This window comes from Rattus norvegicus, chromosome 8 (genome assembly GCF_036323735.1).
Source record: "Rattus norvegicus strain BN/NHsdMcwi chromosome 8, GRCr8, whole genome shotgun sequence".
NCBI classification, from domain to species: Eukaryota; Metazoa; Chordata; class Mammalia; order Rodentia; family Muridae; genus Rattus; species Rattus norvegicus.
The window spans coordinates 106265859-106409161 of NC_086026.1; the positions used below are offsets into that span (position 1 = coordinate 106265859).

At 47.0% G+C, this 143303-nt stretch overlaps 1 protein-coding gene and 1 long non-coding RNA gene across 10 annotated transcripts; one reads left to right on the forward strand and one right to left on the reverse strand.

The window, feature by feature from the left end:
• Positions 1-33444: 33444 nt before the first annotated feature.
• Pxylp1 (2-phosphoxylose phosphatase 1) lies at positions 33445-98745 on the reverse strand. Of its 9 annotated transcripts, XR_010053980.1 has the most exons (9): positions 79084-79164; positions 78660-78807; positions 71048-77691; positions 66168-66299; positions 49750-49908; positions 48879-49005; positions 39043-39182; positions 34677-35672; positions 33445-33622 (listed from the first exon to the last, which is right to left on the reverse strand). XR_010053980.1 is itself a non-coding variant. In XM_063265585.1 (8 exons), the coding sequence occupies exons 4-8, from the start codon at positions 66244-66246 to the stop codon at positions 34735-34737; spliced, it is 1443 nt and encodes a 480-aa protein (XP_063121655.1). In that variant the 5' UTR covers positions 66247-66299; positions 71048-77691; positions 78660-78807; positions 79084-79164; the 3' UTR covers positions 33445-34734. The 9 variants fall into 9 exon arrangements, 6 of the variants coding, with proteins under 6 accessions (XP_063121655.1, XP_063121656.1, NP_001007711.1 ...); XR_010053979.1 differs by lacking the exons at positions 71048-77691; positions 79084-79164 and adding an exon at positions 79379-81465; XM_063265585.1 differs by having other exon boundaries at positions 33445-35672.
• A 6328-nt stretch (positions 98746-105073) lies between these two features.
• On the forward strand, positions 105074-107398 carry LOC120094379 (uncharacterized). Its single transcript, XR_005488718.2, has 4 exons — positions 105074-105429; positions 105909-105967; positions 106323-106636; positions 107051-107398. It is a non-coding gene; the product is annotated as an uncharacterized LOC120094379 (long non-coding RNA).
• Positions 107399-143303: the final 35905 nt, after the last annotated feature.

Genomic DNA, 143303 nt, shown 5'->3' on the forward strand with positions numbered 1-143303 from the left:
CTACAAAGGCTTTGTGATGGTGACATTTTCCTTCAGGCTCCTCTGGTCTTGTATGGTTTCCCTATGCCTGTGTTTTTAAATGACCTAGAACAGGGGTTTTCAACCTGTGGGTCACCAACCCTTTAGCAAACCTCTACCTCTAAAATGACATCATGGTTCATAGCTGCAGCAAAATAGGCTATGAGACAGTGACAAAAATATTCGTACGGTTGGGAACCACAGTGTAAGGAACTGTATTAAAAGGTCACCACATTAGGAAGGCTGAGAACTCCTGATCTAGCTGGATTTGAGGACTAATGGTCAGGTATTTATAGAATTTCACTCGGTTTGATAGTTTTCTCACAGTTCTTTCTGGCCTTGGGAGGGAAACCAAGAGGTGAAGTGACAAGAAAACATATCATGTGACTTATCAAGGTAGGTGTTGTCTGTCTTCTCCTCAGTAGTTACCATTCTCGCCTTGTCTGCACTGTATTCCTTGGAAGGAAGCCACTGGGCACCACCATCTTGAAGGGGCAGAGGTTATGTTCTGCCTCCTCAGGAGGGGATACTCAAGAGTTTTGAATCTCACCCTGCATTTGTTGGAAGAAAGCATCTCATCAGCTTCCTTTTAGACAGTCTTTCAAAGACACAGGCCCGTTGAGCATGGGGCCCGATTCTAAGAGAACTTTAATGGGACTTAACTTTTCTGAATTTATCTAATGGGGCTGGAGAAATGATGACTCAGTGGTTAAATGTATTTACTGGCTACTCTTCTAGAAGACCCAGGTTTAATGCCCAGCAGGCACATAGCAACTCACAGGGATCTGTGATTCCAGTTCCAGGAGACCCAAGCCCCTCTTCTGGCCTCTGTAGGCATCGGGCATTCATGGTCTATGTAGCCAGATCATGACACACAGGTGTGACTCCACTTCTGGTCCAGAGGTTCCCTTGAAGCAAGCATCCTGAGTGGATGTTTTCCAGGATCCCGCCTGGCAAAAACTCATGCTTGAATGTTTCTGCTAACGCCTCCGGGTGTGGAAGGCCTAACCACACAGTCAGGAAGTGCCTTTACCTCCCTCCAAAAGCAGGTACCAGAGGAAATATTTGAGAAGTAGTGATAGAGAGATTTTTTTTTCTAACACAAAGTCCTTCCTTGTTCCCTGAAGAGCGTTCATTTGCGCCCACCAAAAGAAGGCTCAGTGAGAGCAAGCACCACATGAGTACAGAGAGCGGCCAGAGGTCCACACCACAGCAGTGGGAAAGAGGCTTGTTCTTTTAAAAAAACTGGAACTCTGACAAGAATAACTGTCTTGCCAGTCACGAAACACACTACTTGTATTGTTGCATAATTAAATTTTATAATGTTAATTTAAAAAAGTCATTTCACCCTGATAAGATAAGAACCCCCCCCCCAAACACACACACACACACACTTCAGTTTCCCTCAGTGACTGTGTCTCCCCGCTGCCACAGTCCCTGCCTCTTCACAAATAAACTGTTTTTCTCCCCCACGGTCTTCTCCTTATGGCCTAGACTTTGAAGTCCAATGTCATGTAAACATTAACTTGCTTCCTAAATAAAACCGCAAGGAGCGAGCTGTAATCCAAGCACACAGCTCTCATTTCCCACGAGCTCTGAGGAGTCTGATTTCTCTCCCCGTGTGTCCCAACTTCACAGGATTTATTTGGAAACAGTCTTCCCTTATCTGTGATCCAAGTGTTTGGCAAAGAATGGTTACTAGAGATGATTTATTGTGGCACCACCCAGCATTTCCTTTTAAATGTCGTCAAGTCCCAAACGATTGTTGACTTAAAGAGAAAGCCTGGGAAATAGCCGTACAAATGGTTAAAGGAGACGAGGGGGAAAGAGAGGACAAAAAAGAAAGCACTGGCTGAAGTGTGAGATTCGTATGTGACCTACACTGAACATTAGAACCTTAGGCTTCCTTTAACTTCTGGCATAGCCTCTGCTGTCTAAGGTGGCTCATGTGTCCCTTCTGCTGGTCCTGAGCCAGAGACAACTGTATCCCTAACAGTCATTTGCTTGTTTGTGGGGATCATGAGTCCAAATTCCCCTGGCGAACTCTTCAGCTCACCCTAGCCCGTACCTCATGGGTGCAATCTATGGGAAACGGGTATCAAAGGGGAGCGCTTTCCCTCCTCTGATTTCCTACAGAGATGTTTTCAGACTCTGACATACATCATTTCGATGACCTCTCCCAACGTGGTAGTTTGAAATTATAGTGATTTTTCCTAACATGGGGCCTTTTCTTGTTCTATAAATTGTTCTCCGGGCTGCTGAGGGAGCCATCTTAGTCTTGAGATTTTGACTGTACAAGGGACACTTTTTTATTTTTATTTTTTAGCACTCCCTTCTCCATCCAATGTCCATGCTATTCAAAGAGGACTTGCTGGACCTGAATTGTGTATCTGTATGATCTAAAATACAGTAAAGACTAATATTAAAAGGATATATATACATATATATACATATATAAACACACACATATATATACATATATATAATTTCCTTTATCTTTTTTTTTCCTCCTGAACAGAGTTATTTTTCCTCGATACATGATTAAATAGGCGGAGCACTTGCCAAATTACCCCGTGGCTAATCTCTCTCAACAGCAGGAAGCCTAGTGAATTTCCTCCATGCACCATTTCTGATGAGCTGACCTTTTCCAAATGCCAAACCTAACAGTTGGAGTCAACTCCATCGCCTCCACTGTCAGCCCCCGTGAATCCCCAAAACACCCGTTTGCTGACCCAAAGCAACTCTAGCTTAGCTAACTTCCTTTGGAAGATCGTCACAGACACAGAACAAGCAGCGGCTAAGGTTAGGAAGAAGCTCGGACTGTATCTTGAAACAGGATCGTTACTGTTTGCAAACACGCACGAGAGACTATGTTCTCTTTCTCATTCTGCCATTCATTTATCATTTTGCAAAGTGATCTTAGGTTGAGTGATTCTGGGTGTTAGCGATAACACACCTGGCTTGTTTGGGAAACAAGATGGCTAGCAACCTGTTTCTCTAAACGGTGCTGTCGCGCTTCCTACTGGGATCTGTCCTCCGATCCTTTCCCCTTCCTCTCACAAACGCTTATTGAGCACCAGTGTGTCAGACAAGCACCGCTGGACACCCATGAAATGGATAGCGGCAGCTAAACTCTAGGACTCCGTGAAGCTTAGGTTGTTAATTTAAAACCTTTCCTTCTTGCCTGCCGAAAACCTCACTTAGAGAAAGACACTGTTGAGATTCCTGGCAAAGAAAGCCAACAGGGACAGCTTTTGCTGAGCTAGAGGCATGCCACCAACCTTTAGCTGTTGTAGCTCATCTTCTTCTGGGACTGCTGTGCCAACATTCTTCTTTTCTCCAAGGACAGGATCTGGGGGAGTTAGTCTCCCTCCTTAGCATCAATAACCTTAGATAGGAGGGTTTGAATGGACATCGATTGGATGTCCCCCGGGAAAGCCAGAAAAGCTTTCTAGAAAAGTTGAGTGCTCTCTCCCATCTGATGCAGCCGCAGGGTCCCCCCTCTACAGAGCCCCAGCAGAAACCACAAGTGTACAGGAAACTGGGGAAAATCAGATAAAGGCCGGCCATTACGTGACACATGTACAGAAGGGAAACGGTTAAGAATTAACTCAAATTAATTTAAGATTACAGGAGCAAGCGGTGCAACGGTTTAGTTAATAAGAAGCTACTCGCCAAAACTGGGACCCAAGGAGCAAGTGACTGAGCGCTCTCAGGGACATCAGGGAGCAGGTGGCTAGACAAAGAGACCTGTGACAAAGATAAATCCCTGTGGGAACCAGGAGAGCACATTGCATGACGGATGGAGAAGGATTTGTTTTTATGACCATCTACCCACGTGTACATCTGAACACACATTTGTAGATCCATTCGCCAAATACTGAGTAGCGCCGTTACAGAAGGTAGTACTGGAGATACTGAGGCGAGCGGAAATGCAGGCTCTTATGGAGCACACAACTCACCAGCACGCTGAGAGCGCGTTGAGAAGCCCAGTGGACTATAGGAAGCCATTGTGCTAAGAAGGCAGAGCTGAAACCTGGACCTGATGTCCTTGGCTAGCGTCTGCGGAATAAGGTGTCAGCCACTCCCTTACCCTTTCCTACTCTGTAAGTTTCCACCATTTAGATTCTCGGCAGTGTCTTAGCCCGGACCGTCTGCAGTTGCCTATGGATGGGCTTCGTGAATTGCTAATTTCCTCACCGTTTTGACCTCTACAAATTCGCTTCATACCCACTGGTTTCCCAACTCAACATTTACCTAATGTTTTCTGCTGGAAACCCATATATATGAGTCCAGTAAAACTCCCAACCTAACCCTGGGGGATTGGCCTCACCAGTTTAGTTAAGAGTGCTTAGAGAGGAGTCAACGAACAGGGCAAGCAAATCCAAATCGGAGACGGTTAAACACCCAGAGCCTGTGTCAGGATACAGTTAAAAATTCACACAGGAAAAGATGCTGGAGGTGCTGATCCTCTACATGGTGCCCCATTTCATTGTGCGGTATTATTTTACTTAAGACAACAAATATTTATATCTGATAGTTTCTCTGAGTTGAGACTTCGGAAATACCCAGGTGATTCTAACTTCTGCTTCCAAGATGGTGAACCTACATGGTTGCTGACACGAGGCCTTAGGTATTGACCATAGGGGCCTCCTCTCAGGCTCTGAGTAAAAGTTAGTTTTTGTGATCCAAGATAGAACCCTTGATGTGATTATGACGTTCAAGTCACACATTCTCTTCATTAGAAACAAGAAATATGCTGTTAAACATACTTGTCTTAGAACATCTCCCTCTTAGAGTCAAGCAAAACATCAACATCTACCTCCTCATTGGCCAGATCCTCTCGTCTAACCCCTCCCCCCAGTAAAAGAGTTGAATAGTCAGTTCAGCCGTTCTGCCTTCAGCCACATTCTGAATTTAAACTCGTCTTAGGAAATCATAGCGACATCTAAACCCTAACTTCCAAAGCCCATTGAGCTAAATACCAAACCCCTTAAATCCCAGCTTAAACTATGGGTCATGACCCCATTTGTAACTAAATTATTGGTCATCTGGCAATAGCTGAAGGTGTCTGAAGGCACAGCAACCATAGTTCCTGCAAAATCAAACGTGTAAGGAATGCCACATAGTTCTGGCAGGCTTGCCCTGCGTGGCTGGCTTTGGGTGACCACTGAAGCCTTGGTTCCAAACATACGATATGTGTACTTTGCTATAAGTATGCTTCCTTATTTTGTACTGCGTATTTGTGCAAAATGACATTCTCAGCTCTGACAGTGGTAAAACCAGAATTGTACCAACCAGCCCTGAAAAAAGTGACTGTGCCCCCATCCTGCAGTGGGAAATGTGCAGCCAAGATCTGACGCTTTGTGTACAAACAAAAGGACACATCTGTCTTGCTACTGTGCAAATTTACTTTTGTCTTTAATAAATTACATGAGAAAGCAAATAGTCATTTTAAGCAAACTTATGTCAGTAAATGTTTGGTAATGTTTACTTCATAAACCTGTATGCAAACTTGAGATTGACTAAAGATCAGGCATAACAGAAAATTCAAGAAGCCCCGTACAATAAAAAACAAATAAAGGGGGCCTGGGGAGAGATGCAAGTTCAGCAGTTAGGAGTATTTGCAGAGGACCCAGGTTCGACTCCTAGAACCTGTGTGACAGTTCGAAACTGTCTGGAACGCTGGTCCCAGGGGCTCTACCGCCCTCTTCTGGCCTCTGGGAACACCAGGCACACGTGCGATGCACAGATATCTATGCAAAGCACTCATATACATCAAATAGTAAAAAGAAAAAAAATAGAAAGACAATTCAAAGGGAACAGTGAGAGATAAAACTAGCCAGGCATAGGGGCTGGGGATTTAGCTCAGTGGTAGAGCGCTTACCTAGGAAGCGCAAGGCCCTGGGTTCGGTCCCCAGCTCCGAAAAAAAAGAACCAAAAAAAACCAAACAACAACAACAACAACAACAACAACAACAACAAAAACTAGCCAGGCATGGTGGTGCACATCTTTAATCCTAGAACGTGGGAGGGAGAGCAGGTGAAAGGAAGGAAGGAAGAAATGGAGGGAGGGGAGGGAGGGAAAAAGTATTCTAATGAGAAAAATCGTGGTGTTAGCCTTTTCAGTGATGCAATTTCAGCCTCATTTAACTTTCCCATTTCCCCCTATTAACTTTCAGGCCCTCTACGTCCTGTAGCTTCCTCTTAGTCCATTTCATTCCCATTTTCTGAACGCTCCCATCTCAATCCTCAAGTTTTTGTTTTGTTTTAGGGTAAAGGTTAGGGGTGCGGGCCGGGGTGGAGGAAGGTATCGGGGAGTGGGGTGGGATGTGATCTGTATGGGCTGACATGCTTTGAAGGAGATTAAGAAAAACAAAAACAAAAACAAAAAAGGTCCGGGTCCCAAATAGGTTGGAGGCTGAGGAATGACACTGAATGAATAGTCTTAGAAAGGAGACTAGCAACCTCCAGAATCCAGGTATTCGCCGGATGGGCAGGGCCACGGGAAAATTATCTTCCACAGGAAAATATGATCGGAAGTCACAGTACTGTTCACACTTGTTCCTACAGCCTGCAGCCATAGCGGAAGCTGCAAGAGAACTGTGACACGTGACAACCTACAGCTCATGCCTGGAGGTTCAAGATTGTCACTTCTTTCAAGAGGGAGACTGGCTGCGGATAAGGAGGAGCTGAAACCACGGTCTGTCTCCTAGGAGACCAGCAAGGAAAATGGCACCCGCCTGAGCAGCCTCAGCCATGTCTGGCCATCCTAACAAAGCCTGGCTTTCTGTGACTCACAAACGACCCCTGGAGGCCGACACCCCGCAAAGGCCCCAGAGGACCCTCCCTTATACTTCAAGTCTTCTCATTCCACATTCAACTAGGAGGAGCGGGGTTGGGGGGTGGGGGCAAAGCTTTCTGGGAAATTCAGCCCTTGTCGAGAGGCTTCTGGGAGTTGTAGTTCCTGTAGGTCCCTGTATGCAAGCATGTTTCTGTTTTTCCAGGTTGAGGCTTCTATTGCTCCCTGGAAAATCCTGGAAAAGGTCATGGTTTCTAGTTCCTGAAGGCATCTGACCTGATGAATTCAAAGCAGAAAACGAACTTTTGATACATGTAATATAATGCTACATTTGTCTTTCAACGGATTACTGTGCCCTGCTTTGCTGTGCTGTGCCCGATTCATGTTCCCTCCTATGTATTTTTAAAATGTCTTTGTATATGATTTTCAGGAAGCCTGATATGCAACATGATGGAGGAATTTTCAGAAACGTTTTCTGTGAGATTTCGTTTTATTGCAAACACTTGTAATTTTTTTGTATGACAAAAAGTCTCTGTGTTGTCAAATCCTTTTAAGTAAAAAAAATTTGGAGAACAAATTAAGACTTTTCACGGGCTGATGATTTTTAACGGCTATACAATATTTATGTTTATTAATGACATCTATGGTTTGTACTGTAGATATGTATTTTATAAATGTTAATTAGAAAATATCAATGAGGATGTACACTAAGGTTACACATAAACTAATATTCTAAAGATTTTATAATTGTCATTATTGAAGCATAATGTCTGTATCATAAGCTCAAAACATCTAATTTTATGACCTTTCCTTATTCTAGGCCAAATTTTTAAAAAGGACAATTAGATAACTATATATATATATATATATATATATATATATATATATATTTGTTTACTTTGGGTATAACATTTTGTGGCAATCTATGGATTATTTCTTAAAATCTAGGTGAGCTATGAAAATTTTATATAGGTACAAGAGGCTTTAAAAGTAAATCTTATAAGGGTTGGGGATTTAGCTCAGTGGTAGAGCACTTGCCTAGCAAGCTCAAGGCCCTGGGTTCGGTCCTCAGCTCCGAAAAATAGAAAAAAAGTAAATCTTATAAGATTCATATGTAATTAGCTATAACTTTAATAATGTTTATATGCTTTCCTGCCTATTGGTTATGTGTATATGCATGTGTCTGCATGAGTTTATGTGCACTGTGTGTAGGAACACCATAGAGCCAGAAGAGGGCGCCAGATACCGGGAGTTAAGAGCTTCTCTATCCTGGCCATGGTCACTCAGTTTTGGCTCCAGGACAAACTCTCTCTTGTTTCCTTCGATGAGACCTGTGCTCTGCATTGACAATGCAGAATGCCTTCCCAGGCTGGAGTCACATAAAATTGTTTTTGGTCCATGTGTGCTCCCACTAGAGCCTCATTTCTGGGCAGTAACATGACTCAAACACTGTATTCTAAGCAGAGCTGCTCTTTATATAAAGGGAATAAACACTGATCGTATAGAAAATCCTACGGTTATGCTGTAGACAGTGGCAATTAACTAGACCACTTTGTCTTGTCACTGGCCAAACTTCCTGCAAAGTTCTAACTCTAGAATCTGCTCTTGTTGGTTGTGTTTTGTATTTTCTGTGCAATATTTTACAGCTGTTATGTGTTGATATTCTATGGAGAAGGGGGGAGAAGAGGAGGAGGAGAGGCCTCATCACTTTCCATTATAAATTTAGTGCATTTAGCAGATACCACAAGAGACTGAACTTAAAGCTGACCTTTAAAGAGAAAGATAAGAAAAAGCTCTCAGCCTACAGAGGCACAGAAATGGCCCAGAAGCAAAGAACACCGCCAGGTGCACAAAGAACTGGGACTTGTGCCCAGGTAAACCTAGCCCAGTCACCTTTGATTCTAGAACTCCCAGGTGCTTAAATTTGGTTGGAAAAAAAAAAGAGCTTTTGACACTGGTTCCTCTACCTCTCCACCACACACACACACACACACACACACACACACACACACACACACACACACACACACACACAAGCACACACACAAGCACACACACAAGTGTGATCTGACCAATCTGGCAAAAAAGCAGCTTCCTGGCGATGAGGGGCAATCAAAGCCAAACCCCAAGACGATTCATCAGATTGTCTTTAGAGAACATGGTTCAGAGATAAGGGGCGGATTGTCATAGTCAAAATAGAATTCTTTATGCCAGTCCTTTATATAAAAGTTACTGTATCGGTTATTTTTCTGTTGCTTTTATAAAACACCATGACCAAAGCAACTTGAGGAAAAGAGTTTACTGTGACCCATGGCCCCAGAAGGATTAGAGTCCATGGTGGTGGAAGGAGGCATGGTGGCAAGAGACAGAGACTTGGGGGGCCTCACATCCTGAACCACAAGCAGGAAGCAGAGGACACGAATAGGGAGTTGTAGGAGAACTAGAACTAACCCTTAAAGCCTGCTCCCAGTGACACACCTTCTCCGGTAAGACTGCACCCCAAAACCCTCCCCCAAGCAACTCCACCAACTGGGGACTACGTGCTCCAATGCCTGAGACTGTGGGAGATATTTCTCATTCAAACCACCACAGGAACTAGAGTCAGTATGCTGTAACAGGAGTAGAGATGAGTCCCGCGCACGCTTCCCTTGGCTGCTGGGTTATATCCAGGAACTGCTATGCTGGGAGGAGAAAAAGGCTGAAGCCAGCTGGAGAAGGAGTATCCACAAAATGATCTCGCCAGTTCTGAATACGTCGGAAGACCTTTCGGGAGACGCTGGGACTGAGACAGAACAGAGTAAACGATCTGAGAGACCACATCTCACTACTGTCTAACTGAGCTGTTGTTGGGGCTGCCAGAGCCCAGGCTCTGACAGAGCGGCTATTAACTGAGAGGGTACGAAAAGAAAATAAAGGAATCTTGGGGCTGGAGAGATGGCTCATCAGTTGAGAGCACTTACTGCTCAGCAGAGGACCTACGTTTGGTCTCCAGCACACATACAGTGACTCACAACCACGTGTAACTACAGATCCAGATGGTTTGGTTCACTCTCTGGCCTCCATGGGCATGCAGGTGCGTGCAACACACAGACGACAGTCACTCTCACACATATGCACATAAAATAAATCTTTTTTTATTAAGTAACCTAATGCATACTTACCGGCTTGCTCATCGTGGCTTGCTTAGCTTACTTTCTGATAGAACCCAGGACCACTGTCCCAAGGATGGAACTACCCACCATGAGCTGGGCCCTCCCACTCAATCACTAATTAATAAATGTCCCTATAGCTGGATCCTACAGAGGCATTTTCTCAATTGAGGTTCTCTCCTTTCAGATGACCCTAGCTTGTGTCAAGTTGACATAAAACTAGCCAGCACATTTAGTCCTCAGAAATCCACGCCCACCTCATCCAAACCTTCTAGAATCTAATGTTGATGTTGAAGACCAACGCCCACCACCTCAGGTCAAGACTAGGCCAACTACCAGCTTTCCACCTCGGGTCAAGGCAATGTCAAGTCCCATCCTCCACCCACAGTTCTCTGGGGAAGCAGGAACATTCTTGAAAAACAGCAAATTGTACTGGTCCCAGATAGAGCTCGAATGCATGTCAGATGCTTGCTAGCCAATAGATTCAAAGGTCAATATGCTTAGCTAATACGTTTAAGCTGTAACCTTGCTGATGTAACCTGTGCCTCTAAAAGGTATGAAAACTGCTTGTTATAGTCATTCGGGGTCACCTTCTACTCACTCGCTGCGTGGGACTGACTGAGGGTCGACCCCGACTTGCCAGAAAAATAAACCTCTTATGTTTGCATCAAACTCCATTCTCCTGGTCTCCCAGTAATTAAGACTCGCTTTGAGCCTTACATTGTCAGGATTCAGAGACACCCCCAAATGGCTTTCATGGTCTTGAACAAGGGCTTGAGGAGACACACACAGCTGCAGCAGCAGGGGCTTAAGAGCTGCTTCCATGGGAAGAGCACGCAGGAGCTCCCTACTGCACAAGAAAGGGGCTCTTACCTTATTTTTTATTATGGCAGCTTGCTATTTTTCTAACATGGTGATTTGGTTGAACACAATAAAGTACAGTAGTAACTGATCTCCCCTTCTTCCTGGATGAGTGAGGAGATGATTAAATGTTGATGTCAGCATCCTTGAGCCTATTCAGATGAGCTTCTGCTTCTGTTGAAAAGGATGCTGTGTTTGATTGTGGTCCGAAGCTTTGAAGCACTACTTGGCATCTCCTTCCTTGGAGGTCTCACTGTTTAAACATAACAGATTTGATAGCTTGTTGGTAAGGTGAGGGCCAGCTTGTCTCCACTAGGTCATTTTCATGTGAATCCGGTGGTTATACGGTTTTGTTCTAGGGATATTTCATTTTTTTAATAACGGTTTTAGCTGACATTCATGGAGAGAATGAATCCTTAGAACTGTGCCACTAGTGAAAGGAAATCCTGTCTAGAGTATGTTTCTTTACAAAGCTGTGTCACACCATCCTTTGGGCCCTCTGCTGGAAAAGTAGAATCAAGTCTCAAATAATGCCTTTTAAATTGTATCCTCTAGTATTATAGATGTAGGACAGTACTGTATCATACCTCTGTGGATGTAAAATAGCTTGTACCTGCTTTATGATACGTAGTAGTGACCGTGCTTTATCAGAGCTGTTTTTAATGATGTTGCTCAGAATGTTTTCTTTCCAGATGATGATTGAGAAGCTAATTTAAAAAAAAATGGTGCCAGGTACCACAAGAGTAACAGAACTGTGCTGTTTTCTCGGGTTTTGTTTTTTTACTTTTTTTTTTTTTAATGGAGTGTGCTGGATGTCTCTACAGTTTTGTTCAGATGACTGCAGAACCTGGAAAAGCTGTTGCTGCTGTTGATGCATAACACACTGCTATTATTGGTCTTTTTATATAAATATAAATATATATATATACAGATATATAAAAAAAAAAGAAAGGGGCTCTTAGGTCATTAACGTATGGGCTTCTGGGATCATTTGCACAACACGGGATTTTCTGTGTGTGAATTTGATGCCATCTAGAGGTGAAGGAACAGATTGACTTTCTTTGCAGATTAATGAATAAAAGGCAGGGGTGAGGGTGGGGGATGAGAGTGTTCCTGGAATGTCTTTCGGAAGCCACCATATGATAGCCAGGAAATTTGTGTCCCCTCTCGAGAGTCTTAGTCTCATTATCAAAAGACGTTAAGAATGAGCTTGAGAAGGCAAGGCTGATTCCACGACAGACTTCAAATTGGCAGTTAAAGAGACTAGGCCTAAGAACTGGGCAAGTCCAGGCAAGCCAGGCAAGTCAATTACCAGTAGAAAAACCCCAGGCTCCAGCCTTCATGCCCCTAGAGATAGAATAAGATAAAGCTCATCTGCCCAGAATTCTGATGTGCTTTAAACTGAGCCTGCAAGCTCACCTGTTTGTCTCTCTATCTTGGTAATGGGAAACCCCAGCATGCTGGACTTCTGCAGAATAAAATGCTCTTTGCATTTACACACTATTTGAATCTGGGGTATCATTCTTTGGGGAATCATGGACCCTTACAGACTCAAAGGAATGCTTGAGGGCTATTTATTAGAGTTTGAAAAGAAAAACTCCCAGGCAGGCAAGCTTAACCGTTGCAGCTGCCTATTGGAGGAGAATGGAGGGAGAAGGGTAAGAAGTTAGGTCTTTGCGATAAGGCATCGTGGAGATCATTCCAGGCAGGCAGTCACACGGTGGAAGCCAGCATGGAGGTCAGTCACAGGCAAGTAGGCAAACATAGCAGGGTGGAGTTGGGGGAGCTTTAGAGAAAGACCAGGGAAGTTCACAGTACCAGGGAGTTTTACAGGCTCTGGCTAGCATCCAAAAGAAAAAGAGAGAAGAAAAAGGAAAAGTTATGATCCCTGAATCAGGACCCAGATTGGCAGGCAGACCCAGGCAAACCTTAGGGTGGATGGTAGATGGCCTGTACTGGGAGGCGGGAATCCTGGGAAGGAAAAGTACTGTATGAAGGTGAACTCATTCTCTTAGGGGGTAGTCTCTCAGTCAGGACCTTAGCCTGCCCTACTGAGGTAACTTTTGTTTATTTTTAATATCTACATTTTTTTCAACATAACAATTTTATTGATTCTCTGGGAGTTTCACATCATGACCTCAAACACACCCACTTCCCAGTCCTTCCACCTCTGCCCCCTGTCGGCTTAGATTTTTAAAACTCTACTTTGATTAGGATTCCTAAATGTTTCAACCTTCCTTCTAGCCCGCCGACCAGAGGTAGCAGGAGAAGATGGTTAAAGGACGAGGGGGATGTGGACCTGTTTAGAAGTAGTTCTTTGGGGCAATTTTAATCTTCATTGTCAAGATACCAGCAGTCCAATCCAAAACATCACACACACGAGTCAGTAGCGGGCAGTCCAGTCCGATCGGCAAACAACAAACACAAATCAGTAGCAGTAGCAGAAGAAACCTTGAGGTTCCGCTGAATCAGCACAAGTCCACAAGAGCAGCAAGAAGCAGCCGGAATATTGAGAGTTCTTTGGCACTTTTCTCTCTACAAAGTCATGACGAATGAAGATCATCAAAGACCAGGTGCAAGAGCATCGTTCACTGTTTGTTGGTTTATACTTATACTTTCTGAACATCACGTGTCCTCTCAAGGGTCCACTCCAGCAAAATATCCCATGCCCTTTCACAAGACAGTTTCCAAAAAAAAAAAAATGTCGGTTCTAGCAAAGCATCTTCTCATAAGACGGCTTCCAGAATAATATCACATGACACAACCAAGTTTCCAAAGAAACCAGAAATGTTCAACTCAGTCCCCAACCCTTACAACCAACCCTCCAAAAAAAAGTAAAAATAAGAATAAGAATAAACAAAACAAATGGAAAAATTAAAAAACAAGTCCAATTTGTGTTATCCATATACTCAGTGAAGTGTGGTCAAACTCTTGACATCCTGCCCCTTAAAGAGAATGGAGTCTTTTCCTTCCCATACCCATGCCTGAAGTCGTTAGTTGTAGAAAGCTACCCTTCAGCGTTTCCATCACACTTTTTAAGAGTTCTCTTTGGAGGCTTCCTGTCTGGGCTGTTCATTTGGGGGGCGGGGTGCCACAGAAGCCTTCCATGTTGCTCCCTCTCTGTGCATCTGTGGTCATCTATATAATAGCAAACGAAGTCTCCTTCTTCTTTACAGTCAGTGGAAGCACAGATCATGGGCCACCATAGGTTTCCAATAACAGCACAGACCACAGACATGACCCCTGCTGCAGTAGGAGCACAGACAAGGCCCTCAGAGGCTGCCTGGACCACAGACACAGGCATGGCCTAATGTGGCAACACAGGCCTCTCAGATCAGTATCGTTCCTGGCAACAACAGGATCCACCACTATGGACATGGCTTCAGGGAGTAGTGCAGACCATGGACATCTGCATGGCTTTTGGTGGTAACATAGGCCACAAACATCAGCACAGACCCTGGCCTCAGCAGGACCACAGACCCAGACATGGCTTTTGGTGGCAGCATGGATCCAGACATCACCATGGCCTCAAATGACAATGCAGGCCACTTACACCAATATGACCTCCAGGAGCATCACAGGAGCACAGACCACAGACACCTGCATTGCCTGTGTTGGTAACATGGGTCACCACCATTAACAGGGCCCCCAGCATGGCTGGGCAGGCACAGGCATAGCTGGCTTTTCATTTCTTTTTTAAATTTTTAATCATATTCTTTCCCCTCCCTCAAATCTCCTCTTCCCTACTGACCCAACTTTATGTTCTTTCTGTCTTAGAACACACACGCACACACACACACACACACACACACACACACACACACACACACACACACACAGAGAGAGAGAGAGAGAGAGAGAGAGAGAGAGAGAGAGAGAGAGAGAGGTGGGGGAGGGGGAGAAAAGTGGACATTTTGTCTTGACCAACTACTTCTGAGCATGCGGCATGTCCTGGAACATGGTTGATAAATCCAATGTCACTCCATCAGAGAAAACTAATCCCCCTCCCCACAGCAGCTATCAGTTACAAATGGCATCTCGGATACAGGTGGTACTTTGTGCACACTCCCCTTTCTCTGGCTTGGGCTTGTACAGGTCTGATGCGGGCTGCACAGTCTCTGTGTATCAGTCCCATTGTGCCTGGAAAAGGCTGTTGCCCTAGAGTTGTCTATTGCCTCTGGGTCTTATAATCGTTCAGGCTCTTTTTCCATGTAGATCCCTACTCCTTGAGTGGAGGAACGCAATGAAGACATCTCAGTCAGGCCTTGGATGAGCTCTTAAAGGAGCAGACAAGGGTATGTGTCCATCTAGGGCAGGGTTCCATTCTTTAGTAATACTTTGCTACATGTACTTCTTCCTAGAGCCTCATACATGGAATGTTGGTACACCCATCAGGTGAGAGTAAGGCCACTACCACAATTTTTGGGCCAAATGGAGGCAAGATTTATTTAAATACTCTCCAGGATGCTGGACACTGACCAGGTTCACACCCAGGATTCCCCAAGAATGGTGTTGAATTGCATTAGTCAGGAGTTTCTAAAGGTAATAGTCATAAGTCTACATCCTTCCCACCTCCTTCCAATCGGGGACAAGCGTATATCCTGATGACTTCCTTCCTATGTGCCTCCTGTCTACGTGTGATCAAGCACATCCTGTGAAGTTGGGGTGACTAACCCCGTATTTACAGAAGTGAAAACCTGGGGCTTGTTATCTCCCATGGGCAACAGCCCCCAGCGTTCCAGGAAGCTATCTGTCCTTGGGCAAGTGGGCCTTACAGGTTAGAGACATTTTTGTTTTATAGATCTTAGTCACAGTAATTAAAACTTAAAACATAACTTTGCCTTCACGGTGTCTCATCAGAATCTTAAGTCTTGACTCGGGTGTGATTCTAGTTATTAGAATGATTCATAGGCCACCTTCAGACATCAGCCTGATTCTGTATCCCTGCCAGTAGCTGGATTTAGTCAGTCTCAGCCTTTGAATTTCTAAGCTTTCCTTTTCAGCCACTGATTTCCCCCACTTGTGGTAATGCTGGGTCCATTGCTCTAAGGCCTTCTCCATCATGCTCTCTGACCTATCTCCTTCCTCAATTCCTTCATGAGCGCCGTGGTTGGGGGAACTGAAGGGTGAGGATCCATCGACCATAACTGTTTCCATGCTGTTGGGAGGCTTAGTCTCTGCCCCAGTGCTACCAAGCATCCTTTATTCTATCCGTTGGTCGGACAGAAAGATCCGGATCCTGTGTGGCAGGAATTGGCTGGAATCTCTACATCACAGTAAGTTCTCTCTGAAACTGCTGTTCCCAACAAGACACAAAAACAATTTGTCCTTGAACGTCAACCAGGTTCCCTCCCCCTTGTCTAGGGTCATCATGCCTAGTAGTACAGTAATCCTTTTAGTTCTTTAGTTTAGCAGTGAGCTCGTGGGGCTGTACAAAACAGTGATGCTTATATATTGACATTGTGCTAAAACCAGAAAAGAAACACAGTGGTGGGATAGATTACAGGGAAAGCAATGAGATGTAGACATTTTCAGTCCCGGTCAGGGGTTCCTACCCCACCTTTGACCATTCAGTTCCCAGATGAAAGACATGCATGACCTTTATAGTTTATAATAAGCGTTAATCAGCACTAGAGCTGGGCAGATATCTACCCTCTATGCTATTAAAATCTATTTCCTATCGATAACTCTGAGTTATTACTACATTTCATCTTGGCTGCTCTTAACTCCAATTGGCCAGCCCCTGGGGCCATGTTTTCTTGACTCCTAACCCATGTTGTCTTTCTTTTCCTCCTCCATGCCTTCTCTCTGTGGTTCTCCTCCAATCCCCTCAGGCCTGAGAGCCCTAAAACCCACCTATGTCTCTTCTGCCTAGCTATTGGCTGTCAGCATCTTTATTCACCAATCAGAAATAACTTCGGGGCAAGGTCACATAGCTCACTTGGGTCTATAAGCAAACTCTCCTGTCTCTGGGGCAACCAGGCCTTGGGGCCCTCTCTTAGCGTTACAAAACACAGCAACAGACTAAACCTCGGCACCGTGAGGTTGTAATCATGGGATATATATTACACCAACATGCCAAAAGGAAAAAGAAAGTAAAGAAAGGCTGCAAGTATGGATAGACTTCTACATAGGGCTCATATTGGCACATTCTTTTGACCTGTTTGAAGAGAACTGTTAAATAACTGAACTGTTTTCAAACGTAAGTTATTTTTGCCTTTAAAATGATATTTAGGGCTCTCTCTTGCTCTTGTTTTTTGCTCTCAATCTTCCCGTCTTCCCCTTTGTCCCTTCTCTCCCCACTGCCCTCCCTTCTTCCCCCCATGTGCTCATGACCGGCCTTTACTCCTCTCCTCCTCTACTCTTCTTCTCTCATTAAACCTCTCCACATTGGGGAAAATGATATTTAGGCTGGGGAGACTCCGGAGGGACAGGGACAGACTTTTAGAAGAAAACTCCTTCAGTTCTTTCAGTCTGTGTAGAGTAGGCCTCTGTCCATCCTGACAGGGCATCAGCAAACATCACAGGATATATCTTTGACAGGGCTCATGCAACCAATGCTCTTTGAGTTGCTATAGCTTATAAATGTCCTTCAGAGCCACGTGATCTGGTATATGTCTGGGGAAGCTATGGGTCTAGGGGTGGCCCCCTAATACTCAGCTGAGGATTCCCCATGCTATGCTTCATTAATAGATGTCAATTGGCTCATTCCCAATTCTTTTGCCTTTTGGACACCTCCTGCCAACACTGGTTCCTATACAAGTTCATCTAGTAAGAAGCCCTGAGTTATTGATTAGAGCACAGAGCAGGGCCCTATTGTTGAAAAACTTGATCATATTGTATCAAGAGTCACCCAAGGTGTGTGAATGATTTTCTGTAGCTGCTTAGGCAGAAACCCACTAGGAATATTTTGAGCAGCTTTGATCTTTAAGGATGGTCATCATTATGGTGATTTGTTATTGTGATTTGTTACCGGATTACAGTCATTTGTTTGTTACTGGAGTTGTTATGGTCAAAGCCTGGACTCTGGGAGCCCCAACAGACTAGGACTCTCCATTCATCCTCAAGAAGCCAATTAAACAGAAAAGTGAAAAGGCGGAAAAAGGAACAGAGTAGTGGGTACACACCTTTAATCCCAGCATCAGTGGCAGAGGCAGGTGGATCTCCGAGTTCTAGTACAGCCTGGTCTACACAGGGGTGGCAGTGGGGCAGAGGGAGGACAGTAAAAGGAGTTATTCGATACAGCCACATGGAGAAGGAAAAAAGGTCCGGTGATCCCTAAACCCATCTTTGGGTTTCCAACAAGAAATTTAGATTTCAATAGAAAGCAAGGTGTAGCCATAACTGAAGAGTCCTAGTGAGGGTGTAGTCCCCAGCTAGACAGGGTGTCAGAACTGTATGACACCTCTTTCAGGAGTCCAGTTTCTCTGGCTAGCAACAGACTTCACTCTTTTCCTATTCTCAGCATGAAACCCCCAAGGGACTTCCAATGTCCTGGGCCCAGAGTGTCAGTAGTCTGTTGGTCATTGAGAGAGGGCCACAAGCATATCTTCAGAATATTTTCATTCCTGCCAGATCTGTTGGAGGTGGCTCTTGACAGAGGGAGTGATCATTTTTCCAGAACTCCACCAAGGGAAGTTCTTTTCAGTACCTAGGATTCCCACAGCTACGGCAAGCATGACCTCATCAGGGTCCTCTTCTGCCTGAGTGCCCCTGGGGATCATTTGATTATCTGTCTGGGGAAGACACACTATTCGTGGGTCTAAGGCTATTAATTGGGCTTGTCCTTGTGTTTGTAGTCAATTCCCCTGAGCTCTTTGGAGAGATACTTAGGTCAGCATCTTTCCGCATTTAAAAGATTAACGAGGGAAGGCAATGGAGTAAACTTAATCTCATCTCTACTTTGACTCTGTTGCAACTATGTTTTAGTCAATTTGACGTAAGCTAGAGTGGTTTTAGAAGAGAAAATCTCAATGGAGAAAATGCTCTTACCATGTTGGCTTGTGAGCAAGTCCAACGTGCATTTCTTTTATTATTATTTATTGAGGCTCACTGTTGGGGGTGCTGTCCCTGAGCTGTGGGTGTTACAAGAAAGCAGGCTGAATAAGACATGAAGAGTAGGCCAGTAAGCAGCCCCCCTCTATGGGCTCTGCATCAGCTGTTGCCTTCAGGTTCCAGTGCAGCTTGAGTTCCTGTCCTGACTCCCTCCAGTGGTGGACTGTTAACTGGACATAGAACCAAAATAAACTCTTTCCTCTCCAAATTGCTTTCGGTCATAATGTTTAACACAGCGATAGAAACTATAACTAAGACACCCCAAAAGCCAAATTTAAAAGTTAACATGTAGTGTCTGAGACCCCACTGTGACCTAGATAGCACTAACTGTCAATTTGACACAGTCTAGAATCACCTGAAAAAGGGAGTCTCCACAGGGTGGTTGTCTTTATTGGGTTTGTCTATAAGGGATTATCTTGATGGTTAATTGATATAAGAGAGAGGGGGCCCAGCCCACTGTGGGTCGTATCAATCCCTAGGCAGGTAGTCTTGGGCTGTGTAAGAAAGCTATGGAAACATGAACCTACAAGTAAGCCAGCAGGGTTTCTCTATGATTCTTGCCTGGGGGTTTCTTCCTCTGACTTTCATCAGCGATGGACTGTGACTTGGAAGTGTAACCTAAATAGACCTTTTCCTCCCCCCTACATTACTTTTGGTAAGACAGTTTATCACAGAAACAGAATGGAAACTAGAACATGTTGCCTCTTTTTGCAGCTTCCTCCTAATGTCTGGAATGGGAACATCGATGAAATTGGTACCTAGCAAAACTTAGAATAGATAACCTTTAATTATAGTAACCAGATATCGCTAAGTGTCTATATTTTTTAACTTGATATTCATTCCTTTCTGTCTCAATGTAAACAATTATTTCTTTAAAAAAGTGAGTAGATTCTGATAGAAACATGGGAATTTGTATCTGAAATGTAGACAAAACACGTTAACAGTACTTAAGACATGTCTTTTTCTTCAGCCAAAGGCAGGATAAAATCTTCCCCCTGCTTCATTTTTTGTTTGTCTCCTTATGTTTCTTTTTTCCTTCTTATATGCCTGTATAAATATGCTAAGACACAGAGGTAAGTCTGTGTCCTGTATTCTGTGTCTTTTGTAAAGACTTAGGCAAGCTAAATAAGAAGCAGTTGTTTGGTTTTTAAGTGATTTTTTTTCACCATTAGTATTAAACTAACCAAAATAAAAACCTTTAAAAACCTGTCAAAAAGAGGATGGCACAGACAAAAAGACGATAAAGATTTCCCACACTCTCACAACTTACACACACACACACACACACACACACACACACACACACACACACACACCTCTTAAGTTTCTAGTTAGACATGCCAAAAATAGACCTTTTAGCACACAAGACATTTTTTAAATGCAAAAATGAAGTAACTGCAGATTTTGTGACTCAATTGTTTTCAGGAAATCTAGTGCAGGTTAAGTTTTATCCCTGATGTTTCAAACAGAAAAATGACACGTAAAAAAACAATTCCATGAATACACAGGACACAACTAAACCTGGTGCAGTCGGTAGAAAGAAGAGGATGTAAGAAAGGCCCTAGTGAGACTCAGTGAAGGATCCAGTGATGAAGCTTGTTACAAACACCTGGGTCAGTATCATTCCCTATTTAAGAGATTAAGGGACAGCAGTGAGTAAAGGCCTTGGGTATCCTGTTGAGACATAAGGTAGGACCATGCCCTTCCCTCTGGTAAACACTCAGATGTTATCAGGGTTAATAGGTTTCTTAATGCATTAAAAAAAAATCACGACCCGCGGATCCCAGCCCGAAGCAGCTCTCTGCTCCCAAACCCCGTGGGAGAGAGACCTCACCGCCTGATCAGGTGGGCACTCCTGAGGCTGCAGAGCGGAGGAGACCACCAACACTGCCCACCCCTGCCCACATCCCTGGCCCAAGAGGCAACTGTATAAGGCCTCTGGGTTCCCGTAGGGGAGGGCCCAGGAGCGGTAGGACCCCTGCCTGAGACACCGCCGGAACCTGAAGGAAACAGACCGGATAAACAGTTCTCTGCACCCAAATCCCGTGGGAGGGAGAGCTAAACCTTCAGAGAGGCAGACACGCCTAGGAAACCAGAAGAGACTGCACTCTGTGCACATCCAGACACCAGAGGAAAACACCAAACATCATCTGGAACCCTGGTGCACAGAGGCTCCCGGAAAGAGCTGCACAGGTCTTCCTGGTTGCTGCCGCCGCGGAGAGGACTTAGGCAGTACCCCACGAGCAAACTTGAGCCTTGGAACCACAGGTAGGACCAACTTTTCCCCTGCAAGAAACCTGCCTGGTGAACTCAAGACACAGGCCCACAGGAACAGCTGAAGACCTGTAGAGAGGAAAAACTACACGCCCGAAAGCAGAACACTCTGTCCCCATAACTGGCTGAAAGAAAACAGGAAAACAGGTCTACAGCACTCCCGACACACAGGCTTATAGGACAGTCTAGCCAGGGTCAGAAATAGCAGAACAAAGTAACACTAGAGATAATCTGATGGCCAGAGGCAAGCGCAGGAACCCAAGCAACAGAAACCAAGACTACATGGCATCATCAGAGCCCAATTCTCCCACCAAAGCAAACACGGAATATCCAAACACACCAGAAAAGCAAGATCTAGTTTCAAAATCATATTTGATCATGATGCTGGAGGACTTCAAGAAAGACATAAAGAACTCCCTTAGAGAACAAGTAGAAGCCTACAGAGAGGAATCGCAGCCCCACAGTTCCAGTTCTTGAGGAGGCATCAGCAGGGCTGTGGAGAATACATGGGAACTATGTAAGAGGGAAAGACAGGCAGCAGAGGGCCTCCGGAGTAGGTGGAAGGCACTTCTCAGTCCATGTGCAGACTCCTCAAGACCTGAGGGGTTGGGGTGTCACCCCACTCTATTAGTGAGCCAAGAATAGCCTGCTGCATGGTTTAAACACTGGTTTGAGTTCCCAGCTCTTCTGAGCTTCATTCATTCACCTGCTGGAGTTTGAAACAGTTGCTAGTGTTGTCTCTCCATGGCCAGCGATAACCTTACCAGGGCTGGCATACAAGCCCCTACTATAGGCATCTGAGATCATTTCTTCCTACCGAGGTGGAACAAAGGCTCTTAGCTAAGAGACTTCAGAATGGCCCAAGTGTCTAGGTTCAAAGAAGAGACTTTCATGATTGGCTCAGGTCTTTTTTCTAGATTGCCACCCTAGCTAAAAGTGCAATGTGCTAGTTTTCCCTTCCTCCAGGACCTCGTATCCCTGGGAGACACAGCCACTGGCACATTCGATAGAAGAACTGGGCTCTCCCCAACACCAGCCCCCCAATTTGGTCAGAGTGTAAATGAATCTGTTTTCCTTTCCCAAGTTCTGTTTTCCAAGGTTTTGCTTGAAGTGCAGGGAACAAAGGCTCTGTATTTATGGATGTCAGTGCAGAAACAGGCTGAGTGGCTGATGAGGGGTCAGGTAAAGGAAGATGTTGAAAATTACGTTTTCTGCTGGAGGCTCCGGCATGTCTGCAGAACTCTGGCATCAGCAGTCACAGAATTAAAAGTCCGCAGCAAGTCCACGTGCACAATCCATTCACAAAACAGGTACACACTCACCTCAAAGCCATCCGTGCACAGAGTCACAATGATGTCTACACTTACACTTCGGCTCACTGCATCCCCAGAGTTCATGGGTTAGAAACTTAGTCCTTGATAGAGCAGTGTTGAGAGGAGGGGTCTAATTAGAGGCCATTAAAGTCACAAGGATGCTACCTCATGATGGCGTTCGTGCTTTGGGGAGCAGTTAGTTACCTCCAGAGTGGATTGGAGTTATGACTGTGAAGGTGGTACCCCAGTGGTTGGAGGGTAGAGGGGAGGTATGGCAGGGTCTGTCCTTGCTGGTGTCTGGGAAGAGTTCATCAAGGAGATCCAGCAGTGGCCACATGGCTAGCTCCTGATTGAGGGCCTGCTTGGGAGATCACAGACCTTGACAGCTGTTGGACTTACTTAATGATATTCACTAGCATCTCACACAAAGCAGTCTATCTCGAGAAGGTTCTGAGGAAAATCTCCAAAATGTATTCAAGAGTAGAATGAGAAGATCATGCTTCCCAAGGCCTCCTGCTGACAGACTGCACTGAGACTTTGAGTTCCAGGAATTACCATCTATGAAGACAGAGACGGGAGCAGCAGACTCCTGTCTGTCCCCAGGCAGATGGTGGGATGGAACCCTTGGAGGAGCATTACTGTATCACTGCCACAGCCACCATGCCATTTGCCAACTCTTTAAAATGACACATGAGGGGTGACCTCTCAGCCCTCACTTTGGGTTTCCAAATGTGTATGACGCTAACCTTTTCATTCATTTCTGAGAAAACACAGTGGTACATCTGAGTTTAAAAAAAAAAATCAAAGTCGGGCTGGAGAGATGGCTCAGTGGTTAAGAGCACTGACTGCTCTTCCAGAGGTTCGGAGTTCAATTCCCAGCAACCACACGGTGGCTCACAACCACCTGTAATGGGATCTGATGCCCTCTTCTGGTGTATCTGAAGACAGCTATAGTGTACTTATCTATAATAAATAAATAAATGTTTAAAATTTAAACATCAAAGTCATCTAGAAAACACTCAGTTGGACAGCTCATTGCAAGGTTTATTTTTGACTTGCCATGGGTCTTAGTTCTCTGCATTCCTTCAAGCTGTTTCCGAGGCTAATTCCCCTCAGCAAAGAGGCCTTTGTTCCCAGGTGGGGCTCTCCTGGCTGTGCTTTCGCCACTCTATCCCCCAGATCTCAAAGAATTGATAGTTTCCTTGATTCCTTCCTTAAGATTTATTTCTGCTGTTTAGTTTTTCAAAACAAAAGTCTTTGGGGAGAAAAAAGAAAAATGTTTCTTTTTATTATCGCAAGGATACATAATTTAAGCAGCATTTAATGCAATGCACAGTTATTTTCTCTGGAGACTTGTGTTAGTATCACATGACTTTGAATGTTGGGAGATGGGGTGTGGTATGTTGGGCTTAGCCGTGTGAGCAAATAAATAAGCAAGCACAATAAAGTGTTACCCACCGCGCACAGAAATGTCCCTGCTCTGCCTGAATGCGTAATAAGCAAGTGCCATAAGCATTTTAATTATCATTTCACTGTAAATATATATAAAATATAAACATATATGAATATAAAATATATATACATATTACATACTATATAATTTATATGAATAATACTGCATGTTGTTTGTTATGTTTGTTCTTTAACAATTTTATATGTGTGTGTAATACATTTGATTAATTTCACTCCCTACTCTTTTTTAAAATCTCCAATCACATTTCTGTTCACTCTTCTTTTCTATGTGTCTTTTCCTATGGTCCGGTCTTTTTGTTTTGCTTTGTGACCACTGAGTTTACCAAGGCCATCTGTGTGACCACGAGTAACGAACTACACAGCGGAATCCGGGGGGCTCAGCAGTGGTAGCCATCTGCAAACAGTGATTCTCCCTTCCCTAGAGTCCATCAACGGACCATGGTTCAGAAGGGAAGGGAGGGACCCTACGAGGCGCTCCAGTCCGTGACTGGCGACTGAAGCCCAGTCCTGTCTGGGTCTAGTTGAGGCCTCCAGAGCTGCTGATGGCAGTGCCTGTCATACACAGAAGACGATGCTTTACCATCTTTCTCCAGAGGTTCTGGTTCTTTTGTTCTTTTCATCTCTTCTTTCGTCCATAGGCGGTGGTAACAATGCCCTCTTTAGGGCCCATCACCTCCCTCCTATGAGCTTTTTGACTGAGTTTACACTAGCAGACTTGAATACAATCAGAGAGCGGTTGGTTATACCCGTAATAGCCTTGCCAGTATTGCACCAGTGGGCACGTCTTACCTGGTGGGCTGATATTGTAGCTTGTCGGGTTCACAGCTGAAGAAGGCAGCTGACATCGTCCCGCATTATGAGAGCTAGCCGGCTCCCCATTCAGTCCCAGTTTGGTTTCTCTCTATCTTCTTCTTCTTCTTCTTTTTTTTTTCTTTTTTTTTTCTTTGGAGCTGGGGACCAAACCCAGGGCCTTGTGCTTGCTAGGCAAGCACTCTACCACTGAGCTAAATCCCCAACCCCTCTCTCTATCTTCTAATCAGGGTGTCTGGTGTCTTCTGTAATAGGGTCTTATGTAGTTCTGCTGGGAAACTGAGAGCTATGACAAAAGCCCGTGGGTCGTTTGTGGGAAGGGCGTTGTTCGCTTGGTTTTGTTTTGTTTTGTTTTGTTTTGTTTTGTTTTGTTTGAGATGGGATCTTTCTGTGCAACCCTGGGTGTCCTGGAACTCATTATGTAGACCAGGCTAGACTCAACTTCACAGAGGTTCTTCTCCCTCTGCCTCACACAACTGGGATTAAAGGCACGCTCTACCATGTCAGCTAAGCCTGTCTTTTGGTTGCCTCTGGAGCCTGCATACCCAACAAGGTGTAAAGAGAGATCCCACACCTAGCCCTGAGATTTTTGTTTCACAACCATGGCTTCTAGGAGCAGTGTTATCTATCCAGCTAAGCAAGACATCTCCCTTCTAACTCTTGTAGATTTCAGTATGGCTTCTTCATGTGCTTTTGTATCAATTAACCCTTCCTCTTCCCATCCTCTACCCATTTCTCCACTCCCAACTTTGCTTAAACCTCCACTTTCAGTATTCTCCTGAAGAGATCCCTTCCCCTGGGCCCTTTCTGGTCTCCAGTTTCTACAGGTCCTCCAAGTTAAACATATATATCTAAAGATTCAAAGCTAGAATCCACATACGAGAAAGAACATTCGGCATTTGTTCTGAGACTGGGTCACCACGATTGGTTTATTTTTTTCTCCAGTTTCATCCCTTTACTTGCAAATTTCATAATTTCAATTTTTTACATCCAAATAAAATTCCATTGTGTATATGTACCATACTTTGGCGATCTATTCTTCTGTTAATGGATATCTAGGCTGATTACATTTTCTAACTACTGTGAATGGAACAGCAATAAGCATTAATGAACAGTATCGTTATAGTATTATAGAGTGTTTATAGTATTATAGAGTGTTTTGGATATATGCACAGGAGTAGTAGAGCTAGATCAAACAGTAGGTTTTAGTTCTTTTGTTTTTGTTTTTTTGAGAAGCCTCATCCCTGACTTCCACAGGGGCTGCACAAATGTACACCCTCACTGAGCATAGGGGTCCCCTGTCCTCGTTTTCTTAACAGCATTGATTGTTGTTTCTTTGTCATAGTAAGTCTGACTGGTGAGACAGAATCTCAACGTGGTTTTAATTTGCACTTTCCTGGTGTCTAATGACGCTGAACACTTTAAGAATGTTGACTAGCCATTTGTCTGTCTTCTTTTGAGAACTCTGTGTTCGTTTCTGTAGCCCAGTTTTTTTATTTCATTATTTTCTTTCTTCCTTTTAATTTTTAAAATTTTGTTTGTTGGTTGAGACATCGCTCTCTCCGCATAGCCGTGGCTGTCCTGGAACTCACTGTGGAGACCAGGCTGGCCTCAGACTCACGGAGCTCTGCCTGCTGGGATCAAAGGTGTGCACCACCATGCTCAGCCGGGCTGTTTGTTTTCTTGGTGTTTGGTTCCTTGATATTAATCCTGTACTGATGTGTGACTGGCAAAGGTTTCCTCGCACTCTGCAGGCTGCCTCCTCACTGGGTTGGTTGTTTCCTTTGTTGTACAAAGTGTTTTAGTTCCACAGAGATCTCCACTCACTCCCTCTGGCATATGGCATATCCCCCCTTTCTTCCACTAGTTTTTGCTTTTTGTTTTTGTTTTTTTGTTTTTTAAGAGTTTCAGGTCTTATATTGGAGCTGATTTGTGTGCAGGGTGAGAGGTAGGGGTCTAGTCTCATTCTGCATATGGATATCCAGTTTCCCCCACACCATTTAGGGTAAATGCTGTCTTTCTTTCAGGTGGCAATAATTGTGTGGGTTCACATCTGGCTCTTTTGTTATTTCCCAACCTAGCTATCTGGTTTTGTGCCAGTGCCTTGTTACTTTTTTCCTGGAGTGTAACTTGAGAGCCGTTATTGTGATGCCTCCATTACAACAAGAAATCCTTTTTTTGATCAGGACTGGTTTGGCTTCTTGGGCTTCCGTGTGAGTTTTAAGGTTGCTCATTCTATTTCTGTGAGGAATGTCACCCAGATTTTAGTTGAGATTGCAGTGAGCCTCTAAATTGCTTTCGGTAGGATGGTCCTTTCCCCAATATTGAGTCTTTCAATCCATGAGCCTCTTCCCATCTTCAGACATTTCTTCAACTTCTTCCTTGTTTTAAAGTTCTCGTTGCAGAGGCCCCTTCACCCATCTGTTTATGTTTTCTCCGATTCTATTATTTTTAAGCCATTGTCAATGGGATTGTTCCCTTGACCTCTCTTTTTGTGTGTTTGTCACTGGTAAATAAAATCTACTATATTCCTTTTATTTTCCTCTCTTATCTTATTCTGTCTTATTGATTAGGAGTGCAGAGAGTGGGCAGCCTTGTCTGGTTCCTGATTTTAATAGAGTTGCTTCAAGTTTTTCTCCATTTAGGATAATATTAATCACAAGTTTGTTATATGTCGTCATTATTATGTTGAAGCGTGTTTTGCCCATCTCTGTCTCTCTGGGGCTTTTATCATGAAGAGATGTTGGGTTTTATCAAAGGCTCTCTTGTGCCTCTATTCCAGTAACCATGAAGTTTCTATCTTTAAGCCCAATTATAAGAGTCGTTAACATTTATTGATTTGCAGATATAGACTCATTCCAGTACCCATGGAATAAAGGCAAGTTGGTCTTGGTGATGAGCTTTCCATGTGTTTCTGTATTTGGTTTGTGGTGGTTTGAATATGCTTGGCCCATAGGAAGTGGCACTATTAAGAGGTGTGGCATTGTTGAAGGTAGTGTGGCCTTGTTAGAGGAAGTGTGTCCCCTTGGAGGTAGGGCTTTGAGGTCTCATAAAGATGTAGAACTCTTGGCTCTTCCAGTACCAAGTCTGCTGCACATTGCCACGCTTCCCACCATGATGATAATGAACTAAACCTCTGAAACTGTAAGCCAGCCCCAATTAAATGTTTGCCTTTATGAGTTGCCTTGGTCATGGTATCTCATCATAGCAATAAAACCCTAACTAAGAAGCTTGCACGTATTTTGCATTATGTTCTTTGCATGTATTCTCTTCAGGGGTATTTGTCTATAGCTTTTCTTCTATCTTTCTTTTGTCTTTATCTTATTTTAGTATTAGCATAATACTGGCTTTAAAAAGGAAGTTCAAAGTCGGGAGTGGTGGTATATGCCTTTAATCCCGCACTCAAGGAGGCAGAAGCAGATGGATCTCTGTGAGTTCCAGGCCAGCCTGGTCTACAGCCAGGAATATAGGGAGGAACCCAGTCTCGGCCAAAAAAGGGAAGTTTGTAAGTTTTTCTTCTGTTTCTATTTTATGGACAGACTTGAGAAGCATGGTTTATGGTTCTTGCTCTAAGATCTGATAGATGTCTGCTATGAATACATCTTTACCTGAGGGGTTTTCTTGTTGTTGTGAAAATTCCTACTATTGCTTTGATCTCCTTGCAGGTTCAGGTCTGTTGAAATGATGGATCTCATCTTGGTTTAACTGGGGTCAGTCAGATGCAGTTAAAAGTTCATCCATTTCTTTTGTGTTTTCTGACTCGGTAGAATGTAAGTTTTTAAAGTATGCATTTATAATTTCCTGGATTTTTTTGTGTCTCTGTTCATTTTTAATTTTATTAATTTGGATCTTCTCTTTCTTTTGGCTAATTAATGGATCTTTATTTTGTGAGACTGTACAGTCTATGCTAATGGAAGGCTTCTAGCCAATGGTAGGTATTCAGTAAATGCGAAAGTCTCAAGGCCTCTGCTGCCCCCCATGAGAACTCGGATTTGGACACAGATGTCTGAGTTATTCCCTGACTATTAAAGTCTTGTTCTGACCGTCGGGGTACTGGGAAAGAGGCTTGTCTTTGGTCATTGGTATTCTCTTTTAGAGCAAGTTCCTGAAAGGCTCATAGTCCAGTGTGTCTGTCAAATGGAGAGAGAAGAACTAAAGTCAGAGTCTATGTGGCATGAAGCCAACACACCCTCAGCTTTGGTGAAGGGACTGGGAGAAGGGCATTCACTGTGAGCTCTGTACCCAGTACCCACTCTTCCTTAGTGTGCTGGTTTGAACGAGATTGTCCCCCATAGGCTTGTATGTTTAAACATGCGGTCCCCAGTTGATGGAACTGTTTGGGAAGGATTAAGAGGTGTGGTCTTGTTGGAGGAGTTGAGTCTGGGTTCAGGCTTTGATGTTTCAAAAGCCAGTGTTGAGCTCATCGATTGCCCTCTCTACCTTCTGTTCTTAGTTCAAGATAAGCGTTCTCAGCTGTTGTTCTAGCCACCTACTGCTGCCTGCTGCCTCTGCTCTGCCATCCTGGAGTCTTGTACCTCTGAAGCCCTAAGCCCCACAGTAAACCCTTCCTTGTGTAAATTGCCTTGATCACAGCAATAGAAAAGTAATCAGTGCACTTAGAAAGCAGCTTTGTTTGGAACAGCAATGGGCCGAATAAAGCCCCGGCTTTCTTAGAACCAAGGAGACCCCGTTCTGCCCATGTGACGTCAGTAGGCATCTGGGATCCTGATGGCAGATGGGACCCATTTGAAATGATACACGGCTTTACTTGCTTAAGCCATGGTGGCTAGGTTTGGGTTGCATGTAACCTAACAGTGACCCAAATTATTCAGAGGAGTGTTATGAGGTACCCTGCTTAAGAACATGTCCTAGCCAGCCAGTGACACACATTTTTAATCCCCGCAGAGGCAGGTGAATCTCTGAGTTCGAAGCTAGCTTGGTCTACAGAGTGAGTTGCAGGATGGCAAGGGTGATACAGAGAAACTTTTGTTTTGAAAAACAAAAACAAATAAACATGGTCCTTTAACCCAATTCTGCTTCACATCACCTAGGTATTTGAATCATGCCAACTTTTCTATAAAATGTGAACGATATAATACATTTGTTTTAATGTGTAACTCCAGAGTCACTATTTTACTTTGCCTTAGGCTTTTTCAGTTGTTAGCACTGAAAAGCTTGCCAGTGGAAACTCCACTATGACAGGCAAACAAGGACAGTTGGTCAACTTCCTAAAACACAAGCTAACCTACTTTTCTATAAGGCAGACCCAACCCTGAAGACCAAAAGCTTATTTGATACTGCCCCCTAGTGGTTGCACACACTATCGTTCACTACAAAGAAGTTACATTGTTTTCTTTAAAGAAAAATAAACCAGATGGCTGGAATAGTCCCTAACCATTTAGATTTAAATTTGTAACTGCTGTGGCCCCGTTGTTTAATTAATTTCCTGCCATCCAAAATAACCTCTGTAGGACTGCTGCAGAGGCCATAGGGAAAGCCCCTTACCATGGCATCCCAGCCCCTTCCTGGGTACATTGTGGCCAGGGCCCTTGTGTCAATCTAGGTTGGACTCAGGACAGACTATTTAGAAAAGCACATGGAAGACTCATGGAGCCCATGTAGGGAGGCAGGACTCTCGTTTGGCTGACACACCAATGATATCCTTCTGCTGAGGGTGCTGCAGCCCTGAGGAGTTCTGCTCCTCTTGGTGACCCTTTCCTCACTAACGCTCATCTGTCTCAGCTGTTAGCCAGGCCTGAGCAGCCGGCAGGGCCTGATCGAGCCTGTGCATTCAGCTCTTGCACTCTTGTTACTGAGCTAGCTCTTGGGTAGGCGTGAACACAGTCCTAAGACTCAGTTCGGAAGTCCTGAGCAATGGGGATCAGAGGTAGCCTCCCACTAGCCACTACTGAAGCCTCAGACTTTACGCTGTGTATTTGCAGTTACATCCTAACACACCAGGGTGACCCACCAGCCTGGCATGCTGAACCTGTTTTGAGGGGTTTCTGAAGATTCAGAGGCATGTATCCCCACTATTCATGCATCAGTTCTGGAAAGGGGACTTACCTAAGTCTTCTCCCAGTCTAATTCTGTGGAGCCTGTGAAGACCTTCAGTTATGTGCTTAGTAGTTTTCTTGGTAAGCCATTTATTATTGCTAATTATTACTACCAGGTCAGTATCACAGGCCTGTACTCAGGAAACTAAAGCAGGAGGACCTTAAGACTAAGGCCACCTGGGTAAGTTACTGAGACCCTCTCTTAAAGAGGAAAAGGATTATTCATGTAGCTCAGTGGGAGAGTGCTTACCTAGCATGTATGGGTTCAATTCTGGGCACTAGAACAAATTAACAAACTCTAATTCTAACAGCATACAATTAAGTTCTTTAAGTCTGTTGAAAGTGAAGCTGGACAAAGAATGCTCAGCCCAGCGTGGTAATGGCCACTTGTGGTTCCAGCATAGGAAGAAGAGGGAAGGAGCAGAGAAGGGGGGGGGGGTCCATGGGTGTGTGGGTATGCGCATGCGTGTGTGTGCACTTGGGCATGCATGCAGGATGGGCTATGAAGTTGAAGTTGGGTGGGTAGGGAGGTAGAAATGGATCTGGTTATCTGGTTGGAGGATGGGGCTGCATATGATAAAAATATTTTATATAAAATTCTCAAAGAATAAAAATATGTTTAAAAGAGCTTAAAAGGTCTGTCTTGATACTCTTGAACCTGTACTAACAAAATGTATACATGTGCATACATATACAGCATACATTCTTTAAAAAAAAAAACCTCTAGCACTCAGGAGGCAAAGGCAGGTGAATTTTTGTGAGTTTGAGGCCAGTCTGGTGTATAGACCAAGTTCCAGGAACACAGAGAAACCCTGCCTCTAAAAAACAAAACAAGGGGTTTGGGATTTAGCTCAGTGGTAGAGCATTTGCCTAGCAACCGCAAGGCCCTGGGTTCAGTCCCCAGATCTGAAAAAAAGAAAAAAAAACCCAAAAATTATTAATCAGTTTTATTTTTGTGTTTCGCTAGTATGAAGGTATGTGGACCATTTGTGTGTCTGGTGCCCACAGAGGTCAGAAGGTGTCACATCTGGAGAACCAGAGTTGGGAACACACACCATATGACCATGTAGGTGCTTAGAACTGAACCCAGGACCTCTGGAAGAGGACCAAGTGCTCTTAACCACTGAGTCATCTTCCCAGCCCCCTAAAAATATGCCCTTAAAACCAAGTTCTGTAACAATAGATCTAGAATGACCTTGTTCCTACTTTTAAGCTATCCATATTTGGGCAACCACATAGAAAATTTCAGAGCAATGGTTGTCCAACAGTTCACAGTACACGGAACAGTACACGGTTTCAGAGGCTGTGTATCGTGCCTTATCTGATGTTGGTCCACCTTTCTATAAACTCCTTAGGATTTCTAACATCGTTTCTCTCGCATGCTACAGTAAGTATCCTCATACAGGTGGCCTCTAGATAGCTCTGAGACCAAGATCAGAGCATGGAACATTGAGGCCCATCCCTCAACCTTCGGAGATGGGAGGGGCCGAAGCCATACTGATCACCAAGTGGCCAAAAGCATAATCAATTATGCCCATGTGATGAAGTCTTCATAAAACCCAACGGACCGGGCTTGGAGAGCTGGGCAGCTAGATACAGGAAATTAATAGACCATGGCTCAGCAAGACAGCAAGACAGCGTTGGAAGCCCTGTACCCTCCCCCACGTCATATGCATCTCTTCCTCAGCAACACCCCGTGTAATAAGCTGCTGTTTCCCTGAAGCTCTGCGATGGCTCGAGCCCAGGGGATGGAGGTGAGCGGACATAAATTCATGGCCAGTTGGTCAGAGGCACAGGCAAAACCTGCCAACTGAAGATTATTGTGTGTGACAGTTTTGGGTGCTCAACCGGTGCTCTGACACCATAGGTACATACATATCTCAGGACGGAACTGGAAGGCATCCAGCTGCAGAATCGATTGCTCCCTGTGTGGCCGGAAAGCCCGTGCACACCCGCTCCAGTGTGTGGAGAGAGCAGAGTGGGAGAAACTGAGGCTCAACTGAACCCGAGATTGCTTCTTCCCTATAAGGCCGAGCTTCACTTTGGAAGTTGTTACTCAGGATTATTTTCCAGAGCATATTCATTTTAATATAAAAACATGACGCTAGCTACATACGTGTGCGCTCCCAGACCAGTCATGAGTGATGCCATTAGATCAATTCCAAGATTCCAAGGTCTGGGAGTGCACGTGCATACGAGTCGGCCTCACATTTTGCATTAAAATTAATCCGCTGTGGAATGAAGGTTTTTAGAACTCTGCCCTTTGAGCTGCCAGTGTCTCAGGAGGTAAAACCGTCTTCTATGAACTTTGATGTTGGCTCTTATCCAAAATACTCACTGTTACAACAGAGTAAGAGTATCATGAGTTGGTGTTTTTAAAATTCCCTCTTTTTACTTTTATTTTTAAATCTTCAAGCTGTGTTTAGCAGTTCTAAATCAGACAGCTTGTGAGTAGGAGAAAGAAACCCGAATAGGCTTTATATATGAGAGAGAGAGAGAGAGAGAGACGGGGTGGGGTGGGGTGTACAGTTTTCAGGGCTATGTCAAGCAGTTAAAGTGAAATTTTAAAACACTGCTTCTCCCTTGTAAAGAACCTGGGGGGTGAACAGATACACACCATGAGTTGTACAGGCTAAGAATTCAAAATTTTTTATTTCTAAAAACAAAACGTGTTCCAATGCAACACCAGACACAGAGGAAGAGGAAGGCTGGCGTGCCGATGCTGCAGAACCAATGCCGCCCACATGGCCCTGTCTTCAGAACGAGCTAGCACCATTGACCGAGGAACCACGCAGTCAGTTGTGATCACGCCTGATATATAAAACATTTTAGAAAGATTATTTAACTATGGAATAACAATTTTTTTCTAGAAACCTCTTTAAAAATCGATTGGAATTTGGCATTTGAAATAGACGAAAATGGTTTAAAAATGGACCTAATTCTACAGCTTGTCAAAAGGAATGAGTCATTAGTTATTTATTTTCGGAGGGGGAAAAAAGAGAGAGTGTCCAAATTGAGCTTTTGGCCTCCTTCCAACCACCAAGCAGGTGCAGTAAATTGAATATTTCTATAGGAATCTGAACACATCTAAAACTGGTCTCAGAAAATATTTTCCTAGACTATAAAAATACTAAATGGGATACAAAAGCCCAGCAGTTTGCAGCCAGTAGACTACAGCAGACAAACACCTAAGACACACGTAAAGCTATTTTGTGCCATGATCCTCATGAGCATCAAGTGCTGTAATAGTTATTCCTACGCGCTTTCTCACCCAGGGCCATTGACCCAACCCTGTGCTTCTAGCAGACGCTCCCAAAGGACCTGCCGCACTGCGGCCCCGCTGGCTCCCAAGGAGCGGGAGTCCAACGGCACAGGCTGCTCTTCAAGGTGAGTCAGCAAACAGCCAGCGGCCAGAGCTGGCTGCCGCCTATTCTGCCCACTTACATATGGCCAACCAGCGCACAGCCGAGAAGATCTGACAGGGAGAGATTCTCCGTGACCTTTAGGGCTACCAAGTCTAAGACAGTGATCTTGTGGTCCCTCCAGACAAAGGCTGCCGGGCACACTTTGAACTCGTTCCTCTGGGAAAATTTCCACACAAGGTGAAGGTGAATGTCCGAGATTAAGAGGACTTTGGCAGAGGTTTGCTGGTTCATGGCAGGCCAAAAGTTATATAAGGTTGGCTTGGCAACTGTGAGTGCTGAGCCGAATGCTGGCATTCTAAGCTGCGCACGGCTGTGAGAACGTGCCTTCCTTCCTCTGTGAACCGGCTATTTTGTACCAAGTAGTATACGGTATGTGTTCCCGTTTGTCTCGCCCATGAGCATGATCACCCCACCTAATCTGCACCGTTAGAACTCCATACCTTGACATCTTAGCAACAGACAGAACCAGCAAGCAGACGCGGCTGTGCTGAGTACCTCTTAGGCCCCTTCCCCGTGGCATGCATCGTAATAGTTAGTACTGCTGCCATCCAGGGCTACAAACATATCCCTTTTGACAAAGCGGACCAAGTTCTCCAGAGGACACATGGGCTTGGGAGAGTGCTTGTGGAAGTCATGGCAGAAGGAGGTGTGGAAGGTGACGTCAGCCCCATTATAAAGAATCCGGACGGAATGCTCGCTGGGCTTTTGACGGTCTTGCCAGAGCTCAAAAACCAGCCTGGCAGCAAACCTTGGGAACCTGGCTTCCAAAAGACCCAAGGCACTGAGGATGGGTGACAGGGTGACGTCGTGAGCAGAGTAGAGGGTGAACAGCTCGTCCCTCCAGCCCAAGGCAGCGCGCTGCATCCGGTTAACCGTCTGATTCAGGATGGGGTGGGCCCCGAGGAGGGAGTACCCAAAGTACAGGAGCTTCTCGTGCCTCTCTCGCTCATCCTCTATCTGGTGCGTCTTGATCACCTTAAAGTGCTCCATGCCAAGGCAGCCACTTCTGCTGCAGGGGAAGCTGACATTGTGGCAGAAGTGGCAGAGCATGGAGTCGATGGGGTTGGCCGCCCGGAGCTGCTTGGTGGGGATGTCCACGATCTTGGCCATCTCCCCGTAGGTCCTCTCTAGGTCGCTGTTCTTCAGACGGAGCAGGTACTGGCGTCGCTGTTCCTTCTCCAGATACTGGTTTCTTAGCGGGCAGTAGCAGCTTCCAGAGCAGAACAGAGCACTTGGTTGGTGCTTGAAGTAGACCTTCTTCCAGTCGAACTCTGGGAGGAAGCCATAGAGCAAGGCTAGCCCACTCTGCAGGGTGCGGCTCTTCCCCGTGGTCTCTAGGTAAAGCTGGTCTGAGGACCAGTTGTTCGGCAGAAGCTTGTGTTTCCTCAGATAGATGTCCCTCAGCAGCTGGCCATTCTGCAGATGCTGCACGACTCCTGCAACACCAGGGGACACAGAGACTTTCTTACTGCACGTTTAGCCAAAGGGCCACAAAGGACCAGCGCCCATGTCTGGCATGTTCAATACCAGTTAAAGTTAATGGGATGAGGTCTGTTTCCCCAAAGGGAAGTAGAGGTCGGGAGAAAAGCTTTGTGTCAGCTAGTGTGAGGATGGGTAGAGGTTTGTGACAAGGACAGCCCTTGTCACAAACCTCTACCCACTGGACTCCCCATTTCCCTAGGGCCAGCAGAGACTAGGAATCCTGCATCTAGACTGTAATTAGCAAGTACCTGAGGAAAGGTGTCTGTGTCCATGAGGAACACAGCATCCTCAGGAAGGGATGGCTACGTGAAGTCTGCCTTACCTGCCAACACCTGCTTTCTGCCTACTTTACTTACACCTGGGTTGGTCCCTCCTGGCCCTGTTTCCACTGTAACTGACTGAAGGCCCTGTTAACCTCTGGGGCCTGTTGTCCTGTTAACCTCTGGGGCCTGCAGGGGCTTTCCAAGCTCAGCCAATTAGTTCACACTCTGCAAGTTCAGACATCCAGACAGAGTGTTTTAAGAACCATAAAGGGGTCAGTGTGTTTATCATGCCCCCTTTAAGTGAAAAAGAAGCAAAAGCAAGAAAGTGTGTTCACAGCTGCTTCGGAATGGAGGGTGCAGAAGTGAGGTGGGTGGAAAGTGGGAATAAGACTTTTTTACCTTCCCTTTAACGCTTTCTGAGCTTTGTACAACAGTGAATGAACAGTTTACAGAAATGAGAAAGCTTTATCCATAAGCAGGAAAGGGCAACCCAAAAGAAAGAAAAAGGCAGGCTTGCCCTCCAGCCTGCAGAATGTGAGGGACTGCCATCTCAGTAATGGGTGGGAATCCTCTGAGGATGCGAACTGCACACAGTGTGACCAGCTACGTCATTTATGTTCAGGTGTCTGAATGGTTTGGACAGTTCCACCCCCAAATGAGGTGGGCACCTTTACCTGCTGGGCCATCTTGTCTACCTCCAGATATATTCTCGAGTAGTGAAACTGAATACAGAAGTGAGGGGTCAGTAGGATACCAGGGCATGTTCACGGGAAGAAAAGTTAGCACCAAGAGTCTGTTTCTTTTTTATTTTTTTTTCTTTTCTTTTTTTCGGAGCTGGGGACTGAACCCAGGGCCTTGCGCTTGCTAGGCAAGCGCTCTACCACTGAGCTAAATCCCCAACCCCCTTTTTTATTTTTTTAAATTATTATTTTATGGTATATATTTGCCTGCATGAATGTATGTGTACCTGCTGTGTGCCTGATGTCCGAGGAAGTCAGAAGAGGGTGTCAGATCCCCTGAACTGGAGTTATGGATGGTTGTGAGTCTACTTGTGGGTGCTGGGAACTAAACTGAACCCGGATCCTCTGCAAGGGCAGCCAGTGCGCTTAACCACTGAGCCAGGTCCACAGTCCGTCTATGTCTCAGTGGAACTGTGGTACTCTCTTCTGGTTTACTGTCTTTTGCAACTTATACTCATGAGCACCAGTGCGTCCGTAACAAGAAAGGTTATTTAATTTGCTTTTTACATATTTTGTGTGCACACGAGTGCACATGTGCATCGCAGTGTGCACACAGAGGTCAGAGGTCAGCTTGCAGGAGCTGGTTCCTCCCATCTACCATGTGAGACCCAGGGATTGAACTGGAGTCACCAGGTTTGGTAGCCGACCCAGTTTACTCATGACAGCCATCTTGTCGATAAAGTTATCTTTAATTTTAAGAAAGCAAATGTTTAGATAGAGATCTTGGGGTCTCCAAGTTGCTTGAGGCCCCAGTCCACATGAGAGAGATTAGATCAACCTCTCTCCCTAGGGCACTGACATAGGCGTTTAAACACTATTATATGTTGTTAAGAACCGATAAATGCTATTAAGGCTGCTAGTTCTGTGTTGAGGTTTTGTTGTCTTTATTATGAAGTCAATTCTAAACATTATTTTAATGTTCTCTGATAATGACTAAAAACCAGGAGCAGACTGTTTGACAGGCTCTCCTCTGCCTGGCAGCCAAGAGTCCCTTCCCTACTGACTGGTCAGATGGCCTTCCTGGCAGCCTGGCTGCTTTGGACACTTTGTTGTTGCCCGGAGGATACTTCCTCAGGTTCAGGAGACCAACACAGCTGAGGACAGACAGTCTGCTGCAGCCTCAGAGAGCAGCACTGTAATGTAAGCAGGACAAGCCTGGCAAACTCTAGCCAGTCCTGCAGCCATTTTCTCAGGCCAGAGGGCTTTTCCTGGAGGCCCAGAAGGCCTGTGACTGATGCAGGAAGCCCTTTATTTGTGAGAAAACAGCTATAATTAGTGCAAACATGCCTGCCACACCCGCTGTGATGTTCTGTATATGCTCCACCCAGGGAGTGGCGCTATTAAGACGTGTGGCCCTGTTGGAGTAGGTGCATCACTGTGGGGGTGGGCTTTAAGATCCTCACCCTAGCTGCCTGGAAGCCAGTCTTCTCCTAGGTGCCTTCAGATAAAGATGTAGAACTCTCAGCTCTGCCTACACCATGCCTGCCTGGATGCTGCCATGCTCCTGCCTTGATGGTACTGGACTGAACCTCTGAACCTGTAGGCCAGCCCCTATTAAATGCTGTCCTTATAAGACCTGCCTTGGTCATGGTGTCACCATAAAACCCTAAGACACCCCCTTTCCTGGCTATTCAGTTTGCTTGTCTAGTTAGTCCTCCTTCACTGCGCCCTCATATTGCAAGGCCCAAGGAAAGGACTCTGAGCCGCCTTCCCTTGTCTCCTGACTCTTTATCCCTGCAGATAGAGCAGTGGCAGTGGCCAAGATGGCAGCCCAACCACCCAGGCAACTGCAATGGGCACAATGGCTGAGGAAACAGAGAGCAGATAAGAGAGGGTGAAGAGCTGAAGAGAGGGCTTCAGAGCCACAGGACAGAAACTGTGGGCCTAGGTTGCTGGAAAGTGTAACACTGTCACTATCCTCGCCCCCTAAGGAGTGTGCGAGTTTTAACACTAGAAGGCATTACTCGCAGCTGCCTTACCTTGTCATTTTGCTCTGTCTGCTGTTGCCACTTACTGCCGATAGAAGCCAAGGACTGCAGTGCCCTCCCAAGTGCTGGGATGGTTGGCAATTAAGCCCAGAGCAGTAAATTCTTAGTCTTTAAGGTTTCGAGATTAAAAACCTGTGTTTGGCATACCAGTCCCTGGGCTCTGGGCACTCAAGGCCCAGGACTACCAGTCCTGAAAGAGCCCACCAATTCATGATTTCTGTCTGGGAATAGCCAGGCCCCACACGACTAACTGATAACACATATGCCTGCATCCCAGATGACTTTACCATGTCCTAATGTATGCAAGAGGGGCGAGCGGGTTGTTGTACGTACCTGTCTGCGTGAGCTCCCCCATCTCACACAGAGGATGGTTAGGATAGAGAGGCAGGGAACCTAAGGGGCTTTCAAAAGAGGCTCCGGAACCTTTCAGCATGTGACCAACGAAAGCTTCCAGTTTAGGGTGATATGGCTTCCTACAGGGACAAGAGAAGCAGCAGTCAGAATGTTCCAGAACAGTCACATATCAGCACACACAGCTGTGTATGTCACGGCCTCCACTGCCTCAAAAGCAGGTTCTGGGGATCAGAAATTCTAAGGTTCCAGTTTCAGGGCCAGGCTGATGGCTCAGTAGTTACAAGTACTGGCAGCTCTTCTGGAGGATCTGGGTTTGATTCCCAGCACCCCACGGTAGCTCACAATCATCTGTGACTCTAGCCTCAGGAGATTCAATGCCCTCTTCTAGTCTCCATAGTATATCAACATGCAGGGCTAGAGAGGTGGCTCAGTGGTTGGGAGCGCTGACTGGTCTTCCAGAGGTCCTGAGTTCAAGTCCCGGCAACCACATGGTGGCTCACAACCATCTGTGATGGGATCTGATGCCCTCTTCTGGTGTGTCTGAAGACAGCTACAGTGTACTTACATATAAATAAGTAAATAAATAAATAAATATTAAAAAAAAACATGCATGAAGGCACAATACCCATACGCATGAAAATAAAGGGAAGACATTTTGAGGTTACAATTTCATTCTGACTTGACCACAGATGGATACACACAGTGGGGGTCAGCCCGAGTCTCCAACCTCTGTTAAATACAATACACAGGGAGTTGGCTTTGCCCCACACCAGCGCGTCCTACATCCTGCTGCCTCTGGGTCCTGTGGTAGGCAGGAAGCTGCTCTGGTTTCTTCCTTTCCTACCCTGACACTTGTCACCTGCCAGGCTTGTCGATTCGCCGACCTCCTGTCTCTTAATCTCTTCTTCATCATCGTCAGGGCCACTCCCTGGGTTCTGACTTATGCAGCCCCGCCTGGATGGCTGTGCGGCCCTTACAGTCCTTCCTCAGCTTAACCCTGCCCTTCTCGCCTTGCTCCGCAGCCAGAAGGACCAACATCAACCTCATCTGCTCTCACATATTCACAGCGCCACTTTCTGGAGAGGGTTGCACAGCGTCACTTTGCTTTAGGTCCTCTCCAGAGACCCGCCCCCTCTTCTGATGTGATGTTCTGGTCACATAGAGCCAGCCACCTTCCTTTCTCCCAGTGTATAACACACTCTGTTCCTTCCCATCTCCATCCCTTTTTACACATCCTTATAGAAGACCTCTCTCATCCTTACTGTTCCGATGCTGGAACAAACTCTCTTTGGAAAACCACTGACGGAATAAGATAACCGATGCCCCAATGCCTATCTTTCCAGCCCTGTGCAGGTGTTGTCCAGTTTGCAAATAAAATATCTCACTGAATGCTAGGCAGTAGTGAATGCCTAGAAAAGCTGTGAGGGCTGCGATCACAGAGCAGACACGGCAAAGACAAGCGCACTTTATCCCATCACTCTGACGATTTCCCAGATGATGACCACCTATGAGTAATACACCTTTTCTCTGTGTAACTAAATGACCTGTGGATACACACACCTTTTCTCTGAGTAGTAACAAGGCCCACGTGTGTGTCTACAGTTTCCAACTGAACAGAAGTGGACAGAGGGAGCCACTGGCAAGAAAACTGCATGCAAATTGGCACGAGAACAGCAGATAAATTGTTCTAACGGCAACCCCTGCTGTCTGAAAGCCTAATTAACTTCGGAAATACTTTAAAAACTGATGCCAAGATGGATTTACATCTCTCAAAAACAGAAAGCTGAAAAATCCATCTTAAAAAATGTTTTAAAATTAGAGTTTGCTAATCTAGACATGCAAAGAGTCTAATAAAGCCCCCAGGATGGCTGCCGGAAATTGTGTCTCTTGGAAAAGAAACAGAACACATTTTATTCTGCCTGAGGCTGAGTACATAAATGTTTATAAACCAAGAAATAAAACGTCCAGACCCACAACACGGCTGTCAACGTGAATTCACATCAACACTGGCTATCCATCAACACAACTCAAATCTTCTGTTCTGGGGCATTATTTCAGTTGGCGACTTCTGAGGCTCTGAAAACGCTTGGCTGCCAATTTTAGAAATGGAATTTCACTACTGTGCTTTGCTGAGATGTTCCAGGTTCTCAGGGCATCTGACTGTTTAACAATGCTGCGCTATCTAATGGCATTCAGTACAACTCTCTTCCCTTCCTTTTCTGTTTTGCAGCAGTAAGACAGAAACCCAAGCCCTGGATAATGCTAAGTCAGTCCCACATGCTCTCCCACCAAAAATCACACCCAGGTCCTTCATGAAAGCTTTTGTCAAGGGACACGAATATGAAGACTCACACAAGAAACACATTTACAGGATAGATAACTTTTTCACAGTAGGAGGACGGTAGCTGAGTCCTTGGGGCCCGACATGGCCCCACTGCTCAGGTCTCATCCCTACCTCCGTCCCCAGAGCCCAGAGCATGTCTGGTAGATGCTCCAAAAACACGTGAGAATGAATTCAACACTGACATGCCTCATTCTTAGAAAACATCACGTCTGTGTCTTCCTTAACCCAGAATAATGAAAATTATGTCACCATAGCGGTTATTATAATACTTTGACTTTGATGGGAATATTAAGAATATTTGATGGGAATATTAAGGCTGTGGGAGCTCAGGGGATAGCTGTATGCCAGATTCCGTTATTTCTCCTCGGCAGTGTGGTCAGCGCCCACTGATGAAGCATGCATTCCTCTCCGAGGTTCTGGCACCTTCCTGCTCTGCTCCTTTTTCTGGCAGCCTTGTGGGCAAAGCAGCACCTGGGTCAGCTGTGGAAACGGTGCTGGAGAGCGAGTGGCTAGATCGGCCGAGTGTCGTGAATCTACCCTTACACAGGAAGAGGCAAACTTCCTTGTTTAGGGCAAGGTGCCTTTGAGTCTCTCTGTTACAGAACCTGAACTCGCCCTGACTACTGAGTATGTATTTCTCCTCAGCATAACTCATGACTGTGGCCTCCGTGGGAATCTGCTTCGTGTTGACAACTGAGACAATAAAAATCATTACCTCAAGTTGTTTCCTTGGGACTTATACACATTTTTATATGTACAGTTCCAATGTACTTATCCCACAACACTCAAGGCAGAATCCCAAGGCCGACTGTGTACACGAGGAAACAGACCGTTCAGCTGAGATCTGGGTTCTGCAGGGCTGGCTTCCTGGAGCTGGGACAGCAGTGCTGTTACCAGAAAGTGTAATCTTAAAAGCTCACCTGGCTGGAAACCAAAAGGAATTTATACCTCATCTAAAAATCTTAAACCAACCAAAGAACAGACTGTTTCCAATTTCAACAAAACAATCTTACAAAAAGGCAATCCCATAGGACTTTCCTGGGCCTGCTTGTGTAACTTGATATGGCCAACTGTCTGCTTTCCTCATTCTGCCTGAGACCATTTTAGCCTTATCTGCCGCCCACATGATAAAGATGCTCAAACAAACCAGCATGACGATGTCCCAAGCCCTAACTGCACAGCCCTCTGCCCGGCAGACACGCAAGGGACAGTGTCTGAAGATAGCTCACAAGCCATGCTGGAGCTGGAGCCAGAGTTCCTCTCCAACGCCTATGGCTCCTGAAGGGACAGCATCAGCAGCAACATGGTCCTGCTTCTGCTTTTTCATCCCTCCCAACCGGTCATGCAGCCCACCCATCCTACCTGACCTCCAAGGCCATCCCTCCATCTCTGATGCCATTGTTAAGTTTCAGCCTCTGTGGATCTCTCATTTAACAACAAACATTTGTCCTGGGTACTTGGGTGGCAATAGCAATGGACACAGATCAGGGAAATCTCTGACTCAGGGAGGGAGCATACATTCCAGCCTGGGGAAACACAGCCCACAAGAAACACTAACCGTGCATGTATATGACAGACAGACAGACACAGAGAGACAGACACACAGACAGCCAGATAGACACAGAGAAACAGCCAGACAGATAAGGCACAGAGAAAGAGAGACAGAGAAAGACAGAGAGAACAGACAGAGAATGAGTAACATACTATGGCAAGAGAAGGCAGGAGAGGAGGGTGGAGTGGGGGAGGAGCACCTGCCATTTTAAGTGAAGTGTTCTAAGCAGATCTCAGGCGATGGCTGAGACAGGAGACAGGAGGAAGCCCTAGCACTGCCTGTGTATCTCCTGGAGAGAGGAGAGTCCGCGGTAGTGTGCTCAAGTGTGGAAAGTGCGTTGGAAGTAGTACACCAAGGGAGAGGAGGGTGGTTGACTGGCTGACAGGGCCAGAAGGAGGGAGGCAGCTTTCAGGATATGGGCTGCGCCTCTGAATAAGGCTTTGCTTTGAGATCACTTCCACATAACAGCCTGAATATCACACCAGCTTGTTCTCTTTTTTTTTTTTTTTTTCTTTTTTCCGGAGCTGGGGACCGAACCCAGGGCCTTGCGTTTGCTAGGCAAGCGCTCTACCACTGAGCTAAATCCCCAACCCTCTTGTTCTCATATACTCTGTGGCTGCCAGGAGTCTCTACCTTCTCACTCCTCCTCCATTATGCTGGAACTCAGGCTCCCCAGTAGGGCTGCAGTCTGGAGGACCCATTTTAGTGCTACACTCATGCCACTGAGGTGAGATTTAAAACTCCCAAGTTTCTGAGCACCCCAGGCAGCCTGGGTGGGTCTTACTGCTGACGAGCAGTTTCTCATCGGCTGCTCCCTGACTGCACAACCTGTGGTCTCTTTCTTAGAGTGGCTTCCCTCCTTATCCCCTCACTACCTGTGAGGGTTTGAATGAAAGTGGCCCCTATAGCCCACAGGGAGTGGTACAATTGGGAGGTGTGGCCTTGTTGGAGTGGGTGTGGCTTGCTGGAGGAAACATGTCACTGGGAAGTGGGCTTTGAGATTTCAGAAGCTCAAGCCAGGCCTAGTGACCCACTCTTTCTTCCTGTTGCCTGGGTCTTCTCCAGCATCAAGTCTGCTTGCACACTGCCATGCTTCCGGCCATGATGACAATGGACTAAACCTCTGAATAGTAAGCCAGGCCTAATTAAATGTTTGCCTTATTCAGAGTTGCTGTGGGTCATGGTGTCTCTTCACAGCAATAAAGCCCTAAGACAGTCTCAAAAGCTGAGTTGTGGGTTGCTGGTCAGGCTCCAGTGCACTACCAAAGCCTCTCCCACTCCAGTTCTGCTCCTCTTCTTTCTCTGCTGAAGTAGGCACCTGTGCTGGCTTCCACTTGCGTGACTGACCCAGCACCAGCATGAGACCTGAATCTCCGGATGTAAGCAGCTCCCAGCATAGGGTAGCCCACCTGCAGTGATGCCTTAGATGCCTGCTTACCCTGCTACCTTTCCAGCTAGACTGGTCCCAGTGTTACTCATATATGCTGAGCTCTGCAAGCTGCAGACCCACTGCACTTTCTGGCCCTTCCATCTAGAACGTTCTCCCCCTCGGTCTTCATAGGACTTCTCCCCTGATGGCTGGTGTGCTACCATGCATCCTGGCACAGGAGAGGGGCACAGCTCTAAGATTTGTTATGTTGATGTTTGAAAGGACTGTTTTTCTTCTTGCATATAGAAAAGCATGCTCATCCTTATGAATGTAAAAAGGACATTTAAAGACACAGCACTTTTTTCATGGAGAGATGGCTCTGTGGTTAAGAGCACTGACTGGGGGTTGGGGATTTAGCTCAGTGGTAGAGCACTTGCCTAGGAAGCGCAAGGCCCTGGGTTCGGTCCCCAGCTCCAAAAAAAAAAAAAAAAAAAAAAAAAAAAAAAAAAAAAAAAAGAAAAAAGAAAAAAAAGAAAAAGAAAAAAAGAGCACTGACACTGACTGCTCTTCTAGAGGTCCTGAGTTCAATACCCAGCAACCACATGGTGACTCACAACCATCTGTAATGGGATCCGATGCCCTCTTCTGGTGTGTCTGAATTGAGCAACAGTGTACTCACATACATAAAAAAAATAAGTAATTAAAAAAAAATGGCACTCACATAGTCAACACTTCAATGCTAACTGACTGTAATACTAGGAGAGTGAAATAGAACCTTTCCTAACACAGCACAGAGTGATCACGGAGCATCATCTTCCACTAGGAAGACAGTGGGGCCCAGCACTGTGCCCAGCACCCTAAGGCAACAGAGAGATATGGACACACCAGCTCCACCAGTGAATCAGATACCCCAACCACAGACCAAAGTAATGGGTACCTTCCAGGCCTTACTGCCTTTAGCAGGAACCACAAAATTACTAATTTGTGAGCCAAAATCAGCAGCTGGGAAGGCAGCGGGCACTGCCAGGGTGGGCGCCCAGAGCAGGTCTACACACTACATGCCTGCTCACTCCTTCCCTAAGTACATGTTTGCAGTGATAGGCCAAGCCGTACTGTGTTTAAGGATGGACATAATTAAACAAGGTTAGGTAGAGTAGTGACTCCTTTCATCTGACGGGCAGTGCTGGAAGCCAGAGATAATAGATAGCCTGAGACCCTGCATCTGCCCTGCTCTTTCTTGTGCAAACAATACCCACAATAAGGTCTAATTTCTAAGGCACGGTGAGAGACTGTAACAACTAATGATAAGATACAACGGGTTCCAGAACACACTGCAACCACGTGACTGGAGTTTTCCATTTGCTGGCTAGACTGCTGTACCAGAGGCAACTGAAAAGGAGGAAAACTCAAACGGAGGAAGAGAGCGCTCTACATGCGCACTGTGTTCTTTGCATAAAGGATTTAGGACAGCTCCTGCCAACGCAAAATGCACAGGAAGAGAAGCAGGGAGCAAGGCTGCTAGAGCAGCAGCTCCTAGGACTGAACTGGCCGCAGTGACCCACCACAGGGAAAGAGCCTAGGGCAATGCCCTTGCTAGGGTTTCCATTGCTGTAAGGAGTCACCATGACCACAGCAACTCTTATAAAGGACAGCATTTAACTGCAGCTGGCTTACAGCTTCTAAGGTTCAGTAGATTATCATGGTGGGAAACACAGCAACGTCCAGGAGGGTATGGTGCTGCAGGAGCTGAGAGTTCTACAACTTGTTCTGAAGACAAACAGGAAGACACTGGCTTCCGGGCAGCTAGGAGGAGGGGTTCAAAGCTTACCCCCTCAGTGACACACTCCTTCCAACAAGGCCACCTAACAGTGCCACTCCCTGGGCCAAGCATATTTAAACCACCACAGGCACAGCGACCTCTAGGCTGCAGTGGGTGATGCCACGTCACCGTGGATGAAGCTTCTGTGTGAACCAGGCCACATACTTGTTCCCTCCTTTATTTAGACACGTAAGGTTGATGTAAGGAAGGCAGATGGAGTATGGTGTCTCTGAGAGGAGAAGGGATCTGCCCAGTGTCAAACAGGCTGTAAAGGCTTCAGGGATACAATGGCCAAGGCTTGCCCTTCCAGCAGGAGCATGGTGACAGGGACTTACAACAGGCACTGTGTCTGTAATTCCCTCAGAGGTCACAAATTCACTCTGCACCTATCAAGTCCAAAAGCTGTTGTTGGACGAGCTCTAGGGTAGGCTAGGTGATTTGGGAGCAGTCACGTCTGCAGATGGCAGAGCCGAGTCCCCTGGGCAAGATAAGCTGCAGGGTGCCCAGGTGGCCCAGGCGAATAGGCCCCTTCTCCGGGAACAGCCAGAGTGATTATGTCGTCAGGGCCTGTTCTGAGCTGCACCAGTTGGATTCCCCTGGTGGAATTGCAGGCAAGAGGAAGGAGTCAACAGCTAAGGAACTGAAACATGTGACAGTTCACAAAGCCTCACGACCATTCTGCCCCAACCTAGCACAGAAGCCCAGTGGCCCGCATGTCCTTGGACTGTTAAAAGGACGGCTAGTAGGCAAGAGTAGAGCAGTACCTGTTGTTGATATAACACCTGGCTGTACCTGGTGGAGGACCATGGCTCCTCTGAGCTGCCCTTCCTACTATCCATCCACAGGGTTAAAGTGTGGTGTAACCAGCAGCCTCTGTCCTTGCCTGGCTCTATGCCAGCTGGGATGGCCTTATAGACTTCCTTTGCCTGTTCTGACATCCTTCCTGTATGTCCCCGCACCTCAAAGAGTGAGAGATGGCTACTGTCAGTTCCCTAGACAACCACAGAGCCATCCCAGTGTTTCATATGTGGGATGGGGGTGAGGGTAACTGCTGTCCGGAAGAGGGAACTTCTAAAGAGGTCTCAAAGATACTGTGGAAGTGGGGTGAGCAGGGAGAAGGACAGTAGGTGGGAGACACAGCTGGCACAAAGCACGAGTGGGTGCTACAGGAAGTGCGGTGCTGGGGAGCAGAGAATCACAGGGGAAAGTCTGAATACCAGGCTGGAAAGTGAGGGTTCAGTCATGACGGGGAGAGCCAGGGTGCTCATGGTCCCCTAACAGGAGACACTAGGGTACACACACACCTTGTTAAATCAATGCAGCAAGGAAAGCACATGCCCTAGGCTGGCAGCAATGTAGTCTCAGGCACAGGAGAGAACGTGCAAAACCTCAGTCTTTCTACCTAAAATGGTTCACTTACTACTCCCCAGACACCAGGGCGTCTGGGATATCAAGAGTTATCTGAAACCCCCAGCTTCGTGTCCTCAGAGAGTGGCCCTGGCTGCAGGCAAGTCATCCATGGTGCCACTACTGGTCTGGTCCTGTGTAGGCAGGCTGGCACCGGAGGAGCACTCCATCAAAACAAACGTCTCCTCCACTGGGCACTTCCCTGTGCCTCATGGTCTCATTCACTAAACTCGGCACAGGATGGATGCTATGTGCCCCCAGACACCCTGGCTATGGCCAAGGCATCATTTATTGCTAACCACTTTAATTTCCATGCACGCAATTTCCATTCTCTGTTCAATTATTTTTCATCCTAAGGGCTTTCAACTATGACAGTGCTGCCTGCAATGTGTGAAAAATTAAATGGCTGAACACTATCTTACGCTCACAGGCCTTGACAGCTGCGAGCACTCCCTCCTGTGCATCATCCCCTCCCTCACCCCCACCCTCCCGGCCTGGTGAGCTCTGATTTCCATTTCAGAGGTGGGCGGCTGAGCTCTGCTAGACCAAGGGATCAGACCGGGGATCAGACCAAGAGCCTCCATGGAACACCTCTACAGGGGAATGGCTCTCATCCAGGGCTCACACTATCTCTTCTTTCTCACACGGAGCATCAGAATGAGAGGCTGGGTCTCAGACTGAATGGGGCCAGGGCCTCAGTGTACTTTCTGAGTTGCCTGAAATCAATGCCCTCCCTGCTCTGGGTCTATCTTTGGCTCTTCTCCCAATTCAGACATTCTCTCCTGGAGGGAGAAGGGAGACTCATAGGAGTCAGGAAGCCAAATGAAATTTAAAAGACATACAAAATTCAAGGCTCGGAAGCTCAGAAAGTTACAAGACCCACAAGGCCCCATCCAAGGTTTTAACACCAGGAAATAACTACAAGGGGCAGAAGAAAGGGTGCCGGAGCCCAGTCTCCCACAAGCTGTACAGGAGGCTCTGCGATGAAGCCTTCTGAGCGATCACCCACGCTGGGGTGGGCTTTTCAGTGAGGCAGTGGCCTCTGAGTTACCCATGCTCCTCTGGGTAACTCCAATAAAATCTCTGGCTTACACAGTTGGATTTGGGTGGAGTCTTTTCTCTGATCATCACCAGTGCCCGATCTGGGTTGAATAGATGTCTGCGTCTCCCAAGGGAGTCACACAACAGCATGAATGCGACACGGTGAACACTTTGAACAGTTCATGCCCACCCAAAGCACAGTGCGCGCCTCCCTCCCATAATGCTCTGCTGCACAGCACACAGCGGACTTCATGAAGATGACTCATTAAAAAGTGCAATTCACCTGCTGGCCACTAGAGTGCAGTCGATTTCTGGCCGCTTCGTTTTGGGAATGGCATACAGTGGGTACCTGTCCCCATGGCGGATGAACACGTGAACGGAGACCAGCTTATAATGATGCGGGGCATGACCTGTAAGAGAGACACATATTCCAGTCACCATACGTTAAGCAAATGTTTTAGCAAGAGTGGCACATGCCCAGGCTGGGGGACTGAGGAGGAGAACGCAGGACAACCCAGAAATGGCAGAGGGGCTACCCAGGGGCTTGAACTGTAGGGAAGGCCACTGTGCTGGGTGGGTGATGCTGAAGAATCCCACGAGGTGGGACAGGTTCATGGGAGGGACTGACATGTCCTAGAGCCCCCAAAGCAATCAGCTGATGGCCAGTGAGGTGTACACATGGCGACTAATGTCTCACACGCAGAGACTCGGGGAGGCGCCCCAAAATCCTAGCCACAGATTTCTGCTCTAAGTCCTTCGGAAACACAGCAGGACACAAAGGCGTGCTTCCACACCACCCTGTGATACACTCTGAGGAAAGGGAAACTTGATAGGAATATAGTTTAACACTCCGTTCTAGCAAGAATGTAGGCCCTGTGGACATGCTAAGCATATGGTGGATTTGCTCTGAGAAGCTGAGGTAGCCGAGGGGATGGGTCAGCCTCAAGCCCCTTGTCTGCCTTACTCACATCTCACCAGAGACCGGCTACCTCAGTACAGTGTGCTAAGACCCAGTGGTTGCTGCAGGATTTGAGGCCAAGCCACCCGGCTTCTTATCAGTGTTCGATGCTGCTTGGAGAACTTAGTCCAGGACGTCTACTTGGGCACTGAGGCCCAGGCTGTCAAGACAGTGACAGGTCATACACTGGGCCTACCTTCCATGCTGTGCTCGGCTACACTCGGAATGTTGCAGTACAGAAGAGCTTCATAGACCGGGTCTACCGTGGGGGGCTCTGTCACTGGGTCAGGCATGATCCTCTTCCGGCTCTTGCTGCTTCCGCCATTCTTTGTGGTGGACACTGGGATCAGATGAACTGCAAAGAAAGCACAGTGGGTAGAGAAGATGCTAGGTCAGCTGCCATGGCCACAGCCAGCTAAACATCACAGGGGTATTCTCTCCTTCAGTTAGGGTGGACCTTAGTGGAACAGGAAGTCAGCCTGGCTCTAACTGAGTGACAGACCTCCCTCGGTGTGAGCGAGGAGAACTTGCTCCTCACTCTCGAGTTACGGGAACTAACAGTGCATAAGGACGCACCCCTCTTCTCAATAAGCTTTTAGCTCTCATAACTCTGTGGGGGGAGGAGGATCCACTGGCGCCTGTTAAGTGCTAAATGGAGTGTGTGTCACACCTCAATTAATACCATCCGACCACACTTCATGGTCTCCAGAGCCCTATATCGGGAATCTGCTCACTAGTCCTCATGAGGCCGCTTCACAGAATAGAGAGTCTGAGTCCCCAGTCCACATGTGTGGAATGACCCTTAACTGGTTCCTACCCATCTGCCTGGGCTGGCTCTCCCCAGTCGCCTATAGGTGTCGAGTGTCATGCAATGTGTAATGGCTTGTCTACTTGGCATCCATCTTTCTATCAATGAGCCCCAGGCGCCATGGGAGACTGGCTAAGCTATCAATGACAGCATTCACCTTGGCAGGGTGGACACGTGAGCAGAATCAGTGAAGGCAGCGATGGGGAAACCATAATGCTTTTTCTTTGTGACTGGGAGGGTCTCTCCTTGTTCAGGCTGGGGCTGTGCAGGCATCTGTCTGTCTGTCCACAAACAGCCTCTTTTCCAGTCCTTCCATGATTGGGAAGTGGTTTTGCTGTTTCACAGAGTTTCTAGCATGGTAGTATAGGACATGCTTGCAAACAATGGTGCCCGCAAATCTAGTTAACTTCTAAAGGTTTACCAACCACATAATAATAAATATATATATATATGTGTGTGTGTGTGTGTGTGTGTGTGTGTGTGTGTGTGTGTATACATACTTATATATACACACACACACCCAAACAATAGCTGAAACAGAAACTAATCACTAGTCTACATCAGCGTAAGTTCCCTAATTTCTTCTACATAAGCATCTGAAAGATCCTTTTGACAAACAGATGCTATTTTTAAAAAAAAGGGACAAAAGACAATGTTTACACTAAGAGAAACACATTTGCAACACACATTACAGATATGTGACTGATGCTCCCAGTACAGAACACGGAAACTGAAGATTCAGTACAGGATACAAACAGGCTATGCGCAAATACCAACAGCCAACAAAACACGAACGGATGTGCAAGTTAGTGACAGAAAGGCAAAAGGAAATTACCAATGAGATATATGTCCCCAGGTTGAAAAGCACACTTGAACAGTAACACCACAGGCCCATAATGAAGTGGCACTACTTGGAAGTGTGGCCTTGTGGGTGTAAGTGTGTCACTGGGGGTGGGCTTTGAAGTTTCAGATGCTCAAGCCAGGCCCAGTGTCACTCTCTCTTCCTGCTGCCGAATCCAGATGTAGAACCCTCAGCTCCCTCTCCAGTACCACGTCTGCCTGCATGCAGCCATGTCCACTACGATGATAACGGACTAAACCTTGGAAACTGTAAGCCAGCCCCGATTGAATGCTTTCCTTTACAAGAGTTGCCGTGGTCATGGTGTCTCCTCACAGCAGTAGAAACTCTACCTAAGACGTGTTTTGGCTCACAGTTTGAGGGATCAGCCCATCATGGCAGCAGGAGAGAGCCTGTCACATTCCGTCTGGTGACATAAGGCAGAGAGTGTCACGTGCCCTTAACTTCCTCCTTTTACTTGATGCAGGACCTCGGCCCACAGAGTGCTACTACTCACATTCAGGGTGGAGTTTCCCACCTCAATTAAGCTAATCTAGATAGTCACAAACATTCCCAAAAGTTTGTTTCCATGGTGATTCTAAATTCCACCATACTGATAGCGAAGATTAACCCTTCCAGCTCTACTGGTTGTCAGCTTGCCACCCAAACACATCACCTGTAAGCCCACGCCTCTCTCTCCTGATCCCCACAGACTCACTGCCATCTCATAATGCAAACGACATCCAGTCCACTTCAATTCAGTCCCCATAATCTTTAATAGTCCCAACACTGTTTGAAAATCCAAAGTCCAAGTACCACTTGGGACTCAGAGCAACCTCTGAACTGAGCTCCTATAAAACAAGAAGTAAGTTACATAGTACAATATACAATAAAATTCCAAAAGGGAAGAATGGGAGCACAGCAGGCCAAAGCGAGACTGAACTCCAGCAAGACAACTATAAATCCCGCACCTCTATAACCTGCACCTGGAGCTCTGGATGGAATCATCTGGGCTCTAAGTTTCCTGAGAGGCCGCGCCCCCCAGCTCCACACACCAAGCATTCCTCAGTTGACGCCCTACGGCCCTTACACCTCCAACACCCTGGGACTCCACTGCAAGGTCAGCCTTACGTTCACGCTTCATACAGTGGCTTTTCCAGGCTTCCCTCAGGGGATTCCAAACAGCACCACATACTTGGTGCAAGAGAGTCCATGCCCACCTCAATCCTACATCTTTTGTGGCCCCCCAAACCAGCTCTACACTGGTGATACTGCCAAGTTCCACTGCCAGCTCAGGATGGAGCCTGACCCCCTAGAACCATAGTTACATCAGCTTCTGTCCACCCTGGGGAAACATTTCCCTAGGCAGCTGCTTTGAGAAACAGGATAAAAACAATGAGAGGTAATCCTGACATAGCTTGAGTGCTACCCCATCTTGGAATTTCCTCTGTCAAACTAGCCCATTATTTTCAAATTCAACTCCACCACAGTTCTCAGGACACAGGCAGAATACGGCCAGATTCTCTGCCAGAACAGAACAGGAATATAACTCTAACCCAGTTTCTCATGGGACCTTTGTTTCCTTCTGAAGCCTCATGAGCCCGGCCACTACCCTCAGTATGTCAGCATTCGGTATCCAAGCTCTCACCAGAATGGCACAGTGAGCTCTCTTACAGTAGTCAAGGCTTTCCTAACCGAAACTCTTGCCCAAAGCAGTTCCAAAGGCCACAGGGTCAGATTTGTCCCAGCATTGGCCCTTCTCAGTACCAGTTTTCTGTATTAGTTACACGTACCATGACTAGGACACAATATCCGACAGAAGCAATTGTGGAAGGCATAACCTATTGTTTACTGTCAAAGGAGAGAGAGTCTATCATGGCAGAGGAGACATGGTGGCAAGAGCAGGAGGCCAGCAGGTGACACTGCACCCACAGTCAGGAAGCAGAGAGCCATACATTCTCGTACTTATCACCCTCTCTCCTTTCTACTCAGTCAGGATCCAGACCGTGGTGCCACCTACGTTTACAGTGGGTCTTTGTACCTTTATAATCTAGGTAGCAGCCCCTCACACGCTTGCCCTGAGATTTGATCCCATGGTGATTTTAAATCCTATCAAGCTGAGAAGATTAGCCATCACATGGAGTATTCAGACATTTGTTCCTCGGTGAGAGCCCAGCAACACGGCACATGTCCCACAATGCCACAGTGCGTTCCATCTGGGGAACAGAAGGAACGCACGCCTGTGAGCAGGTGTTTGGTTTGGTTTCCTACAGACATCCGAATGAGTTTAACATGAATGTATTCATAGTAGTCACATGTTACATGCATTCTATATGCGAAAAACCACACATTTATTACTAGGCCTCAATAGACACGGACACATTTACAGACTTTACTAAGTAAAACAATACAAAGGCCTTTGGAGTGATCGTTCCCCAGTTCTGGATCTGGCTGCAGCTGGAGCCTCGTTTTCCCCACAGCTGGGAGATGTTAACGGCCAATGCACAGCTCGGTGCCTGGAGCTATTTACTGTGGGAGATGAGGCGCACAGCAGATGTCCCACAGTGGCATTCCGATGGCTAGCCCTCCTGGCTGGGCAGCACCTTCAATTTTTTACTGTGCTTTATAAGGAGTCTACCAAATTCTGGTTCCCTGGCCAGGTTATGGCTCACTTCCTCCAGGCCAAGGCAGGGTGCAGTTAAGCAGACATTTGTGGTGTAAGAGAACAGTGTGTGTGGAATCCTGGATTATCAAAAGCACAAGCTGGGAGGCCTGGGAGGCCAGTGGGAACCCTGGTGGTTAGCTCCAAGAGCCCCGCCGATGACTCAAAGAAGCGGCACAATCACAAGGAGACCTTACATCTGGAAAGATCTTTGCTGCGTCCTCTGTCACTGGGCTCCTTCGTTTTGTCCATTATTGAGTTTACTGAGGGGACTCTGTGCGGCTGCAACTCCCGAGTCATCCAGACAGGGTTTCCACCCTCAGGGGTTCTCTGGGGAGTCTTTTAGATCCCAGGCACTCACAGCGGATCGCAGGCAGGTGTGTGTGAAGTCTCAGCTCCTCTTCATCCCTGTGGCATCCCCTGGTGGCATCTGTCCCCCAGCCTGTCTCCCTCATGGTCCTGTTTGCTGGTAATTCTGCTCACCCAGTTCCTGTTGCTTGAATCTACCAGGAGCTGCCTCTTCCAGGAAGCCCACTCCTAGTTTACAAGTGGGTTCTACACCCCCTTTCCCATAAGTCTATCTAACTTCAGCTATTAGGTTCATACCAGAGCACAAGTAAGCAGGGGTGACCCTGTTTGTTATCCCGTCACCCCAAACGTCTAGAAGGCCAAGATCATGTTTCGTGTTCATGTACCCTGGTGGCTGGCAGAGGACAGCTCTCCCAAAAATGCTTGCTGAGCTGAAGGTCTGCTCTGAGTCATACGCCGCAGCCTGTGCCTCGACTTTACTTCATGAGTCCTCTGGAGAGTTTTGGTTACCCAGGCAGCCTGGAGAGGGGATGGCTGAAGACAGCTTTCCAGGTTCCGAGAGGCTGGTGCGTAGCTCCCTGCTATGGACGGCACAGCAACCTAGCTCAGGCCTTGCCTCAGATCTCCAGGAGACCTGGCCCAAGTGACCCATAAGGCATGACACACAGGGAGCCCTATGAGGGGGCTGACAGAGCAGGGGACCTGGAGGAGCGGATCTTGCAGCTGGAGGATGCTTTTATCCTGGCATTGTGCCACTTGCCACGTGAGATCTTAGGGACTGACTCTTCTGGAGTAGGGACAGTGAGTGCAGGACAGGCTCAGAGGCTTGGAAATATCTGGAGCCTGTGTTTGAGACACGCTTATCCCATCAGCCGTTGCCCATGTCTCCTGTAATTTGGCTGCGGCGCCACCGCTCCCTTCCCCAGGTCAATTGGAAACACTGCTGTTCCAAATCAGATGATGGCGGTTTCGATGAAAAGAAGAAACGGACCGTGGGGGGTGGCATGTGGAGTGAGTGGGCAGACGGAAGGATCACGAGTTCCACTGTGTAGGTGGAAAACTCCTGGGGCTACAGAGCCACTGTGAGTAACGTGTGCTACAGTAAGCTCTCCCTGGTAACTGGCTACCCACAGGCATGCACTTCTCTGTTCTGTGATCACTAAGCAGAAAGGAAGATCTCCATCACCTCCCTAATGTCTCATCCTGTCCACACCCCCGTGATGCTTGGATGAAGTTACTGACAGAGTCCTGAAGAAGTGACAGAGAGCATCTCCTTTAAGGCTTCCCTTCATGTCCCTGTGGTGGGTCTGAATAGGAATGGCCCCCACAGGATCATACATGTGAAGGCTTGGTCACTAGGGAGTGGCTCTACTTGGCAGGGATGAGGAGGTGTGGCCTTGTGGGAGGAAGTGTGTCATGGGGGATGGGCTTTGGATTTTCAAAAGCTCAAGCCAGGCCCAGTGTCTTCTCTCTTCCTGCTGCCTGCTGATCCAGATGTAGAACTCTCAGCACCTTCTCCAGCACTGTCTGCCCGTGTGCCACCATGTTTCCCACCTTGGTGACAACGCACTTAACCTCTGAAACTGTTAAGCCAGCCCCAATTAAATGTTTTCATTTTTAAGAATTGCCTTGGTCATGGTGTCTCCTCACAGCCACCGAACACTGCTCTCAGAAGCAGCAAACTTGTTGAAAGCAAGGGGATGACAAAATGTTCCCTTCCCCAGTTCCCTCTCTCCACCTGGTCTCCAGGTTTTGCTGGCAGGCGGTGCTGACTAGGCTCAACTGGCCCTAATCCGAGCCATCAACCAGAAAGTGCACCAAAGTGCTAGTGGAGAGGGAGTCAAGGGGCTTCCCGAGGGCTATGAGCCCTGGCCCTACCTCCTCAGGCAGAAGCCTATGCATCTGTCCAGCAGCGACTAACAAATAAGGAGAGAGTGGAAACCATTTAAACCTTGAGGGAAAGGGGGGGGGGGTTGGTCACAACACCTCCTGCACCCTCTGGTCACTGGTTTCGGGGTACAGGAAAGGCACCATGGAGACTGTGCTATGAAGGAAATGTACCGTGAATGGTCACTGCCATCTTCAGGCAAATGCTAGTTAACGAGAGCCTGGCCCAGCTGCCAGAGCTCTGAACTTCTCTGAGGCAAAACGGGCACCTGATGATTCTGTTCTGACTTTTGTTGCTTCTATCCCAGGTCCCACAGGATGGACAGAATGGCCCAGAGTCAGAGCCAGAATATCTTCCCAGCACAGTCAGTCTTGTGGCTGGCCCTCAGGCCTCAGTGTCAGTCATTCCTACAACCGCAGTGATGAATGGGTCAGCGGGGATGTTGCAGCCAAGTGTCTGAGGCCAGCTCAATATCTGGGAATCTCTGACTTGCACAGACACAGCCAGTGTCCTTCTTCCAGAGGGTCACACCAGTGTCTGTAGTGTCAGCTCGCCTCTCCATCTCAAGGCCCTGACTCAGAGCAGAAGGCGGAGTCTACTGACTCCTAGCTATTACGGTTTGTATCCGAAATGTCCCCACATGCTCATGTCATGAGTGTTTGTTCCCTGGCTGGTGGGGGCTGTGGACCTTTCAAAGGTAGGATCCGGCTGGAGGAGAGAGAGCTCCAGGGGCAGTGCTTTGAGATTACAGTCAACCTTGATTTCTATCTCGCTCTCTGCTTCCTAATCTGTCACCACGTAGACAGGGTCCCACAGCACTGCCATCTGAGCTACAATCTCCACCTGCCATGCTTTCTCCTTTATGGTGACCCTGAATCTCTCCAAAACCAAGAGCTAAAGTGAAACTTGCCCGTGGGTTGTTTCTGCCTGGCACGGTGAGCACAGTGATGCAGAAGTGACTCAGACCCTGGGCCTCCTCCTCCTGTTGCAGCCTTAGCCTCCTGTGTGAGCTCCTCGAGGGTACCTCAGGCTGATTTGATGGAGCACTGCAAAGGCAGACTCTATGGCATCCATGACAACAATCCCTTTCCTCCTGTAGGGAAGCCTAGTTCCTGCTGACAGCAATGTGCTGGCCGGTGTTTTGTCAACTTGAAACAAGTGAGAGTCATCTGAGGGAACGCCTCCATCAGACTGGCCTGCAGGCACACCTGTGGGGCATTTCTTGATTAATGACATGAGAGGGCCCTGCCCATTGGGGATGGTGCCACCCCTGGGCTGATGGGCCTGGGGTATACAAGAGAACAGGCTGAGCAAGTGATGAGGAGAAAGCCAGGATTCCTCCATGGCTTCTGCCTGAGTTCCTGCCTCAGGTTCCTACCATGACTTCCCTTCCTGCTGGACTACAGCTGTAAGTTAAAATAAACCGTTTCCTGCCGAAGTTGCTTTTGGTCATGGTGTTTTATCACAGCAACAGAAACCCTAAGTTAGGCAGCTTCACGAAACAACACTATGGTCCCGCAAGGTCTCCATGCTATTCCTCCATGCCCTGTTCTTGCCTGCTAACTAACCCAAGGAAAGGACCTGACCATGCAGGCTAACAAGGTTCCTTTCCAGAAAAGACAGGCTGCTCCCAAAGGAAGACAGTTTTGCAGTGGGGGAGGGGTGTCTTTCAAGGCTCACCCTCCCACCATTCCCTCAGCATGTGTGGTCTGTTTGCTTCTCTTCCTCTGTACAGACACCTTGCAGACTGAAGTCCCACATTGGAAACTACAGGAGTCCATCCCAGGACTGTAAGCATGGTCGGGATAAAGTGTCACTCCAACTCTGGACTCAGCTGCCCCACGAGTTACTCTAATACAGTGGCTCTCAACCTTCTCCTACAGAAACCTTCCACCCAGTGCCTCGTATTGTGGCGACCCCAACCATAGAATTATTTTCACTGCTACTTCACAACTAGTTTCACTGTTGTTAATATTAAAATAAATTGGTCATTAATCCTAACGTAAATATCTGATATGCAGGATATCTGATATTGACCTCCCAAGGAAGGGTCACTTGACACACGTCCCCCAAAAGAGGTAATGACCCACAGGTTGAGAGCCGCTGCTTATCGACATTACCAGCCGAGTTTCCGTGGAGGCCAATATCTGGTCTGCCATCTGCATCTTACCTTCCTAGCTCCAGGGCCTGCTCTGCCCTCACTGGGACCTCAGCCTGGGCTGCTCGCCTCCTCAGGGACTACACTGTGACTGGTGTTCCACTTACGTCTCTCTGGTTCTGACTGCTGAAGGGTCAAGACGTGGCACTTCATGCCTGCCCTCCAAGTGTTTACTCCTGTTCCTTATAAGTTCTTTAAAATGCTTATTTATGCATAAGCACATGAACCTGCATGAGTAAATGTACTCCACCGGCATGCAGGTGCCATGGAGGACAGGAGGTGTCGGATACCCTGGAACTGGGACTTCCGGGAAGTTGCCAGCCCACTGGATGTGGGTGAGCTTGGGCCTCTGCAAGAACAGAGAGTGCTCTCTTCATTACGGAGCCATCCCTCCAGACACACCCTACCCCTGCCTGATAATTTCTTAAGAGGCATTCCTGTCAACATGTGACGGGGAGGGGACACTGAGTGCTGCTGTGCACATAAACCAGTCTCCCTGCCCCTCAGCCCCTCAACAGAGGCAGCTTTTCCAACCCTCACAGACATTCGGTTCACCCGAGTCAGCATCTTTCCTGAGCATGGGGCACCACCTCCATCCTGCCTCCACATTTCTCCAGGTTCTGTCCATCATCTCAAGGACTCTGGAGTTCTCTCTCTCTCATCCATCTGCCAAGAAATAAGTGATTTCCTCTAACAGCCAGTTCCCACAATTCCCTCAGCTCTCTTCAGACCATGAAATTACCTTAAATGCCCACCCCCTGTCTCCAAGCTATACTGGATCCAAAAAAAATAAATGTCTGTTGTAATTGCCCATGAAAGCCAGAACCACAAGAAAAAGCCTGCAGTTCTATTATCTGCCTTTGGTCACTTGTGTTAATGGCTGGGCTGGGTCTCGTTTTATAGGAGAGGTGGGGAACAGCAAAACCACACCTGGAGACTCAGTGGCTATGTTTTACACAGAGAAGACTGATCAAACAGTTGAACCTCAAGTCTCTCTGTGAACTTAGCGAGCCACGATATACTGTCTTTCAGTCCCCCCTCCCCCCATTAATGTCACCTCATCTCGAGCCACCTGATGTATCGAGTCAGTAAGGATCTCCACTGAGCTGGATGACTGCAGGGACCAGTGGATCATGGCAGAGTATGGCTGGAACGGCTGGGGACTCAGCAGGTCCTATTAGACTGGAAGCCATTACAAGCTATGTATCTATTTATCTATTCACATCCCAAATGCTGCCCCTCAGTCCCCCTCATGCAGTTCCCCCTTCCCCAGCAGCCCCCCTCATCCACCTAACCTAGTACATCAAGTCTCCAGAGGATTAGGTGTATCCTGTCCCACTGAGGCCAGACATGGCAGCCCTCTGGTACCTGGGTGGGGGCCTCAGACCAGCTCTTTGGTTGGTGGTTCAGTACATTTGAAAGACAAATGAACGTCACCTTTCGATTTGGGGCCAATTCTCAAGACACTCATTCCATTATGTATATTCAAATATCCCCCAGCCCAAAATGGGAAACACTCTGGTCCTTAGCATTCAATCGAGAATGGTAACTGTGTAGAGTACAGTAGACCCTTGGCCTGCTTTTAAATTCTGTGTATGTGTGTGTGTGTGTGTGTGTGTGTGTGTGTGTGTCTGTGTGTCTGTGTGTGTGGTGTGTGTGTGTGTGTGTCTGTCTGTCTGTCTGTGTGTGTGGTGTGTGTGTGTGTGTCTGTGTCTGTGTGTGTGTGTGTGTGTCTGTGTCTGTGTGTGTGTGTCTGTGTCTGTGTGTGTGTGTGTCTGTGTCTGTGTGTGTGTCTGTGTCTGTGTCTGTGTGTCTGTGTGTGTCTGTGTGTGTGTTGTGTGTGTCTCTGTGTGTGTGTGTGTGTGGTGTGTGTGGTGTGTGTGTGTGTGTGTCTGTCTGTCTGTGTGGTGTGTGTGTCTGTGTCTGTGTGTGTGTGTCTGTGTCTGTGTGTGTGTGTCTGTGTGTGTCTGTGTGTGTCTGTGTGTGTGTTGTGTGTGTGTTGTGTGTGTGTGTGTGTTGTGTGTGTGTGTGTGTGTGTGTCTGTGTGTGTGTGGCCATGCCCAGGTATATATGTAGAAGTGAAATGATAACCTGTGAGAGTCAGCTGTCTCCTTCAGTCATGTGGGTTCTGAGAATCAAACTCAGGCTGTCTTTGTGGCACCTTTAACTGCTGAGTCACTCTGGCAGCCCTAACTCCTTGTTCTTCAAAGGTTTCCATCTCTAAACCCTGGCCATGGGAACACATGAAGGTTTTCCAAACACACCAGTTCACACACACTGGCTTCATGACTTCAAACTAAAAGGAACACCAGATAAGGAGCAGAGGACAGTCCGGTCCCCTACCCGGGTACAGGCTCCAGACCGTTCTGCAGCCAAGGGGCTTACACTCAGCTACCTTTATCCAAACATGTGCTCCGCAAGGCCATGCATGTCATGCACAACAGGCTTGCGGGGCTGCCATGGCACTGACGCTGCACATGCTAACAGCTAACCGGAAAGAGCTCACGAGGCTCAGGAAGTCTAAACAACCAAGGGCAACGTCACTGCTGCGTTCATGGCCGCTCTGCAGAGGCAGCTTCATTCACAGGCTGCTGCCAAATGCTGTCATCCTCCTTCCCAGGACACAGGGGATCTCTACAGGACAGGCACGGAGTATGGCGTCCAGAGACTACAGAAAGGATGCTGGTTCTGCTCATAAAAAGGTACCACAGAAGCACAGCATACACACACACCACATTCACAGAGCTGATTAAGCTGCCCAAGTCTGCCCTGCTGAGACTGGAAGGTTACCTCTCTCCTGGGCTTCTGCACAGCTCCTGTCTGAATCCTCCCCCTCCATCTCCCCAGCATCTCAACTTTGCCTCCTTTCTTTCCCCAGGGAAAACACTTCTGCAGCCGAGACTGAGCAGAATGGGACGAGAGTCTCCCGTGCCAGGGTGAATGACTTTTCAAACAAGAGCTCAAAGTTTATTTGTGTGAAACTGGTAAATAATTTTTAAAACCTGAAAACACTGCTGGGGCCAAACCAAACAAGTTCACGGTGTCTACATGATCCAAGTCCTTCCCAGCCCAGACTGCACGGTGGTGAGCACAAAGCCACAAACGGTGGCTGCAGACCTGGTCTTTCCTGGGCCTTCAACCAAGGTCCACTCTGGGCAGGGCTGCAGCCAGCCAGCCCTCAGATGCCTTCAGCCACCCTGTGCACCTTGCTGTCTCCCCAGTCCACCTCTCCTTCCTGAGCTCTGTCCACTACTTGTCTTGTCCTGAGCCCTCTTCCTCTCCTCACCTATGATCTAGACATTCACTTCCCTCAGTTTGTGTCTTCCTCCCAAGTGGAGCACTGCAGGCGACCTCTGTATAAATACACAGATGAACACAGCACCTAGTGACTCCCCTGGCCAGACTCCCGGCTTCGAGGTAGAGTCGCTCTACCACAGTATCCCTCCAAGGAATCATAAAGGCCACGCAGACCACGCCCTTCAGGGTTTGCCTTTTCCTTCCTGGGCCAAGGCCTGCATCTGGGCCACCCCAGTCTTTGCTGAGTTTCAGCGCCCAGAATCACCTCCCACCAGTTCACACTACGTGAGCCGCACCCGGGCGCTGCCTCTGAGTGCAGATTTCTGGGTTCTGCTCCCACCAAGAGTCAGATTCCGCAGGCAGGACCATGAGCGTTTTTGCTCGATTGATTAGGAATGTGCATGTTAAACAAGGCCCGAGGCAACGCAGGTCTAAGCACTCAGATGTCCACACTCTGGAAAACAGAACTGGGCTGACCACTCTCCAATATGGTAGTGTCTCTTCGGCTCGGCTCCCTTTTGCTCGCCTCCTTCTGCCAGGGAAACTCTTCTCCAGTGCCCTCCCCAACAATTCCCACTCGCTCTCAAGCAAGATGTCCCCTGCCCTACTCTCGATAAAGTTTGGCCTCAAATGATCCCTGACTCCCTAGACTGGGCAGGATTCTTGTCCTCTATCCTGACACACCATCCCACCACACAGACAGGATCTGAATTCACTTAACACATGTCGGGATTACTAAGTGTCAGGCACTGCACCACACGTTACAGAATCCTTCACCAACTCCATCAGCCAAGGGTCCCCCTTTTCTGAGAGGAAACTGAGGCACAGAGAAGGCAAACCGCTTGTCTAAGCTCGGAAATCTGGTTAGCAGGGACCAGGCTCTGTCCTCTCTGCCATGCCCCACCCTTTGCCTGCCCAGCCCTACACAGTTCCTGCTGTGCCTCCACTGGTCAGTGAGCTGCCTGTGGCTCCAGGGAATCTGAACCCCCAGCCCTGCAACAGCTCAAGAGTGTTAGCTAACTACATCAATAAGGAGAGATAAAATCAATAACCTTTAGAGATTAGAGTGTAAAGACACAAGATGTGATTGGGCCCAATGACTGTCCTGACACTATACTCCCTAGAGAGTGACTTCAGGGTGTGCTGACTCCTGTGGGGAGAATGCACTACCCAAGTCACCTTGACATAGCACCAAGTTCTCAGAAGCTCCACGTCATGACCAGTGCACATCTGTCTCCTTGTCCATTCAGGTTACACAGAACAGGCCAACACCTCTTGCAGAGAAGACACTGCAGACGCCACAGATGCCTAAGACAATATTGGCTTTCACTACTGTAGGTAGAGGATGCCTCCCAGGTATGAGTGCTGTAAGCGCCATAGAGATTAACTGTCAGCTAATGTACTCTGATTAAAAGGGCTAGGGTAGGGTTAGGGTTAATCGGGGCTACAGTAAGGATTAAGGTTTCTTTCACCAAACAGCTGAAGTAGCATAAGCCCTGACCACCTTCTGGGATGAGAGTATCATGGTCGTGTGCTCTGGCGCGACTCTGGTTAGCTTACAGACTTACGATCAGTATGCTTCTGTGGGCCAAGGGTTTTCCCAAAAGTCTAAGTTCTCACACCAATTTTGCAAACAAACAGTAGGTAACCAAGAGGCTTCCACGAGCCAAGGCTTTCCCTGAAGTGTCTACTCTCATGCCTGCCTTGCAAAATTATGATGATTAACTGTCTTACAGAAGAAGACGCAGAGGACCCAGCTGCTCCATGAGGAAGCTAACATTCAAATTGAGGCCACAACTTCAGGGCCTGTGTGTGCCTGTTACACAGTCATTTGGGGCCATTGTGAGAACAGGGGAAAACCGAACACAAAATTTACAGCAAAGGAACACAGCTGAGGAAAAACCGGCAATGATAAATGGGCAGAAAAAGTAGGAACGAATGAATCAGAGGTCTTCATAGCCTAATTATCTTTCAGTGTCGTAACAAAGGAACCTTGAATTTGAGAAGTTATTTTCCTACTGTACTCATTAAGGAACTGGAAATATTTTTCTAAAAAACAAACAAACAAACAAACAAAGAAAAACAAGAAAGAAAGAAAAAAGGAAAAAAGAAAGCAAGAAACCCAAGTAATTTTAATAAGGATTTCTGACATATGGAGGCCATTAGCAAAATGGAAGTTAGACATGTTCCAGGAAGCTGCAGACAGCACGTTATGCTGCCTGGGCCCCTTCGCCACTGCCTCTGCCTCCATAGTGCTGAGCACACCACATACTTAACAGTGCATGTGGCCTGTCGACTCAGGCTCTCTGCCCACAGGAAGAGGAGCTTAATAATCCCATTTCTCAATCCTGACCCCCATCACAGCATTCCCACCTCCAAAACATCAACAAGAAAATTTACCAACAAGACAGCGTAAGACACGCAATCGCTTTGAAAAACGAAACCCGGCTTTTTACATAAACCCCACACAAAAAGTTATAGTCGATAACTTCAACTGTGTCGTTTCAAAGAATAATATCGCCAACGGGTATTCAAAAAAAATTGTCCAAAGGAGCAATAAAGAAAAAGCCTGCTTATTTTAGGGTAAGGACAAAAGCATGAGTCAACCTTCGTTAGGTGAATCCATGACCTTTCTTACACAATCATCATCATCATCATCATCATCAGCAGCAGCAGCAGCAGCAGCAGCAGCAGCAGCAGCAATCAATAAAGCAACCAAATAAATAAAGAAATAAATGCCATCTCTACAGAAACAGGCAGGTGCCAACGCTGCAGTTTACCGAGAAGGAGAAAGGCAGCACGGACGTCCATTTCTTAAGCTTTCTGAACTGCAAGGTACTCCAGAGTGAAGGGCTCGGGTCCAGCCAGGCCAATTTATTCTGCAAAATTTTCCTTAAAAAAGTGTGGCTGAAAAGCGGCCCTCTTAACACAGACGAACATTCAGAAGCGTTCCACAAGCAAGACACACAGGGCCATTCAGTGCCACACAGGCCAGCTCATGCGAGCTGCCTGGGGAACACAAGTCAGCCACATTCACCCCTCGAACCCGCCCAGGGCTCAGGACAAAACCCAGGCTGACTGCAGGTCCCACCTCCTTCACCGAAGGATGGAAAATTTCCAATGAAAAAACGACAAACAATGAAACCACTGAAAGCCAAAAGCCACTTTTTTGAAAGGATTTCTATTTTTGCAGGGCATTAGGCATCTGGAGTATTTTTGCACGTCTATGGTCACCTTCTCTTGACCACCTCCAATATTGGAAAGATGAAATAAGTATTTTTAAACCTCTTCATGGTTAGAATAGATTGTTACGTGCACAGAGGTGATCCTAACTGTATACCACCCTGGAGGTAAATCGGGCGAGCCTGCTTAAAAAGCTTTCTTTCTTACCACCCACTCCTGAGGCCAATTCGCCCCACATTCCTGTGCGTGCACCACATCCCACTGACTGAGCCACCTGCTCTTCTTTCTGCCCCTCTGAGTGGAACAGAAATGGCACCTCCCCACAGAGCTCCTGGAGGTGACAAACACTTGTCTCCCACCCACCACGGTGAGATGGTAAAACAGAGAAGCCAGGAGACAGCAAACACAGTTCTCAGTATTTTATCAGCACCTCCTCAGTTTCCAGTACATGGAATCCAAGGGAAAGGAAGATGCTTTTAGAGTGGACATTCATTCATTCATTCAGAGATGTCCACTCTGTACTGGGCATGTGGGGTCCCGAAATACACAGGACACAGTACAGGGAGGCTCCATGACCAGCAAAAGGGAGCTGGCTCAGGAAATCCTGATGTTCACCTCAGAAGCATCAACTCTTGGGAGCAATGGAAGGCATCCAGAGAAGGCAAGGCAAGGGCTAAACAGATGGAAAGAAGACGGGAACAGCTGGCCGGGGAAGGGTCGTAGGGATGAGGAGCACAGGGCAAGACTGATTTCTTTGGAGAAGGCCAAGCAGAGGGTGGGACACAGCGGACAGTGGGCCACCACTGAAGGATGGCAATCAATGAGATACTGGAGCAGGATTTGAGCTCCAGGATAGCCCCTCTCATGGCAAGTGTTGGCAGCACAGATTTGGGGTACAGTGTGAGCATAAGAACCCAGTGAAAAACTGGGGGGTGGTAAGGCTCACAGACAAGCTTCACCTGAGAGTCCTTACTGTGCTACCTGGGACCTCCCAGGTGCGGCTTCTGACCCAATTTCACCACCCTATCCTGAACTACTCCAGCCCCATCAGTGACTGAATATAAAATGGCCACCCAGTTCTCCAGGAACCAAATGCCCCTGCTCAGCGTAGAAAATCAAAGGGACCCTCTGCACCTTGCAATGGATGGCAAAGAAAATTTCAGGAATAAGCAAGCGGTTTAGAAATACATGTAAGAATTCAAAGAATGTATCCCGAGGCTGGTGTGAGTGTGGCACATGCCCAGGAGGCCGAGGAAGGCCTCATTAGCTTGAGACTAGTCTGGGCTACAGAGTGAGACCTGGACTCAAGGAAAGAACAGACACCAGTTTAGGACCCCTGCTTGCACCCATTCACTGTGGGCACCAACAACGAGAAAGCTCCAGGGTCTCCTCACGGCCCTCACACCTAGGCCCTCAGTTTACAGTGAAGCCGCCTGCCCTCCTGTGAGTCTCAAGCCCCCTCCATACTTACAGAACTGCAGGCTGAGGCTCAGGAAAGCCAGCAGCCCAGCCAGGGCCAGCAGCACCAAGAAGCGATTGCGGTAAAGCATTATTGCGTGTTCTACGTTCTCTTCATGGTTTCACCTCTAATCCGGAGCCTGTCCTGCAGAGGAAACACACGCAAGGAACAAATGCTCAAGGAGAAAGTCAAGTGTGTCACCTGAAAGCGATCCAGTTGGCCCATCCCCTGCAGGGAGGCTAGCATCCCAGCGGGAGGACAAGCACCGGCTCTCTAAGTCTTTGCCCTGAGATAAGCCCAAATGAGAACACTCTTTCAAGTGAAAAGGGTTTGCTAGCCCTTCCCTCACCTGCCATCCACAGGTGGAGAGACTGTTTCCAGACACGGCATTCCAGAGAGAAGAGCAACGTGCAACATCACAGACGACAAATCCTGCACACGGACCAGCTCACCCCATTATAACCTCAAACGCTGAAGTCTTCAATCTCTGGATGAACTGTTTGCCAACATGGCCGTGGGCATGCATCATAATCTGGATATCGATCATTGCAATGTGTCCCATAATAACTGCATTCAGAGACGCTGGGTGTGCTCCTGTACTAACAGTCACATCGGCTACTCAGAGGCATCAGCCATTCCAGACCATTGAGAGTCTCGGTTGCAGTCTGGGGTCTTCCTGCAGAGACCCCTTCCCCATTCTAATTTCTTCCAACTATATTAGGAATATGTAACGGAACCTTTACTTTTTATACTAAGATCCTTAATTTTCCATTCATGAAAACAAAGGGGCACTGTAGTTTTATTCTACCAGCCTTACAGGGGAGGTTCTGTTTATTATTTGTTTGGGGGACTGCATGTGGCACAGCGCATTTGCGCAGCTCAGAGGACAACCGTGTGATGTCAGTTTTCTTTCTTTCCCTTTTGACTGAACTCAGGCCACCAGCGCGTCTCTGCCTGCTGAGTCGTCTCACAGGTGGTGTACTAGGCTTACTTTCTGGTTCTCACTGGGGTTTAAATAGAACCTGGAAACTGTAGTTTCCTTAGAAAACATCCTTAAAATCTAACAATAGGTTTATGACAGCGACTACAAACCTGAGTCTTTACTTCAATCTCCCAGAGCTGGGATAGACAGAATCAGACAGAAGCTTCCCTGCTGGGGTGAAGACCGCATGACTGAATGTGCCAGGGGCCACTGACCTGCTTCCTGGGTGGCACAGCACATGTGGGCGGCTCAATAAATTCCTTTATGAAACAGTAGATCTGTTGGGACTGAAGCAGGAGCCAGAGTCCTGCAGCCCTCAATTCCCACACTCATCCCTCAGACCTGCACCCCTCAATTCCCACCCTCATCCCTCAGACCTGCACCATTCCTTTAGGAGGGAATTCATCAGAATTTTATTTACCAAGGGGAGACCTTTTGCTACAAGACAGATTAAAATACTCCGACCCCTCACAGAAGGCCACCAGCACCCCTCGTCTGTAGGAAGCACCTTGGTGGCCCCTTGCCAGGCAGCAGCCAACCTTCCTTTCATTCTTCCAGGAACCAGGGACTTCTAACTGCTCACAACCATCCATTTCCAGAGGTTTCTATTCACTAAGCGGGTGCCGTGTGCGCCCCGATTGTCATCTTGTTCACACTTTGTGATGTTGGCGAGTGCGTTTCTAATGCACAGACAGGAAGCTGAAACTTGTGGGTGAGAAATTACTAAATGGTGCCAGGGTGTGAGGTGGTGTTTCTGTAGCTCTAGGGTTCTTTCTTGTGGGTTACAGTGTGTCCTTCAACATCTACACTGATTCTCCTCAAAGCCTGTTGACAGCACAGGCCAAGTTCACTCTCAGTCAGAACTTCTGTGCCTTCCTTCCTTGGATGGCCATGGGTCTTAGAGCCCCTTGGCTCCTAGTCTTTCCAGACTATCAATGACCTAATACAATGATTCTGATATGGGGATTTGTTTGTTTGTTTGTTTTTTACAGGGTATCACCATGTAGCCCAGGCTAGCCTAAAACTTACAATCCACTTGCTTCCTTCTCCTGGATAGAATGTTACCACTCAAGCCTTCCTGATCCTTTTAACTGTGGGAGCAAAGGGGCAAATCAAGACTGTGGATGGGAAGGAAGGCTTAGAGTGTCTTTTGTACCATCCAGTGAACTGGGGCTTCTCTTCATGGTTTCCCCGGACATCTTGGTGGCTGACCCATCTTTAAACATTCTCCTCCTCTATACCCCTGCCTTTCAGAGCTCCTGCCCTGGAGGCAGCACTGGGGTCTTCCCAAGTTCTGCTATCACAAGGATCCCACAGGCCTGGCTGCCTAAAGATGCTATGTCTTCCGCATCAGCAGCAGCCTCTGCAGAAAAGGGGCTGGGTGCTCTGGGGTCAGACACATTACAAGCTTGGTGACTGATGCCAGCTACTTAACCTCCCCGAGGCAGTTTCTCATCTGGAAGTTTGGACTAATTGCCTCAGGGTGTTGTGGGGACCAGATTCCAGGCTAAGTACAATCCTTGACAAGCAGGAGACAATCCAGAGAAAATGGCTCTTAGTGGCCATTTCACCTATGCACTCTAGGGAAATAGTTTAGGATGGAGTTTTTCACCCATTTTTGGGGTCCTTGTTGGATGAGTGACTACTTAGCACTCTTGTGTCCTTATCCACATCTCTCCCTCTGCTGCTCTACCTCACATCTGGTCCTCAGGACTCTCACTCTGGGCTGGAATTTCACTGTGCTGGCCCAGGAAAAGTGTCCTTTCTGATTCTTGGGTCCAGATGGCATCTCTCGCTCTAGAACCGTCTGTGCTAGACCTGCTGTTTGCACACAGGAGACAGTGACTTCCTTTGGTTCTGGGCTCCATCTGGCCCTCTGCCCCCAGACCCTTGGGGGAGTGCCAACCTCACTGGCAGAACAGGCTGCTAGAACTGCTGTATGTATCCCACAGTTTTCCTTGACCCTGACTTGTCCTAAGGAATTCACCACAGCGTGGCTCGGAGCTGTCTTCAGGTGGGGTCAAGTAGCAACAACTGCCACTTGCTGAGCTAAATCCAGGTTTTCAGCACGATGCATTTCTTAGAGCCGGGGCTTCCACTTCATGCTTTTTCTGGTATCCAGGGGCTGACGAAAGTGACTCCCAGTTTAGCCAAGAGATTTGTTTCAAATAATGGGAAAATAGCAGAGGACTTGTGTGTAGGCCTTGACCTGATTGGATCTGGGCTCGGAGAGGATTTCTAGGCTTATCTGCAGGAGGAACCAACACAACGGCACCTGTTGAGGCTTCCGCCAACCGACCAGCCTGTCAATCATTGAACATGAAGGAGGGAACTCTAGACTACTCAGTTCAGCCAAGCCAGCAGACATCAGTGATTAGTGGGACTCTTCCAGGTCCAGTCTGGAGGTTTTGGGAACTTGATACAAAGAAAAAGCTAACTGACAGAAAATCTTTCCCAGAACACACACCAGGATTTGCACCTTCTGTGTCCACAGTCCTCAATGTTCTGAGCGCTTCTGGAGAAAGGGACTGCGTTTAGGCTCAGAACTAAAACACAGAGGGTACGCTGGGTTAGTCAGATGGCTGGGCTCCTGTAACTACCCTGCAGCTTCTAATCTCTGGCTTGCTGTCATTCCTGCTTACCCTGACTTCTCTGTAGGAACATGCCCCCTGTTTCTCTTCTAGCCCCCTGTTTCTCTTCTAGCCCCCTGCCCAGGTTGCTGTGGCGCCTGCCCCGATGGGTATCTGACCTATCTGACTGTCCAGCAAGATCAGAGTCTTGTTGGTTCCACTTATGCTGGGTCACATCTTTGAACTCAGCACACAGCCCAGCTGGAGGGTGCTTAAACACTGAGACAGACACATGACATCTTCTGGGGTCCGTTTCTTTCTCTGGAGTCCACTTCAGTAGATGTGGGGACAGAGATCATGCTTTGTTCCTAGTTTTAAAAATGGCTAAATAATGTTGACAGAACCTAAACTCTGCAGGGACTTGAAGACAGTGGTTTACAGCCCTATCTAGATGCCAAGGGGTCAGTGTGAGCTTGTCAATGGGAAACAGTGGTGTTATGGCTCTGCCGACAGTGTTACCCCTGAAAGTATTCCCTGCTGGGGACCCTCCTTCAGTGGAAGGAAAGCCTAATGGAGTGGAAGGGTTAGGCTGCAGGGGGCCAATGTTGGCATTCTGTCTAAGCTCCACCCCTACAGCTACCTGGCAACAGCCAGGTGTGCTCTGCCTCAGTTGCCTGGCAACCTCCAGTTGTGCCTGACTATAAAGGGGGCTGCTTGCCCCCTCCTCTCCCTCTTACTCCTCTCTTTGCTCTTCTCTTCCCCTCTGTCCCTGTCCCTTCTTTCCCCATCTTCCCCCCTTTCCCTCCACGTGCCCATGGCCAGCCTTTCCTCTCTTCTTCTATTCTTCTTCTTTCATTAAACTTTTCCACGTGGAACCATGTTGGCTTGGTGTGCTCTGTCTGGGAAGTGAGGCAAGATTTAAACCCCAACAGCCATAGATCTACGCTCCATTCCCAGCTCTGTGTATTTCCCACACACTCTCAAGACGAGAGACTCACTTTGTTTATCTGAGCTGTGAAATCATGACTTCAGCAAACCTGGGGATAACAACATGAGCAAGCAGAGACATTGAGGAGTAAACACTGCGGAAGACAGAGCAGCTGTCTTCTTAGTGCTGTACTTTCTTCTCAAACTCCTGGCCACGGGGCACTTCCCTGTTCACATCCCTAGCCATCGGGGCAGGCGCCCAAATCTGTAGCCACATTCATGGCTCTTCTTCCGTGGAGAGACTTCAGCTTCACTGCTGCGTCCAGCCTTGCCCAAGGGTTTCCATCCTGGAACATATGCCTCAGGTTGTGAGTTCCCACCACAAAAGAAAAAAAAAAAAATCCAACGATTACCAAGTGTAGCCTCTGTTCAGCTCTGTAAGTCCGGGATGAAGCCTGGGTTTTCCAGCACTCTCTTCCCCTGTTGCTATGCCAGCCAGGAGGCTAAGGGAGGCACTTGTTAAGTCATGTGGCTCCTGTGCCTACCCCCGGGGGCTACTGCAGGCAGCTCCTCAGACACCTCACACACACAGATCACAATGGTCCGAGCCTTGAGGGAAGCCCCATGGCCTGCTACTCACAGCACAGAAAATCAAATCCATAGGATGACTCACTGCCCTGTTGGCTGGGTGAAGTGTTTCTGAGGGACTGTGGCTCTCTCATTTCCTCTTCCCCAACATCTCTCAGGTCCCGTTACCGTCCATGCAAAAGACATTCTCGATCCAACATGCAGTCATAACCAAACCCAATTCTCCAAAACGCTCCTGTGGACACAGCCACATGTTCCAGCACATGACTCCATATGATGGTGTTACCTGTTATGTGGCGGCTGCTTGGCATGGCTCTAGTCCCTGGCTAAAAATACCTCAAACCTAGAATTATTATATTGAATTTCTGCTTAAACAAACAGAAAATCCGGCCAACTCCCTTTGACTTTACCATAAATCTGAGCAGCAAAAGCAAAAGCACCGAGTTGAGACAGCACAAGATAATGAGCAGATCCCCTTACACTCTGGTAAATACCACTTCTGAATTAAAAGGGGAAAGAAACACACCAAAGGCTTTTCCCTAAGCTACAACTCCACCACAGAGGCTTCCAGAGCTGAACCCTGAACTATTTTTTTTTTTTTTTAATTTATAAGAACCAAGACTGCCACATCAGGCAACTGGCTCTGGTTTCCTCTTCAAAGGATAGAAAATTTAGGATTTGAAATGAAAGAAAATATGCATTCAATTATCTTCCATATGTTCAGCTGAAGTGCTCCTCCCAGGAATAGAAGGGTAGAATTAAATAAAGAAAATGCTTTGGTAGATGCTCTGATTCATCTTGATCATGATCATTTGGGCCTAAGTAAAGAGCATTATAATTTAAAAAAAGAATCATGTAATTGTAAAGTAAGCGTGAGCCAAGCAAGGCAAAGGCTGCATCTGAAGGGGACTCCAAGGTCACGGCAGAATGGAGCTTAATTGCAAAATCAAAGCTGCTTGGCTAAGAATAAACCAACCCTGGAGACTGATGAAGATGGATGAAGTCGAGAGTTGCCCGTGAGGCACAGAGTACAGAGTGGAATGGGGTGTTCTCAGCTCACAACAGTCAGCCTGGGTCCAGAGCTCTTCAGCTGATTGGGAAGCCAACCCATGCATCCATGCATACGTCCACGCATGCATCCACACATGCACCCACACATGCATCCACTCACTCACTCACACACGCATGTACAGTTCATTCTAGAACATAGTATCTCCTGACATCAGCAGGTGCCATTCTAAACAATAAAGATCTCAGGCACCAGACTTTGGGGGTGCAGTGGGGCAGTAAAAGGAGGCACCTTGAAACTCAAAGCTAAAATGCATTACAGACTTCTAGAAGGAAGGATATGAGACCCAAGATTTGCTGTAAAAAGATACACAGGAGGGCAGGGCTGGAGAGGGCTCAGCAGTTGAGAGCACTGGCTGCTCTCTCAGAGGACCTGAGTTCAGTTCCCAGTACCCACGTGGCAGCCTACACCATCCGTAAGTCCAGTTCCAGCGGGTCTAATACCCTCTTCTGGCCTCTAGTGCACAGGTCAAAACACCCATACAGACCAAATAATAAGTAAATCTAAAAGGGGGGGAAGCCCCTGGGGTTCAAGGGAGGATAACAAGGAGGCGAAAGGATGCTGCGGCTGAAGCTTGGTGGTGGGGCCTCGAGGATCATCATGTGATTCTCTGCTTCCACAGCGTCCAACAGTCAAGGTGGAAAAACAAGCAAAACCAGTTTCTTTAAAAAAAAAAAAGTTTTACTTCAAAAAGTAGATGGACTGCGGGCAGGCGGGCGTGTGAGTCATGAGAGAAGGGTTTTAATCTCCATTCTGCCGTGGCTTTGCTCTGTGCGGATAAGTGCCTAAGACATGTAACTGACAATCAACGTTTAATGCACTAAGCGAAGGTCTAAGACTTTAGAAGGGCTGTTCTAGCTGCACAGAGGATCGGTGAGACGTACTGAGTTTGGGACTGGGTAAGGGCTTGTTAGACCAGCTACTTTAATCTGGTTCCGGGACGTTTTTATTTGTGAGTTCGGCACAATAAAGTGAGTTTATTTAATATAATCTTAAAAGTAAGCTTCCTTGTCCAATGGTAAGGAGTAAGCGGAACGTTGGGCCACAGGAAACTATAGTCTCAGGGGAAAGACAGGGCACAGAGGTCATACCCAGACTAGGAGCCGTCATGGGGCTCCCTGGAAGAAGCGATTAAACTGCCCTGAGGGGTGGACTGGGGCTGGAGCATCTGTGGCTGTAATTTACAAGAACACACCACCAGGCAGTGTTCACAGGCTCACCCTGTGGAGTGCCCCTTGTTTACTAGGCTAACATTCAGTCTCTTTCCAGCAGGTGTTCTCCTCCAGGAGAAAGCCCAGAGCGGCCGACCCTGCCCTCCACACCACAGAGACTTCTCACAGGACACCCAGGAGCCCTGGGATGTGACTACTCTGAAAGTCTGTCCTCTGCCCTATACCTGGTTTCCCCAAACGCTTTTCTCACCTAGGCTACCTGGAAAGGTAACGGAGCCCACGACAGTACCATGCCCAGATGTGGTGCAGCCCGCAGCGGTGCAGAGGAAGGAAACAGATCAGTACAGGAGACCAGGCCCCAGGCACGGCTCTGGATAAAAGGTTGCACCAGGCCCAGTGCTCCTCCCCACACTTTAGGACCTGCAGAGATCTGGCAGTACTCCACACAGGAGGGAGTCAGGGTCAGGGACCTAAGACTAGAGCTCTGTTTTAACCCTCAGTGAGCTATGGTTTTCCCCATGAGGAAATGGAGCCCTGGGTTGTGAAGAATGTAACAGACAGCACTGTTGCCTGAAGGGCCAGCCCCGTGACTCTCACCAGCTCACCCAAGGCACCAATTCTGCTTCTTCTGCCTTGCCTCTGCTCACTCTCTCCCCATCCCTAGCAAGAGCTGGCTTCCTGAGAATAGCAAAGAAAAAGAGAATCTGAGGGTTCTAAATGGCATCGTTCAAGGTCAGAGCAGAGCAAAGCAAAACTGGCCCCCAGCACTACAGTGTTTGGAGAACCCGCCCTGTAAGTCTCCCATCCTGCTTCACGTTCAGGGCGGCCCAACACTCTATTCTTGTGTCCTTCTTGTAGCCAGCAGACACACTGTATGACCAGGCACCCCTAACTGTACTCCTTCCCATCAGACTTCCCTAGGCTTAATGGGACACATTATTATTACTAGAGAGAGTATTTTCCAAAACAGTTCTGGCCACAGACCAGCGAGTGAGCAGAATCTGGTAACTCCGAGTCAAAAGGAGGTCGTGTGCCACCCCGCCCCCCGCCATCTTTCTTGGACATTTTCCCCAACACCTTCCCTTCCCAAATGGCAAACCCCAGGGTGATGGTGAGCAACTTCAGATGAGGATAAGAAACACCATCCTAGTGGATGAAGAGGACCCTTGGTGACCCCAAGGTGCAAAACTTTCCCCTTGATTTCTTTGGCCGATTCTCAGCTCAAATCGTTTTTAAAAGACTTTCAGTCTCTTCCCAACCCCCATCCCACTCAGTTTCACAACCTCTTAAGGCCATCATTCTTTTGCTTCTGATAAGGTAGATAAACAAATATCTTACCATTGGCACAAGACACTGAGCAAGGGACCCCCTCTGGGGACTATAACGACTGTAGACATTCACCAAGTGTGAGGCGAAAACCTTGTTACCGTTACTCTTGGACACTAAAGGAGACCTCTCTCTCTCTCTCTCTCTCTCTCTCTCTCTCTCTCTCTCTCTCTCTCTCTGATTTTATGCTTTTAGCAACCGCCTGTGTTTGTACTCTCCCAAGGGTGTCAGAAACTGAAGGCACACCCCCAAGTTATCACTGTCACAGCTGGTAGTGGGCAGGGACAATCCTCTGCCTCTCTACGTCACCAGAGCAATTGAGCATCTCCTAGAAGCCCCTCCGACAGACCTTCCCTCCTCTCCTCGATAGAGGAGAGTCACGTGTCAAAGCCCAAACCAATGATGTGGGAATGGACTCTGACAGCTGGGTGAACCAATCAGGATTCACTTTTTGGCAAAGGCCCAGGCAGGAAGGACAGGGTACAGACCTGAAGAGGAGGGAGCCAGGAGGTTCTGTAACAGCTCACACTGGCGAAGGTTTGACAACACACACAATTATCCCAAGGAGTGACTTCTGAGCTCAGCAGCTGATGACAGCACCTGCACTTTTCAGATCTAGCCATCAAAGCACATCCCGTCATAATTACAGGCTTTCAAAACCTCAGCGCTGGCTTGCTCAGGTATAACCCAGCAGCGACAAACCAGGAGCACCATTTCCCACAGCCTGCATGTCCTACCAACAAGACCTTTTATTCCAAAATTTGCGTTTCTAAAATATGCAGCATGAATTATTTATCTGTGATTTCTTTCCAAGAAGGTTCTAACGCTTGTGATTTACAGAGTTGGGTGTTTTTTAAAAGCATGAACTATTTTTAATTTTTTCTTTTCTTAAAAAGATTTATTGTATTTGTGTGTGTGGTGTGTGTGTGTGTGTGTGTGTGTGTGTGTGTGTGTGTGTGTATGCACAGGTGAGCAAACGCACTCCCATCCCACACACATGTTGTGAGCTAATTGATGTGGGTACCGGAAACCATAATTGGGTCTCTGGAAGAGCAAGAGGTGCCTGCCCTTAACTGCTGAGACATCTCTCCAAACCCCATAATTTTTTCCCTAAATTTATCAACTATAAGGGCCAAGGCCTCTCTCTTGGAAACCCACCCACTGGCTCCCCAGTTAAACTGTCCAGGCGGCTGGTCATCTCTCAAGACCGAAACAAGGAATTCAGCAAGCCAGGAGCTCCCTTTCTACGTACACTTCAGCTATCTCTCTCTGACATTCTGGGAGAAGTCTGCTTCACCCAACTGTATCACTCCGCTCTTCCTGAAGTTCTTGGAGCAGCTGCACTGAGACCTTGCTCTTAATTTAGAATGTCAGCCACACCTGGAGAGAGGAGACACGTACGTTTGGCACAGCTAATTCTCCAAAGCCTCTTCAGAAACAGAGCTGCCTTTTCTTAAAAATTGTATTTTGCAAGCAAACTGAGTCAATTAAAAGTCTAAAATGTCAAGGAAAGCCAAGCGGGGCTGGTGTACATCTTTAATCCCAGCATTCAGGAGGCAGAGGCCAGCCTGCTCTACAGAATGAGTTTCAGGACAGCCACGGCTACACAGAGGAACCCAGTCTTAAGACAACAACAACAACAACATCAACGACAACAACAGATTGTGGCTGCAATTGCAAGTGGTGAACAGCAAAGGTTAGAATGAGAAAAGCCACATTTTCAAGTAATAACTAAATCAGCCAATAAATAAAACAAAAAATCCTTCACAAATCTTGACTCAGATGTGCAAAGTGAACCTGGCACAAGGGAAAGTGGGCTCCCATGCTTGCTGTGTTTCTTGCTACTTGCATTTCCAGGGCTTTGCTTTCACTGGATGCCTGGACCACAGCATGCAAGTTGGCCACCGTAAGGTGTTTTTGTCTCATGAGGCCTTTTTCGGGTGGAAAGCACATTCAAGAGTTCTGGCAAACTCTCTGCTCACTGACAGACCATCTGTACCCTGATCAAGAAAGGACTAGACACCAGATCTCCCTCGGGTCACTATTAGTGCTTGAGGGTAGTTACTCAATGGCCTTAGACTGTGCTCAGAAAGCTGCACCTTCACCTCAACCAACGCTGGCAGTGACTGCGGCTGTGGAAGTACGGAAGGAGCCTTCTAGTCCACAGATCTAGCCAATGGTGGAGAGCCACTCTTAGGTGTCCTCTATGTATCAGGACCCATAGATTCTTGATTCAGAGCTCCAAAAAGATTCTCAAAAAACAGTGTCCTTTGCACTTTAAGTGGCACTAAAGCATTGTGACACAGACTCGAGGATGTCAAGTTCGGGAAGGGACACAAACTGTTATGTGGTCTCAGCCCTAGTCAAGAAAGAAGGGACTTGCACTGTGCACACCCCGATACGTCTATCGGTGTCTTAGTTTTCTGCTGCTGTGATAAAATGCGAGGACCATAAACAGCTTAAGAAGAAGGTGTTTACTTTAGCTGATGGTTCCAGAGGGATGGAGTCCATCTTGGCAGGGAAGGGAGCAGAAAGCTGGCAGATCACAGTATGCTTCACACGCAGGACGCAGGAAGAGGAGGGGCAAGGAGAGAAAGAAAGAGGGCGAAGAGGAAGAGGGAGGAGAGGGAGAGACTAAGAAGTGCATGCAGCAAGACTAGAAATCCTCGAAGCCCTCCACAAATCACACGTCCTCTAGCAAGGCTCCATCTCCTTAAGTTCCATAACCTCTAAAGCAGTGCCACCAACTGGGGACTGAGTGTTCAAGTACACGAGACTATGGGAGACATTTTTTATTCAAATGGCCACAATCAGCCTAATTCAGTGGTACAAGGCAACAGAAGGCTTTGGGTCAATGGTGCTACACGAAGTCTTGGGGGAAGGGCTGTTGGCACAGGTTGTTCTGAGAATGTAAAGAAACGGAGTTGGTGGACACCTTTTTTAAACTCATCTTCTACAAAGTTGAGCCAAAATAAGGAACTAGTAGTCTGTACCGTGACTGGAAGTTTAGCTTCTAGAAATGCATATAATTTGGGCAAAGAAGGCTCCTGCAATAGCTGGAGGCTTGTTTTAGAAACCATGCTTCCGAGCTCTGTTGAGTTCCAGCCTGGGTACCGCTGTGCATGGTGAACCAAGAAGAGAGTTTGCTGGCGTGCCTGTTTAGTAACTCACTGTTCTAAACATGTCTCGTCACAGAAAGCTGACTTTGCTCGATGATATCGCAGTGAAAACTAACCACAGAAGGCCCTGTCACCGACCTTGGTTTAAGTGATTCAGTCAGAATAAAGATCTATGCTGTTTCTCTGACCTCAGTATAAACTGAAGCCTCCTTTTGTAAGACAAATCACTTAAACACATTGATTTAAAACTCAACAGAAAATCTTATTCTTCCTGCTGGGCAGGGATGGAACACGCATTTAATCCCAGCACTAGGGAGGCAGAAGCAGGTGGATATCTGAGTTTGAGGCCAGCCTGGTCTACAAAGCAAGTTCCGGAACAGCCAGAGCCACACAGAGAAACCGTTTTGAAAAACAAAACAAACAAACAAAAAAACAAGAAAGAATGAATGAAAGAAAGGAAGAAAGAAAGAGCGAAAGAAAAAGAGAGAAAGAGAAGGAAAGAAATCTTATTCTTCCAAGAACTATCTCCCTTGGACTTCTATTTCCCATGATGCTCTAGGCCTACTGGCTAACACTGCTCATGAATTACAAGGTCTGACCCAGCCCATAATGCCTCCCATTCACCGCATCTTTTAATACACAGAAATGTCCTGCTCCCTGGGGATTTGGGAGACTCTGTCCACGTATACTTAGTTAGGGCAACAAGGAGGTACCAGGGTGCCAAACCTGGAGGGAAGGATATCCTCCCTACCTCAGAAGAAAGCAGGAGATGGAAGCCCTGGCTCTCTGGAGATGCCGAAGGAGAGAGGTGTAAGTCTCAAATCACATTCTGTGATCGCTCTGGAAGGTTCTGGAAAGCTGAGGCAGGGAGTGTATCTGTCACTTTGTCTTTGCTGTGCCTGAGTAACAGAAAAACTTGCTTTGGCTCATGGTGGAAGAGAGCTTGCTCTGTGGCTTGGCCTCATGCACACACAGAGGCAGAAGAGCTCAGACTTGGGACCGTATGGTAGTGGACAGGAGGGAGGGGGACTGAGAGGAAGGACGGAAGGTACTAGAGAGGGGCCCAGGATAAGATGTAGTCCACAAGGACACACTCCAGTGAGCTTAGTATTTTGAGCTAAGCTCTCCCTACTGTCTTAAGTTTTCAAAACCCTGGTCCCAAACAGAGCCACTACCTGACACCAAGCAAGTATTTGCTCCTTGAGCCTGTGGAGACATTTGCTATTCAAACCATAGCAAGCAGGGAACTCTGAAGCCAAGGCTGAAACAGAGAACAAGAGAGCAAGAGGGAGAGTATGAAAGTGTGGTGGTTTCAAACCTTAACCTGCCATGTCTCCCATTAGAAGTGTTCTACATCCTCTGAGCAGGCCACAGGGCTCTCTTTTTTAACAAAATGTGACAGGAAGATACTACATAAGTCTCTGTAGGCTAAGTCACAAAAGTCTACGCAGATTCTGCCTAGCTGCTCACATGCTTCAGAGCTCTGAGGACGACACACCAAGCTGGAGAACCACAGCCGAGGTCAGAATCCTACAAAAAACACCGCTCTCCCATGCAAACAAGGCTTTCTTTAGAAGTTACTATGAGAATCTGGAAACAATCATGCCGTTTGTCTATGACAGAACGGGTAAAAAGACGACAAACAGTTCTAGCACACACTGGAACAGGACTCTGCTGTTAAAAAGAAAGGGCTGGGCTCAAGTGGGGAAATGGAGTGCCCAAGAAATACTGCCAAGCCCGGAGTGGGAGGGGTGTGGGTGGGGGGCGGGGATGACACGGACGACGACACAAGAGGGGGTGGGGCCTCACGAGGCCACACCCACAGCTACGGAGCTAGTGGCTGGTGGGGAAGAGTCAGTTTTCTTCAGGGGCACAACCCCTGATAGGTTATCTGTGTTCCAGTGGTTGCCCCTGTGCATATGCATATGAACAGCAGTATTTGGACTCGATGTTTGTTTTTTAAAGGACATAAAGTTAGGAGAGAGACATAGTGGTGGGGGCTGGGAGGAGTTGGAAGTTTGTGGAAGTGGATATAATCAAAATACATTGTGTGTATAATGAAATTCTCAAAGGATAAATCTTTTAAAAAAAGAACGGAATTGAAAGAGAGCGTTAAAGAGAGAACCATAATTATACAGCACTACCTCATGTGAGAATTCCCAAGTGAATGTGTGCTGTAGACATTAGCACAGCCAGGTCAGTGTTTTAGTCAGAACCCCGTTTCAGTCAACTAAGAACTGTCCACATTCCAGAACTAGGTTCCTCTGCCTTCAATGGCTCAGCGCCAAGGCCCCCATCATCACTAAAAAGCGACTTGACACATTTCCATTCTCCAGCACTGTCTCCACCAGCACCATCTCTGGAGATGCCGCACCCTCGCATATTTTCCTTGTGCGCATGCTCCATGCCCCTTACAAAGCTCATGCTAACGTGGCTTTGCGTCTCTGTGTCTGTTTCTGTCTGTCTCTGTTTTCCATCTCTGCTCAGAGAAGCCCTTTTGTGTCTCTATCCCTCCCTAATATTTTATAGTGTCTGTTTCATGGTGTGATTTATTTTTATTTTTATTTTTATTTTTTTGTGGTATTCCTTGGTCCCGATTGCCAAGGTACTCTTACTCTGTAAAATCTTTTCACCGTGGGCATTGGCAAAGCCTTTCTCAGGTGAGGCTGAGACTTGGGAAAGCCTACCTCTGGTCCTTGTGCGGATGCTGACAGTACAGCAAAATTATTAAGCAGCTTCCTCCTCTCGGATGACTGGACGCGAGGCTGCTCCCCTATTTTATGAGACCCCCTAGCTGGACTGTGCTAAGTTTCTGGTTGCTGGTGGGCCTCCTCCGTTAGAGGGAGCTCAGCCCATCCACTCAGCTTTTCTGGATGCGTGTCTGTATGTCTGTCCTTTCTTCATTCCCTCATTGCTCCAATCAGGTCTCCAGGACCAGGCCATATAGGACACTGGAATTTCACTTTTCACTTAGGTAAACCTTGACGTTTGCACACCTTGACATAAATATTCGAATTTCCAGAAGATGTGTGAAATTACAGAAAAAAAGCCCGGAAGGAGACAGCCTCTAGGTGAGCTGTTATTTCTGCTGTAGAGGAGGAAAGACTTCTCAGAATTATACATATTATGCCTTCTATAAAAACTGTGAATAATTAACAAAACCAGCCATAGCAGGAAAATGTTACTGTGAAGTCAGACTACGTGTTAAAGACTATAAGGCAGGTTATAGTGAGACCTGGTCAGTGTGATCTCAATAACATCATAAAGATAGAGACTATATTACAAAGGCTGGGCAGAATGGGTTTTGCTTGTTTTAAGGCAAAGATGAGAGACTTTATTTATAGAGTCTTGGAACCTAGTGCCACTTGAAAAAAATGAACTTAAGGGCTAGAGAGATGGATCAGTGGTTAAGAGCACTGTCAGCTCTTCCAGAAGACCTGGGTTTGAATCCCAGCATCCACATGGCAGCTCACAACATCTATAACTCAAGTTCCGGAGGATCCAATGGTCTTCTGGCCTTCCCAGGCACCAGGCACCAGTGTGGTACACAGATGTGCATGCAGACAAAACACCCACACAAATTAAATAAATAAGTGTGTGTGTGTGTGTGTGTGTGTGTGTGTGTTTAAGGGTGAATGTTACTATAATTGCTATAATTGCTCCTGAGAGAAATGGAAGGTAACCTGATAGAGCTTCTGTGCCCTGAACCTCCTTCTTCCCCCTCACCTGTCAGCCTACAATCCGGTTATGAACTCAAACTCGGACCAATGGGATGAGACCCAGTCGCCGTCTGCTTTAGGGATAAATGACAAGATCATCTTCACCCTCCGTGCTCACTAGCCCAGCTTGGGTTCTGGTGCACCCTTTTTTTTTTTTTTTTTTTGCAAAAAAACAAACAAAAAACAAACAAAAAACAAACAAACAAAAAAAACCATAGGCTAGAGAGAAGGATGGGTGATTATGAGCACTTGCTCCTGCAGAGGACCCAGGTTCGATTCCTAGCCTCCACATGGCAACTAAGCGTTATCTGTAGCTCCAGTTCCAAAGGATCTAACGCCCTCTTCTGGCTCCCTTAAGTACTGCATGCATGAAGGGCACAGGCAATAAATACAAGCAAAACATCCGTGTGCATAAAATAAGAATAAACTTTTTATAAATTGCTTTGCTGAGTTACTTTTGCTTTATGTGTTCCTTCATGCAACACCAAGATTATTTTTTCCAACAATTTGAGGTCTCACTTTGGATTTCAATCCATCTGGCGGAGTGTGGGGATGCCTCTCTTGGGAGAAATGTCCCCCATACCATGTTTTCAGTAGCTTCCACAAGGTCTTGGGTGAACTTTTGAATGGGTTACTGGTCCCAGAATGTAAAGTTTCTCACAATGCAACGATGACCCAGGAAAATATCTAAGTGGCCAGGTAACCCGTGTACACAAGACAGAGGTAAGAAACGCAGAGAATTACAAAACACTCCTTGGTGGTTGGGTCATCCTGGAGTTCAGATAAGAGTGAACGATATGTGCTCCCTGCATGAAGTGAATGCAGAGCCCTCATCCACACTTCGTAGGTGTCCTTGGTGACTTTTGGTAAGCCTGTTGCTAACAAGCAGCTATCACAGGACACTACCCTACGAAGGAAGCTGCCAGAAACCAAGGAAACACTAGAAACTTCCATACGGGTGAGGTTAACTCTCACAAAACCAGGATAGAAAACCGTTGAGGTAAAAAGAGCTCTAGGAAAACAGACTCCCCAAGACAGGAGCGAACCAATTCCACTGCTGGAACAGGAGACTCCCCCATCCTATTCAACATACCCTAACCTGACTACGGAGGTCCTGCGCACCGCGTGGGACCACCATGCGGCTACCTACGGATTAAATCAGGATTAGCTATTTTTAACAAGTTGGGTCTTAAATTCCAGCCAACACAGAGGATTACAGATCCATTTAGCTCAGCCCACTTCATGCTTGGGTGGGGGGGAACCCCCCAAAAAACTAACAAAACAAACAAACAAAAAACAGCACTAAGATAATTTTCTACTTCCTAGTTCCGCCATGTGCTTTCCAGAGCAACAGCGCTACCTATGGGGCCGGACACACCTTCCATTCGGTTCTCTTTCATGGGGTTCCCGTCTGAGAACAGCTTGTCTCTAGGAACTCAGAGGAAGTCAAATGGAATCTAGCAGGCATTGTCTGGCATTCACGGTTACAGTCTGTGGCAAGCCCTAAGGACAACCTTGGCTTGGGTTGTGAGGTGGTTTGAATGTCCCCTAGGCTCAGGTATTTGAACACCTGGTCCCAGTTGTTGGTGCTGTTTAGGGAGGTCTAGGAGGTGCAGGCTTGCTGGAGGAAGTGTGTGACTGAGAGAGGGCTCTGAGTGTACATAGCCTCTCACTACTTTAAGTGAATTCTCTGCTTGACACTTGTGGCTGAGGATGTGACCTCTCTCAGCTGTCTGGTGGCATGCACCCCTGCTATGACGGACTCTTACACTCTGGAACCATAAGCCCAAATAAACCCTCTTTTGAATACCTTGCTTTCGGTCTTGGTACTTTTTGTCACAGCAGCAGACAAGAAACTGATACAAGTTAAGACCATGAAGTTTCTTCCTGTTTCTTTGTTTTGCCCTTTGGGAAAGCATATATACTTAGGCTGTATACATGTGCTATCTCCTCCTTATATCCAGGCTACTGTAAGTCGTGTGTGTGTGTGTGTGTGTGTGTGTGTGTGTGTGTGTGTGTGTGTGTAGTCTAAATAAAAGAGGTGACTATCCACTTATCCTGTGTATGCATGTAACCCACTAAGACTTGTACCAGGATGGGGGATGGGCTTCTTTTAACATGGATCTGAGCTCTCTACAAACACAAAGTAACCATGTTGCATTGTTGTCCTCTTGGCCAGCCAGGTCTTCATAAGACCGTCTGTACCTGTTTGGGAAACACAGCGGGCCTTGTTGATTATTGATAAAGATTATGATGCCTGAGTGTTTTTTTTTTTCAGAATGGAACAAAAAACTTGAAAGTGTGAAGCAAGCTACAAAAGTCTGAACAAGTAACATGAAGGTATGCAAAAGATGGGTTTATCTATGATATTAAAATATCTAAGGTCAAAAAAGTCTAAGATTAAAGTTCAACATGTGGCTGTCGAAGTTCTGCCAAAATACATGCTTAATCAATGTTTATTTAAAAATGTTTGTTTCCACCCCAGCTTTACCTAAGGATCACACAGTAGTTAAAAGTACCAGGTTGGTATCATCAGGGAGTGACAATACTTGAGAAGGATTGGGTGTGGCTCTGTTGAAGAAAGTGTGTCACTGATGTGGGGCGGGGACTTTGAGGTTTTAAAAGCCCAAGCCAGGCCCTGTGTTTCTCTCTCTTCCTGCTGCCTATGGATCGGGATGTAGAACTCTCAGCTGTTTCTCTAGCACCACGTCTGCCTGCATCCTGCCATGCTTCCACCATGAGGATGATGGACTAAAGCTCTAAACCCTGTAAGCAAACCACAGTTAAATGCTTTCTTTGAAAGAGTTGCTATGGTCATGGTGTCTCTTCCCAGCAACAGAACACTGACCAAGATATTGTACTTGGAGGCCTATAGTGATGTGGTCAGAGGGATTGGAAGGAGAGGATATTTTCCCCCGTCCTAGGGAACTGTGGTACATCTCTAAAATGTCCTGTATGCTGTGAGTAGTCATCTGTTCTCTTGTTCAAGAAGGCCTACCTGGCAAACTCTTAACTGTGTCTAGTCTACAAAGAATTTCCTCTGTGCCTTCCAGTGAATCTGTGATCAAGTAAGGCCTTTAACTCCTCCTCACATTGATGCAACAACTGGTTAAAGGAAGGGTGGAGAGCCCAAGGTTCCTCTCAAGCCCAAGGCAAGTCCTCAGGACCAGGTCCTTATCTGACAGTTAAAGAAGGGGAAGTGATTAGTGTTGGCCGCCTCTGTGGTGACAACATCCAGCAGGAAAGACTAAGCAGCCACTACAATGATGGGTGCGTTTTCTCCACACCCTGAGGGATGGCACTGCTCGCACACTAGGCTCAGGTCCATAGGGGACGTTATCTAAACAACTATTTCTCACTAAGGATTTTCTTCTTGATAAGAAAAATGCTGCCTGGTGTGAGTCCAGACCTCAGCTCCTTGCAGCCAGGGGAGATGGCCCACTGCTGCTTGACCTAAGAAGTAGGGAAAAGCTCAGGTTTCTTTCTCTGTCTCTCTGGAAGCCATTTGGAAGGAACTCATGCTGATCCAGCCTCTCCAAAGCTACTGAAGGGCCTCAGTGCAGACCCTAGGCCCATCACTCTGGAGAGCAGAAGGGAGGTGAATGCAGAGAAACCAGTCAGAGACGGACGCTCCTGTAACCCCACCTAGAGACTTTGATTTGAACTTAAAAAAAAAAAAATTCTGGTGCTGTGGCTTCTCCTGGTTCCTCCTGCCTAACTTGTAATGCTAATAACCCTTGGCTTCACCTCTCTCGCATCCACTTCCAGGCTCCAGTCAAGGACTCGCTGTTAGAAAAATGAAAGCACCCAATGTACTTTGGGGCCTTTTAGATAGGCCGTGGGGTGGGGGTGGGGAGTATCCTGCCTGCTCAGGTGGAAGAGGACAGCTCCATCAGCACTTCGTCAGGGTTACCGTGTGTGTGTGTGTGTGTGTGTGTGTGTGTGTGTGTGTGTGTGTGTGTGTGTGTGTGTGCGTGTGTGTGAGTGCATGTGTGTGCGTGTGTGTGTGTGTGTGTGCGTGTGTGTGAGTGCATGTGTGTGCGTGTGTGTGTGTGTGTGTGTGTGTGTGTGTGTGTGTGTGTGGAGAGGGGTGCTGGTCAGTTTAGGGTAAAGACTCATAAGAAATTTTCTCTCATGCCTTAAAGCTAAAAACTGTTCCTAGGGCCTCCTGGCAGCTTCCTCATCGTAGGTCAAAGATGCCAAAAGTGTTTTGTGAGCCCTGACCTCTCCAATCTGCCTCCTAAGCCATTCCTTGGTCACCTTTGCAGAGGGAAGGCAAGGAAAACAGCAGTAAGGAACTGCTCAGAGGAGATGCCTCTCAGAAGAGCAGACTCTCCGGCCAGGTCAATCACTCAGTCAAAAGCAGTTCCCCTAGGAAGACAGGAACTTCCTGAACCATGCTTAGAGACCTCACGACGACAGCATACGCTGACTAAGTTAAAGGAAAAAAAATATGGCAGGTATACATATATACATGTATATTTATACATATATACACATACATATATACACAAATTACACACATATGTTGAGATATATACATATATTTATACATATATACACATATGCATATACATATATATACATCACATACACATATATTGAGATATATACATATATATACACACATACATGCGCACACACACACACACTTAAAGAAATTGTGAAAATCATTTTCTTTCTGAGTAAAAGTGGTGAGCCAGATCAGGGCCCATATTTTTTGGACTTCCGGCCTATTAGCCAGTCATGTCAGATGATTACAGGTAAATGCAACACATTGCAAATGGAAGCCCGGCTTCATGTGCTCCTGAAGAAGATGGCAGCAATCTTAGAAATGTGCTTCTCTTACTTGTTCCACGTTCTCTCTTCCTCTCTCTCTCATTTGTAATCCACCTGCCTCAGCCTCCCGAGGGCTGGGATCACAGACATATGTATGCCTAGCTTCCAACCAAATTAATAATCATGAAATAAAAATAAAAATGTATTGGTTTTAAAACTCAAGGAGGAAGTGCTCTGAAATTTACTTAAATTATTCTTCTATTTTTTTTTAACAATGTAGTTGAGAAAGATCTCAAAGGCGGGTCCCTCATAAATTATAAAAAGGCCAGAGGTCTGGAAATAGTATCCCCTTCCTTTCAACACTGCAGGCAGCAAAGCCTAAGTGTGATTCAGACAACAACAGGGCCGCTGAGTTCACACCAAGCACCACCACATTGGCAGAAGCCAAGGAGCATGAGGTAAAGTGAAAAATACAAAACGAAAAGTACTGTGCAGAGGAAGACTACAGAGGCTGCAAGGCAGGGAGAGGAGCACTGTGAGCTACAGAGGCATAGAGGTGGGCCTGGGGTAAACTGACCCACAGAGATGGGCATGGGGTAAACTGACCCTCAGAGGTGGGGCGTGGGGAATCACTGTGGGCTACAGGGGCTCAGAGGCATGGAGAAGGGAGCACTATGAGCTCCAGGGGCCAAGGGGCAGGGAATGGGGTGGGGGGGAACACTGTGCGAAACTCAACGTAGGGGCAGGACAAGAGGGCCTCCCATGGGGCGTTGACAGGCAGCGTGGTACAGAGGGGTCTGAAGCTCACTCCTTTGCCTTGATGACAAACTTTAAACAGAGGCCATCAGGGGACAGAGAAGAGGACAAATGGGCCCAGACTACACTCACTCCCACAAGAGTAGGGAGCCACTGACCATCTAAGCACTGCCTGAAGTACAGAAGTGACACTACAGGAAGATCACACTGAAGCTGCCAGGGGCCACACTGGAAGGCAGTAGCAGCCAGGAGACATCCTCCAGCCTTCTGGGGGCTCTGTCTTCCAAGACGCAGGGACAGAGGGCTTGTATTCCACCACTCCCCAGCTGCGTGTCTCTGTGCTGCAGTCTTCTGCTGACTGAGGATTTCCCACATCCAGACAATACCTACTTACTGGGCGGTTGTGCCATGCCCATTACGGAGAAATGGGGATTAGAGAGCCAAGTCAGCTCAAACTTGCCTCGGTGGGGCTCCTGTTCTCTGGAATGAGCATTACCTGCCTCCTGGGATTGTGGTGGAGTCAGGACAATGTGCCCTGCAGAGCCCTGAGACAGGATGGTGACTACCCCTTCCTTGTTATTGTCGCATCCACTGAAGCACAAGGACCACTGGCCAGAGACTCCATCTATGGATTCACACCAACCCCCCTTGAGGCAAAGGGAAAGAGCTGTTCATCAGCTTCATGAAGGTCGGTTCTCTCTGCCCCACCCCCATCCAGCCCACTGCAATAAACAAGGCTTGGGAGGGAGGATGAAGGAAATTACCCTTGGGGCCATTCATCACAATGAGGGCAGCTGACAGCTTTCAGCTCAGCCCTCAGTTCCCTGAGGAGAAGCATGCTCAGCCCTCAGTTCCCTGAGGAGAAGCATTGCAAAGCTATTATGCTGTACCCATGAGGGCCGATTCTCCAGATAGGCTGACTACACCTACCTGACTGACCAGGTCCTCTCCTGGTGATGGAGGTCCCTGAGAGAATGCTGGGTAGCGGCTGATGACCTCACAGGAGACCTGACTTCTCAAGCCAAGCCCACTTGGTGGGTTTTAGAGTTAGTGTGTGGTATGAGCCTGAGGTCGGGGTAGGCACTAACCTGAGTCAGTGGCCCAGAGAAATCCAAAGCTAAAGAAAGTGTAAAGAGCTTTAGACCTCACCCCCAGCCCCTAAGAAAGCCCTGCATCAAACTCTCCCTGGCTAAGTGTCTCCAGAGGTGGTAACAGCCCCAGCTCTCCTCACCAACTTCTCACTGGTGCCCTGGTGCCAGACTCTATTTTTACAGCCTGAGTAATGCCTGGGCACAGGACCAGCCGAGGATTGGTGACAGAGGACTAGGGCATGAGAGGTGACGCACAAGCAATGAAGCCCGTATCCTCCTCAGCTTCCAACACAAACCCTCTGAGCAGAGTTCAGAACTGTAAGTAGCCAAGCCCTGTTCCAGCTCTGACCTGAACTCTCAGCCTCACCACATCACAGCCAGGCCCTGAGTGCCACTGGACCTCATCTGTCACATGCACTGGCTCCTGCCACCTCAGGTGCCCAACCAGTGAATGGCCCACCCCAGCTTTGGCACATGGACTACAAGAATTATACAACTCTTTTCATAAAGTAGTGTCTGGGCCCATGTCACGATCTTGGCCAACGCATTCTCTTGACTTGGTTTATTCCTGATCATCCTTAAACTTGGCATAGCGGTCACCTTCCTCTGATGGCTGTCCTGAAGCCAAGGTTGGGTGATATCCTTCAACACTGGACAGCTCTGTGCCCAGGGCTGACCAGCCCTCTGGTGCCAGTTTCCTCTCTGGCCTCTTCTGGTGTTGGATGGCGGGGATGTCTCAGAGCTAAGCAAGCTGCAGTACTCAGCAGGTGTGGAGGAGGAAATAGAGGAAGGGAGAAGGGGAGGGTACCAGAAAGCACTGTGGCTAGAAAACCACCTGTCACGGTGACGTGAGACAAACTGAAGAAAGCACCACACCCAGGACATGGGCGGCTTCTCACCCATGCTCTTTCCTGACAAACACGGGCACACAATAAGAAACGTCTCTCAATAAAGAGTAGGAATCAAGGTTTGCTGTATCCAGGTATGGGCTGAGTGGGCTTTAGATGGAAACTTTGGTGCTGGGTACGTTCAAGGGCAAGGAGCACTCCCAGGCTCCTATGGGCTTGGCGAACTGAAGGTCACTTTCCCCGGGATAACCTCCAACTACCGAGATGAACCAACCAGGAGCTATTCCACCAGGGCCAAGGAATGAAGACCTTCCATTCTCCTCCTGAGTCATCTGGTGATTCCTAATGGAGGCAAAGAAGCAGTGATATAAAATAGACATCTTGGGGCTGGAGAGATGGCTCAATGGTTAGGAGCACTGGCCGCTCTTCCAGAGGACCCAGGTTTGATTCCCAGCATCCACATGGCAGCTCACAACCGTCTATAACTCCTGTTCCAGGGGTCTGACTCTGTCACACTTGCAGGTAAAGCGCCAATGTACATAAAATATAAATAAATTATTAGAAGAGTCAGAGTCTTTCTAGCACCTTCCCTCCTGTGGGAAAGAAACCCCAACTTTCCCATAATATCCATTTCTTCTTCCTTGCAAATGGAGTCCCAACTTCTTTGGAGGAGACCGTATAGCAAAGACTGTGACTAGCCATCATCAGTTCATCTCCCCGTTAGGTATGCCACAGGCGACATTTACCAGCCTTCCCTAAAGAGTGTCCAAGCTCTGGGGCAATTCCTGACCAAGGGAACGCTAGCAGCAGTAGCTCACCCCAAACCAAGCCTATAAAATACTGCCACACTTCCCCCCACCCCTACCCGGTGTTCCTACCTCTCCCACTGATTGGTATGGATGAGTATGGCTAGCAATTTCTATAGAGCATGTGTCCCCAAGTCATCTCTTTGAAAAGAGTCTCCCACACTATCAGGAGCAGCTGGCGTTAGACTCGTGTGGGGAAAAGTATATTGCTATCACACTGTAGTCATGAAAGCTCTCTGATCTGTGTTTGCATGACCCTTCTTCCGTGTACCCTGATAAATATCCACAGGGCCCCTTTAACTGGGGTGCAAACATGTGATACATTTCTGGCTACCAAGAGTCAAAGGAACTCTGCTGGGGTCGTTATGAGGACACCTGCTTCCCTGATAAAAGTTACTGAACGTGGCTAGTACTTCTGCCTTTCTGAAGCGGACAGTGTGCCCGAGGATGGGTGGTTTCCTCCAATCCTGAGAAACCTCAGTACCCAGGGCTTAGCCTTCCACAGTAGCCATCAACACTCCAGGCCCACGTCGGATTCCTTGCCAGCCATTCCCCAAGCTTGAGGGGACTGGATCTGAGTAAGAGCAGTGCTCAGCAGACTTGCAAGAAAGAAGGGCAGAGGGAGGAAGGATGCTGCAGATGAAGATGCGCCTGTACCTGTAACCTATATTGAACTCAAGAAGGGAGGAACCTGAGACTTTCATAACGGCTGCTGGAGACAACAGCCTCCTACCTTCAGACACTTTGCTACTCAGCACCATTTGCTAAGGCCACTGAGGCACGATTCCCTACTACCCGCAGCCAAGGGCGCTCACTCATCTACAGGAGAGCTTTGTACGCTCATCACCGATTCGCCCAGTCTGTACCGAGTCCTATTTCATACCCGATAGTGGTAGCAGCGAAAGCTTCTGAGATGTGTTGGGTGCAGCCTCTGCCCTCCACAGGCCCCTGAGCAGTCAATGTGCCTATACTGAGAGGACACAAAATATCCAGTGTGGCTGTGAGCATGGGGTAGTGGACCGGGACCAGGTAAGGCGGTCTTCACTCCTTTCTTGGCATTGCACATGCAAAGTTCACACTTCTCGAGCTGAGAGAGCACTGTCCTTAGCTGAGCCGGCTGCCTTTACCCACCGTAAGCAGAGTCGTTAAAGACCACCAATTAATGCGGCCGCACTGAGATAATCATCGGTCATTAGATCAAGAATACTCAGGAGGAGAAGATCAAAACTCAGATGCTGTGAACCCTGAAAGGCTGCAGACCGCGAGCTGGGCTCCCTCCGCCTGTGGATTATTCGTCAGCCTCTAAAATGCACTTTCCCTAGAACCAGTGATTCTTCACCTTGGAGACAGAGCCAAAAAAATGAACCATCCAGGCCGTGACCTTCGATCATTAATGTCCAGGCTTGGGTTTTTTGGATTTTTTTTCCCCAGGTCTGAGTCTCCATTAAGAACTGGGATAGAGACAGACAGATTGGCGGCAAAACAGGGCTGGGCTGGAAGATCAAGAGGAAGAAGTCAGAGCTCCCAGCCAGAGACGCTGCCCCCTTTTAACTCGATTCTTTGGACATGAATGAAATCATTTGTCATTTCTGCTGCCCAAGTAGGAGGCGAGATTTTTCTTTTAAAGACAAAACCTCATTCATTTCAAATTTAGGCAGTTTAAAAAATGGACAGATACGAGCAGGCTACTGAGTAAGAGACGCGGCCACCAGGCTCCCAGCACAGAAGGTGAGCTACTTACACTCAGAACAATCCAGGAAGGGCTGAGGTTCCTGGGAGCCCATCACAGAGGTTTCCCAGTGCACAGCCTACTGTCAGCTCTGCCAAGGCGCAGGGTAAACAGACCATCTGCAGGATGGTCCAGTAAAGCCAAGCCTACCAACACAGTCTGCCCCATGCAGAAGACTTGGCTATGGCCAATAAGAGAGACCTGGAGGTCTGACTCCTTACCTCTGGTTAGTCCATTACCTGTCTCCAGCTGCCCCAGAAGCTACTCATGCTAAATGAGCACTGGCTTTCCAGCAAGGTTTGGAGGCTTCTGGGGCAGCTGAAGACCCAACCAATCTGAAGCAGGAGTGGGGACAGTGTTCCGTCAACTGGGAGCGAGAAGAGGGAAGGCAATACTGGCAGTTGAGCAAACATTGGGCTTACGGTCTCTCGTCTCCCACTTCTCACTCGTGACATGCATCCAAGAATGAGTTAAAATGTTAATCACAAGCCTGGGTCTGACAGAGCAAGGAAAATGAGTTTCTAGTTTATTTAAACAGCTGGCAAAGCAATTGCATGACTCCAGCAAGCACCAGCTGGCGTTCCCTCCCTCTCCTATCCTAATCTCTCGGGCACTCATAGCCATTGCAGCTGGCCACAGCCAGGGGAGCCTGAGCTAGTCCCTCGCTTACTGCACTAGCTCTCTACTGTGAACACAGGCTTAAAACCCTTTGTGCCATCGGGACAGACGGATGGACAGACAGACAGGCATAGATATAGATATAGATGTGTGTGTGTGTGTGTGTGTGTGTGTGTGTGTGTGTGTGTCTTGTCTATTATCCTATATCTATCCTCCTGGGCAAGAGGTATAGCTCAGTGGACGAATGCTTGCCTGGCATGCATGAGGCAAGTTCAATCCCCAGCACCCACCTAAATATTTTAAGAGCCATTTTCAAATCCAGCATCTCAACACAGACAGCTCGCATCTAAGGCAATGAGTGAAGAGCAATAATAATTAATATTCATTAAGCATGTCCTGGGTACCGGTTCTAAAGCCTTGGGACATACATTATTAGAGCTCCATGATACCACAAAGCAGGCACCAGCATCACCTCGATCTTATGAATAAGGAAATTGAAGCGTAGACGTTGAGTAACTTGCCCAAGGATGCAAAGTTAGTGAGGACACAACCAGGATTCCGAGCCACTCTGGGCTCAGAGTCTCCGCTCCTACCCACTGCACTGGGCTGAACTGCACAACCAAAATCAGGTCCTCAAGGAGAAGGAAACCATCAACGGAGAATCTGACAGTCACATACCCAGGAAATCTTCCCAGGGAGTTAACGGAACAGGCTGTTTTGTTTGATTTGCAGGATGCTCGGAGGGAAAACCAATGCCCACTTATCCTGACATAAGAGGCCACCTGCAATCTCCGAATGGCTGTGTAATCACATCTGATTATCCTGCAACTGTGGCAGGATTATCCAAATCAATTCTCTGCTGAAGAGAGCTGAATTCTAAGGGAAGACTTTTTTTTTAAAGGTAAGGTCTGTGTAGCTTAGGGTGGACTCCCCACACCTGCATCTCTCCAACTTCAGCCCCACAAGTACCGGTGTCGCAGGTGTTTGCCACAAAGTTCAGTTCTAAGGGAAGGTTTTCAGCCACCCTGGAGTCCCATCCTTCCTATATTTATTACTTTCCTTAACAAGACCAAATACGGGACAAGAAGCAGTTTATGGGAAGAGGGGTTTACTGGGGTTTACTGGGCCCCAGTCCATTGTGGTAGGTGGTAGCTGCTCATACTGTACCCACAGGGGAAGTGAGGAGTGAACGTTAGTACTCAGCTAGCTTTCTGCTCTTCATTCTGTCTAGGACCCCGTCCACACAACCCTACTGCCCAGAGTTAGAGTGGGGCTTCCCCTATCAATCAAGATAATCCCACACTGACATGCCTACAGGCTTGACTCTTAGGTGCTTCTAGATCCTGTCGCCTTGACAATCAAAATCATCACGTGCTATTTCAATATAGATCACAGACTTCCCAGAGGGTTCTAATAAGATCATAGACCTGCAAATAAAGGCCTAAAACTACTGTATTGCCCAAATGTCTAAATTTCTGTCTGTATCTTTTAAGATTTATTTTTATTATATATGTATGGATGTCTTGTCTGCATGCATAGTCTGTGTACGTGTGTGCAGCGCCTACAGAGGCCTGAGGGGGCAACAAATTCTCTAGATCTGTAATTACAGATGGTTGTGACCAGACATGTGGGTGCTGGGAATTGAACTCAGGTCCTCAGGAAGAGCAGTCAGTGCTCTTAACCACAGAGCCATCGCTCTAGCCACTGTCTATATTTTTAAGGAAGTTGAAATGTATGTCTCCCTACATTTTAGTAGTAACTTTTTTTTTCTTTTTTTTTTTTGGAGCTGGGGACCGAACCCAGGGCCTTGCGCTTGCTAGGCAAGCGCTCTACCACTGAGCTAAATCCCCAACCCCAGTAGTAACTTTTAAAACATACAAATTTGCTTTTAAACAATTCTGCTACAACTTTAATAACTTAATGCAACCCAACTTTGTGATTTTAGATTATTATTACACTTAACGATATTTTTCCTCATATTCTTCTGTATTAGCAAATAGTAAAGTTGGCAAGATATTCACTTTACATTACAGTTAAAGTGCTCAAAATAATATTATCCTATCTCTAAAAGTCAGTGTTGGATCTGAGAATGGGGCCAGCTTAGGGAAGCAAGCTGCAGTCTGCTAATTGGAAAGACAGATCTCTAAGAAAGCAAATTGGGTAAGATAAACGGTATCAAACTATCTGTAAAGTTGGTATAAATGATGTCTTTCCCCACAAGCAGAAGTGAAAAGGAAGGGGAGGACAGGCGGGTGCAAAACAAGTACAATAACTCGGATCTTAGTCTGTCTTTTAAACGTCTGGTTTCCATGCCATTGGCTACAGCTCTCCGTTAGGAAGTTGGTCACACACAGTGACAGAGAGGGTGGCAAGGAGATGACAAAAAGGTGCTTTGAAAACAGAACCGTAGATGTGCATGTTGAGAGAGCGACTGCCAGTATTAAATGAATTTGTACGTTTCTATGGAGGGAACCAAAGAAAGAATGGAAGAATAGTCCAAGTCCTAAAATCCAGAAGGGAGAAACTCACCCCAGGAACCGAAGACTGTCTGTGTTCTACTATAGGGGTACCCATAATTGCCATTAAATATTAGATATCTGAGATCCCCAAACTCTCCTCCAACTCAGAGCTCTCAACACAGTGTAGGCGTCACCAATGTACAGTGGGTAAAGGGATGGAGGGGTGCAGTCATGGGTGAAGGCTTGTGTGGAGGGTGTCCCAGCCAAAAGGAAGCACTGGAGGCTGCCTCTTTGCTTCAGGAATGACTGCACTAGGCTCAGTCAAGCTTTTTTGTTTTGTTTTGTTGACTTTTAATCATTAAATTCTTCCATACTCCTGGGTTTGTCCTTCCCCTCACAAGAAACTGGTCTCTCACAAAAGACAGTGGCTTCCCCATCTGAGATGGGCTAGGGAACCCTGCAGACTCTAAGGCTGAAGGGGCCTGGGGTCACATTATGGTTTGGTGAGAGGGTGGGGGTGGGGTTTGGGGGTTGGGGTTCTCCTGTCTTCTGGACCCAGAGTAAATCCTGCGGTGCATCCTGGGCTCACAGGTGCCCCCTAGAGGCTGACTTGGTAGTTCTAAGCGGGTCTGTACCACTGGACCCAGTTCTGACTGGCTGCCTCTCTCCCACTGAAGGCTAGTCTCTTGCTCACTCCCTAAGTGCCCAGTCCTCTACTAGACAGTTCCCACAGCATCTCCAGAGTGAAGTGGCTCCCCAGGCTAAACCCCTGACCAATTTGGCTCAGTGGATCAGATCCCCGGAGCATACTCCTGACACAAGCTTACAACAATCAAGTGTTTCCCCATCTGGTCATGTCCATTTTGTAGATGGCTTCCCGGGTCTTTTAAGAACCAGAATGGTGAGCCCAGAAAACTTTTCTCGAGATCACTGTGAGCTCATTTTCCTCTAGCTCAGTGATTTTGCCACTAAACAGTAACTCCCCCTACACCAGCGTGTGGGCGTATTTCTTACCTACCAACCAGAGTCCTGTTGGGGACAAGACCTGGAGCTGAACTCTCTCCTAGATTCTCAGGCCTCCACTATTCTCTTCTCTTCTTCCCCCCATCCCCCGCATACAGTAGCATCTCTCTTTCTCCCCCTCCCCTTCCTTTCTCACTCTCAAACTGCAGGCGTTAATTAAACCCCTTCTAGAAAAACAGATCTTTGCCAGCTGCAGGAATTCTGGGTAACAGCCAAGCCTGAACAGAAACAGTCTGGGTGAGGGAGATAAGCTAATGGCAACCAGGGCAGCACAGGTTCCCACAACCAAGTCCTACTCTGACTCCCCACCCAAGTGGGGACTCTGGGTATGCTCTTCCTCAGATTAGCCTTTCACATGATGAAGAGCCGGACTTTGCTTCCTCTGCCTAGGGCAAAGCTACTCCTGACTGACCAAAGCAATTCTCCCCAACACTGGAGTCCCTGCCCCAGCAGGACTGTAAAACACACTCCCAGAAATGTGCATGCAAGGGCACTCCGGGGTTGCCACAAGAACCAGCTCTGGAGCGGGCAGCACCCACCAGAGTGAGAGCAGCACAGCCTGAAGTGGTGGGGGCGGTTCTGCAAGGGACCCCATCTCCTCAGCAGCTTCCTCCATCAACAGCAGGGGTGGAGGATGACCAAGAAGCCAGGGTTACCAGGTGTGGCGTGCAAGCCTTTAACCCCAGTACTTGGGACCCAGAGGCAGGTAGATCTCTGAGTTTGAGGTCAGCCTAGTCTACACAGAGTTCCAGGCCAGCCAGAATAATGAATGAATGAATGAATGAATGAATGAATGAATGAATGAGAATAGTATGCAGAAGCTAGGGCCTCAGCCCAGGGCCTGCAGGATAAGTCTTGGTGGACTTTTCACCTCTCAGTAGGCAGCCTTCCCCGCCCCCACCCCCCAGAATGCCCATTACCTTCCCATTCCTATTTCTAGGATGAAGAAAACTCTTTCCTACTTAAAAGTCTGGAGTCTTCATTGAGGGACAGGCCCAGCTGTCAGAGCCTGACCTAGAAATTAAACTTTCTATTCGCCCCTTCACTCCCCATCTTACCAGACAGTAAATCTGTCTCCAGCAAGAGAAACTTTAACATTTATATACATGTATATTCAAATCTGTTGAATTAAGGGACATTTTGAAAACACTGCAGCCCAGTGGAGGGCATGGGTTGTACGCTCAAGACTGATGCACAAAAATTTAAAAAACAAACAAACAAACAAAAAACACAAAACAAAAACATTGAATACCAGGCAGGGGCACCTGGTCAGGTCCTAAGGTCCACCGGAGTCCCGCAGGTATTCCTAGCCAGAAGGACTCCTGAGAGCTGCCTATCACTGTGAGGACAAGAAGATTCATACAGGAATCTGTGAACACTCAGAAGGGCCCTGCTGAACCCCCCTCTGTTCTTGGCTAATTACCTATCTATTCAATAGTAAAGGAATATTGAACTAATCACCAGAGCCATCAAAGAAAAACCACAGATTCAGAGGGGGCGATTCCACAGCCCAGAGTGCTGTACTCCAGGTGGTCCACAATGCCACTGGTACACATTTGCAGTCTCTCAAAGGTATCTGTGAGGGTGGACTGGCCCAGAGCCAATCCTAAAAGAGAAATACCCTTTATATGTTCTTTCTCTGAATAGGCAATTAATTTAATCTAAAACTTAATGAAAGACCCCAGAAGGGAAGGGGTGAATGCACACACTGGCTGTCACCATGCCATCTCCACTTCTCTCCGGGGACCAGGAGGCTTTCCAAGCCATCTGCTTTAAATCCTCTTCCCACAGATGTCACCACAGGGCACCAACACCTCTGAGGAGGGGGCTGGTGCCAAGCCCGACCGACAGTTCCAGAGGGTAGGCTGGGCTCAGCACTGTCTATTCCATAGTCAGGGTCCAGCCCCGGGGCCTGTCGCAAAGAGCAACAAATGTCCCTAAGCAGTGGAACTCTCCCAGGGCCCCTCCTTGGTCACTCACCCCACATTTCCCTATCCACACCAGATCTGATCCAAATTCTTAACTGGTTTTACCTGTTGAATGTTTAGAAAGCATCCTTGCCTTCCCACAAAGACACTGGCCCACCCAAGAGGGTACAGTTACATTCCCTTGTGCTTTCCAGAGCCGTGGTGAGTGAGAGTGGAGATATGGCTCCATTCCCCCAACATCACCAAACCTTCCCCATACACAGGTACTACTTGAAAGCCAGTCGCAGCCGCAAAGAAAACCTGCTCCATATTTGTGTGTGGCAAAGCCGGCTTCTTTTTTAGAAATCGAAACCTATTCAAGTTCACCAAGCAAAAGCAACGAAGTAAGCACACTGTCCTAAGCAGATCATTAGAGCAAGCTTAACCTGCATGTGTGAAGTGGCCCTCGGCTGGGCCCTGGGCTCTGACGCCGCGGACCACAGGTAGCTGAAGAAGCACCAGCCCCACCCCCGGGGGCAGGCCGTGAAGTTGCAGCTGCCTTTTACCTGGACACCGCTGCTTTGGGACAGTCGGGAGAAGGGGGACCCCGGAGCTCAGATTCCCGTTGCGTCGCTCAGCAGGGGCGCGGGGGCATAGTGGGACCCTGTTGGGGTGGCGGCGGGGACCGTAAGAGCAGAGCGGGGAGGGAAGAGGCGAGCGTCAGGCAACCGGAGGAGGTAGGCGTGGGAGGGCTTGCGGGAGAAAAGGGGGTGTGTGGGCAGGCTTCTAGGGTGCAGGGCTGAGAAAGGGGAGACGGATCGGAGGGACTGGGACCCTCGACGCGGGGAGGGGCGTGGGGAGAGGTGGAAACTGGGGAGCGCGTAGATAAGGGAAAGAGCTTGTTGGTGGGGATCACACCCGCGGCTTGGAAGCCCGCCCCTGCCTCCCGATCCCCGCATCACGGAGACCTCTTTGGGGTCGCCACCCCGAGACCCCAGACACAAGCCCGCCCTGCGAGGAGCTTCACAACCGCTGGGGCCCGGCGCGCGACGCACTCACCGCCTACGGTCCGGGCCTCCGTTGCTCTGCGTAGGGTTCTCCGCCGGCAGCCAGCTCCTCCTGGCGGGAGTGCAGGCGGCGGTGGCGCGCACAGGCCGCCGGACTCAGGGTTCCGCAGCGCCCCCTGCCGGGCCCGCCGGGTCCCTGCCCGGCCCGACGCGCTCAGGGCGCCCTGGAGCTCCGCCCCGCAAGCGGCGGTGCGGGACCTGCGGGCTGCGGCGACCGGCACTCCGGGCCTTGGAAGCGGACACGGTCTCGGAGTGTCCAAACTGCCATCCGGACAGGCTCCGGGCGTGCCGTCCGGGTCGTGGAAAGCACGCGCACTCGGAGCGCACAAGGCCTGTGCTTCTCCCTACGCCGGACTTAGGACCTGGGAGGGTACCATGGCCCGGGACACGGCCCTAGACCCGTCCCAGCCTTGGCGTGGGTGCTGTGGGACTGCGTGCTTGACTCCGCGCCGCGGATCTAATCGCTGAAGTGCGTGCTCCGGTGCCGCGCGGACTCAAAACTGTCAAGATCCTAGCCACCGTGCCACCTCCACCCAAGCGCCTGTCCCGCGCTTCTCTTCCGGCGCGGGCCACATCCGGCCTGTGTACTCTAGACCTCGCTGTAGTTTCGTCCCTAAAGGCCTGTAGGCACCCTTGAGAGGCGCGGCTGAGTCTGGGGGCGTTCCTGCATGGCCCTAGGGCTGGCCGCCACCGAGGACCCGCGCAGGACTCATTCTGCAATGCTATGTTGTTTTATGTTTTATGGGTTTTTTTTGTTTTTGTTTTTGTTTTTTCAAATGCCATCAGAGAAGGATCTCACCAACCGCAATTGTGAGATTGTCTTTGTTGTCAGTTCCAGGACTACAGTGCTACCCTTGTGCTTCTCTCGACTGAACCTGAGCAAAATAGGTGCAATTAGCCACTATTTCCAATATGTGGACAGTCCTAGATTCAATGCTATCACAAGGGTGAAAGGTTCCGGGGCAGCACATCACTTGATGTTCCCCTAACTCGTTCGATAATAACTAAATCAAAACACCTAATAACTTACACATATTTATATTTACCTCCAACTTTCCCCCCCCCCCCTCAAATCAGCTAGATTCTACTTCCTTGGTCTGAATTCCATTTACACCCCGTGGTACAGCCATCTGGGTGGGATGCCTTCTCTGTCCAATGCCTTGATGGCCAGCTGGCACTTACCTGAGGACACTAGCTACTAGCCAATTCTATCCCTCTCACCGTGCTACCCAGACTCAACATTGCCTTCAGCCTGCTTCTGCCTTGAGTGCTATTGACACCTTTTCTCCAAGACATGAGTACAACATCTCACTCCCCCTTAAATTCCTACTTGGGCTGGCCCTCAAGGACCTCCACAGTCCAGGCATCCTACCCAACATGATCTCCTCCTTCCCTCCACAGATTCTGACAGTTCTAATTCCAAATTCCACTCCTTCACAAGTCACACAGGCCACAGATGCCAGACAACTCTATCCACACTAGCCCAAAGCAAAAAGTAAATAAATAAATAAATAAAAATAAAAATAAATCAGAAAAAAAAGTGTAGGCCATGTCAGCTTCAGGCCTGGAACTTTGACCCCAGACACTTTTTGCTTTCTCTCAAGTCTACCACCCTTTCAGGACCACAGGAGTCTCCAGCAGACCCAGGCTCACAACTCTTCCTCCAACACAAAACCAGCCTCTCTCTCTCTGCAAACTACCCAGGCCTGGTTTTGTTCTTCTGGATTGAGCCCATGTTAGTTCTGTGTCATGACTTCTGTAACCCATAGGGGTCCGATCCCTTTCTTGGCTATGTACTCATCCTTCACGTGGGATATGTGGACAGTCTTAGATTCAATACGATCACAAGAGAATGAAAGGTAACTCAGGCACCATTTCTCTACAAAGATCTGCCACGCTTCCTGTTGACTGGGGCATTCTCCTGGAAGTGCACACACTGGACGTGGGAACAGGCATCTCTGATTATGTCTTCCTCCACAGAGCTCTTAGGGGTTCTATCTTTGCACCCTCCTGCAATCTAGGTTAACACTTGATACCACGATCATCCCGGCATCACTTCCAGCATCTCCAGCCTCTTTCCCTCCTCCTCTATTCCCTGAAGACTTCGACATCCTTTCCACTCTGGAGAAAGCACCCTACCTCCTTTCCTGAGGACCTTTAAAGGGAAGAGTTTCCAGGGGAGGGAAAAGGAGAGGTCCCTACAGAGAAGCACGTCAAGCCTTCCTCTGCAGTGATGAAATGGGCGTCTGCCTGAGGCGGCTGGAGCCACTTGGCTAACAGCTGGGGAGGTAGTGCCAAAGAGTGTAGCTCCCAGACATCCTCAAGCAGGAAGGACGAGCGAGCAGATTCCTCTCATGCTGGACACCAGCGTTAATACTGGTTATCCAAATACATGCTCCAAATATCCCTTACTATCCTCCAAGTGAAATAAAAATTCTGTTTCTCTGGCCCTGGCAACCAAGAGAGTCCTGACCAGGACAAGCCCCAACCCAGCACAGTGTCACGAACTTCTGCAAAACAGCGCCTGTCACCATCATTACTCATCTGCTAGAGCAGCAAACTATGCCCCTGGGTGGCCATAAACCAGAGAACTAGCAAGGTACCAGCGACTCCCACCCTCCCTCCGCAGCTCCTTCTTGCCTGCTCCTTTGTCCTTCCTACACTCAGATTCCAGCCTCCAGAAAAACACCCAACATCAATTGAAAGCTTCTAAAAACACTGGGTGGGTGGCTCCAAGTCATAAATACTCTGCTAGGTAGCACACTTTGCCACTTTGCCCCAGCATCCCTACTTGGATTGGAGCAGCCATCAGCGAATGAACATCTCTTTGAGTCAATCTCCACTCTGGAGCAAAAGGCCTGCGAATATTTGCACAGCCTCCTTTGTCTGTGGACTTACAAAAACTGCTCTCCGGCCCTCCCTTCTTACAGGGGCACTGCCACAGTGTGCCTAGTCTGAGTTAACAAACGGCCATGCCAGCGTGTCTTCCTAGGGAGAAGACCAGGTTGTTTTATTTGAACCAGTTTCTACATTGCAAAGACCTGGATTGCCCACAGTTCTGCCTTATAGCCAAATCTATTAACCCCACAAAACATTTCTGCGCTGCCCACCAAAACGTTCAGACGGGCAATATTATTTCAAAAGTCCTCTTCCCTGTGGGTTTGGTTTCTCCCGTTATAACTAGAATGTTCATTCGCTACGGGAATGTGGAGAAATACTAAGTGCTCAAAAATTTAAAAATTAAGATAAAAAAATATTCAGGATAGATTCATATGTCGATTCATATGGCGGAGAACAGCAGACTGACTGATGTGTTTATAGCAAATGGAAATTGTCCTGTCTACCCCAACATCTGTAACCCCAGCACCTTGGAGGGATAAATATCAAAAGGTTAAAGGTCTGTCCTTAGGTGGCTGCACAACTGCCCTTCCTAATACAGGCTCATGTTTTAGAAAGGCAGAAGCCTGCCCAGCTCCAGGGTGGTCTGTACTCATTTGCGCATGCATGATTCCTTCTCCTTACTACCAGCTGTGGCCCCTCCCCCACCCCCAACAGGCTTATTATAAAAGCCCCTTCCCACTCCTGGGAGCAACGAGGGAGGGCGAACTCATTTCCCCCATCTATCTGGGGGAAATTTAATTATAAAGTCAAATCTGGAAGAACAGAACACAAAATAACCACATTAAATAAAAAAACAGAAGAGGGCTCTGAACCTGACTGTAAGCCAGAAGAAGAAGAAAAAAATCACAAAAATATTAGAGTAATTCAATGAATCATAGCTCTGAATATTCTCTTTTTGTCCTCTAAACTCTCAGCCCAACTGAAAGACGTTGCTGAGGACAAATGAAGCAAGCATTAGATGAACTCACACAGATTACATTTAGAAATCACAGAAAGACAAGCGCTGTGGCAAGCCGAGTATCTAAAACCATGCCTAGAGCGTAGCAAGCCCTTTAGAAAAGCCAGATCAATGGGCGGATGAACCGAGTCCGACCTTCTCATGTTGCAGTAAGAAGCAGTGCGGAAAGGAGACAGGGAGATTAAGGGCCCAGCAGAGATTTCTGAAGTTCACACTGATATGAGTTAAAGCAACTGGGGTTCAGGGTCCATGAGAAGACAGACCACAGACCTCCCAGACAGACCACAGACCTCCCTTAGGGCCCAAAGTAGCAAGATGGAAGCTAAAAGAGTTAAAGATTGAGAGTCATTGCCAATTCATGCAGAAGTCTATGGCCAAAGGAGAGCTGGGGCCAAGAATTATCAACTTGTCCCAAAGTCACCCACAAAGTAAGACAGTGAGGGCTAGAATCCAGGTCCTCCGGACACTTCAGGGCCCTTTCACTGAACCCAGGCTTGTAGAGTGAAAAAAAACAAGACAAGACATCCCAGCAGCTCTACATAGGAACTGAACAGATTTGATTTGAAACTGTTCAAAAAACTGCATACAAAGCCACTGTGTGTCCAGGTCATTATATGCTTGGGCACTGGCCGAGTCAGGCTCCGAGATCCTTTGACTCCAGCCTTCTCTGTTGATGAATAGACCAGAAGGTGCAATTGTTTCAGTGATTCAGCTGGAGGCACAGAACACCACAGCCTCTCATGTCCAGAGCTGCAGCAGTGCTCCCAGTCTGAGGAACAGCACCCTTATTACCTTCCTTGGTCTGTATGCTAGAAACATGCTATGAAGTATTGTCACAAAGGAACCATGTGCTGAGGTTTGGTCCCCAGTTAGTAGTGGTATTGGTGATTAGATTATGAGGGTCTAACCGTATCAATGAATAACTCACTAAAGAGCCCATAATCGAATGGGCTATAAGGAGATTGGACCTAGATAAATGACATGTGTCCTTGAAGTGTGACTCTGAAAGATAGATCTTTTTCTTCAGACTGTTCATGCTCTCTTTGCTTCCTGGCCTCCATGAGTTGACCAACTTGGTTCTGCCACATGTCCTTCTTGGCTTCTGTTTCTTCATGGCCCAGAAACAATGACCAGCCAACCATGGGCTGAAGCCTCTGAACCTGTGAGCGTAAATCACTTTACCCTTTGAGTTTTTTTTTCCTTTTAATTACATTTCCCCAGGAAGAGTGTTGTACAAAAAGAGCTTAATGAATGATTCTGGTAGCATCAATGTCATTAGAAAAGTAATGTCCCTTTATGTCCCCCTACCAAAGGTAATTAACCCAACAAGGGTCCATATTTTCTAAGCCCCTTCCCTTTTTGTGACTGGACTCTTTGTCCAACCCCTAGAGATTCCTTAGTACTACTGGCCAATCATGTGCCTTGGTAAGCTGTGCTCTCGCAAATGGCAGTCACCATCAGCGCTAGGATTAAAGAATAGAGGCCATCTAGGCCATGGGTGCTTGCTAACTCACTTTGGGCTCTAGTGTACCCTTTTCGCAAAAGAAATTGCCATGCTTGAGGTACTTTTACCTGTGTGTTCTTTTGTGCCACACCAAAATTATTTTTCCAATATTCTTTCAATATGAGGGCTTGTCCTGGATTTCAAATTCCTCTTTGGAAAGTGTTCGTCGGATCCCTTCCTTTGGTGACTTGTCCCATGCCATGCTGTAGTGGTTCTTAGGTGAAATATATTTTTTTGTTTACATCAGTAACAACCCCAGGATTTAAAGTTTCTTTACAACAAGGGACCCAAGAAAATACCAAGGAGACCAGGTAACTCTTGTGCACAAGGCCAAGAGCAGCAAGGTCCTCTTTGGTTGTCTAGGTATTCTGGAGGTTGGATGAGAGTTCATGAGACATGACATTCATACAAAGCAGATGTAGAGTCCTGATCCATAGCTCGGTCAGTGTCTCTGGTGATTTCTGATGATAAGCCTGCTGATAAGAAGCACTTAACACAAACACCACCCTACAAAGGAATCAATGAGAGATTGACTGAGCATTGGAAGTCAGAGTGAGAAAACCTTTCATCATGGGGAATGAGGCTCTCTGGTTGGTTAGTGTTCATGAAACCCAGATGAGAAACAATTTATCAAAAAGGCAAAGCAGATTTTTTTTCCGAAGGGGAAAATCAATTCCTCTGGCTGGCCCAGAGGTTCCCCCGCCCTGTTGACTATACCTCTCCTGTTATTTTTTTTTTTTTTTTGGTTATTTTTTTTTTTTTTTCGGAGCTGGGGACCGAACCCAGGGCCTTGCGCTTCCTAGGCAAGCGCTCTACCACTGAGCTAAATCCCCAACCCCTCTCCTGTTATTAAGGAGAGATTGAATGATGTGGAAGAGACCTCCAAGACCCAAGTTCACAACCTAACTACGTCAACGTCACTCTCTGGACATGGATTCTGTCTTCCTGCCCTCTCCCGACTGATCCCTTAGAGAACCTGGGACACTTTGAATCAGGTTTAGAGGAAGAGAGAACAAACACATTTTTTGGTATGGTTAAGTCCTATACTTTGGTAGACATTATGGTGCCCAGGCAGATGCCTTTCTAATTACACAAAAGCATTACACAAGATGTGGTTTGAATATACTTGGCCCGTGAGAAGTGGCACTATTAGGAGGTGTGGCCTTGTTGAAGGAAGTCTCACTGTGTAGGCGGGCTTTGAGGGCTACCAGTGCTCAAGCTCCACGCAGTACAGAAGAGAGTCACCTGGCTACCTCAGTTCAGGATGTAGAACTCTCATCTCCTTCTCTGGAACCATGTCTGTCTGCGGGCTACCATGCTCCTGCCATGATGATAATGGACTGAACCTCTGAAACTGTAAGCCAGCCCCAATTAAATGTTTACCTTTATAAGAGTTGCTATCATCATGGTGTCTCTTCATAGCAACGAACACCCTAACTAAGACACAAGGCTACCAATGTTTTAAGTCAGGGTTAACTATTTTTAACAGGTGGTTGTCTAAGGGTCTTAAGTCCCAGCCAGCATAGAAGACCAGAGATTTGTCTGATTTCAGCTCATGCCCTGTTTGGGTGGGACAAAATGACATCAAGGTCACTTCTCCGTTGTCTCAATATGTTCCCAGAGCAACAGCATCACCCACGGGTGCTGGGCACACCTTCATTCCTTTTGCTTCTTTCCTGCCTGTATGTATGAACAGAGGAGAAATTGGAACAGGGTCCAGATTACATTACTAGGCATTTACTATTTACAATTGGTGGTAAGACATATAGACTCCCTATTTTGAGGTTGAAACCATGGAATTCCTTCCTCTGTTTATTTGCTTTGTTCTTTTTCAGGCCAAAATACCCAAGCCACGTGGACAATCTCCCCCTGTAACTATGCTAACCCAACTCAGGTGATTGTTTTAAAGAAAAGGGAGGGCTGGAGTGATGGCTCAGCGGTTAAGAGCACTGACTGCTCTTCCCAAGGTCCTAAGTTCAATTCCCACCAACCACATGGTGGCTCACAACCATCTGTAATGGGATCTGATGACCTCTTCTGGTGTGTCTGAAGACAGCTACAGTGTACTCATACATGAAATAAATGAATAAATATTTAAAAAAAAAAAGAAAAGGGAGTAAGCGTCCATATTTAATCTGTGAGCTGGGTGGATCCCACAGGGACTGGTTCCCTGGTAGGGGGTGGGCTCGTTTTACCATGGACCCACCCTGGCCACAATCAAAAAGTAACTATGTCACCATCTTGACTAGTGACCTCAGCAAGGTGGAGACAGCCGCCCTGTGACTTGGCTGCCATCCTGAGCGACGTCATCAAGATGGCATAAACTATACCATCTGACCTTGGCTAGTAACATCATCCAGATGAGGAAGACCAAATGACTTCACCATCCATAAAGCTTTCTGCCACGGCTGAGCCCTCAGACTCCATCCCTAGAATTTCCTGTGCCATGTCCCTGCCCTCTTCTCCATTTTTTTTTCCTCTTTGGTTTTTACCTTCTTGGATGCCTAACGGAATCCTGGAAATGGGAGAAGAGAAGATTCCATCATGGACACTCACTGCCAAGGTCAGTGCGTTTTTACATCCGACTCAGACTAGGGAGGCAGTACTAGATCTCCATAGTGGGTTGTTAGGGTTGGGTTTTGACGCATTTTTTTTTTGCATGATACATTTGCTAGTTTTCAGAGGGGACTTAAAGGTTTCCCCAGCTGTGTGCCATCTCAGCACTAAGCAGCTTCAATACGGAGCAGACTAGGAGGGCTAGACTTGGGAAGCACCTATAAATTTGCAGCAGCCCAGGGAGAACCATGGGAAAGCACAGATCCCAACTGGCACCAAAGGATGATGGTCAGACACTACAAGCTGCAGCCAGAGGGCGGCTCCCACAGCTGGAGGCAAAGAGGATTCAGCCTGCTGCATGGGGGTCTGGAGAGAGGACGGACTGTGGTGGGTATTAACGCCTTCTCTCTCTGCCTGCCAGCTCCATGCTATGCTTTCTCTGACAGAGATAGAGTCTTTTCCTTCGTGGGACTCCTTTGCTCCACGTTTATTATCCACTTCTCCACATCCAGCCCTGGGCCCCTCGCTTCTGTTTCAACTTTCCACTTACAGTGACAGGTGACAGAGGAAGAACAAGTGGATGCCACCCCTTTCCAAGAACTTCGGCATCACAGTTTTATCGGAGCCTCCTTAGCCAAGTCAGTGGGAGACTGCAAACAGCAACTTGATGTTTAATTGTGTGTTTCTGCTTTTCTCAGTCTGCTACTTGCCAAAAGCACTTCGTTCCCCGGATTGTGCAAAGCACAAATAAAGAGTTTTGACTGCCCTATGTTTTAAGGTGGCATTGCACTCTCTGAGCCTCTAAGCCAGTGGTTCTCAGCCGTCCTAATGCTGCAACCCTTTAATACAGTTCCTCATGTTGTGGTGACCCCCGACCGTAAATGATATTAACACATCTAAGGTCAAATTTCAACACATTGCTGTCCAAACCCTGCTTAACTGTCTGCCAAAGCAGTGCTCATTTCAAAGTGGTTGGATTTTGCCCCGGCTCTAAGTATCTTACAATTAATTAAAAGTACCAGGCTAGTGTAGTAAACCTTCTGGGGGGTCAGCAGCAATGTTTGGAGGCCTACACTGATGTGGTTGGAGGGATAGAAAGGGGAGAATATGTTGCCTTGTCTTCTGAGGTCAACTAGGCCCCTGGGGAGGGTGGAGCATCGTTAAAATGTCCTGTAGGTGTTCAAGAAGCCCACAAAGACCCCAGCTCAAACCAAGTCTTTAAAGAGGAGGGTCAACACAGAGGAAATCTTTCTCCTGTGCCTTCAAGTGAAGCCACAGCCATGCAAAGACTTTAACTCCTCCTCACACTGATACAGGGACTGATTAAAAGAAGGGTGGAAGGGTCGGGGATTTAGGCCTAGCAAACGCAAGGCCCTGGGTTCGGTCCCCAGCTTCGGAAAAAAGAAAAAAAAAAAAAAGAAGAAGAAGAAGAAGAAGGGTGGAGGGCCCAAGGTTCCTCTCAAGCCCAGGGCGAGTTCTCAGTACCAGGTCCTTATCTGACAGTTAAAGAAGGGGAAGTGATTAATGTTGGCCACCTCTGTGGTGACAACACCCAGCAGGAAAGACTAAACAGCCACTACAATGATGAGTGCATTTCCTCCACACCCTGAAAGATGGCACTCACACACTAGGTTTAGGTCTATAGGGGACGTTGTCTAAACAACTATTTCTCACTAAGGATTTTCTTCTTGATAGGAAAAATGCTGCCCTGGTGTGAGTCCAGACCTCAGCTCCCTGCAGCCAGGAGAGATGGCTCACTGCTGCTTGACCTAAGAAGTAGGTGAGAGCTCAGGTTCCTTTCTCTGTCTCTCTGGAAGCCATTTGGGAGGAACTCATGCTGATCCAGCCTCTCCAAAGCTACTGAAGGGCCTCAGCGCAGACCCTGGGCCCATCACTCTGGAGAGCAGCCCTGGAGGCCAAAGGGGAGTGAACAGGGATGGATTAAAAGCTGGATGCTTTTGTGAGCCCAATAAGAGATTCTAATGGACTTGGCAATTTCCCTAATATTACCGGATAATAAAGGAATAAACCTAGAAATGGATAGTAAAAGAACTCATAGAACTATATAAATATACGGACCAAAGGGGACTATCAATGCATTTAAAAGTTGTAATTATTACTATCGTTGTTGTTATTATTATTGTTGTTATTAGTGTATGTGTGTGTGTGTGTGTGTGTGTGTGTGTGTGTGTGTGTGTGTGTAGGTCAGAGGACAACTGTGTGAAGTTAATTCTTTCTGTCCACATTTTTGTGGGTTTAGAGGGTTTGAACTTGGGTCATAAGAACTGCTCTGCAAGCATTTTACCAACTGAGCTATCTTGGTGGCCTGATATTGTTTTATTTTTTTTTTCCTTTTTCTTTTTTTTGGAGCTGGGGACCGAACCCAGGGCCTTGCGCTTCCTAGGCAAGCGCTCTACCACTGAGCTAAATCCCCAACCCCCTGATATTGTTTTAAACGTTCAATGGGTTATTGAAGAAATGGATAGCAATTTTTTTAATGCTAGAATAAAAGGAAAAGAAAAATGAACATAGCAAAAAATCTGGGAAATTCAGCAAAGAAAAGAAGAAAGTTCAGAGCTATTAGGGGTTTGAGTTGAAAAAAAATCAAAGTGTGGGAGTCAGTGGGTAAAAGCACTTATTATAAGTCTGGATGACCTGAATTTGATCCCTTGAACCCATGTGAAGATGGAAAGAGAGAATCAACTCACACACATTATCATCTTCTGGTTCCAAGTGTGGTGACCAGCCTGCATGTCTGTGTGCATACACACACTTAATAAATAGATGTAAAAACACTTATATGCCAAGAAATCTGAAGATCTGGACCAAAGGGATATTCTTATAGACACATAGGACCTATCAAAATTAAACCAAGAAATATAAAACCTCAACTAGATAGTAATTTAAAAAAGAATAAAAAATAAAGCAATTGTCATATATGTGCAAAATCTGCAACAAATACTTGCATTAAAGACCATAGAAGAGTGGACCTGGAATTAATCCAACTATCTGCAACCCTCTGTTCTGGACAGAGTTGAAAAAAAGAAAGTCAAGAAAAAATCGATCTGAACCTGAAACTACTACAGGAAAATAAACGTAGGGCAAACATCTCAGGCTATAGCTATAGGCAACGGCTTGCCCAACAGAATGCTGTTGGCTCAAGAAATTGTAAGGATTGACAAAAGGGCTACACCAAACTCAGATGCTCCCACACAGCGAAGGGAGCCAGGAACAACCGGAAAGACACCTACGGAATGGAACATCTGCGAGCCAGTCGTCTGACCAACAAGCAATATCTCAAACATACGCAACTCAAAACAAACACGGAAGGACAGACAATACAGTCGGAGGACGGACAAGTGAATTGTATAGATGGGCCTCAAGAAGAAAAATACAAATAGACAATGGGTAAGTGAAGGCTGCCCATCGGGTTTAGCCATTAGGGGAATGCAAATCCAAGCCACTGAGGTTTCTTCTCATGCCAGTCAGAATGGTGGTCAAGAAAGCAAGGATCCCCCAGAGCCTCCGCTTTGCTGTGGGTTTTGAGAGCCTTGCCTTCCTCTCTGTCATTATACACAGAAGAAGAGGTGGTCAGAAAAGGATATATATGATGTGGCCACTTCCCCCGCCCTCCATCTCTGGGCCCTGTCAGAGCTTCCAACAGTGTCATATTGGGGCAGAGTGGCTGGCAGCTCATAATCTCTAAGTTCCTTAGACCTGTGTGAAGGGAACCCAAGGAAGAATTCGCCATCTTGGTGTAAACAAGTGGGGCTCACTGGTGGTGCTGACTTCCTCCACTACATGTTTCTCTGCAGTAAGACACTAACTGCGTAAGGAATTAAGATGAACCGGGTGTTGGTGGCACAGGTCTTTAGTCCCAGTGCTCTGGAGACAGAGGCAGGCAGATCTCTGAGTCCGAGCCTGGTCTATGGAGTTCCAGGACAACCTGGGCCACATAGAGAAACTCTGTCTAACAAACAAGCAAACAAATACAACAATAAAAAAGGTCCTTTGATTCAGCTATTTAGCAGGTAAAAAGAGTGTTTTAAGTGACCGCCCTTGTATACTTCCTAGATTTGATGACAGTTTGAGTTACTCGGGACCCTGACTCAAAAATAGCAACAAGAAATCATTAATAAGAGTACCCTTAGTAGTGCATTTGTCAAAGAAACCTGTGTAAAACCTACACAACGAAAATCATAAAGCGTGGGAAGAGCTGACACAACAGATGAGTGACTCCACAGGCCAGAGGACCAACACGGTGAGAGCGTGTAGGCTCGAAAAATGCCCATGAAGTCTGTGAGACCTCAACCACATTCATTCTTAGGAAGAAAATTTTAGGAATTTAGAAGCCAATTCTAAAAATTCATATGGAAATGAAAACAAAAAACCAAGGCCTAGAACAATTGAAATCACTGTAAATAAAGATGAAATTGGAATATTTGTGCTGACCAATCAAGATAGCTGGCCTTGGTCAAGGTAGTACATACCTATAATCCCAGCAGGAGGCTGAGGCAGAAGGATTACCAGTTTAAGTCCAGCCCTGGCAACATGAAAGACTGTTTCTTTTGAAAGAAGGGGGCAAGGTATTTACTTTTTTTTTTTTTAAACAAAGGAGAACCATCAAGGTGCTCAGCGTCTGGGAAAGGCACTAGTAACCAAAGCAACAACCTTACTTGATCCCTGGAGCCCGCATGGCAGGAGAGGCTGCAACAAGCTGTCCCCTGATCTCTACTTATGCTTCCTCCCTCCCCCAATAAATAAATCTAATATCAAATTTTATTTTTTCCACAAAGTTTTAAAGGGAAACTAATGTACAGCAAACAATGTTTACCTATAATCGATTCTGTGACAATTGAAAATAAAATACAAAAGTGACTCTCCACCCTAACTCAAACATAAATTAACTTGAAGTGAGCCACATACCTAGGCGGTCCATGAGTAATGGGTTGGGAGTAGCCAATATCATACAAGTGGAAAAGGTTAGGACAAGATTTTAGTGGCACCTGGCTCAGTAAACATTTCTTCAGTGAGCAAAACGTCAAGGACCATAAATGCAAAGAATAATGACTCTCCGTCCAAACTTGAATTTTTTCCTTTCAAACACATTAGTATAAATTAAGCTAGAAGCCTCGAGCTTGAAGAGTATATTTTATATCTGACAGACACAGATGATGGAGAAGAACCAAGAGCCACTCACAGCTCATTAGCATAGCAAATAGCCCAACGACATGGAAGGCACACTCGACCAGATTCCTCATCAAGGAAGATAAACAGATGGCGGAGAACACATGAAAAGACGCTGCTCTTATTAAGCACTGATGAAATGCAAATTAAAACAATAACGAGCTTTTGCTACCTACCTACCAGGAAGGCTAAAATTAAAAATGCCAATCATACCAGTGCCAGCGAGGATATAAGTAAAAGGAACTTCCAGCCATTGATAATGGGATCACAGAGCGGGAGAAGCATCGGGAAAGAGTCAGTTTCTTAAAAAGATAAGCAATGTGCCTGTTAGTCTGCATTGTCAACTCGACTCAGCCTGGGAGATGCCAATAATGTCTTCTACATATGTGCCTCGTCACACTCCTTCTCGGACCCAGGAATGGACCTTACTGGGCATCAAGGGAATTAAGAAACATAAATAGACCGAGACGCTGAAAAACTGGGATCAGGTGGTCTGGGCTCTCGGATGGGGCAAGCTCGGCACTCTGGAAGTTCTGTGTGTTTATTGTATCGGTTGGTTAGCAGAGAGGTGAGACTATCGCATACAGCGGAACAGGGAGTAGAGCTATCACAGAGCGATGAACAAGGAAGCAGGGTTTATGGTGTACAGTTGGATCAGGACACAGGCTTAGCTAATCTCCATTGGCGCCATCTCTTGGGGGAGACAGGACGTCTTCAGGCTGTAAACATTCTGCCTTGCTTTACCCTTGTCCTAGTCTTTTCATCCCTGTGACAAATATCCACAGGATGTATTATTATTATTATTATTATTGTTATTGTTATTATTAATTTACTTATTGGTTTTATGAGATAGGGCATCACTAGGTGGACTCAGTGAGTTTAAATAAATCTATAAAATCATAAAAGGAGGCTCTGAGGCTGGGAAGCAGCCGTGATGAGTAGTGGCTATGATCAAGATTCATTGTATACATGTGTGAAATTTTCAAAGAATAGAGGAATTTAAAAAACAGAAACTCCATTGAGATTTCCAATCTTACCCCAGTTGGAATCCCTTCTCAAGAAAACAAACAGCAGATGTCAGAGAGGACATGAAGACAGGAGAACCCTTCTCCCCCTGTGGGAATGTAAATCAGTCCAGCCATGATGGCAATCTGTATGGACGCTTCCCAAAACTGTAAAAACAGAACTACCATACGGTCCAGCTGTGCTCTATATACCCGAAGGGTTCTAAACTATCATATCACAGAGACCCTCGCGTATCTCGTTTGTTATGGCGATATCCTAATTTGTTCTCTGTTGCTGTGATAAAAAAAAATGACTAAAAACAATTTGGGCAGGAGAGGGTTTACTTCAGTTACAGTCATGAAGGTAAGTCCGGGCAGGAACTCAAGGCATGACCAGAGGCAGAAACCATCAAAGAAAATGGCGTACGGGTAGCTTTTCAAGGTTTGCTCAGCTTCCACAACTCAGGACTACCCAACGAGAGTTATCATTGCCCACAGTGGGGTGAACCCTCTCATATCAGTCATCAATCAAAACATGCTCACACTCACAGGCTAATCTGAATCACATTCACAATTGGGGTTTCCTCTTCCCATAGGATTTTAGCACGCACACACACACACACACACACCACACACACACACACCACACACACACACACACACCACACACACACACCACACACACACACACAAAACAAAACACAAACACAAAAACAAAAAAGCCCAACCCAAAACCAAACAATCAAACAAAAACCTAAATGGCACAGGTAGTAGTCAGTCACAATAGTTAAGTTATGGAATCAGCCTAGGTGTCCATTAGTAGATGAAAGACAAAGACAGATATATGCAGAGTTTTATTTACCCACAAAGAAGAATGAAATTATGTCATTTTCAGGAATGGAACAGGAGATCATCAGATTAAATGGGATAAGCTAGACTCGGAAAGACAAATATCATGTGTGTTCTCAAATACGCAGAGTCCAGATTTAAAAGATAAAAGTAAAAAATGGAACCATCTGGGAAGCAGGGTCCAGCAGGCAGGGGTGGGGCAGCGAGGGGGCGGGGCAGAGAGAGGGGTGGGGCAGCGAGGGGGCAGGGCAGAGAGAGGGGTGGGGCAGCGAGGGGGCGGGGCAGAGAGAGGGGTGAGGCAGCAAATGGGATGGAGCAGAAAGATGGGGTAGTGGGGATTTGAATATGGACAAAACACATAACGCTAACGTATACACTAATAAATAAAAGAGAAAACCAAGCAAATATAAAAACGACCTCATAGAGTTCCTTTGTTCCTTCTGTTATGGAAGAACGGGGAGAGGATACATGTGAGCCATGAGTACAAGACTTTCATTGAATAAAAAAATTAAACACAAATGAAAACTATATTGAGATTACCGACATCACCGCAGTTGCAGTGAGGATGACTACCTTCAAGGAAATAATAGATGCTAGCGAGGACCTGGGGACAAGGGAACCCGTTGACCTCAGTGGGAATGTAAATTAGTCCAGCCACCTTGGTATCTGCTAGTTCCTTGATCTTGGACTTCCTCCCCACAAAACTGTGGAATAAATTGAGTAGAAGCCAACCAAGACATATATTTGCTATTTCTAGTGTTCTCTATCCCCTTATGCAGATCTGCAATTCCATCTCATATCATTTCTTCTGCCTAAAGGACTCTATTGAACTAAAGGACCACTATTGATTGGTTAAAAACATGATAGCAGGTCCCTCAATACTGAACCTTTCCTAGCCCCTGATTCTCCTCTCTCCTGCTTAGATCCCATAAGCACAGGACAGTGAGCTATAAGTTCTGCTTGTGCACCAACCAGGCTAGTTCCCACCCCAGAGCCCTGGCTGAAATACACATTTCATAACTACACAGAGATGTGCTTTCCAGAACTAGGCTGGGACACAGGTAGGGCAAGGGGGAAGTTTTGGGGATGCTATTTAAGTAACTTTACTTTCTCAGACACAGACTGAGACTGGGTGACTCCTTGTTTTGGGGTGCATGTACCTTGGTCATATCAATCTGGTGAGTGGTTGACCCTGTTGAAGGGGGATTAGGATGGTTCCAATAGTGATGGAGGTTTAAAAACCAATGCTCCCCACATAGCGAATGCTCAATACCACGGGCATGTAGTAGATAACAGCAGAAGCGACTTTGTTCTCAATATGGCAGAAGGAGATGCTGGGTCATTTGACAGGGTGGGAAGCTGTAGGAAGCTGGGGTAGAAATGGAGGTGGAATAGGGATCTGAGGCAAGAAGGAGAGGTGGGAGGGTGACAGAAGAGAGAGAAGAAGAGGAAACCATGGGCCTGTCCCTGTCAGTATCTCTCAATTTCCCATCCTACTTCAAGCAATGCTTCTTTGCTCTAAGGTGTAACCAGGAGGTTCAGGACAATGGCGTGCCCACATGATTGACAGGCTGATGGATGGCTCGTGGAACAGCTGCAGTGAATTTGTGCAAGATAACGGGGCACTGGAGCACTGTGGGAAACTGCTCCCTGCTCGGCTGGCTTCTCTCCTAAATTCCTTTGCATTCTGGTCCCTGTGTTCCTCCAGGCTGGGAAAGCCCCTCAACTTTGTCCTGCCCAGTCTGGGGGCTTCCTTGGCATTGGGAAAAGAGCCCTGTCCTCCCCCCAACTCTTCTGGTTGGTGTTTACTAACACCACCAGTGGTGTTCTGCAGCAGTTACCTCCAGTTTGAAACGTCCCATCCTGCAGGGAACTCCTTAAGGAGGAAGTTAAAAGACTCAAAACTGCTTCAGGAAGTCCCTGAAACTGAACATGTTCACTGGGCACCACCCTTCCAAGAGTAAACAATAAAGACTGCCGAGTGTCATGCTCTCTGACAGGATATGCAGCATCCTGGGAACCCAGCTACCTGGGAAAAGAAACAGGGACCAGCAGGGCCTCCTGGAAGAGGTTCAGACCGACTGACCTGCCTGGAAAGGACACTGCTTGCAGACCGTGCAGTGAGCTCCAGGTCTCCAGATTTTCTGAGCTGTCACCTATGCTGGGGTAGGCTCTGCTGATGTAGCTCTCTTTGAGTCATTTCTGTTCCTATAAGTAATCCCTCACTCCTATTCCTGCAAGTAACCCCAATAAAACTCATTGCTTCACCAAGCTGGATTTGTTGTTACCTGTACTTTGGTCTGTCCTACACTCTATCTGGGGCGAGTAGACCTGTGTGCTGCTTCCACCCAGGGAAAATCTTGTCACACAACAAGGGGAAACCTTCAAGCCACTTCACATAGGGAGAAGAGTAAAGGCTAAAGAAGTTAAGTGACATGCCCAAGGTGACCCAGCAATCTGTTGAATGTATGTAAAATGGAGACCAACTTTGGTTTCCCAGTCCTGTCTGAGATGGCTTGTTAGTACAGCGGTCAGAAAGCAGAGCCATGAAGCCTATGTACTATGTGTCATGATTCTTCACCTGAGACCTCCCTGCAGGTCCCGGGTCCTCTGTGCAGGCTGACTATGTGACTCTTTTGGCTCCAAATGGCTATGACTTGCAGTAGAGGCTTGTCAGCTTCCCAGACTGTGGTGCCCAAGTGCCCAGAGTGCCCAGAGTGCCTTGTACATGCAGGATCAGCGCATGTCTGCGAATTGAGTTTCTGTTAATGAATGGGGACATCATCATCATGAATATTGATGGATTGAGACTCCAGCTCAGTCTGGACATGAAGCCAGGACTTTTGCCAAGGAAGGCAAAGAAAAATAAATTGAACCCCTATGTAGACAAATCTGTGATTGACTCAGGGCATGGGGTACCTCTCTGTTGTCATGGTGACTCTTAGGGGCAGGGAGAAAAGACGGCTCTCTAACAGCATCCCAGACATCAGGGCTCTGAAGTAGCAGCCCTTTTAAAATTGAATCATATTAATAAGCTCTAGCCAAATGCACAAGCCTCTTTTTTCTTTAGATGCATTATTAACTTGGCTAGCAATAAGACCTCATAAATGCAAGCGTCCATCCAGTAAGAATACCACTCCCAGTGTGGGGTAATAAAGATACACGGCACTCACCAACCTGGCAGCCCTGGTGCACAAAGAAAGACCAAGGAAAGTAGATATACATTAATCCTTTCCTCCTCCTCTTCCTTCTCTTCTTCCTCCTCCTCTTCCTCCTCCTCTTCCTCCTATCCCTCCCCACTCTTCTATGGGCATCTTGTGAGGTTTTGGAGAGGTCTCACCTCTCCCTGAGATGTGGGATAATCATCAGTGAGCACTGCTCAGACATGGGTTGAAGCCAATTGGAAGTCGTTATTACAGCCTGAACGGCACTGCCATCACCGAGTCAGTTGTGCTAAGGTCTGGGGCCCTGGTACTGAGTGACTATCAGCAGCTAATGGTCCCTGAGGGAAGGGTTATCATTTTTTTTGGTAGTGCAGCCACTGATAAGTTGCCTGTGCTCTAGTCAATAACTTCCCAGCATGCTGATACAAGCAGGCCTAGCTAAACTCTCTCTCTCTCTCTCTCTCTCTCTCTCTCTCTCTCTCTCTCTCTCTCACACACACACACACACACACTCACACTCACACACACGTGAGAGAATGGGAGAAGACTTAGGAGAAAGAAGTTTCATTAAAAAAAAGGAAGAGGGAATGAGAGGGTAATGGGATTTGACAGGATGATGACTAAAATTCATTATATATGTAAAAACAATATCAAACAAAACATTATAAAAAAAAGAAACTCCCTCCATCTCCTCATCTACTCATTCAGTTATTCATCAAACAATCCATGTTTGCTGGCATCAAGCAGGGTCAAATATAGCCTCTGTCTTTATATAGTCTAGCCTTTGTTCGTCACAAAGTTTGGTTCCTGTATTAGTCAGGGTTCTCTGGAGAAACAGAACTCATAGAATGAATATACACACGTATATACGCATGCATAGACGCATGTATATGCACAGACACATATATCTGTGTGTTTTTTTAGAATGGCTTCTAGTCCAACAAAGGCTGTCTATCAATGGAAGGTCCAAGAGTCCAGTAGTTACTCAGTCCACAAGGCTGATATGTCGGCTGGTCTTTAGTATACATCACAATCCAAAAGAAGTTGGTTCTAAAGCCAGTGAAAGAATAAACTTGCCAGCGAGAGCAAGTGCGAGCAAAGACAGCCAGCTTCCTTCCACACCCTTCACGGGCTGCCAGTGGAAGGTGTGGCCAAGATTAAAGGTGGATCGTCTCACTTCAAAAGGTCCAGACTAAAAATCTGGTTTTCCTCTTTCAAATGATTTAATTAAGAAAAATTAATCCTTCACAGGTGTACCCAGCTGCTTGGGTTTCAGTTAATTCCAGATGTGGTCAAGTTGACAACCAAGAACAGCCATCACAGTCTCTTTGTTTCAAGAACCATCTCCCTCACTTCTCATGAGCCTGATTACGACAGTTGCACACATGCAGGATGCTTGCTCTGTCTTCTTAAGCAGAATCCCAAAGACTTCCTCAGAGCTCAAAGCTCCCCCTTTTACATGGCTGGCCTTTGCATCTCTGAGATGGACAGCAAATTGGAGCTATTAGCCGAAATCTCCATATCTGATCTGAAGTCTCCCTACAGCTGAACAAAGTCTTTCTACCACATCTACCACAGGAAACTCTTGGCGGTACAGTGATCATAATCCATAGGTCAAATCTCAAATGTGCTGGATAAAGACTCCATCCATGCTAGAGGGATTCATGAGTGTGATTTTCAGAACTACGTGGTTGGGTCTGGAGAGATGGATCAATTGGCAAAGTACTTAATAGGAGGGGCCGAGTTCGATCCTAGAGCCCATGTAAAAAGGTGGGTATGGTGTCATGTGCTTGAAATCTGAGCGCTGGGGAGGCAGAGGTGAGCAAATCCCTGGAACTCATTGGCCGGTTAGTCTAACCTACTTGGTGAGCTCCAGGCCAGCGAGAAACAATGGTTCAAATTTAAAAAGAAAAAGAAAGAAATATGAATGGCACCTGAGGACCAAGGTTGTCTGCTGGCCTCACATACATGCATGTGCATGCTCATGCATGCATACATGCACAGGCACACTCTTTCTAGACCTTGTTCCTCTACTTCTGCCCCCAAATTGGGATGTTGCCCAAGGATGACTCTGTACCCCCAGAGTGCATCTATTCTGCCACCAGATTGGAATCCCGATCCAACCGGATCTCCACAGGACATCATCTTTGCTTTTGTTTCCCTGATGGACTTTAATGTCACAAAGGGGGTTTGGGTGGACTGAACATTTATATGCCCCTAAATACATATGTGGAAACCTGCCCTTGAGACCTGAACAGCCAAAGAGGATAGAGTTTACGTGAATGGATTAGAGCTCTTACTAGAGCTAAAGAGATCAGGTGAAGACACAAAAGAGAAGGTTGGCCGAGAAGCAGGCTTTCACCTGATATCCCATAGACTGAAGCGCTTTGTCTCTGGACTTCCCTACTCCAGAGCTGTGAGAAACAGACTTGGTCCTTGTTGTCTGTAAGCCAGAGGGCATACAGAAATGTGTCACAGCAGCTCCAGGGACTGAGATTGTGAAAAGAAACTCAGTTTTATCTGAAGTCAAACTCTTATGTCAACAACAAGAGCAAGGTCCCCAAAGCTCCATGTTCTGATGGATGAGCCTCACAGAGGATGGCTCCTGATATGACTGGAGCTATGTGAAGGTGGTACAAATTCGGGGACTTGAACCCAGACCAAGAAGCACGCAGAGGAAGAAATGTGGACTTCAGAACTACAGACAGATGCTATAGATTGAGGAAGAATGGCCCTGGTCTGAAGGAGGTCTTTGCACTGAAGAGGCATTTCTGCTATGGGTGGGAAGTCATTTTAGGACTGTCTGGTTCTAGGTCAGGCTTCCTGTGGGGCTGAAGTCTTCACCTTCCTTGTGTATTGTCACTCCAGTAGGGGCTATTGGAGAAGGTCAAGAAGGCTTTCTGGTTGTGACTGATGTGAATGAATCTCCTGTGAGCCAACTACTAAAAGCATCATTCTGAGGAAGCAGAGCTGCCTGACCCTGCTTAGACACTGGTGACTCTGGAAGGCATTGTCCGTTTACAAAAAAAATGAATGTTATTTATATGTATGTAAGCCTGTATGAGCCTGTACCACATGAGTGTGGTTGTTTAAGAAGACCGGACAAGTGAGCTGGATCCCCTAGGGTCAGAGTTACAGGCTGCTGTAATGTTCCCAACACTGGTGCTGGGAACTGAGTTCAGGTCCTCTGCAAGGGCAGCAGGTGCTCTTAACTCCTGAGCCATCTCTCCAACCCCCGGGTGCTGTCCATTTTAGGTGGCTTTAATGATACCCACTTGGTCCATATTAATTCTAAGCTGGCCAAATTACATTCCCTCTGCCGTTTCTGGGTGTAAGTTCTGCCATTCCCTCATGCATTAGTCAATACAAGAGAGTTCACCTCTAAGAGATGTCACTCCTGCAGTCTAGCTAAGGTTCTTATGCCACTAAGTACCATTTACAAATTGAGTAAAATTGGAATAATGTTTTTAAATGGTCAGTATTTACGGAAGACAAGCTGTGTAATTCGGAGATTCCACTTGTAGGTATATAATCAAGAGAAACAAGTATACACATCTGGTAAAAGACCGGCTTGTGATTTCATCAAAATCTTTTCTACTGTAGCCCCAAACTGACAATGTCCGCTAGTAGAAAGCAGATTTTTAAAAAGGAAAAACGATGGAGTAATATGATGTGCAGCATGGGATGATCTTACACATATATGATCAGCAGAAGAAATCAGACCCAAATGTGTAAACATATATGTGTGTGTATATGTACATATGGAAACATTGGCAGTATGTTTATGTGTATATGATATATACATATAATATTTACATATGTGTATATATGTAATATATGTAAACACATATACACATCATCCCACCCGAATGATGAACAGGCAAAAAGAACAGGGGCAAAGGTCAGAGTCCAAGTGACTTAAAAGTGAATGTGAACTGGGAAGGGACATTCAAGAAACATCCTGCGACTGGAGGCAGCCTGTGCCATACTCTGGACAGCCACTACATAAAGACGGTCATGTGACCAGTAGCTTGTCTATCCAGAGGCTTGTACATGGTGGAAAGTGTCTGTCTGTGAGCTGAGGCCTCAGTCCAAAGGTTCACATTTAAGACGAGTGCACTTTTATTTGTTACGAGTTACTCATTTACAAGTTATTTACTGCAAGTCACACTCTTTCAGCACTGAAAAAGAAATTAGATTGGGAAGGAATTTAAAAATGCACCTAAGCCTGACCAGGAAATTACTCTAATCCAGGAGATCAAGCATATTTAATTTTTCATACAGTCTCACATAGATGGGTGGAATATGAAAGAACATGCCCCGTGGAGCCTGCTGAGGAGCACGGATGCCAGGAGACGCTTGCTCGCCTGCTCAGCACTGAGTTCCCAGGCCACAGCCTGGGCTTCTTTGTGCACCTGACCAACCAGAGTTGGTTTCTGGCCCATCTGACTGTGCATGGAAGCCATATTAGCATCTGCACAGAGTGTCTACTCCACACCAGCCTCTGCTCAGGAGCTTCCACGGGCTCCTTCCCTTGTAGGCAAGGACCCTGATCCCACCTTTGTTCTAGATCAGCAGTTCTCAACCGGTGCACTGTGATCCCTAGGGGACTTGAACGGCCCTTTCGCAGGGGTTACGTATAAAATGTCCTTCACATCAGATATTTACATTCCGGTTCCGAACAGGAGCAAAATTACAGTTATGAAGTAGCAAGAAAAATAATTTTATGGTTAGGGGTCACCACAACATGGGGAACTCTATTAAAGGGTCACAGCATTAGGGAGGTTGAGAACCGCTACTCTAGCTGGTCTCCAACAAATCCCTCCTTCATTCTCTAGATCCAAGCCCATGGTAATCACTCCTTCTATGGTGTTCGGATCAGAACGTCCAACCCACAGTCCTTTCTGGTACTGCTGGAACATTTGCCACTATCTATCTACCCATCCACACACCCATTCACCCACCTGCTCATCGATTTTTCCAAACATCCACCCACTTACTTGTTCATTCACCAGTTCACTCTTTACCCATCCGTCTACCCAACCATCCGCCCGCCCACCCGCCCATTCACCTGCTCATTTAGCCCCTCATCCACCCACTCGGTCATCCATCCGCTCATCCACTCTCCTGTTCATTCATCGCCTTCCCACAGTGGTCCACCATCCTTTACCCACCCACTTCTCTGCATATCCATCTCCAGTCTGCTGAGTCCTAACCACAGAGGCAGAGGTCACCCTTGAAGGTCAAGGTCTATTCTGGAATGCTGTCTTAACTCTTCACTGCACTGGAAATAGTTTAGCAATTCCGTCGACCATTCTCCATGCCTAGTGCCCTACTCTACCAAGATCTTTCATTTTCTCTGAAACTTCGAAATCCAGTTTTGATAACTTAATCGTGTTCTGTTTAATTTTTATTCTGCGAGGAGAGCATCTACTGTTCGAAGTGTTTTAGCTCCACTATCTTATTCATCATAAAACTTCTTTGAGATAGATATGGATATATACCTATTAGCCCATGAAAAAAACTAGCATTTGAAGACATAATGTGCCACGGTCACGGAACTAGTGAATACTGGACTGAGGAGTAAGGTCCAGCCATGCTCTGCAAAATGCTTCCCAGAAGTCACTAGATGGCATCCTGAGGTAGCCATGAGCCTAGCTTCCTTGTAGGGATGCTAGTGGAATACTGAGCTGCAATTTCCAGATTCATCACCAGGGGGCAGGCAGGGGAAACGAATGGCTCGGTGCCATCACAGACTGAGAAAGAGCCTCACACACCTAGAGCTCAGGAAGAATGTGGACACTCTTGGTTCTGAATACTACAGATACCAGAACGATTGCTGAACTCTCCGTTGCATTTATTAAAACACTGAACCCCAACCATAACTTTGGATCTTCCCTGTGACTTTAATTAAAAATATCAGTATGGTTGGTAGAAAACACAGAATTCAGTTTCTGTAACTTCCTAGCTTGGGCAACAAAGAGCGCCATTATCAACCACCTCCCATTTCCCAGGTGTTTTAGGCATTGTCTGATTTTACCCTTAGGTTCTTAAGAGATTCAAACTGTGAAGTAACTCATGCACATTTACGGGTAGAGCTAGGAATCTGGTCCAATTGGCCTGCCTCTACTGTCAAATGGGCTTAGTAAAGGCAAATTGTCCCAGGGTTGGCCATGGACACGGTTTGGAGAGTGGAGTGCTCATGGTGAAGGAAAGGATGCTAGCTCTCTGAGGTCTGTCACAGTGAAATTCGATTTGCCCCCTGAACAGTGTCCCTTCCACAGCACTGACAGCATCCTCAGTTACGGTGGCATGGGTTTTCATGTCTATTTCCCGAAGGGAAATGTTAACAATTCATAAAGGGAGAAAGGATTGGGTTGAGCCTAAAATCTGCCTAATTCATGAACTAAACCTGTGACCATGCAGTCCTGAGCTAGGCACTGTAACACAGATGACTAGTATGGTCACTCACCACCTTTAGGTGTGTGCCAATTAGGCAAAGGATGGTGCCTTCACTTACCAGTGCCATCCCACACACTCATTAAGTCACCCATGAATCCATCCATCCATCCATCCACCCACCCATATTTGTTCATCTACCTATCTATCCAATCTTCTTCCCATGTACCTTCATATCCGTCACGAGTTGTTCAGGCTTTTCTTCCTGCAGGGAGGTCCTTTCTTAGGGTTTCCCTTGTTGTCACTGCCATTGCACATTGCTATGTCACATGCTCAATCACTCTTGTCATAGTGATCAGTCCTTCTTTCTATATCCTCCTCAACAGAGAGCTCCTGTCATGTGACAAGACCTTTCCTGGGGAGATGCAACATACATGTATGTATACTCACCCCAGACAAGGAACCCATGACAGATCAAAGTATTGATACCACCAAAGTCCAACTTGATGAACCAATGAGTTTTATTGGGGTTACTTATAGAAATATGGGTGAAGGATTACTTAAAGGAGCAGAAATGACTCAAAGACTTTATCACTAAGGCCCACCCCAGCATAGGTGACAACTCACAAAACCTGAAGACCTGGAGCTCACTGCCCAGCCTGTAGGCAGCCCAAAAGTTTGGGGAGAGAGAGTATCCTTTCCAAGTGACTCAGTTGGTCTAAACCTCTTCCAGGCAGCTGTGCTGGTTTCTGCTTCCTCAAGGCAGGTGGTCTGGTCTGAGTCTTCTCTGCAGCTTTTCTCCTCTATGACTCTTCTTTGTAGCTCAGCTTCCTTCCATCTCAAGGGAACTTCCAGATTTTCTTCCTTACTCTGGCAGGGAGGAGCCTAGTGAATCTGGTCAGTTTCAGGAACTTCCTGAAGCTATTTTGAGTTGTTTACCTTCTTGCTTTAAGGAGCTTCCATGCAGGTTGGCATGTTTAAATCTCTAAGGAAGATGTTAACAACAGGTCCCAGAGAAGGAGACCAGTGCATAGGACACACTTAGTAAATGCTTGCTCGATGAAAAAGAAACGTTAGTCCTCACAGTGGGTGCTGGGTGCTTCATCGTTCTGTAAACATGTCACCAGGATGCTGGAGAACAATTTCAGAGCTCTCCTTGCACTTAATTTTTAATTACATAACAAGTACACAATTATCCTCTCCTGCTATTTAATATCCAGAATGATAATGATAGCTTATTATAAATCCTGCATTAGCCCAGCCCCCAAGGGATCTTGAGTAAAGGGCAGAGCTCTAGACTGTAGATGGACTAACTTGGCCCCTGTTCTTGTCAGTTGACTTCCGACTTCAACTGCAGAATGTCACTCATGTTAATTTTACAAAAATAAGATTTTTCAAACATCAGTGTCTTTGTGTAACTTTGTTATCGGATGCCCAGTGATGAAAGTTGTTACTTAATTGGTGGTGACATATGTTTGATAATATCGTGCTCTGAAATGAATATCACATGGCACAACCAAGAGTGCTATTTAGCAAAACAAGAAGGGCAAAACATAGAGGAAGGCAAGGGACTTTAGATATGGGGTGCCTGGCTGCCTTACAGGCCAGGAGGCTGCTGGGCATTAGGCCCAGAGGTAGCAATATCAAATGGACTGATGGAGAAAGGGCTGGGGGAGGGGTGAGGAATGACTTGTCAGTAGGCCTGACATTAGTCAGAATGTATTAGTTAAAGAACTTCAGAATTGGTTTGGTGATTTTAATGACTCCAAAGGTTCTGCTATTTAATACTTGGTATTAATACTTGGGGAGAGTATCCTTTCTAAGAGACTCAGTTGGTCTAAACCTCTTCTAGGCAACTGTACAAAATTTCTGCTTCCTCAAAGCAGCTGGTCTGGTCTGAGTCTTCTCTGCAGCTTTTCTCCTCTGTCTTCTTGAGAGCTCAGCTTCCTTCAGTCTGAGGGGGACTCTCCGATTTTATTTTTTACTCTGGCAGGGAGGGGCTTAGTGAATCTGGTCAGTTTCGGGGACTCCCTGAAACTGCTTGAATTATTGAATTCAATAGCTTGCATACTTGACCCCCAGTTGGTGGAACTGTTTGGGAAGGATTAGGGGGTGTGGCCTCATTGGAGAAAGTGTGTCACTGGGGGAGGGTTTTGAGGTTCCAAAAGTCCATGCTCTCTTTCAGTTAGCTCTCTTCCTCTGCCTTGTACTTCTGGATCAGGATGTAAGATCTCAGCTACTGCTCCAGTCCCATGACTGCCTACCTGTCTGCCTGTTGTCATGCTCCTTGACATGATAGTCATGAACTTACCTTCCGAAATGATAAGCCCCCAATAACTCTTTCTCCTACAACTTGCCTTAGTCATGGTGTCTCAGGCACAGCTATAGAAAAGTAATTGAGGCAGTTGTTAAATAGCAGCTAACATGGATCACCCTTTTCTTGAACCTTGCTCTGACCCAGATTTTGACAAGTCAATGGTTAATGCAATAGGAGACTTGGCAGTGCTTTGCTGAAGCTGACTGTCATCTGCTGTAAATCAGCTTCATATACTGACTCAAGTTAGTTTGATTAGTGCGTGGTTTTAGTCTTATTGTCTGCTGTTGAATAGCTATTTCTTCCAGATAGAAGCATTTCCTCCTGCAGGAAGGTAAGATGCTCACAAGACTCAGGAAGTTCACAAAATTTACAAGACTTATGAGTCCCTCCCTGAAGTTAGACAATCAGCAAACAACCGCTGGAGGAGACTCTTGGGTGGAACTGCCTGTGAGCTGAGCAGACAACTCCAGTTATGCAGCACTCATGAGTTGTCAGTCACCCATGCTAAGGCAAGCTTTTCACTAATGCTGCCTAAGTTACCCACACTCCTGTGAGTTACCCACCGGTCACCAAGCTGGGCTTCGGGTAGGATAATTCCTTTAGCTGGCTGTCATCAGTTCACTGTCTGATGTGTATCTGTTCACATCGTCGCTGGCAAAGTAAGGAACACCTGTTTGGTTCGACCATCTGATATTATAGAGAGTTAGAAAATGAAAAGATGGTGTGACGTAAGTAAATACAGTGTGAGGGGTGTCAAACAGAAACTTCAGAACAAACAAGAAGCTTGCAAGAGAGGCAGTTTTATTGTACCCACAGCACAATAAAGTAGCTGGCTAAGCTGCCATTAACATCTACCCAGCCAGAACCACAGCACACTGCTTCTTGACTATTAATTTTTAAATTTAGTCTATATATTAATTAATTAATTATGTATCAGTGCTCTGTCTGCATATATGCTTACACACCAGAAGAGGACACTGGATCTCATTATAGAGGATTGTGGGGTTCCTAGGAATTGAACTCAGGACCTCTGGAAGAACAGCCAGTGCTCTTTACCGCTGGGCCATCTCTCCAGCCTGACTCTTAGGTTTTTTTTTTTATTTATTTATTATTATGTTTATATGAATACACTGTAGCTGTCTTCAGACACACTGGAAGAGGGCAACAGATCCCATTACAGATGGTTGTGAGCCACCATGTGATTGCTGGGAATTGAACTCAGAACCTCTGGAAGAACAGTCAGTGCTCTTAACCGCTGAGCCATCTCTCCAGCCCCCTGACTCTTAGTTTTTATATTCAGCCTATAAACAAGAAGCAGAAACTAATGGTGTGGTTCAGTCATTATTTTGAAAACGTAAAGAAAAGCTTGCTAGCATTTGGAAGAAGGGAGAGATACAGTATATTTTGACTAAGGGAGTCAAGAGATACCATGGAAGGAGGGTAAGCCTGGGAGTAGAAGTGAAAAGGTCACATCTTTATTTCTGAAAATACTCACATCATCAATAATATATATGATTGTCTGAATTCAGGCTTAGGAGAAAACTGACAGGTAAAAATCATTAAGTCTAAGATGTGTTAAACACTTGTCATCTGGAGCAATGACCAGAGGAACAGAGGGAATGGATCCAGGGTGGTCCTACTGTGGGGAGGGCGTAGTCAGGCCTCTCTCTCATCAGCAGTTCTTTGTCCCCCCCTCCCCCGACTTTCTAGTCAGTCTCAGGCATGTGTTAAAATCCCCAGAACAAGCATGGCCTACTTGTGATTACAGTGGAGGAGGTGAAGAGAGAGGACAGCATTTCACCTGCAGGCCACTCCAGGAATCTGGTTTAAGACTCAGAGCTTTCTAGACGCTCAGAACCCAAAGGGCAGGGACAGAGACAGGATGAACCACATGTAGTGTGCTCCTGCAGGGCAGGGCCAGAAGACCAGGGCAGAGAGGGATGGATTAGTCTGTGGGGGAGAATGCTTTTCTAGAGAATTCTGAAGAGGTCAGGCTGGAAAGGAATGCTGTCCACAGTAAAGCGAACAGCATGCAGTGGAGGAGGGACAGAAGGAAGGGAGTCTGCACAGCATCATGAAAAACAGAGGCTGCAGGAGTAAGGAGAGGCCAGGAAAGGGCAGAGCATTGGCTGGAGGGTGAATGGACTGTTTTCCTGTTCCCACTGGGCAACCTCCTCTTGGCTGTGCCCCGGAATCTCTTGTCTCTTAGGGCTTTCGGGCGTTCTGACTTCTGCTCTTCGTAGATGCCCCATCCCTCCCTCTTTTTTATTTTGGTTCTTTTTTTCGGAGCTGGGGACCGAACCCAGGGCCTTGCGCTTCCTAGGTAAGCACTCTACCACTGAGCTAAATCCCCAGCCCCCCCCCCCTTTTTTTTTTTTGCCCCATCCCTCCCTACTGCTGGATTCAGAGACCCAGTATGGATGTTGATGTGTCAGGCCGCCATGGTTCTACTTACTAGCTTCCTTTCCATATCTGCCTCTCAGCTTGGGAACAGGGATGACCTTGAGCCCATGATCTGGTTCTGTGCTTTCTCTCTGGGCAGAGAGCAACTGCTGGAATTCAGATAAGTAAGTGTTGGCTGGTCTCGTCGTTTGTGGCCTTTGGGCAGCGCTCAGTCTGCATGATCAGCCATGGTGTCCCTGACGATTCACTCAGAATGGAGGGTCCTTCAGAGCAAGGAGGCCACCATACTCCTCTCCATAACAGGATCAGGCTCTCAGTGAGATGAATGGATCCTTCACACTCATGACATTCATTCCAACCGACAAAGAGGAGCCAGGAGTTACAAACTTAGCTTGCCCTGCAGTGCCAGGGACATAGGCTGTTTCAAACCTGTGTATTCCCCAACACTGGCTCAGGCCATACTGATCACTCTATCTCTCCCCTCAGGTGAGACACAGCATGGTCAAGCCTCTGAGGATGTAGAGGGAGTAGGGCTGTCAGATCCTTCTAGTGAAAAGAGGATTGAGTTGTGTGTGTGTGTGTGTGTGTGTGTGTGTGTGTGTTGGGAGGAGCTAATTGGGATTAGACTTACGAAAGGAACAAATAATGAATAATTAAAATGTCAGGGCCACAGTTGGGCTTCCCAAATCCACCATGACTATGCCCACCAAGCTTCTACTGAGACCCCTGGGAGTCTCGAGGAGTCCCAGATGCCTTCTACAAGCTTGAGGGCTCTTTGAAATTACCTACTTCAACTTAAAAATTCATGAGGCCTCTGCACTGTACTTCTGGACTCATTTCAATCTAGCATTGATGTGTTAAATTACTTTCTGCTGAGATGTCCGGGTTTGCCCGGCTTCTGCATCCTGCTGGAGGGGGCAAAGGGAGGAGAATGCTACTCTATTCTTTTTCCCTGCCCTACCTCCATACCTTTTCTGGTTCCTGGCCTCGGTTTCCCCTGGGGGAACCAACTTTCTCCACCCTGTCCTCATCGACACTTTAGATTCCTTTCCTCTGAGCACAGCGACACCTCCAAGAATGAGCACGTAGTCCAGGCAGAGACCGTGAGCAGCAACTGGGATGAAACAGAAAGGCCTGTTCAGCTCAGATGCAGGGAACTCCAAGGCCTTCCGGGAGGGAAGAGCTGCCTGATAATGAACCGACCAGAGAAAGCTGGGCTGAGAGACAGAAAGAGGCAAAACCTCTGGGAACACGGGCCCCAGCTTAGAGCACAACTTAGTGGGAGGGGTTGGGGGTTTGCCCTGGGAGTTGCCAGACTAGATTGGGGCGTCGGGTTGCTCCCCTAGATGCGCCACACCTCACTGTGTGGTTTTAGGGGTTGGATTAGGTGATCTTCAGGGTCTCTTTCAGCTTTAAGACTCTCCACCTGGAACTTTAACAGAGATGTGAGGAAGGTTAAGCTTCCTGTTGTTGTAGAGCGAGATTCTGAGCTGCCAGTCTGAAGGGCCCCTGTAGGGCAGGGGTGGGAATCTGTATTTTGAGCACAGCAGCTTGAGGACCTTGGTCTTCAGCCAGGCTTGGGTGTGGATACTCTTCAGTTGTCCTTCAGCCACTCGAGGAGTCGTAACGAGAACTTACTGAACACCTACTATGAGTCAGTGGCACCTCTGACAAAGACCTCCTTGTAGGGTAGAGAGAGAATGACCTCCAGCCCATGCCAGACTTCCTGTCAAGTCCCAACTGCCAGCTCTGAGGAAAAACACACATTCCTGCAACTTCCTCTCACCATTCGATGGCCCCATAAGCGGCATTTCAAACTTTTATTGATGAATAAGCTATTCAGCGTCCAGTCGGTTCCCTTATAAACAGCACGTAGATGAACGCCAGCCTTTATGTGGCGGCTGCTGTTGATGGCTCATTTAAAACCTTAACAAGGCCATGCCATGGCAACCGTAACTCACACATTGCTTGAATCCAAATGGCTTATTATCAAGATAAACATTTATGATATTAAGGTATGCAATATTAGTGTCATATTTTATACTGCTTACTTGTAGCATAGTTCAGCTCGAGGCCAACACCATATTGAATTATTTAAAGCCATCTCTCCCAGGCTTATTAAAAAGTTCAGTAAAATATATATTAGTATATAAAAGTTTAATACAGAGTTCACATTGCAGTGTTTGCAAGCTCTTGGCCTTTGGAAGAGAAAGCCAGGGCTGCAGAGCTCCAAACGGACAATGTCTTGAAGAAGTGCGGTGGGTGGGGGAAGATACCAAACACCCTTTCCCTGGGCCTCAGCAGTGACTTGACCCATTCTAGTTGTTAAAATATAAGAAGACTTGCGGGTCCCTCAGCCCGGTAATGAGACTCCCAAGAACGGGGATGGTGTGGGACAATTGCCTTTGCTCTCTAGCCCCATGTGGCTTACTGTATCAGTTACTGTTCTCATCCCCTCGACAGAAATACTAACAGGAACAACGTGAGGGAGAAAAGGCTTCTTTTAGTTTAGGATTTCAGAAACTACAGTCTGTCATGGAGGGGCACTCTTCCACCATTAAAGACTAAGAGTGCGGGCTGGAGAGATGGCTCAGTGGTTAGAGCACTGACTGCTCTTCCAGAGGGTCCTGAGTTCAAATCCCAGCAACCACATGGTGGCTCACAACCATCTGTAAAGAGATCTGATGCCCTCTTCTGGTGTGTCTGAAGACAGCTACAGTGTACTTATATATAATAAATGAATAAATCTTAAAAAAAAAAAAAAGACTAAGAGTGTCCGAAGCCCTGTGAAACTCAGTGAGAAGGCAGCAAGAACGTGTTGAGGAGGCTCCTCAATCATGGCGGGCCAGGGGTCAGAGATTTCCAGATAGAATCAAGAGGGAAATAACCTTCCAAGTCCAGAGCCTAGCACTGACTTCCGCAAGCCAGACCCCGCCTCCTAAGAGATCCACAGCCATGCCTCCCTTGCACCAATAACTTGGGTGACCTCCTTAGACATGTCGGTCCACCCAGATGTGGGCCTGCTATAGCCAAGTATCCTCCCTGAGCCCAGAGCTCTCACAATAGGGCAGTAGATCTTGCTGGCTGGTGATGGCTCACACGGAGGTCGGACTGTGGGACCGTGCGGAACAAGTTGCTCTATTCCTATTTCCCCACCAAGTACCTGAGGCTATGAATGAGATGTGTTCAAGTAGATTTCCCAGGAACTCATTCCTACACCCTGGACACTGATTTTATCTCCTAAGACCTGGGTCAGCAGCAGCCCCACCTCACCCCATCCCATTCCCTCTTCAGCCCTTCAAAGGTCGGGATCAGGCTGGATTTAGAAAAGTAGAGGTGCAACGATGTCTCATGTTGCTCGTTTCTCTTCTCCTTGTGAGGAGACTCCGGGAAGGAGAAAAGGTCATGTTTTTTTCTGGGTCTGGATTCCTTGGCCCCTGAAGATAGTGATAGTTTGGGGGTCTCAGCTCTGGGGCATGGATGCCTCTAGGAATCCTGCTTCGTAGTCCTCAGAGCAAGTTAAAAGCTGAGCATTTGGGTCCTCTGAGGTGTCACTCAGAAGGCTCAGGTAGGAGAGAGAAATTAAATCAGGAGAGCAGAATTTCAAATGCATGATATGGACAATGAAAGTCTCAGCGAGGAACTGAAGACCAGCGATGCTCTCCCAAGTTCTCAAGGCTGCAGGACTCAGTGGCTGTCCAGAGGACCCTAGGGAAACAAGAGCATCTTTAACTATTTAGTTAAACTGGGCATTGCCTTGGTAAGCCAGACTGAACTTGCTTTGGGGAGAAAGCGAGCAAGCTTCTTGTGCGTCAGTGTTGCGGAGTAAATGCTAACCCGTTTCTGTAGGCGGAGATCACAGAATAATTCTGAGCCATGCACAAGGGGAGCCTGAAGTGTAGGTACAACCCTGAAAATGAGCTGCACTCTGGAAGTCCCAAGTGGTCAGTTCAGGCATTGGAAAAATAAGAGTCATCTTTGCAAGAGGAGAAAGGAACAGGGGCGGGAGGGGAGAGGAACGGGGTGCATCAGAAGGTGTCTTGATTTGCTTTGGTTTGGTTTGGTTTTGGTTTATTTTGTCTTTTCAAGACAGGATTTCTCTGTGTAGCTCTGGCTGTCCTGAAACTTGCTCTGTAGACCAGGCTGGCCTTGAACTCAAGAGATCCAAATGCCTCTGCCTCCTGAGTGTTAGAATTAAATGTATAGGCTACTATCACCTAGCCAGAGGGAGGTTTTAAAAGTCACATTGAAAGTAAAAGGTATCTCTTCCCCCTCTTAAAGACAAGGAGTATGTGAAATCATGGAGAAGAGGGAAAACCAGACTGGGATCTTGTGGCAGGGTCAAGACACATACAGCAATTCTCAAACACAGAGCCAAAGATCCCCTTCCCTCCAGGGCACCTGTAACTTAGAGAACACGGGCTGGGGACAGGGGCCAGAACCAGGCAGTCTAGGAGGCCTTCATAGTCAGAAAAAAGCAAGGGCAGCTGTTACCCGGGGACCACAGGTTTGAGGAGTCTATCTTTGATTGAGGAACACCCTTGTCTTCATAGAAGCACCACAGCCGGTGAGACTCTGTGAAAGGGAAGACCTCTGGATCCTGGGTGTCCAGAGCTAAGTACCACTGAATGGGCAGGAGGCGCTATGGAAAACATAACCACAGTTACCTCAGGCATCTGCCCTGTGTCTCACACCTGCGGCATGCCTGAAGCCCTTTCTGCCGAGATATACAGCCCACTGGGACAAATGAAGGTATTCATTTACCAGGTAAGGTATTAGCAGGTAATTTTCCAGGTAAGATATTACCTGCTAAAGACAAATTTGACAGGCTCTCGGGGGCTCTGCTTTAATTAGCTTCTCAGATACCTGTGAGTGTCTCAGCCAGCCCTGAACTCCCATGGTAACTTTTGTACGACAGAGATGGTCTGACGCATCTTTATGGATGCTTTAGGCTAAGACAAAGCATCACGCGCTTGCCTGGGCACATTGTCCTGTCATCTGGTTCACCTATACACCATGGGTTACAAGTATGTGTTTTGGTTTCGATGTGAAATGTCCCTCACAAGTACCTGTATTTGAACACTTGGTCTCCAGCTGGTCGTGCTGTTGGGAAGACTGTGGAACTTTGGGAATGCAGGGCCTGACTATAGGAAGTGGGTCACTGGGGGGAGGACCTTGAAGGTTATACTTGTCTCTGGTCCATGCTTCATCCTGATCAGCCATAACATAAGAACAGAAGTCTCCAGTTCCTACACCATGGATGGAGCCATTCCACTTTGCCTTCACAGCCCTCATGGACTGTGGTCCTCTGAACTGTGAGTCAAAAGAAATCTTTCCTAAGTTGCTTCTGCCATGTATTTCTGTCACAGTGTGAGAAAAAGCAACCAACACTGGGCAATCCATTTCTTATAGAGGAAGCAATGAAGGCCAAGTGCCCCTGAACAGAGTTAACCCTATGTGCTTGGGTCCTACTTCTAGATGGCTCTGAGTTTCACCGAGCTTCCAAGCCTCCATTTTACTACATGGTAAGACTCAACGTATCTGACTTTAGAGGTCATGAAAAATAGACGAGGCAACTGGATTTAGTGCCCAGCTCCTTTTAGATGCCCAGCACATGGAAACAGCTCTCACTAGAGCAGTGGGAGAATAGTAAGTTCGTGGGGAGGTGGGGGGAGGGGAAGGAATAGACCTAAGCCTTCCTTCCTGCGGGTCTCCTTGGTCACACCATCTGGAGGTTCCCTCCTGCCCATTTCTCCTTGGTTTCCACAGCTGAGAAAGGCTGTGGACACCTTAATCCGGGCGCCTGCATGCAGTGAGGTTATTTCAGAAGCTCGGGCTACAGTGGCTCTTGGTTCATTATTAAAACATGAAGTGACGGCTGGCTCCGACCACTTCTTCAAAGGGCTCCAGACGAGCAGGAATTATTAGAAACAAACCCGACTGCCAAGTTTTAGGGAGAGCTGCTATCTGTTTGCGCCCGTCTACTCACCTGCCTGTAAGGAAACTGGCTTCTAACCTGTGGTAAAAAGGGAGAGTTAAGAAGCCAGAGAGTGTGGGATCAAGAAACCACTGGAGCAGCTGTCTACACAAAGGCTGAGAACCTCACCTCCTTCCATGGTGAGGAGGCTGGACCATCTTCAGGGGAGTAGAGTCTCCCTAAAGTGCAAACTCGAGAAGCACATGGATATCCATCCCACAGAAACCTTGGCTCAGGCCCCTTCCTGCATGCTCCAGGCTTTGATTCATATTGCTACCGCTCTCAAGGGCAAAGTGGCATGCTGGCCAAGGATAAGTCTCAGCTCCCTGCTCACTCACCGCAGGCAAGCTCTCTAAGCTCTCAAGACTTCTACTTCCCCATCGTCAAGGTGAGGGTGGATAAGGTGTCATGTCATAGAAGTTTTTGTGGGTCAAATAGAAGCGAGAGGCATTTAGAGTCACTCTGGGAGTACAGCAAGTGTCCATCAAATATCAGCCATCACCACCATCACCACCATCATCAATGCTGCCACCGCCACCGCCACCGCCACCACCACCATCACCAGCGCCAGCACCTTCCCCTGAATCGCTCATCCTGACAACACAGTTGAGTTAGTGACTCACTGATGGTGATCCCAGAGTAGTTTCCAAAGAAGGTTGAGAAGGCCCATGGCTTCTGATGCCATAGAGAAAACTACAGCACCAATGTCTGTTGTTCCTGATTGACAGAGGTAGGACATTCATTCTATCATTCATCCATTCATTCTTCGGTGTCTTTGTAGACCTGGGCCTCCTGCGTCTCTGTTTGAGCTGATGTATGCCAAGAACTTCCTAATGGGAGAGAAAGGAAATGAAACCTTCGTAGGGAGAGGTGAATTAGAGAACCGTCTACATTGGCAGTTCCTGCGGGGCATTGTTTAGACAGTTGAAGTTTTGGCTGCCCGTCATCAGAGCCTTCTTCCTGTCTATGGAGAATCCTCTACCGGTGATGCTCAGTGGGAAAAGCTTCCTTCAGCTCCAGAACCTTGCAGGGTCTAGATCCTCTTGTCTGCCCCCATGGCTCCCTGGGGCAGGAACCCTGAACAAAGCTCTCAGTCACTTGGATATTCCTACAAAGAATTTTGACTCCAGGAAGTAAGGACAAGACACAGGAATGAGTTAGGCATCCAAGTGATGTTGATATTGGTGGTGACCGTGTTAATGTTAGCTGAGCTCAGTCTCAATAAAGGTCTTCTGTGTAGTAGCTGGGGCATCAGTTGGGAATAGCGTTCTTTGCCTTAAGGAGAGAGCTGGGCAGGCAGGGAGTGTCAGATTCAACACCGTGTTCAGTTTTGACAGAGCCGTAGAAATGATGGTAGGGAAGGCCGCAGGGTGGCAAGCAGAGAAGCAGTGCAGAGCTGGGCAGGAAGTGTGGACATGAGCACTTCTGGTCACCTGGAGGTATGCGTTCCAAGATTTGGGTGGTGGCACCGGCATACAGACAAGGTAGAGTTCCCATGGGCCTTACAAGCAGGCTGATGCATAATTTGCTACTCATGCGTTTTCAGTTAAACTGTTCATTTTGAAATGACTGCAGACCTGTGGGCAGTTTTAGGAAATACTAGAGAGAGCCTGTGCTTCCTGGACTCTGCTTGTGAAGCTGGAGCCCTCTTTCACCCATGACATAGAACAACACAGTTAGGAGACAGAGCGGTCTGTCACACAGGATCCTGGATGGCCCCCTCTGCATCCACATCCACACCCTTCACCTCCACATCCGCCTTCCACTTACCTCTCTCCTGTGCTTCTTTTACTTCTTCCCCACAGTGCTGGAGGTTGACCCAGGGCCCCCAACACCTAAGAAAGTGCTGAGCACCTCTGGGCTGTTGCTTTTTTGAGACAGGGCTTTGCTCTGTGGCTCAGACATGTCTTGAGCTTAGGAGCCTCTTGCTTCTGCCTCCTTCCTGCTGGGGTCACAGATGTTTGCCACTGCGTCAAGCCACTCTCTATTTTTTTTTATGATTTTTGTCACTTAACAATGTTATATAAATGGAATTATGTGTTGCCGGGCACTTAGGACTGCTGTTCCGTTCCCACAGAGCAAATTCTCCGGAGAGCCGTTCAGGTGGCTGCATGTGGCGTCGCTCATTCCTTTTTTATTGCTAGGCAGTGTTCTAGGGAATGGACACAGTTTGTTAAAACCCTCACCGCCATAGGACCGCGGCTTACCTTCCCAATGAAAACTAGTCTAAATGTTAATGGGCAGGATTTTCCTGAGTGCAATTGCAATGCATTGTGGGAGCTTGATACACGGTTTTTGAGAGATTGCCAAACTGAAAAAAAAAAAGCCTATTGCTTTATATTCAAGTTCCTCTGCATTCCTTTTAAAAAAAGATCTATTTTTATGTGTCTGAGTTCTTGCCTTCGTGTGTGTGTGTGTGTGTGTGTGTGTGTGTGTGCATCACACGTGTGCTTGGTGCCACAAAGGCCAAAAGAGGGCGTTAGATCCCCTGGAACTTCAGTGATGGGAGGTTGTGAGCCACCGTGTGGGTGCTAAGAACTGGACTCAGGGGCTCTACATGAGCAGAGGCTGGTCTTCCTGAGTATTCGGCCGTCCCCATTCCTCTGCAGTCTTATCAGCATTTATTTTTTTTTTTAAGTTTTAGCCATCTAGGCCTCAGTATGGAGACATCTCATTGCGATTTTAATTTACATGTCCCTGCTGGCTGGTGGTGTGAGCATCTCTTCATGTGTATTCTACTCACTTCAGTAAAATTCCCCTGCTGTGTGTTCATTTCTTGATTGATTTTTGTTACTATTGAATTTTTAGAGCTTTTTATACTTTCCAAACATGAATCCTCCATGTAATCTTTGAATAGTCTCACCCTGTAGCTTGTCCTTCGATCCTGGAAACAGGATCTAATGGGGTAGAAGTTTTAAATTCTGCTTCTATGTACTTGGCCAAGGTTCCCTTCTACAGATCCAGTTTCTGCATTCAGACGGCCTGCTTTCCCCTGGAGCCAACCAAGACATCCTGACAACAAATAGGAAAAATGGGGACAAACTGCACTTGGGGGTGAATCAAGGCATGTGATTGCATGTCCAGGAGCTACCTTTGTTGGTTTGTGCTAGGATGTACGGTGATGGGCAGAAACAGAGGGAGATTTCTGTAGAGAACAAAAGGAGGAGGGGGGGAGGTTCCTACTCAAGGAGCTACCGCTCCTCGAGTTACCATAAAACATTGAGAGCTATGCCCTTTGGTGGCCCAACATGCAGAAAACTTTCATATTCTTAGTACACTTGGAACGAATGTGAAGAGGGTATTTATTCCGTCAGCTGCTGTGCATGCAGATGCCAGCAGAAACCAGAAGAGGGCGCCAGATCTTCTAGAGCAAAAGTTACAGGTCGCTCTGAGTGGTCCAAAGTGAATGCTGGGAACTTGAATCCCTGTAAGAGCGGCAGTGGTTCTTAACCGCTGAGCTTTCTCTCCAGCACCCACGCCTTGCTAGTAGGGAAGGAGACAACAACAACAAAAACCCCAAAACAACCAACAACAACAGTAACCAACCAAACCAAAACAACAACACCCCAAAAACCACTCCCCAAAATACCATTGAGTTTATTTTGCCTAGGTCAAGGACGTGGAGCCTGCCCTTAAGAGTGGTTGTAGACCTGGTTAGCCTCCCTGGAAGAAAGGCTAGGGATGCAGGCTTATGCCCATTTCCACTGTCAGCACATGGAATACATCAGGCCCAGGCTGCTTTCCTGTGTGTGCTGCTTTCCTGTGCGTCTCTGTGAGCTCACGTGTGCACCGGACCTGCTGTGTTTAGAAGGCCTTTTTTCTTGGTGTTCTCCATCGCTGCTGGCCCTTACACTATTTCAGCCTCCTCTTCTGCAGGACTCCCTGAGGCACTCCTGAATGATAAAGGAACGGTGAGAGGATGAGAGGTATCGCCAAGCTCACACTGTACTCCAGAGCCATAGTAATAAAACAGCATGGTATTGGCATAGAAACAGACACCCTCCCCATTCCTACTGACTGGGTTCCCTTCCCGAAACTCAGAGGAGATGGTTGACATCTCTCAAGAGAGCCGGTGGATCTGCCTGCCCCTCTTTCCAGATCGCTGGTGAGCCGTCCTCCCCTCCCGTCATTAGGAATACACACACGTGTTCTTTATAGTTGGGAATTTCACTCTGTGAGACGTTCATGGTTATCTCTGGTCATACAGCTTGATCAGAGATTTATTTTGCATGACATTAATGTACTTGTTTTTTAATTTACATTTTATTTATTTAGGAAGAGGTGAGCACGTGTAACGCAGGCGAGTGGGTCAGGAGACCTCTTCTCCCACCATGTGGACTCCAGGGATCAAAGTCGGGGTTTCAGGCTTATGGCAAATACCTTTCTTTCCCCGCTGAGCTCTCTCTCACTCTCAAATCTTAGGTTTTCTGTGTGTCCTATTCTTACTTCCAATCTGTTTCTTTAAAGTGTGGGTTTGGTTTTAGAAAATCATTAAACTGCTAAAGCCTCCTCCTCTGACTCTCTCTCCTTTGAAAGCCCATTTACATCACTTTGCTGCGGTCCCCTTCGTGTGTGTGCTTCCTTCTGGCAGGCCCTTTTAGTCTTGGCGAGGTTTCTATTATTTATATATAAAACTTTATATACTGTTTGGTTCCATTCCTTATCTGATTTGTTCTGGAGAGCGTATTTCAGGTTTTCCCAGAGTCCTAGATCTTAACTTTTTAATTAGAGGATTTGGGCCTCGTGCTTTTTCTATGTCACAGATGAAAATAGAGATCCCAGGGAGATGAGAGTTTTCTTAATTGGCTCTATTTAGGTCTAGCGTATACACAATTAGGAGGATCCATTTGAAGGACACACATGGATGAAGCCAGCACCTGAATCAAGACTCAGAGCGTTCACACCCCCCACCCCAGCCCACGCACACTCTCTGGAAATGTGCCCACCAGTCCCGGGCGATGACTTCACCGCTTTTTTCATTGTGGGTTAATATTTTCTGTTAGCCTCGTGTTGCTGGAACAATACAAAATGACCTTCCATTTTGTGTGTTTAAGTGCACGATCTATGCATATGTGTGGGGATTTGTGTGGTGTGCGTGCGTGTGCATTCATGCATGTGATTATGCACATGCCACAGCCCGTGTGCAGAGTTCAGAAGGCTTCTTGGGTGTTGGTCCTTGGCTTGTTTCTTGAGACAGGCTTTCTTTGTTATTCATAGCTGGCTACGTCGGGCTAGCTGGCTCAAAAGCTTCCAGACATGATCCGGTCTTCATATCCCACCTCAAGCTGAGCGTTGGGATTTCAGACGCAGACACTGTCACACCCAGCTTTGTGTGTGTTCCGGGGATTCAAACTCAGATCCTCACACTTGGGTAGCAAATGCTGTACACACTGAGCTGTTTCCCTGTCTCCAGAATGGCTTTCTAAAGTGCAATTCTTTTAAGTATTCTATAAATATTACCCCATATAATAATTTTAAGGTCCATCAATGTCGCTGAATGTTACGAGTAGTTCATTTATTTTATTGCTGAGTAGAAATCCATTGTTCGGGTACATTTTATATATTCATTAACTGATTAGCTTTTGGGTTATTTCCATTTGAGACAAATTTAAATTAAAGCTTCGATATTTGTAACATTGTCTATGGGCATTTTTTTTTCCATTTCCCTTGGGAAAATACCTGGAAGTTTGTATTAGTATTTGCTAGGAGCAGAATTGACCAAATGAATATGCAATATGAAAGAGAATTTACTAGACTGGTTTACACAATGCAGGCCTGAGAGATCCAACAATGGCTGTCTTCACCCTGGAGAGGCTGGGAATCCACTCATTAGGCTGCCTACCTCATGCCCTAGGCTGGCAGTGGTGGCCTGGGGTGCTCCAGGGGTCTCCAGTCCATGTTGGAAGCTGAAGAAGATGGGTTCTGATGAAAACGACGGATGTCAGCAGCAGACGCAGCAACTACAGGGCAGATGCGCATACCAGCAAGGAGTGAAGTCAGGCTGGCAAGGCAAAGCTGCTTCCTCCTCAGCTCTCTTTACATCTCTGCCATGGCTAGACACTGACACCCACCCTGTGGGAGAGGGGCCCATCTCTCACAGTTAATCCTTCCTGAATATGCCTCCAAAGATCCACTCAGAGACTTATCTATCTCCCAACTCATATCTAGTCAAGTTAGTAACAACCCCAGAGTTAGATAACTGGATTGTACATTTCAACAGCTCAAGAATTTCAAATGTTCCACATCCTCCCAACGATGACTGGCCCTTGTAAGCATTCAAATTTTATCTTTCCACACAGTGGTTTAAAATACCATCCCCGGGATTGGAAACTAAAGTCCTTGTCACTGTTGATGTAAAGACAGGAGTGAAATGACCCCACAAAATTGTCCTTTGACTTCCACATACGCAGCACAGCACGTGTGTGTGTGTGTGTGTGTGTGTGTGTGTGTGTGTGTGTGTGTGCCCCAACTCCATATCACTTGCGCAACAAAATAAGCAACGAAAAGCCGTTACGGAAAGCTTACAATTTCAGAGGTCTTAGCCCATCATAGTGAGGAGTTTTAGAGACATCAGAGATACTCTCATCATAGAGGATCATAGAGGAAGAGTGGGGAGAGGGCAATGGGAAGGAGAGGGAAGAGGAGGAACTAGGAACTCCTGGAGAGGACGACTAAGGTAGCCCTCTGGTTTAGAAGTTCTTACTCATCTCAAACTGAAGGTCCTTTTTTTTTTTTTTCCTGTTGGGGCCCTAGTTGTTTCTGCTCATCTTTTGTGTTTAGGTTTATAGACAATTTCAATTTAACTTTTGTCCGTGATATAAGAGTGAAGGCTCATTTCTGCTCTGTATGGTTCCACAAATCTAAGCAACCTTTACTGAGACCGTCTCTCCCCCACTGAATGGTGGTGCCATAACTTATTGAGCAGCTACGCCCAGATCTGCTTTTGGCCTCTGTTCTGTTCTCTGGTCTGTTAATTTTTGCCAATGTTGAACTGTCTCAATTGTCATGTCTTTATTAGCTCACAGTGTCTGGTAATGTGGGCCTTTATTTTGTTCTTATTTTCTAAGACAGCCAGAGCTGTTTTAGGTCTTTTGCATTTCCACATTAACGGCTAATCAAATTTCACAGCAAAACATTTTCCTGAATCAACATTATTTTTCCATTTTTATGAATGAATAATAATACATTTTCACACACACTCATACACACACACACTCATACACACACATACTCATACACACACACACACACACACACACACACACACACACCACCCATCACACTCTCACCCATGGATGAATACATAGGCTGATTTCATTAAGTGACCCTTGTGAACTGTTCTACAATAAACAAGGAAGTGGCTGATGGCATCCTGTTTGCCAACCCTCGCTATTGTTTCTTGAACTATGGGGTTGTATTCAGGAAGTCATTGTTTCTGCCCGGGGCCTGAAAGGTTTCCTCTATGTTTTCCTGTCTGTTCAGTTTCACATCTTTCCTTGAGGTCTTTGATCCTCTCAGAGTTGAATTTGTGTGTTTGTTTTTACAGGTCCAGAGGAGTCTAGCATCGACCTTTATAACCCTTTCAGGCATCTCTCTCTCAATGCACTGTTCTAATTCAAACATCAGCTACTCCAAAAGGTAATTGTGACAATGGAAGTCTTTCTCCCACTTCTGATTTTTGGAGAAATAGTTTCAGTTTTTCCCCAATTTAGTCTGATGTTAGCTGTGGTTTCGTTGCAAACAGCCTTTCCTGTGTTAAAGTATCATCCTTCTACAGTCATGTGATCTTTGTCTTTAATTCTATTTGAATGCCGTGTTAGGTTTACTGAGTGGTGAATCTTGATTGTCCTTGGATCTCTGGAAACCAAGTTGAGTGCATGGTGAGTGACCTTTGTAATGAGCTGTTGGACTCAGCGTGCAGGAAGTTCATTAAAACCATTACATTTACCAAGGAAATTGTGGTGTGTGTGTGTGTGTGTGTGTGTGTGTGTGTGTGTGTGTGTGTGTGTGTTGTCTTGTGTAAGAAGAGCCTGAGCTGCTAATTGATGACTCTTCTCTCCTGTGTGTGTGTCCATGTGTCTCTGTGTTTGTGTGTGTGTCTCTGTGTGTGTCCTCTCTCCAACTCCTTATCCAGTGCTGATAGCAGAGCAGTGAGGACTTCATAGAGTGGTGTCCTTTCTGTTTTGTGGAATTGCTTGAGAAGCATTGGTGTTCACTCTTCCTTAAAGACCTAGCAAAACTCAGATGTGACTCCATCCAGTCCTGGGCCTCTCTTTGTTGAGAGATGGTTTGTTATTACATCATTATTTTTATTGATCTCTTCAGGCTATTCCTACTTTTTTAGTTCAACTCTGGTAAGCTGTGTGTTTTAGAGACTAACTGAATTATTTTAGATTTACATTCCACTTGGCATATAATGCAGTTTAACACTACAGTTTCTGTTTTTAAAGATTTGTCCCTCTGTGTATGTGAGTGTGTGTATATCTGCATGTCCATCTGTCTGTGTTTATGTGTGTGTCTGTGTGTGTCCATGTGTCTGTGTGTGTATAAGCGTATATACGTGTGTGTGTCTGTGTGTCAGTATGTGTCTGTGTATCTGTGTGTATTCATGTATCTATGTGTGTGTATGTGTGGGAGACAGAGACAAACAGAGAGACAGAGAGTGACAGAGAGAGGCTGGAAGGAACACGAGGTGTCCTATCACTTTCTATCTTTTTCCTTTGAGGTCTCTCTGTCTCTCTCTGTCTCTCTGTCTCTCTGTCTCTCTCTGTCTCTCTGTCTCTCTCTGTCTCTCTATCTCTCTGTCTCTCTCTGTCTCTCTGTCTCTCTGTCTCTCTGTCTCTCTCTGTCTCTCTGTCTCTCTGTCTCTCCATTTCTGTCTCTCTGTCTCTCTGTCTCTCTGTCTCTCTGTCTCTCTGTCTCTCTGTCTCTCTGTCTCTCTCTTAGATTAGCTAAGGGTTTGCTAGTCTTGGTTATCTTTTCAAGCCACCGTCTTTCTGCTTTATCGTGTCCTTTGACCTTTAGGCCTCCATTTCATTGCTTTCCATTGTGATCCTTGTAACTTCTTTCCTTCTGGCTTTTGAGTTTGTCTGGACTTTAGAGGGGTTTCTCAGAACATCCCATTTCACCTCTGATTCTATTAAAATGGGCTCTCTGTCTTTGTCTGTCTCTGTCTCTGTCTCTCTGTCTCTCTCTGTCTCTCTGTCTCTCTCTGTCTCTCTGTCTCTCTGTCTCTCTCTGTCTCTTTGTCTCTCTCTGTCTCTCTGTCTCTCTGTCTCTCTCTGTCTCTCTATCTCTCTGTCTCTCTCTGTCTCTCTGTCTCTCTGTCTCTCTGTCTCTCTGTCTCTCTGTCTCTCTGTCTCTCTCTGTCTCTC

Coding starts and splice junctions, on each gene's coding strand:
- Pxylp1 (NM_001007710.1), bottom strand. CDS start 66,246: ATGCTTTACCGCAATCGCTTCTTGGTGCTGCTGGCCCTGGCTGGGCTG. Junction 39,183..48,878: donor TGCACTCTAGTGGCCAGCAG/GTGAATTGCACT, acceptor TTGTCCCTGTAG/GAAGCCATATCACCCTAAAC. Junction 35,673..39,042: donor GGGGGAGCTCACGCAGACAG/GTACGTACAACA, acceptor CTGGTGTTGCAG/GAGTCGTGCAGCATCTGCAG.